At 37.4% G+C, this 144,179-nt stretch overlaps 3 protein-coding genes across 3 annotated transcripts in view; all 3 read left to right on the forward strand.

The window, feature by feature from the left end:
- The first annotated feature begins 21,711 nt into the window (after nucleotides 1-21,711).
- Nucleotides 21,712-72,852, forward strand: LOC150076884 (eukaryotic initiation factor 4A-III). Its single transcript, XM_090386457.1, has 11 exons — nucleotides 21,712-21,921; nucleotides 25,379-25,451; nucleotides 29,475-29,604; nucleotides 37,674-37,806; nucleotides 40,180-40,260; nucleotides 41,193-41,334; nucleotides 50,890-51,028; nucleotides 59,763-59,878; nucleotides 65,647-65,754; nucleotides 68,811-68,938; nucleotides 72,759-72,852. The coding sequence occupies exons 1-11, from the start codon at nucleotides 21,777-21,779 to the stop codon at nucleotides 72,773-72,775; spliced, it is 1,212 nt and encodes a 403-aa protein (XP_090242583.1). The 5' UTR covers nucleotides 21,712-21,776; the 3' UTR covers nucleotides 72,776-72,852.
- A 16,457-nt stretch (nucleotides 72,853-89,309) lies between these two features.
- Nucleotides 89,310-100,993, forward strand: LOC150076885 (uncharacterized). Its single transcript, XM_090386491.1, has 2 exons — nucleotides 89,310-89,392; nucleotides 100,397-100,993. Exons 1-2 carry the CDS (start codon nucleotides 89,378-89,380, stop codon nucleotides 100,685-100,687), a joined length of 306 nt encoding a protein of 101 aa, XP_090242617.1. The 5' UTR covers nucleotides 89,310-89,377; the 3' UTR covers nucleotides 100,688-100,993.
- Nucleotides 100,994-113,568: 12,575 nt separating this feature from the next.
- The window catches only part of mRpL17 (mitochondrial ribosomal protein L17), a 32,918-nt gene continuing 2,307 nt past the window's right edge, over nucleotides 113,569-144,179 (forward strand). Inside the window, exons 1-3 of the mRNA XM_090385713.1 lie at nucleotides 113,569-113,995; nucleotides 126,125-126,196; nucleotides 136,840-136,999. Coding sequence (XP_090241839.1) covers nucleotides 113,744-113,995; nucleotides 126,125-126,196; nucleotides 136,840-136,999 — 484 coding nt within the window. The 5' untranslated portion in view covers nucleotides 113,569-113,743. The remainder of the gene's footprint in view (nucleotides 113,996-126,124; nucleotides 126,197-136,839; nucleotides 137,000-144,179) is intronic.

Below are 144,179 nucleotides of genomic sequence, written 5' to 3' on the forward strand. Positions count from 1 at the left end.
AGTCCCTGATGCATCTAACACCCATAAGCAACAACCAAATAGCTCTCATGTGCCCTCCCCATCATGCTTTGGTTATATGGTTGTCAAGATTATAGAAATTTCGAGAAAGCCGCAGAACTACACTGCATGACAAAATTAACATAATACAGAAAACGTGTAACTCATGCAGCTTGTGATAAAGCAGGACAAAATTTGGAATGGTGCTGTTACATAGAATAACTGAAATGAGACAGCGAGAAACCTTGGATTACAGCAATCAATCTGTTTATTACTATAGAACAAAATTTGATACAGGCATACAGCTTATTCACATGTCATAGAAAATTAAGTGTACCCGAGGATGTTTTATTTAATTAATAAAAAATATGATTTATAAGGTAATTTACAGTTCCATGATATTGTTGCATATACAAAATATTCTGTATTAATAGAATCGTAATAAATAGCAAACTAAATTTGCTCAGTAATACCTAAAAAGGCAATGCCCGACCTGTACCAGACTTTTTAGCATTAGGAGCTAAAGGCTCTTGACTTAAACTTTATTAGTAAGATGATTGGAAGCGAACTCTCTCTGCGCCGGCCCATAATAAAACAAAGAAAACGACAAATAAAATAAACATTACAGCGCATGGATTCAAATTTAAGGATTAATCCCAGGGGCTCACATCTGGTATGGGCTTGGCACACCCAGGGTCCTGAGCTGGATATCATCATTCTTCTCTTTCTTGGTGATTCCCTTCTACTTTTCTCTCTCTGTCAAGGTAACTCGGTATTTTTTTTTTCTTTGCACCATGTTGCTAATAATAATAGTTTCAGGGAAGAAGAGGCTTGCATACTTTGGATGATTGCTTGTTGGAACAAACTTCCGTCTGTTATTGTGGAAGTGTGTAGGTTTGAATAAATAAATGGAAAACTAGACTAATTATTTCTAGTTCTTTCTTGAATTTAAAATATGGCATTGGTACTAATAAAAATAATACGAAAATTAAAATAAATCAGAATTTTCCCACTCTCATAAATAGATGTACTCCATCACGTTTGTATACAATTTAGTTGAATATCAACAATAGGTGAAAATCATGATCCAATCTATTATGTTGAGAAAGTTGATATTCGTGCTTCCTGGTTCGTGGCTCATCTACGAGGCAATATTTCCTCATTCATTTTATTCAGTGCCTTATAACCAACTAACTCTCCCCTCAGAGATGTCTAGATATCAAAGTTTGCAGTCCGCATCTATCAAGCTGTTCTTCATATGTGCATCGCTTCACATTCGTTACCTATCCAATCGCTTTTCTTTGAATCTGCTCTAGTGGGTAGCACAGTGTTGGTAGGATCGCTGTCCTCCCTACACCAGGTGGAAAATATCTGAGTTCGAATCCCGTCGATGAAGGTGGCATTTTTATGGTTTTTTTTTTTTCACAACGTGGTTGAGTTAGTCTGTCTCAGGCCAGGATAGCATGGTTTTTTCTCCCATAAACTTGGATTTTTCGTCCAGCACAGGGCCACCACAAGTGGGTAGGAGAGGTAAGCGTCGCTTACTTGCAGCAGTTCAGGAGGGTGCCAAAAAATTTGACATATACAAGTGGGACCGCTGTTTAATGAACTTCTTTGTAGCGTAATTTTCTATTTATCGATATTTTTGAGTGCTCTTAGGTAATTACATTTAAAATAGTTTCCATAGAACGAATAAAATATTCATATAACGACGGATTACGAGAGACTTGACTGAGACCACATTGTTCGTATCTTTGGCGTTTAGACAATTAGTGCTGCTACTAAACACGAATTAAGAGTCCAAGAGAATTGTTATGTTAATTTGCTTATTATATGGATCCATGCTTCATATTTATATTTTCCAGGATTACAGAACATGGGTGCAACTCCGTACTTCAGCGAAAAGAAGGCAGTGATAGGACTTGAAGGCATCTCCCACTCACTCCTTTCCAGCAAGTTACTGAGGAATGTCACGTGACATCACAGTATGGCTGAGCTGAAATGAAGAAGAAGAAACGGAAATTTTTTTTTTAACAGCCAACAAAAATTAACACCACATACAACCACTGTTCTTCTCACCCGTATATTACTAGACGATTTCACATGCATTAACAATGAGAATTGCTCATGAACATCAACAGAAATGCTTTTTTTTGTGTGTGTTGGGGGCTGCTGCTGCCCCCACACCTACGTTAATATAAAGAGAACCCGATACTAACAACTCATACAATCGCTGAAAAATATCAAATTGTCAAGAAACAACTTGAAACCAAAACCTCATCTTACATCCATCCTTTTTCAAACGGAATAACAATAACCGAGGACAGCACGACAACGACTAAACAACAGACAGCACAATAATTTCGCATTTCCCGCTGAAGTCAGAAGCGAATTTGCATAAAATCAGACAATTAGAAACGCAAAATGAGGTAAATTACGCATTCACAATAATCAGCCAATCATAGAACTCGAACGGACAATCACATTTTTCCACGCCCACAAAAATAGATACCAATGTTATGGAGTTCAGCCAGAATAATATACATGATACTATTTTTAGCAAGGCAAAGTATAGCATTCAGGAGATCCTCAAAAGATTTATATGAAAATGACAATAGTAACTTTTTAAAACTTATTGAAGCAACTGCTATATTTCATTCAGTTATGGCTAAAGTGACCAGAACCTAGCATTCCAATGTGGGACATTGTAGGGGAGAATTTCCATCCCCCCAGAAACAATGTACAAATTTTTTTTAAATGTTTTATATATAAAAGATATTCACATACAAAATTTAAAAATTAAATATATTGACTTATTTGAACTAAACTTTTAAAATAAAATATCAAACTTCTTATAAAAAAATACTGTATATACAAGGGTACATAGTGACATAGTGTTTTTTGACAAGCGGCACCGGTGCTTTCGCACAACTCCGCATTTGAATCTCTTGTGAAGTAAGACAGTACAGTACTGTCAAGGCCAGATATCATATGTTAGTGCATGTTCATGTTTGCTTAGTGCGGGTTATGTTGTTCGTCTGGCCGCTTAGCCTAGGGTCTGTGGAACACCACAGACTGCTAGTTACCGTCACTGGCACTGGGAGCCGGACCAGGTATGTGGAAAGAGAACTCTGGCTGGCCGACCCTGGGGTTAGCCTGAGCTTCCCAGGGAGGGCCGAAAAAAATAATAATAAAAAAAAATAATAAAAAAAAAAATAATAAAAAAAAAAAAAAAAGAAAATAATAATAAAAATAAAATAAAATAAAAAAAAAAGAAAATAATAATAAAAATAAAATAAATAAATAAAAATAAAAAATTAATAAATAAATAAAAAAAAATTTTTTTTTTTTTTTTGAAATAGAAGGGGTGAGAGATTGAGGAGAAGAAAGAAGGTAAGCAGAAGGTAAGATAAATAAGAATAAAAAATTAATAAATAAATTTAAAAAAAATTAAAAAAAAAATTTTTTTTTTTTTTTTGAAATAGGAGAAGGGGTGAGAGATTGAGGAGAAGAAAGAAGGTAAGCAGAAGAGAGAGGGTGAGGTAGGGTGGACTCCCCCAGGGGGGGAGCCCACCCTACCTCAGGAAGAAGAGAAAAGGTTGTGAGGTCAAGTGACCCACAAAGTCAGATTGCCTAATAGCATGATCCTGCATTTGATAAGTCAAATGCCAGTCCCACTCCCAGAGGAGTATTTATATGAGTTTCTGCACAAGTAGGAAAATCAGATATTGTCATACACCTTGAAGAGAAGAGGTGCCAGCAAGTGAGTGGGTCCCACAATGGACAAGGGGCCCAGTGTCAAGCAATTTAATCTTCTTCATCCAAGGGTGACTTGTAGGCAATGAGCAGTGTCCCACACTGGGACTTGGATAATCTTCTCTTAGGGGATGAGAGGAGGCACATGGATTCATGAAGCTCAAGGATTGCTTGGAGTTCTTGTGGCTATTGTAGAAAAGTCCTTTTTGGGTTCGTGGGTTTGTCAGATAGCTACCTTTGTGAACGTCAAGAGATTCCTGTTAGGTCATGACAAAGATCAATATTCTGTTTGTGTTTTCTTTGATTCCATTCAGGATATGTTCTGTGAATTCAGTTTTGGGTTCATTATAAGATGGGGGTGCGTTGAACAGTTTGCTGTAGGTGAATTTGATGCATTTCAAATACAGTCTGGGCAAAAGTAGTGAAGGCTTTGTAGTTGGTTTCGTCAATTATGTAGAGGTGTTCCTGCCCACTGGGTATATTTCCAGTTTTGGTGATTAGGAGACTTCTGGGTAAGTCATAAAGAGGGCAATTATACATGAGGTGAATCCAGTCTTCATTGTCACCGCATGTGCAGAGAGGAGAATCGGTGAGACCCAGGGCATGCAGCTTGGCCCGAAACGATCCATGACCAGTGAGGAAGAAGGAGACGTGAAGGCCTGGTGAGTACCACGGAGGAGGTTTTGGTGCAGTTATCATAACTTGTGGAAGAAATCTTTTAGTTGTTTCACCTTTGGTTGTTTGCTCCCAAGATCTTTGCCAATGCTGGAAGAGCTTAGAGTAAATCTGTTTCATTTCGTTTTTTGGATCGTTAGCTAGATCGAGTGTTATATCCAGAATGGTGGTGGGAATTCCTCTCTTTATGCGGTATGCAAGGCCGCGGCGAATAACCTCCAGGTCCAGAGGAAAGGTGCCTGCTAAGACCTGCAGGGCAGGATTACTGACTGTGCGGCATGCTCTAGTCACTGTGAGTAGGATATTGCGTTGAATTGTATGTAGCTTTGCTTTATTACGTGCAATGATGGCACGAGGGAACCATATGGCTGCACCATAGCACACAGCTGGTAAGAAGATGGTTTTATAAAGTAGCATGAGAGTCCTCCTCTTCAAACCCCAGTCTACTCTGCTAATTCTTACGATCATGGCAGTATAACGACGTATTTTATTGGAGAGGTAATTAAGATGAGGTAAGAATGTTAATCGGGAGTCGAAGGTTACTCCTAGATATTTTAGTTCTGTTTTGAGTTGCAATGTCTGCCCAGAGATTTTAATTTGGGGTGGTCTTCTTATGTCCAAGGATCCTTTGAGGAGGATAGTCTTCGTTTTTTCCCCAGAGATGACTAACTTGTGGTTGTTTGCCCAATTTTGGAGGATCGTTAAGGCAGGGGAGGCAATTTGCTCAAGCTGAGTTCTAGAATCAGCTTTGATAAGGAGGATGAGGTCATCTGCATAGGCCATGCAGTCCACAGGACCCAAATCCATAAGAAGAAATTCATCTAGTATCAAGTTCCAGAAGTAGGGCCCAAGAACCGAGCCCTGTGGACACCCTCTAACAACTGGTCGGGAGGTTTTCTGAAAATTTGTTTGAACAGTGACTGAGCGGTTGAAGAGGTAGTTCTGGAGACAGCGGTAGAGGTTGAGTGGAATATTGATTTGACGTAATCTCCTGACAATGCTGGGCCACCAGATGGAATCGAAGGCACCAGCAAAGTCAATGGAAATAGCCAGTAGATATTTTTCTGTGGTTGAGTTTGCTGTGTTGAGCAGATTGTTCATAGCATCTTCAGTGGAGCATCCTGGCTTAAAGCCATACTGCTTTGGAGAGTCTAAGTTGGCTGTCTGGTAGTAGGTGGATAATCTGGATTGAAGCAGCCGCTCCATTACCTTTCCCAAGACCGGGAGAAGAGCAATGGGGCGGTAAGATTTGGGTAGAGTAGGATCTTTATCTGGACCTTTTAGGATGAGTCGAAGCACTGCCTGTTTCCAAGAATCAGGGAAAATTCCTTTCGCAAGGCATTTGTTGAATAGTGCTAATAGGTGGTTTGGGAGATGTGTTGCTGCTTTCTTGATGACCTCAACCTCAATATTATCATGACCAGGGCATTTATTCATTTTTGTTCTGTCAAGTGCTTTGTTCATTTCCTCAGAGGTGAAAGGAGGTTCTATTTTATTGTTGGAGAAGGCCTGGTTGTCTTGTTTAATTTGCTTTTGTTCATCATTGAGGGGACTCTCATCAGTCTGAAGTAGGGCATTCAGAATATTATTCATGGATTCAGCCCATGTGTGTGTTGGATTGCCATCAGGAGTCAGGGTTGCATTTAACATCCCCCTGGGCAGCTTGTTCATAACAATGCGATAAACGACCCCCCCAAGGATCTGCGTTACCAGTGGTTGTCACAAGGTTCTGCCAAGACACTTTCTTTTTCTGCCGAATGAGGCTTGTGTAGTCGTTACGATATCTTCTATATGCTTCCCGTAGAGCCTGGACCTCAGCAGGAGTGCCTCGCTCTCTGGAAGGCTTTTCGGGCAGTGTGGACTTGCCGCCTTAGGTTTTCTAGTTCCCTGCACCACCAAGGGACAGCTTTTAGGTGCTTCTGACGTTTTTTCATAGTTCTCTCACATGCTTGTTGGAGTGTGCTTGTTAGGAGGGAGAGGTGCTCCTGTGGATCAAGATGGTTTAGTTGGGATGTATCCATTTGTAGCTTTGATTTTATATTGTCCTTGAAGGCATTCCAGTCAGCTGTTTTGGTGGAGTATCTGATGATATCGTGGTAGGTGGGAGGAGTACTATCAAGTTGTCTAGATAGATGGAAGGAGATGGCCCTGTGGTCTGAGGTGGTCCAGGCCTCATGAACCATCCATGATGAGAACTTTTGTGCTATGGACCGTGTGGCGAGCGTAACGTCAATGTTGCTTTCCCACAGGGTATTGCTGAAGGTAGAAAGGTGATGTGGTTTGTTAAGGACTTCAAATGGGGAAGATGAAAGGAAATCTTCTAATTGCTGTCCATTCTGGGAAACTATGTGGCCATCCACACGGCTATGCCACAAGCGAGATCTACAATTGGCATCCATCGTTACTAGGATTTTGCTGGAAGGTAAGAGGGTTATGACTGACTGGAGATATTCAATATATGGTGCGATATCAGTTCGTGGTCGGCAGTACAACGAGACTACGTGCAGAGAGCCTTGTTGGCAGATAATGTGTGCACAAACACCAAAGGGGGTGCATAAGGAGTCGATCTTTGTGACTGTAATTGTAGTATTCCTAATAATGATGGCTGCCCATGGAGTATCTGTGGTTGTCTCAATGATCCTATAAGCGCGAGGGTAGCCCTGTACCCGTCCCTTGTGGGTGTAGGGCTCTTGAACGCAAAGGATATCAATTTCTTCTTCATCCATTTTCATTCTAATTTGTTCGACCACATTTCTGGCTCTTTGGGCATTCAGTTGGAGAATTTTGAGGACGTTGGTGGAATGGCGATTATGGTGTACAGCCATAGTCGGTTTTGTTATGGATGGTTCTCAATACCCTTAAATAGATTGGACATTTGACATCCCGGACGGAGTGATTGGGATCCATTTTTGCTGCTTTGCAGTTGGCACAGTTAGGGGCTCGATGTTTGTTTGGACAATTGTTGTAGGTGTGTCCGCGTTCAGCACAGTGGCCACAGGTGAAGTCTTGTCGGGCACAGACATGGGATGTGTGTCCAAATCGGAGACATTTAAAGCACTTGATGGTAGGTATGTGCTCCTTGAACCGGCAAGAGCTCCAGCCAATAAATATTCGTTGTTGTTGGGATAATATTTGCCATATCTTCGGGGAGAGTTCGACTACCCAGTTGCAACAAGTACCCGATCTGGATTTGGTGGAGTACTTGACTTTAAGTTCACTTTGAATTTCATGTCTAGTGATATGATCAGCAAGGTTCCTGTCATACATTTCCTCAAGGAGGTCATCTTTGGAAATTCCTTTTTCGACATGGAAGATTACAATAGATGGGCCTTTTGGTTTGGGTATCTCAGCGCTAAGACCCAGTTCATTTATCTCTGGGATTTGAATAATGTTTTCTGCATCTTTTTTGGAAGCAGTCTCAATGATGATTCCAGAATTACGGATTTTTCTGAGGCTTTTAATTTTTATGGTTTTCATTTGAGGTTTCAAGTTGGTAGTAACAACCTCCTTGACAGCCTCGCTTGAAGTAAAGCAACCCTCTTTGGTCGCACGAAGGATGACTAGGTTTTGTTCTCTATTCTGTCTGGTGTTGGGAGGGGCAAATAGCTTATCTGCCATTGGTTGGATCCTCAGCGCATCTGAATAGGACCGGGGGCGCTGTGGCATTTCACTTGGTTCCCGGTTCTTGGTCTGGTGATAATCATTAACTGTGATATTCGGTTCACTGTCCATAAGGTGGCAGTCAGTGTGATTGGGAGGATGAGCATTAATTTTTGGCCGCTGTACCATAGCAGCATAGGTTGATTCTGGGATAAGTGTAGGGAGAAGTGCTGGTCGTGTCTGGCGGTTTGATTGTGCTGTCAGATCTGGGAGGAAAGAGTTCTGAGTGCTATGGCTGGTCCAAGCTGGACTGCTGAGGGCCTTTGTCAAAGTATAATTTATTTCCCTCAGTTGTTCATTGATTGCAATTAGTTGTTCATTCTGTAGTATTAGGTCATGTAACATTTTCTCGAGGGTACCCCAGCAGCCTGTAACTTTTTGGGCAGCTGGCTTGGTTACTCTACTTCCTTCAAAGCGAAGGCAGCATTCCATCATGGACCTGAGGATCATAATTTTCTCCAAGTGAGAGCAATCCTTATCTAGTGAGGACTGCATGGAGTTCAGTTCTTCTTCTAGGTTCTCCCAGAGAGTAGCTGAAGGAGAACAGGTTTTAGTGGATTTCTTGACCTTTTTTTTGGGTTTTAGCCGTTTTCGCTCAGCTGGAGGGGTGGGGTTATTCATATTTGTGTCCACACCCGCGACCTCCTCATCAATAATAATATTGCTATTATTTGGATCCCGTTGCAAGGAAACATCAGTGCCTAACTTAGCTGGTTGTTTGTTGAGCTGTTTAATCAGAGCTGAGTTTGGGCAGGTGTTTTCAAGTAGTTCCTGGTTGCTTGAGATGTGCCGTGCTCTGCATGAAGGGCGCAATAGCACAACTACGGGAGTACTGTTTCCCGTTTGAGATTCGATTTTTGACATATTTTCTTTAATTTTATTTTTGTTTATTATTACTATTTTATTTATTATCAATTATTTATTATTATTCACCTATTATTATTTATCCATGTATTATAATTATTACTCATTTATTTATTATTATTATTATTTTTTTTTTTATTTTTTGAAGTTGTTCAAAACAGCTAGAATTTATAGCCAATTAGCAGGAAGCTTCTTAGTGCCAACTCGAAAAACGTAGGTTCGCTAAGTGAAACAATATGGTGGCGAACAAAGGAGAGTGGCGATAAACATGGTAAAAGGTAAAATAAACTGCTAGGATCTAAAATAAAGACGTTGTATGTGAGGTGACCAGTTTAAAAGTTTCCTGGGAGAACTCCGTTCCCAGTCAGTTTCACAGTTTACAGGTTTCACTGCCTCAGTGACACTATCTCTACGGCGACCACGTGGGTTTCCATAGGGAAGATACGACGATATATTCACTTGCTTGTAAAATGGCCTTCCCACATCAAATAAAAGATAAAATTTTACCTGCAGGTAGAGAAAGCGATGCTGCATCCACTGAAATGGTCGTCACAGTCCAGGGAATTGATAATCCAAAGTAGAATCCGTATTTTATGGGAACACTCTAAACATCGTTGCAACACAGGGAATACAAAGGGTACTAGGAAAGTTTTGCAATATGACGCAACAATGAATCACAGGAAGCTGCATGTTGAGACATGTTCATACGTGTATAGTAGCCGCCGCGCCAAGTCGATGGGCTCAGTTATTCATTAGTAGTGAGAGTGTCAAGTGCTTGCGATGGCATCGTGGTCACGAAATGAGATAAGGACAGTTTTGCGGTATAATTTCGTGCGTGGTTTAACCATAGACCAGTGCTTAGAAGAAATGACTCTTGCACTAGATGATGATTGTCCACATCGTACAACGATATTCAGGTGGCATAGAGAATTCCAAAGGGGAAATTTCACTCTGGAGGATTCTGAGAGGCCGGGAAGGCCACGAACGCCAGTTACGGAGGAAAACGTTACTGATGTGAGGAAAATGCTTGACGAAAACAGGCGAGTGACCTACCAACAGATAGAGGATACTTTGGGCCTAAATGCACCAGCAATTCGTTCGATTCTGCAAGATCATTTGCACGTGAAGAAACTTTGTTCTCTCTGGGTGCCGCAGCAACTGACTGAAGAGCAGATGACACGACGTGTGACTTGGTGCCGGGAGATGTTAAAAAAGTTTGATAAGGGACAATCTCGGTATGTGAACAACATCGTGACAGGTGACGAGACTTGGCTGTACTATTACGATCTGCCGACCAAGGCTCAAAACAAAGTTTGGGTCTTTGATGATGACGACACACCCCTAATTGTCAGAAAATCCCGATCTGTAAAGAAGAAAATGATAGCTGTATTTTTCAAATCGAGTGGAATTGTGGAACGTGTCGTTTTGGACACGCAGAAGACAGTCACAGCTAAGTGGTATACTGAACAATGCCTGCCTAAAGTCATTGGATCTATGAAGAACCTGCGGCCAAAGTCAAGAATGGACACCTGGTACCTCCATCACGATAATGCTCCAGCTCACCGCCCCAATGCCTGCACCGAATATTTGACCACGACAGGACTGAAACCTCTCGAGCACCCTCCCTACAGTCCAGACCTTGCTCCCTGCGACTTTGCACTGTTCCCGCATGTGAAAATGAAGCTAAAAGGGAGGCGGTTTTCCAGTGATGAGGACCTTCTACGGGCTTGGGACAACGAGTGTGCTTTACTCCCTAGTGAAACTTGGCAGAACTGGTTTAAAGATTGGTTTCGGAGGATGAGAGAGAGAGAGAGAGATAATCTTTTATTACCCTTCACGGCCATAAAGCCAGGGGCTTACAGTTTCCCAAACTTGGGAAAATTGAACAATTATTTACAAAAAGGTAATTTTACAAAGAAAACATATTATAATACAAAGGAGAGAACTCCTTACGAGAGTTAAATCTGCTTGAGCTGGATTAACATCGAGATAAGAGCACCAGCTCAATCAGACAGGAACAGGTGCAAGGTATACATCAGTCATTGCTGATTAGTCGTACTCGTCATAATTTTTTTCCGGTAAGTCCGGTCAGCAGCGAATTTGTTCAGGTCGGCGTCCAGTGCCTGGGTTTGCTTGAGCATCTGCTGAGGAAGGAACCTGTCCGAGAGATGGAGTCGTGCTGAATGCGAGTAGAGCTCGGGATTGGCCCTAAGGGCAGCAGGGGGGATCCTCCAGCCACAGGTATCCCAGAATGAAGGTGTTGCCATTATGCCTGTTATCATCTTGACTGTTGCTAGGAGGCGTTGGTCATCGATTAAGGTGGGAAGCCGTGGAATTCCGAGAGAGTTGGCAAGCTGTGTGGTACGAATCAGAGCTGGAAGGTTGTGCTTCCTGTTGGCCCACTTTAGGAGCCAGAATTCTGTGGCAAAGAGTGGTTTCTTTATTGACGGTGCCGCTGACGCCCAAGTTTCAGCAGCATAGAGTAAAGGTGGAAAGATAACTGTTCTTATGTACCTCACGGTTATCTTTTTGTCTGTGATATGAAGGAGATGCTGTTTTGCTATCCACCGGAGTCTTGAAGCACGTGTGAGGAGCATATCCATGTGGGCGTTGAATCGAAGTTTTGGGTCGAATACAACGCCCAGATCACGATGGCTGGACACAATTGGGATGAGGGTGTTGCCGACCGAAAGCTGGAGAGAAGAAGGAGTTTGCTTCAATGAATACACCATGAATTCGGACTTAGCAGGATTGATCTTGAGCCCAAACTGGCAGAGGTAAGATGTGACTGTGGTGAGAGTGTTGTTAATTTCCACTTTTACCAGATCTAGGCCTTGACCAGGAATGAGGGGAGTGAGTATCTTGATATCGTCCGCATAGCTCAGTAGACATCGAGAATGTGCAACCAGTGGGAAGATAATGGATGAAAACAGAAGGCCCGAAAGGACCCCTCCTTGTGGGACTCCTGCGGTGACGGATCTAGTAAGGGTGCGATCTCCTGTATGAAGCTTTATAACTCTGTTATTCAGAAGAGAGGAGAGAAAGCATAATATGTTCCCTGTGATCTGGAAGTGGCATTCCAGGAGAGTGAGAAGTTGGTTTACTTGGACGGCATCAAATGCAGCCTCAATGTCTAAGTAAGTCACAGCTAGTTCCTGCCTATTCTCCAATGCTGACAAGATAGTATTCGTGGTGGCTAGCAGATTGGTGATCGTTGATCTGTTTGGAAGGGAGTAGTGAATTTGGACTGGATTACTGGGCAAGATCTGCTTAGTGAGGATGGGGAGTAAGGCCTTCTCCAGGAGCTTCAGCAGGCTGGAGGAGTTAGAGATGGGTCGGAAGTGTTTAGGTTTCGATGGCGACTGAACTTTGGCTAAAGGTTTGATGAGATAGTTTTTCCACTGCTGTGGGAAAATTTTGTTCGAGAGTAACTGGTTGAAGATAATTAAAAGTGGCTGAATAATGTACGGACTTAGGCATTTGAGCATGAATTAGGGAACTCCATCATCACCGGTGGTAGACGAGGCAGTTAGAGAATTGATGGCTACGATCAGCTGTTGTTTTGTAATCTGAATGTTGTTCAATGGAGAGGTGTATTGAATGTAGAGTAAATTACTTTGAAAAAATTAAATAAACAAAGCTGTATTGCAAAACTTTCCTAGTACCCTTTGTATATATATATATATATATATATATATATATACACAGTATTTTTAAAAGTTTTATATATATATATATATATATAAACTAGTGTTCAAAGAAAGTGCATCGCAGAGGAATTTCACATTTCTAATCCTTTTTCGCCATGGTATGTTACATTAATGAGGAACATCATAAATAGAAATATAAACAAAAAGATATTTATTAATAGTTAACGCAAAGCTAATTAATATTAGACAGGTGCTCTTAAAATTCCAAAATGAGCATTTGCAACCTTTATACACAGTTTTGGTAAACACGACACTTATGGCTGAAATGTTAGCAGAAGACCTCAATTTGCTTCAGTTTATCGTTTTAAATGGAAAACAAAATGAAAAGTTCACCAGGTGAACTAATATTTAGTTGAACCGCCTCTGGCCCTGATGACAGCAGCGCACCATCGAGGCATTGACAAGATCAATTTCTGAAGATAATCAATTGACAGTTTGTGGTTCCAAACACGAATTATTGCTTCCTAAAGTTCACGAAGGGTCTTTGATTTCTTTCTTTCTGGCAAACTGCAGATTCCACACGATGCCAACAGTTCTCTATATGATTCAGGTCCGGCCTGTTTCCTGGCCAGCTAACAGTTGTAATAGGCGTAAGCGTTTCAAAACGAGGTCCTGTTTTGGCGTAGACTCGTTTGCAACCGGTTCCTTTTTTCCTATCAGCAGAACCAGTATTCTTGAGTTTAGAAAGAAGTCTACTCACTGTCGGCTGATTACAAGACACAGTTTGAAGCAATATGACGGGAAGAACATCCTTCCTCACGTAAAGCAACAATAGCACTTTCTTCGTGGCGTCAACTGCACGTAACTCGCTATCATGACGCAAGCAAGGTGATGAAATTAAGGCCACTAAATGCTTTCTGGAGCTCTACAATGTTTCAACAGCTATTTCACAAATAGAAAATCACAATCAAGAATCCATTCCATCAGATTACAAGGAATACCAATAGAGGCTGCCCTCAGGGCTCCATTTTCGGCCCAGAACATGATGTTGGATGAGTGGCTAAGCTACACTTTCAAGCATACCTTCATGTTTTCCTATGCCGATGACTTCGTTATCCTGGTAGATGGACCCACTCGTTCCTCGATTGAGAACCGAGCAAACCTTGTCTTTGAAGCCCTTACTACATGGGCTTCAACCCATAAGTTGACGATTAGCACAACTAAAAGCAAAACACTCATGAAGGGCATAAGGGGCACTCTTAACGTGTGAAGACATCCGATGATTAGACTGCATGGCCATCCTCTCCAATATGAAAGCTCAGTCAAGTTCCTGGACCTAACTCTGGACAATAAGTGGTCTTTCTTACCACATCTTGACTTCCTCAAAGAAAAAACTAAACGCTACACAGCCATGTTGGCCTGTGTAACTAGGACTGACTGTGGACTAAAAAGAAGAACTTTGCATCTCCTTTACAGCACTGTCTTCATTCCAATCATAACTTAATGAGCCCAAATCTGTTTCGTTGTGTGGACAAGACCACCGTGATCAACAGGTTTGGACAAATCCAACGTCTCTTCCTTCTACGCATGTCTCGTGCATGCCTCACAATATCTACACCTGTTCTCCAATTAATCACGGAGAAACTCCCCTAGATCTGCAAGTCGCTTTTTGTGTTCTAACAGAATGCACCAGGAAAAACATAGCAACAGAATTCCTAGGTATAAACACTAGACCTGACCAAGACCTGAAAGTAGAAAATAAATGCATTTGGCAAGAAGTGAACATCCTGTGGCAATCTCAATGGTCCATTAGTGATAAAGGTGTTATAACAAAGATGTTTATCCCAACCATCGACCATTTCGTCAGCTGCACCTTGAACTGGTTCATCCCCAACTTGGAGACGTTGGGGATCAATCAAAGGAAAACTACAGGAACTGGGCCTCAGTTCATAGGTAGATGTACAAGGCAGAAAAACGTTACCAGCATTACCATCATTGGTGTGAACTATCATCAATGCTCCAAAGATATCACTCACTAAAGATTACTACCAAATGAAGAACAACTGCCCAGGAACTACCATGGAAAGGTTCCAAAACTTATGGATAGAGACAACCTACGAAAGACAAAAGGTTCGTATTCTACTGGACTTGACTCTCACAGATTCCAGTAGAATACGAACAATAGCACAATCTCTTAGATGAAGACTGACAACGGCACCGGCGTGCCACTAAATGTCAACTTCCATTCTTGGCCACCTGACATTCCGAACCGGGTGCCCTAACTCGGTTCACTGTGTACCTCTCTCCCCTGGTACGGAAAGGGAGAGGATGAGTTTTTGTCTCTCCCCCCTTCCTTCCACCTCCTTTTCTCTGGTGGGGCTAGTCCCTACTGACCTTTCTGGGGTTGCCTTCCCTACCATCCCCATACTTCTATCTGCTCTTCCCCCTTCTTCAATCTTCACCCCCAACTCTAACTGAATATACGCTTTTTTTTTAGGCCCTTACCACCGAATTCTTAGGAAATTAGGTGGTAAGGCCTGGCAGAGTAATTACTTCTAATGCGATCCCTTTATGCCTTACCTGCCTCTTCGGGGGAAAGTGTGGGCAACGGGGGTCCCACTAGAGGCCCAACAGCCAAAAGGGCAGAGGGACAACATACCACTACCTAACATAAACATATACCTTACAACTTTTAAAATCTCTGGCCTTCACAGTGTTCTGTGTTTCACAAACAGAGTACACAACACGGAGATGGAGGAACCCCTGGGGGCCGTTAGCCAATGAACACTTTACACTTCACCACCACCTTCCACAGAGAACTTGATCTCCAACATGCTGGTACCTCAAAAATACTCCTTGGAAGCCTATTCACGCTTTGGCACTTTTACTCTCTTACCCCTCCCCCACCTACTACAGGTTTCCCTAGCTCGTACTGACCTCAGGGACGTTTCTCTTGATGTACCCCTTTCAACTTCACCTTTAATTTCCCCGTCTTCCACTGTCTTTATTTTTCTCTTCATTCGGGGCTTCCCCCTACCTCTGCCATGGGCCAGCCTCGTCAGACGTTTTTATCCACTAATGGTCCGGCTCCTTGTGCCGTGGACGGATGCTTGGAGGTGCAGTCCTTGGTGATCGCACGTCCCAATAACTGAGTCCAGATGAACAAGTGTGTGTGTGTGTGTGTGTGGGGAGGTTTTGTTGCACCACCTAACACACGCACGCACACACGTTCCAAACATCTTTAATTGATTTTTCATGTTTTTTCTCACAGAAACTCGGGTTTTACATCCTGCAAACAGAAAATCGACAACAATTTTCTTTTGTAAACTGCGAACATACGCAGTTTACAAAAAGTATATACGGAGTAAGATGGCCTTTATCACTTATGCTCCTTAAACTCTACTACAACAATAAGAGCGGTAGGAGCTAAAGAATCTGGAATTTGGCAGTTGTGTGCCACTTACTTCTGTAAAAAAATTAAAGATTCGACGAGTGTGGTGTTACCTACGCCAAGAGTGGATTGTGGAAAAAGATCATGTGGTCTGACGAATTTCGATTTACACTTTTTGCATCAAAGGTATGGTGCAAACCTAATGAACCCATGCATCCAAAGAAGACACTACTCAAGCAACTGGAGGTGGTATCATATAATGGACTAGGTCCGCTCGTGTCGTTAGTAGGTTGTGTTACGAGTAATGAATATCTTTCTTTACTTTTCTTTCTGCCGTATTGGACCAACTTCACCTTCACTATTTCACTTTTTCTAGGATTGTGATTGCTTCTTTCAAGGCGACAACGCAACTTGCCACCGTACAAAAATTGAATCTGAATGGTTTCGAAGAAAATTCCCAATATTTCCAGCATCTGCCCTACTCGTCTAATTTTCTAGACCTGAATCCAATTCAGAATTTCTCAGATATGTTGGGATTTCTCGATTCTGTACCGATTACAATACAGCAGTGGAAAATAACCTCATGGAAGAATAGTCAAACATGAAACTACATTCATGCCACGATATGTACGGGCTGCAATTCGGGCAAAACGAGGCCCTACTATATATTTAATAAAGGTTTCTAATTTTTTGGCAGTGAGTTTATTCATTTTAACAGTTGGCTTTAATCATATTTTTAAATGAGACATTTTCTTCGCGATGATATCCACCAAGACTTAAACTGTTCTAACAATTTATTTCACCAGGACAAAAATTTTTTATGAAAATGTTTTTTATAAAATTTTTATTTTTATATACATTTTATTTTTATATAAATTTGTATATAAATATTTTTATATAATTTTTTTATAAAAATTTTTATAAAAAACATTTATAAAAATGTTTTGTCTTTCTTTCATTTTTTTTGTTTAAATGTACAATGAGCGAGAACAAGAATTATAAATTTGCCTTTCTCAAACTAGTTAGTTGTATCCAGCATTCTCACGGCCTATTGTTCTCTTGCAACCCTTCTCACATTATTTTAATCCGTACTTATTGTTGAAAAGACGATTCCATAATTTCCTTTGTGTATCTCTCTGTATTTCTGTGTAGAGTAGGAGACCGGCAGATTTACTTAACATTCTGCCGGTCTCCTACTCCTATTAAGAGTAGGAGACCGGCAGAATTACTTAACAAGTACAGGTCACTGTTGAACAAAAGCCGAGAATTAGGGTTGAATTTGAAAGTGTTTGCAATTCTGCCCAGACACGATAGGAGGGAGTATATGATGAGAGCCTTGTCGATCAATTCGGCCCTGGAAAGATTGTGCAAGGCTCAAGGGGTAGAATTTTTTTCAGCCTGGACTGTACTTGTTAACAGGAGAGATTGCTTCTACAGGGATGGGATACACTTAAATAGAAAGGGTGCAAGAATATTTGCTGATGCTATCGAGGCAGTGTTAGGTGGGTCGGAAAACTGCTAGCTTGGGGGGAGACAAAGACCAATAGATTGACAGTAGCCACTGGCAGAGGTGAAAGAGATTCTTGCACTGCTTCTATTAGAATGAGCAGAAGCCTGAAAAACAAGATGCATGGTATTTCAGAGACTGCTGGGAGCCATTGCGGTTCAAGTAAACACATGGGTTGTGTTAGGGCAGCTAAGAATAGAAACAGGTGCAGGTATACTTGCGTGTACACCAATGCTAGGAGTTTAGTAAATAAATTTGATGAATTTGAGGTATTGCTCAAAACATCAAAGGCCAAATTGTTGGGATATCAGAGACGTGGTGTCACACAGATATAAGGGATGCAGAACTGCAATTTGGGGAGTACAACGTTTACAGAAAGGATAGACAGGACAGGAAGGGGGGGGGGTTATGCTATTAGTTAAGAAACACATAAAAACCAAGGAAGTGAAGCCAGTCGACATCGCTGGACAGTGCAGTGTTGAGTCAGTTTGGTGTGACATAAGCATTGGGAGATCAAAATTGAGAGTAGGAGTGTGCTATAGGCCTAATGACTCTGATGAGTATAATAAGAAACTGTACAGGGAAATAGAGTGGGCCAGTAAATCAGAGAGTCTTATAATGGGAGATTTTAATTTCCCAGATATTGACTGGAATTTGGGGGCTGGTTACTCACACACTAGCAGGGCTTTTGTGGATTTATTGGATGATTGTTTTCTACATCAGCATGTTCGGGAGGCAACTAGAGGGAGTAATACTCTTGATTTGATTATCAGCAGTGATTCTTCATGCATTAAGAATCTGCAGATAAATGAACCACTAGGTGGCAGTGATCACAGTGTGCTGAAGTGGGATTTACTGAAAGAGGTAACTACCATTAGGGGTAAAGGGAAGGGTTATTGCTTCCGTAAAGGCGACTACGATGGACTGAGACAGTATTTAAATTCTATACAGTGGGACCAACTGATGATGTTACCAACAGCAAATTCAAAATGGGAAGCATTCAAAGAACTTATCTTGGAAGCTACTAGGCTTTACATACCAACTAAGAAATATTGTTCAAGGTTTAGGCCAAAATGGATGTCAGATGAACTAATGAGGCATATGGCAGAGAAGAAAAATGCATGGGATACTTACAAATTAACACATGACACAGAAGCCTATGATAGATACAAGTTGATATGCAACCAAGTTACAAAGGAGGTTAGGCAGGCGAAGGCAGATTACGAGAAATCCTTGGCAAGGGATGCAAAGAAAAACAGCAAAGAGTTCTTTACTTATGTAAACTCTAGAAGGAAGGGGATGAATCAGATTGGTCCACTTGATATCGATGGGTCAACTGTTGATGATCCTGCTCAGGTAGCTAACAAACTAAATGAATATTTTGCATCGACATTCACACATGAGGAGTTATTCAGCAAGGGGAATGCCAGAGGTGTATTCAACTCTAGCAGTAAGCTACAGAATCTTGAAATAACTGGGAGTAAAGTGGAGGAGAAACTGTTGAAGATAAACACAAGAAAGGCACCCGGGGTGGATGGGATCTATCCAGTTATATTAAAGGAGGCAGCAAAGGAAGTAAGCAAACCCTTAGCCATAGTTATGAGAGCTTCCTTGGACTCAGGGGAGGTACCCATGGACTGGAAATGTGCAAATGTGACCCCAATTCACAAAGGAGGATCAAAGGCTGAAACAAGTAATTATAGACCTGTGAGCTTAACTTCTGTTCCAGGAAAATTAATGGAGGCACTGGTTAAAGAAGCACTGCAGGATCATTTAGACAAGACTTCAGTTATAGCTCAGACACAGCATGGTTTTGTTAAGGGGAAGTCTTGCCTGATCAACTTGATTGGATACTATGATGCAGTCACAAAAGTGCTGGATGCAGGGAATAACTTTGATATTATATACTTGGATCTTAGAAAGGCTTTTGATACTGTTGCACATGGAAGACTGCTACACAAATTGGAGCAGTGTGACATTGGAGGCAAATTGCTGCTATGGATAAAGGGGTGGTTGAGGGGGAGAAGACAGAGAGTGGTAATCAATGGACACTGCTCATCGTGGACTGATGTTATTAGTGGAGTCCCTCAGGGCTCAGTGTTGGGTCCATTGTTGTTTTCTGTATTTATAAATGATATTGATGATGGTATATCAAGCTTAATGTCCTAGTTTGCAGATGATACAAAGGTTGCCAGGGTTGTCAAGGACACTACTGACATTATGCTGCTGCAACAGGATCTGGAAAGGTTGAGCAGATGGGCTGAGAGGTGGCAAATGAAGTTTAACATTGACAAATGTAAAGTACTACACATGGGAAACAGCAACCCCAGAGCAACGTATCAACTCTGTGGTACTACACTGACAGTGGTAGAGAATGAAAGGGACTTGGGGGTGGTTGTGCAGGCAGATATGAAGTTCTCTGAGCAGTGCAGACGGGCTGCAAGAGTAGCTCATGGAGTATTGTCAATGATATACAGGAATTTTTCCAGCAGGGATAAGGCGGTGATTGTTCCATTGTATAAGGCAATGGTCAGGCCACACCTAGAGTACTGTATACAGGTCTGGAGGCCTCATTTCAAGAAGGATGTAGAGCTGCTGGAACGAGTACAGAGAAGGGCAACAAGATTAGTGAATGGAACAAAGGGGTGCTCTTACGAAGAAAGGCTTAAGTTTTGCAAATTACAGTGTCTGGTGACTAGGCACCAGCGAGGTGATCTGATAGAGGTGTATAAAGCCTTGAATGGTTTAAGCATGCTCAATGCTGATGGGATTCTTCCTCTAGCTCAGAAAAATCACCTGAGAGGGCATAAATTCAAATTGAGAAAAGACAGATGTAGGATAGACGTGCGGAAATTTGCCTTTAGCCAGCGGGTGGTTGGTTGGTGGAACAGACTGCATCCCTTGTGGTGGAGGTTGATAGGCTAAATAAGTTTAAGGCTCAGCTGGACAGGTATTTTGAACGAACAGAGGGGTGAAGTGGAAGTGGTTTTTTTTTTTTTTTTGGCTGATGCTGCATAAGCTTGCTTTCTTGCATCAAATGCCTCTACTAATGCTAATGCTAATGCTAAGACGATTCCATAATTTCCTTAGTGTATCTCTCTGTATTTCTGTGTAGAGAAATCTGGCTAAATTTCTTAATTGAAAATAGCTTCTTTTATTTATTGTTTTTGTTTTTCAAAGTCTCTTCTTCCCTTAGTCCCTCAAATACCCTATCACTATATACCTCGGAGAAATCTGGCTAAATTACTTAATTGAAAAAAAGCTTCTTTTATATATTTTTTCAAATTCTCTTCCTGCTTTAGTACCTCAAAGACCCTATCATTATATGCTTCGGTACGCTCCAGTGCATGCTTTGCCAATTTAGAATATTTGGTATTCCCTTAGTCATATGTTGTTTGTTCTGCTCATTAGTGCGCCTGTCAAATCTTTCCACTGGCCTATTTATTGCTTACCTCATTTACTGTTATTTTTGTATTTTTACTCTTGTGTTATAATATAATATACAGTTATATAACATGTATTCTGTTATATCTAATATATAAAGTTATGTAATCTACAAAAATAAGTTAAATGTGGTAAGGTATGCTAAATACCTAGGCGAGATCGAAAGATTTGAAAAGCATACAGTGAACACAACAAACAAGTGGCTAGAGGGAACGCCGAAGAACGTGAACGGTGGAGAATGCGCTGGAGTGCTCTTATATAGTGGTAAGGTTTTTGGGGTAATAGTGGGCGAGAGACTTTGATCAAAATAAAAATAAGATGTTTTTGCATTAAGAAATTAGTATTAGTATTATTATTGGCCACATGGTGCAAGGAAGCCTGAGGCTTATGCTGCACCAACCAAAAAATGAAGAATGATAATGTCCAGCTCAGGACCCTGGGTGTGCCAAGCCCATACTCACCGGATGTGAGCAAATCAAAGTTGCTATCGGAAGTTATATCGAGAGAAACATAGGAAAATATGAATGAGCTTTTCAATAATAAAATTAAGTTGGGATTAATAGAGCCTGAGAGGTATGGTAAAGGGTTTGTAATATGAATCCCATTTATTAAAATTATTTAATATAATCGTGCCGTATAAAACGTTCGAATAGTTTATTTTTTGATTTATTTTTTTACAGGTTAAAGCTGAGAGGAATATTTTTGCACACTATTACATAGCTGATTTATAGAGGGCGCTGTTTGTCTCATTCAGAGAATGTGTTGTTTAGTGTATGTTATACTATAAGTGCTGTATGACTATATTAAGTTATATACTTTCTGTTATGTGAAAATGTCTTCTCGTGGAAGTCGGAGAGTTGTTCAAGCAGATGATCTTTCAAATGTTGAATTTGAAACTAGTGAAGATGTTGAAGTAATTCCTACTTTCGATGCCATGGGGCTCAGGGAAGATCTCCTTCGTGGAATATATGCATTTGGTAAGTAAAGATGGCCGGTTTTTGGAAATATTATATTGTGATTGTTCTTTTCTGATTATATCTATTTGAACTAATGCATCGTATTCTAAAAAAGAAAACTTGGTTTATATTTATAATTTATATTTCTTTGTAGTATTTGAAACATATATCTTTTATAGAATGTTAATGATATGATATTACTATTTTAGTCTCGAGTTGCTTCATTTCGGACCCAGCGAGAAACGTGACACCAAATTTGGTCATTTTTATCATCAGAAAAAGTCATTTTTGGTCATCAGAAAAAGTGGCATTAGTAGTGTTAGAAATTTTTGAAATATTAGAGCACTTGTGTCGTTTTACCTTTAAGTTGAAAATTCAGAAGACAATGACATGACATTTATGAGTTGAATCAGTGCTCACTTTGGATCAGAATTGTATACATGCATGCAGTAATTACACTAAAATTATGGCCATTACCCATAAAATTTTTAATTAAAAGCCATACACATAATTAAATTAGCAGTGTACATTCTGTTTTAAAGAAAAGCAGTGAAAAATTGCAGAAATTCGCATTTTCCAGTTTATATGCCACTTATATAAACGGTAAAGAAAACTGGAAAACCTTATAAAGCTACAGAAATTTGATATGTAGATATTGGTACTGCACTGCTTTTTCGAAATTTATGAAGAAAAACAAATAAGTTTTTGTTTTTTTTTGCACCAACTGTTTATTCAGAATAAGAATTTAAAGAGATTGTTGGGGGGGGGAGAGTTCGAGAGCAACAAGAGCAGTCAGAATATAAAAATAATTACATAAAAACTGGCTTGTACAAAAAAAACTAAAGTGAATTAAAAGGTATTGAGACTTTTGAGCTCAGTAAAGTCATATCACTTTCCATAATACTACTGAGTTCAGTTATTTACAATTATTCTTATATTTTGCAATTATCTTGATTATTATCTTCAACTTGTGCTTACTTTAGAAACAACATTATTATTTACAAATTGAAAATTACTGTTATCAGTTATAATTTATTAACATCACTGAAAAGAGGTGAACCTGTTATTCATTAAAAACAGCTGTGAAGTTTTGGAGCTACCGGCTCAAGAATAGATGACAGGTGACCCCAATTAGCAATCCTGTGTGTTAAATGGCGAATATCCAGCGTAAGACAAGCATTGAAATTGAATATTTTAAAAAACAGACTGCTTGTCGATAAAATATCTTATCTCTAATAATAAAGTATGTATGTGATATTACAGTTGTCTGTGACAAGCTGGAACAATGCTCCAGTATATTCCAGAATTTACACCAGGCCCTAATGTAAGTGTATCTTCCATAGGCATTTATCTATGTGCCATATGGCTAAAATCACGTTTATGTGTGTGTAAATGTTATATAGAAAAAGTGATAAAAAATTTTTATTTTGCAATTATTAACAGTTAATAAGTCAAAATTGATGCCATCTATTGTCTAATGAGGAGACCATTCCTGTGAAACTCGTCACAGGATTTCCTTTGAGTTTCTAATGATTAAGAGCATTTGCTCTTTTCTGGTGATATTCAATTAAAATGATTTTAGATTGAGTGTGAATGATGATGTAGTTTCTAAAGTAAGCATAAACACAAACATGTTTCTGTCACAGGAGGGAACAGTGTCTCTCAAGACAGCATGGCAGCAAAATAGAATGCAAAGAAGTATTTATTATAAAAACATAACTATCATATTTTTATGGTATCATAAAATTTTTAAAAGTAATATTTTTATATTTTTAAAACTGATTATAAAAGGAAGAAATGATTCTCTGCAAGCTTTATCCCTTAGAGAGATTTTATTTAAATGTTGATGCCAATCATGTGAATTATATTTCTGTAAGAATCCATATGCAGATATGGATTCTTTTAGAAGTTTAGCCATTTTGGTTTAATTTTTTTTTAAGGTTTTATTTTTGTTGAATTGCTTGGTAAAATGTTTTATTCATTTTGATTGTTGAATCATGCCCAAGGAAAAAGTAGTAACTCTTCTTTTTTCAAAGCAGGATATGAGAGGAAACAGTGGGCTTAAATAGACAGAATGGTAATATTTTGTGAAGTTTGTTCAAAAAAGATAATCTGTATTAAAAACATTCCAGTTGAAGCAACCCGTAAGTACTGCTGCTCACAATCTGCAAAGGAAATTAAAAGTAAATTAAAAGTAAATGCTTTCATCTCTGCTGACTGACGTTAAGTCTACCAACTTTTTCTAAATATTGTGTATTTTGTCAAGGTCTTTTTAGAGCTCTGATTTTTGGCAGCTGCTGTTAAAAATATTGTAACATGTGTTTTCAATCATTCCTGGAAAAATATTCTGTTGTCACCAGAACATACATAACTTATTTGTGGTGAACATATATGACTTATCCAGTAATACATTTTCACTGTATATCAAGCTGCTTGATAGTTTTTATTTGTGTTTAGCATCAAAATACAGAATAAAATATCAAAAAAGTTACTTTTTATTTTATTTTGAATTTTAATGTTTCCTCCTAAGTACATGTTACTGGAGGAACTTGGGAATTATCTTCACACTTGCGTGGAGACCAGATGTGGCTTGAGATTGTGCCAAGCAGAACTGTTCATTCCATCCAAGGATCATAGTCTTTAAGAGGGGGGATGAATGCAGACCTCCATTAGTGGTGTTGTATTCTGTACAAATTTGTAAGCTGTCATACCATTTACAGTGGCAGTACCTATGCGAATGATCAACAATAATTGTGTTGTAGAAATTTTGATCATCCTCCTTCCAAAAGTGTTCAGCCACAGCAGATTTCCTATAATTGGTAGACTGTTGCAGTTTATATTCTCCCCCCCCCCCAGTTAAAACCTACAATGCTGACTCCCTTATGTAATCCTCCCTGGCTGGGCTTAACAGAATGGATCTCGATATTGTGGATCTGTCAAACATGCTGTGTGGCTGCCAGGGCAGAGGCTGCACACAGTTGTGTCGAGGATAAAAGACCCTGCACTTAATGAGGGTACGAGTGGAACTGTATATGAGATCGCGTCATTCAGATTGTGCAGAGAGTTTGTTCTTCAGAACATAACATCATTAGTAGATAGGGGAATAATATTCACCCCCTCCCCATTTTATCAGTGTATTTTATCTTATATTAAATAATACTGTTTTATTCTGCAACTCATTTTTTTATTTTTTTTTATTAAAAACTGGTATGTTTGCTGCAGTTATTATGAATGGAAAATATTGTTCTGTTCTGTTTTGTAACCTGTCTTCCACCTGTTGAAATTAGCCAATTTCAAGTCCAAATTTTGTTAAGCTTTTAGTATTATGTATTTTAAACTCTGTAATATAAATTTTGTACGCTTTTCCATTATACTTTTTATTGATCAGATTTAATGAGAATGCCTTGTCTAATACTTACTAGTAGTTACTAAAAGTAGTTAAGCAGTTACTAAAATCTTTTAGTTATTTTTATTATAGGATTTGAGAAGCCATCTGCAATCCAGCAAAGATCTATCAAGCCTGTTATTAAAGGACGAGATGTAATTGCACAGTAAGTTTTTTGTTTTATATAAAAGCTGCTTTGGGAAACTTAATGCAATCTCATCCTTCATCTGAAATTTAGAGGTAGCTCATAACATTGTAATGATACCTCTCATCCAGTCATGAGTCACATGCTAAGTGAATCATGACTGGATTCAAAATCTCAGCTCATTAAACATTGTTTTTTATCAAGGGATCAACATGCATCAGGCAGCGGTCAAGACAGTTAACTAAAATCTACCAGACATGCTGCATTAGCAGAATCCACTTACCGACATAATTATTTTTTGTGAAATATGAACTTTGTGTGCTGTGAGATGATGGCATCGGCTGTAAATTTTTTTTTAAAAACTTGTGGATTAAGTTTATCATTTATTCATTTATTCTTAATTTCTTGGTTGTCCAACTATTGAATAAAATAAGAAAGCTTATATACACCCTACCATTAATATCCAGACACCTTTCCATTGATGGTTGTGTCCTACCCAAGCACCAAGTGTCAGACGAATGTAAATATGCTTGTAGGCTCATGAGGAGATGGTAATATGATGGTGAATGCAGTATGACACTGCTGATGGAATTAACAGACTTCCAGTGCAGAATGATAATAGAATGTCATATAAGCAGTTGATTTGTACATGAAATTTCAACAGCTTTGAAGATCTGTGGGTCAACAATTGATATGTGATCTACAATTTAAAGTGGGCTGGTGCTGAAACTGACAAGGAATGACCTCTGGAGCTGATGGAATGTGACAGTTGAGCCCTGAAAGGAATCATCTCCTCAGAAAGTAGGTCAATGTTGCTGCAGCCTAACGGCCTGTGTGTGCACGTGTACACACACATATACAGAGGAAAACTATTGGGACATATTTCAGTACAAGTACAAAGCACGGGATGCTGCATGATAGGAGTTACAATGATTATGGAGCTGTCCACAAGCTGTTATTCATCCTGACTAATGCAGGTGCTATCTAGCTTGGTGTAAACGGGCAGTGCTCCATCCACCGTCTACCTGCAGCTCTTTTTAGCACAGCGCTCGGAACATGCTGATTTCTTTCCCTTCTACAAAGATGGCTCGAGGTCAGAAATGTCTGTCGGATCTGCAGCTGTTTTCCCAGACACCATGGTATCTGAGCAGATCTCCAATGAATGCAGTGTGTTCACTGCAGAGCTGCACACGATTGAGCTAGCCTTAGATCGTATACAAACCACCAACCACAAAAAATATATTATATATACTGATTCTCTGAGTTCATTGCAGGCTTTATCATCAATGAGGTTCAATCCTCATCCTGTCCTGACCCGGATACAGCAGAGGCTGCAGTTCCTTGCACAATCTGAATTTGATGTTCGTTTCTGCTGGATCCCAGGTCACATTAGGATCTCAGGAAATGATATGGCAGACTTTGCAACCAAATCAGCGAACCTTTTTAACTCATGCCTGTTAGTCCCCTATATAGACCACAGGCAAGTAATTCGAAAGAAACTGGTATCCCAGTGGCAACACTCATGGCATGGACAGGCTGCGAACAAGTTATATGAGATTAAGCCTGTAATTGAACATTGGCAGTCTAGTCTGCGCAGGAACCGAAAAGAGGAAGTTGTTCTATCTCGGCTCCACATAGGACATTGTCACTTGACACGTTGCTATCTGCTGAGGGCAGATGATCGTCCTATGTGTAGAAATTGTGACACCATTTTAACAGTCCGTCATATTTTAATTGAATGTCCATCTTTTTATAATGACCGTCATTTATGTTTTAGCCATCTGTCTGAGCCTTATACACTCAGACAGGTTTTATCGGACAATGACAACGTGTCAGCTATTTTTATGTTTTTACAACTTATTAATTTAAATAATTCTATCTGGAATATTTTTATAATTTTATGCTTTATGAACGTTTTAAATCGTATACTCTTTTACAATAATATACAAACAATTGTAATATTATAGTTTTATATTCTATATCTTTTTGACTTGGCGTATTATAGTCTTAGATGCTAATGTGCCATAAAACCCTAAAACAAACAAACAAAAAAACAAGCTTGGTGTAAAGCCTACCATTCTCGGACTATAGACCAGGAAAGTTGTGCTGTACTTTAGAGTGGAGTCTTGGTATATGGTCTACCAGTCTAATGGTTGAGCCTGGGTGTGGCATTTGCCTGAAGAAAGCTACCTGACAGTGAATTTTGGTGGGATGGTCTGTGGCTGTTTGGTCTGGAATCCTTATTTGTTTTAGATAAAACCATGAATGCTGAGGTCTCTAGACATTCTGGACAATAATGTGTTACACATTGTGGTAACACATACCTCACTCAGCAGGACAACACTCCATGTCATATTGCTTGTGTTGTGGCAGACTGGTTTGAGGATATGAGTGTCAAAGTGGGAGCTCAATCTTATAGAGAACCTCTAGTATGTATTGTTATCATCAGGCATGTGTCTAAGGAGAGACTGACCAAAAAACAGAGCTCAACTGTTACCATTTTGAAGGCTGAATGGTGGAAAATGTCAGAGGACATTTACAAGACTGGTGGAAAATGTTTCACTGAGATTAGAGGCTGTCATAAAGGCTAAAGGTTTTAGCACACATTATTAGTTTTCCTGTAAATAAAGATTATTTACAGTATATCCAGCTGTCTGGATATTAATGGTATAGCACAGTGTACCAACAATTAAGATAATGATTGTCAGTTACCTACTAAATATTATACAGGTTAATATTCTTACCATACTGAAAGGTCACTTGATAGAACTGTGGAAAATTTTCTTGTATTTATTGCATGTTTGGTCCATTAGACCAACAAAATTTATATCTAATACATCTCTCATTGGTTTTTGTTAATCCTGACTGACAGCTAGTTAAATTTCACTTTGTTCAGAGATCACCAAGTAGTTTGCATTATTTGAACCTTCTAATTCAATCTTATATTAACATTCTGTCTAAATATCAGAAAGGAATCTATTTGGAATTAAAATGTACTTCAGTTTCTACTATGTTATATTTCATTTAAAAAAATGTTTGAAATTTCAAAGAAACATTTAAAAAATTAATGAAATTCATCCAAACAGAGGTAAATGGGAAATAAATTGGCAACCTACTCTGTTGACTATCTGCCTTTTGCCAATTTTTCTATGATTGGCTTTTATTCTGATATGTGGAATATATTCTTGGTTTATTGGTGAAGGTTTGGAAGGAAGAGTAATGTTTCCCTTTTTCATTTCCGCCTGAGCTTCCTCTTAATGAGTGAATAAAAACACACACACACACACACACACACACACACACACACACACACACACACACACACACACACACACACACACACACACACACACACACACACACAACACAACTAATGTGAAAGAAATTAATTATATCTACAAAAGTTACTTCTAAGTGGTACTAAATAAAAAATAAATTAATTTCCATTTATCCCTTGGAATAGCAAGCAACATGAGTGTGTTTAGTGATGCTGACTGACAGTTACCAATCTGATATTATTTATCAGTCAGGACAGGTAATAACCAGTGAGAGATGCACTTTGTGTTGTGTTGATTACTGTACAACTTTGGCAGGAGATCCATTCCAATTGATAAATTTGCTTTATAAAATTTTGTTTATAACCTCAAAAGATATGACAGAAAAGATAAGGAGAGCTTGTTTTTGTGGCAAAACATGGTTTTTGGCTATAAGGCTACATTAAGTATAATGATGGTTTTGTACACCAGATGGTGAAAGTAACCTACCATGTAGTATTGCCTATTTTCACAGAGGCTTGTTCTTTCCTCTGTGGATGTGAATGCTACATGAGGGCCACTACTGCAGAGGCTCTGCTAATGCATTGAATATTAGTGGATTATTTTAGTTTATTATTTTTTTTTAAAACTAAAGATAATCAAAAGATTTTTAATAGAGTGAAGTTCATTAAAGTGGAGTCAGTGGTGTAAGTTTTTTTTTAATATTGAAGTATAATAGTTACTTTAAGTTTACTTAAAAAAATAAGATACACAAACTGGTTTATTTTAGGGCTCAGTCAGGAACTGGAAAAACAGCAACCTTTTCAATTGGAGTATTACAAACCATAGATACACAGATTAGAGAGACCCAAGTTTTAATTCTTTCCCCTACAAGAGAGTTAGCGGTGCAGATACAGAAGGTAAGACAGTAATATGAAATATAAAGTAATTTTTTTTTAATCTGCCCCTAGTTTTAATGGGGGGGGAGGAATCTTTCAATCATATGTCAAGTGAGGACTAAATAAACCTTGAACAAACACTTACTATCAGGTTACAGCCAGATTGTACCACATGGAGAAGATAACAAATCATCTCAAGGATCTAGGCAAAAGTAAGGCTAACAGTGTATTGTGCTGCACAGGGAAGGGGGTGTACTGCAACTTCTGAAGGCCTCCAACTGCCAAGTAAGTAGTAGTAGAGGCATGTGATGCAAGAAAGCAAACTTTGTAGCATCAGCCAAAAAAAAAAAAAAAAAAAAATCCCATTTCACGTATCCATTTCCTCCAAAATGTTTGTCCAGTTTCTCTTTGGATTTATTTAAGCTAGCAACTTCCACAGTAACAGATGAAAGTTTGTTCCAGCAATCAACTACTCGCTGGCTAAAGGTTGTTTACTGTACTCATCAGAGTCATTAGGCCTATAGCACACTCCTACCCTTATTTTTGCTTTCCCAGTGCTTATGTCACACCAAACTGACTCAACATTGCACTGACCATCTATGTCAATTGAATGCACTTTCTTAAATTTTGTGTTTCTTAACTAATAGCATTATTGCCCATCTTCCCTTCCTATCCTTTGCGGACACATTGTACTCCCCAAATTCTAATCCTGCACTGCTTATATCTGTGTGACACTACGTCTCTGATATCCCAAAAATATCTGCCTTTGATGTCTGGATCAGCACTTCAAATTCATCAGATTTATTTTCTATACTCTTAGCATTGGTATACATGCACCTGTTCTTGCCCTTAGTTACCCTAACACAGCCCATGTATTTATTTTTTACTTGATGACTTCCACCAGTCCCTGAAAACACCAGCCCCACCCTCCATTCTAATAGAAGCAGTGCAGAATCTCTTTTGCCTCTCTCTGTGGCTACTGTTAATCTTTTAGTCTGCGAATCCCTCCATGCTAACAGTTTTTTTCCGACTCACCTATAGCATCAGCAAACACACTTGCACCCCCTTCTACAGGGATGTGTATCCCATCCCCGTAGAAGCTGTCTCTCCTGCTACGTTTTAGTCATCAGGTTATTCTCTGATTTACTACTCTCTAAATGGTAGTTTAGAGAGCTGTAAAAACTAATTTTTGTTTAATATTCAGCTTTTCCCCTTTTGCTATACCTTCTAATTGTCCAAGTAGTGTGCTAAAGCCCAGAAAGGAAATTCACCTTCCACTTTTTTTCTCTCCTTTTATTACTTAATATTAATATAACTAACCTTTACCAACCACTTAGTTGCTGGTGCACTGCTCCTGCCTCCACATGAGAGGGTGGAAGCCTAAGAGGTAAATTCAAATACTGTCTGCTTAAATATTTTAACTCAACAGCATTGGATGAACATCAGTTGAGTAGTCTTGTAAGTAATAAAAGATTTAAGGCAAATGTTGGGGAACAAGTTTATCCATCTTTTCTAACCTTCTATTATTAACTAAACAGTCCCGCGAACAAGGTTCCGTGTTTTCTCATACTGAGGTGTTTGGAAAGTGCTGCTGGCTCACAAAATGTTTCAGAGACTTCAATCTGGAGATCCTCAGGTTGAAACTGAGAGCAGTAAGCATACTGAAGTTTAGGATCATGTGAATGGATACATGATCCTAAACAGTTCAGCCTGACTGCACAATTACCCCTAGATCTTTTTTTCATTTTCCACTTCCCTGAATGTAGTACCACAAAGTTGGTATATTAATCGGGGATTACTGCTACTCATATGCAGTTCTTGCATTTGTCAATGTTAAACTTCAACTGCCATTTCTCAGCCAATTGACCCAGTTTTTCTAGATCTTGTTGCAGTATTTCACCCTGATTACTGCCTTAACCATCCTACCAACCTTTGTATTATATGCAAACTTAGACATTGAGCCTGATATACTCTCATCAGTATCATTAATAAATATTGAAAACAACGAGCCCAGCAATGAACCCTGGGGAACTCCACTAATAACATTAGTTCATGAAGAGGAGTGCCCACTTATAACCACTCTCTGTCTTCTCCCACCCAACCATCTATAGCAGTAACTTTCCCTGTAATGCCACACTGCTCCAATACTGGTCTCAGAAGAGTAGTATGATTTTTATTCCCAAAAATTTGCGTTTTTCATCCAGCAAACAACAAATCAACCACAGAACACAAGCAACTTACACTGAAAGAACAGAATTCATGGGATACCTGGTTCCTGGTATTCCATGAATTCGCTAGTGGACAAACCCACCGCTTGGCAGGTATTTAGGTACACTGCATTCACGTAGACGGTAATAGGATGTCAGTATAGATAAATGTCATGAGCTAACCGACTTTGAAAGAGGGATGATAGTGGGTGTCCAACACATGGGTCACTATCCTGTAGGTAGTACAGAAATTGCACTATCCCTGTTCAACAGTATCAAGAGTGTATTGGGAATACGTCATGTCCAGAATAACATCTCATTGTGGACAGCGCTGTGGTCAGAGAAAAGTGTGAATGAATGTGGCCGTTGACGTCTGTCTTGCATTGTTTCAGTAAACCATAGAGCGAGAGTGGCACTAATCACCGCCGACTTCAACAAGGGAGGTGCCAGAAACCTCTCCACCAAGACCATCAGGCGATAATTAGCTGCAATAGGTTATGGAAGCCGCTGACCCTCCAGAGTCCTAATGCTAACACTACGACACAGAACTCTATGCCTCAAAAGGACAGGAGAACATCGACACTGGACCTTGGATGATTGGAGATGGGTCTCCTGGTCTGATGAGTCCCATTTCCCATTATTCTGAGCAAATGGGAGGCTGTGTATCTGGCAGAAACTGCATGAAGCTATGCACCTGCCATGCAGGTGGCATGCAGGTGGAAGGTCAGTAATGGTCTGGGATGTGTTCAACTGGCACATGTTGGGACCTCTGGTATGTATAGATGCATCTCTGAACAGACCAGGTTACGTGTCCATCCTTGCAGAACATCTGCATCCCTTTGTGGTCATTGTTCACCTACAGGGCAATGGACTCTTTCATCGAGACAGTGCTCCTCCCCACAGAGCCATGGTTTGAAGAGCATTCCACAGGTAGCTTTCCCGTTCACCTACACAAACTGTGGAGCATCTTTGGGATGCTGTAGAAAGGTCCATTCGAGATTTGGATTCTTCACCCAGGAATGTGATGGAATTGTGGACAGCAGTGAAGCAAGCATGGATGGAAATACCTGTGGGAAGCTTTCGTGGACTCAGTGCCTCGCTGTGTGACTGCCCTTTTCCTGGCAAAAGGTGGGCCTACCCGTAACTAGGTAGGTATTCCATGATTTTTGTCTACTCAGTGTATTATGATCATCTGCTCACCAGTGGTTCATTTATTTGGATATTCTTAACATAATTTTCCATTATGCTAATAAATTAAAAAGTAAGAGATTACCGCAATCTTTTTCGTGGAATGCTTCCAGTCAATTCTCTCTCGTATGTGACTAATAAAATAAGATGAAAAAAGTGAAAAAACGAATTAATGAATTCCCTCAATCATAGAGATGTGACCAAATCCGATGTGCAACGGAATCGAAAGCTGAGAGCCCCAACCCGACTCCGAAACACATCAAACCACCGCAGCAAGACCATGAGTGCCAGAAGGCATTGTGTCATAATAAATTGTTAAAACTGGTTCTGATAATAAATAATTAAAAACACTATTAAAATTAAAAAGATTAAAAACTATTTAAAATTAAATGGATTAAAAGTTATAATTTGGATGGATACTCAAATTAAACGAAATGCACAGCTGTTTTCCTTCCTTAAGCAGACTACGCTTTTCGGTTGATCGCCATGTTCACAGGATGGAACACGAAGTGTTTGTGTGTGTATTTGATTCTGAAATATAGAGAGATTATTTATATTGGCTCATGTGCAAAAAAGCACATGAGCCAAAAATCCGAAATTAGTTAAGGCTGTCGCACATTGATAGAATTTTCATGTAGTTTCATTTTAAGCATTTCAGTGATCAGTAATTTAATGTAATTGTGTTGTATATTTAAAATTACCGCTTCATTGAATAGGAATACGTGACCTTCATTGATTGCATGAAAGACCAACTCCAACGCATTTTCGCGCGACGTGCGGACGGAAGCAGCATGTTTCTTGACACGTAACTAACGTGCAACAAGTGGAACCCTCGTACGATGAATCACACTGACTACACAAAATCTTGTACACAAGATAATTTACCTGTGCTGAGCAAGAAGGAAGAATTGTGTGGTTTTTTTAATATATTGCGGAGCTTCTGCATGGGCCTGGCTATTATTTTGAATTCAGTATTTCTAAAGAGTTTATTAAGCTGCCTGTACCATTGTTCAACATATGGTATGGAAATAAAATGTGTTTTATTGGTATTATTAATGGGTATCATATTTACTGTTTTATTTTTAGCCTGTAAGCTGATTTGATTTATAATGGAGTGAGGATAGCCTCTATTTAAAAACCTATCGGTTAGTGTAACAATTTCTAAGTGTAAGGTGGGTTCAGACGTGGAATATTTGGAAGCGTTGATAAACCTGTTGAATATAATAGATCTCTTATACATGAATGGATGATAACTTCGGTAATGCAGGTACATCCCCGAATTGGTGGGTTTTTGGTAAATGCTAACTTGGATATTTTGCATGTCGCGTGTGAGGGTGAAATTTAAGAAGTTTAGGGCTTTTGTTTCTATCTGTTCCTCCTCCAGTGTATAATGTAGTCTCGTGTGAATATTATTGAATACTCGTAGAATGTCTTGAGTGGTGTTGTGATCTGTTATGACAAGTATATCATCAATATATCTCCCGTAGTAAGTAATGCGGGGAAGAAACGGTGTTAAATGAATATCCTCGATATTGGTAAGATAGATTTCCATTATAAGACTGCTCAGGTTCAAACCCATCCGTAAACTGAAAACCTGTTTGTATATAGTCTCTTTAAACTCAAAATAGTTTACTTCAAGAAGTTTGATTAATTTAAAAATTTCTTTTTTGGGTAATTTAGTGTGATTTATCGCGATAGAATCTTTGTATAACAGTTCCCAAACTACATCCAGAGTGTAGTCCACATTTACATTGGTGTACAAAGAGGTAACATCTAATGAAAACAATTTATCGTGAATGCCAAGCGTAATAGCTTTAATACTATTAAATAAAGTGTCATAATTTTTTATGCCAAACCCAATCACCTGTCTAAATGGCTTAATGATGTTGTATAAGTGAGCAGTGGCGCCTCTGTAGCCAGGTGGGCAGGAGCAGCAGTGCATAGCACATGCTTCTTGATTAGACTGGGGTTCGAGCCCGTGACCACCAAATACGGAGGATGCGGAAAGGTCAGGGAATGACTACCGCATATCCTCCGAGCAATATGGCCTTAGTTGCTAATGTTCCTAAAAAAAAAAACCAAACCAAACCATAAGTGAGCAGCTTATGTGTGTATTATGTCTGACAATTTTTGTATGAAACAATAGGGCGTACAGGAAAACTAGGTTTAGGAAGTTTAACTTGTCCGAAAAGTACAGGAATATTGTATGTCCTCGCTTTCAGCTCTTTTAAATTGGACCATGGAAATAAAATCAATTTTGCGATATGCCGTTAGGGTTTTGTTGTATTGGTTTACTAAATTTGGGAATACAGACCGGTCTATCACCCCGTAAGTAGAACTGTCCGATATGATAGAGTCCAATTTTCTAAAATATCCATAACTACAGTGTCCCGTTTTATCCATAATAACTACAGTGTCCCCTTTATCTGCTTTTTGGATAACAATATCTTTGTTCCCTCTAAGACTACGCAATGCTCTAATTTCATTCATATTAAGTCTGGATACCCGAAGAGTTTTAGAGTTATTGATTACCTGATTAACCTGCTGAACCAATACGTCTTTTTGCGGAATGTTGTGGAGACCATATTCAAAGTCTATCACAAATTGTTTCTTGGGGAGAGTATGAGGGCGGGTAAATTAAAGTTCAGACCCTTCGAAAGGAGAGAAATCTGATCCTTAGATAACGCATATGAATGCTTGTAATTTATTAACTGCTCTTGTACACGTTGTGATTACAAGTGCCTTCAAGTTTCCGGAATCCCCTCCCCCCCATACTTCTCCTTCAACCCATGCATGGTACTAAGTACTATAGGTTTTGATACCTTTCGTGTTTGGGGTTTTCATAAAAAAAAAAATAATAAAAAAATTAGTAACTTGTTTATATGTCGGCTTATTATGCATATGATGTGGGCAAGAACACATGTAAGCTGGATCTGTGTTATGTCTAAAAATAGTGGACGTACTGCTGTGTGTATGAGTGTCTGCTTGCATGAACATCTCCAGGTTATTGGTGGGTATATTGCATCTGTATAAGGGGGGGTCGATCCCGATATGAAACTGTTAATAAAGCATTAAACTAAGCGAGTGCCTATTTTTTATGTCGGTAGCCAATGCATCCTGCCTTAAATCTATAAAGGATTTTAACACGGTCCAATCGTTAGAATGTAAATATTTTTTTATTTTATCACCAAGTGCAGTCACCTGAGAATAATAACACCTCTTCATCGCAAAATGAGAATTTAAGGCGAGTTTAATAATTTGGCGTGACAGCAAAAGCCAGTTCTCTAATACCAGGAAGCCTATGATTAAGATTAACCCTCGCGAATTTAGGTGTGATATTTTCATGGAGGCAATATTTCAGAAAAGAAATATGATGTATTTGTGCGGAATATTTCAATGTCAATTTGATGTATTTTTGCACCATATTATACAAAAAATCTCTCATAATCAAACTTAAATTATGTGTGTATTATGTCGATAGACTGTTGAGAGAGAGCAGAATTAAGGGCAAAGTCAACGGGGAAAGATATTCAAATAAGAATTAATAAAAAATTCAGAGCTACAGGGCTCAATAGCTTTCACGATTTTTTAATATATTAAAAAGTAAGAGATTACTTCAATCTTTTTTGTGGAATGTTTCCAGTCAATTCTCTCTCATATGTGACGAATAAAATAAGATGAAAAAAGTGAAAAAACGAATTAATGAATTCCCTCACTCATAGAGATACGACCAAATCCAAATATGACCAAATACGTGATCAATGATTGTTATGTATTCCTATTCAATGAAGCGGTAATTTTAAATATACAACACAATTACATTAAATTATTGATCGCTGAAATGCTTGAAATGAAACTGCACAAAAATTCTATCAATGTGCGATGGCCTTATCTAATTTTGGATTTTTGGTCTTTTTTGCACATGCCAATAAAAATAATCTCTCTATATTTCAGAGTTAAATACACACAAACACTTTGTGATATTTCCATCCTGTGAACACAGCGATCAACCGAAAAGCATGGTCTGCTTAAGGAAGGGAAACAGCTGTGCATTTCGTTTAATTTTAAATAGTTTTTAATCTTTTTAATTGTGATTTTAATTATTTATTATTGGAGCCAGTTTTAACTATTTATTATGACACAATGTCTTCTCGCACATGGTCTTGCTGCGGTGGCTTGATGTGTTTTGGGGTCAGGTTGGGGCTCTCGGCTTTCGATTCCATTGCGCATCGGATTTGTGAATGAAGGAATTCATTTTTTCACTTTTTTCATCTTATTTTATTTCTCACATATGAGAGAGAGATAGAGAATTGACTGGAAGCATTCCACAAAAAAGATTGAGGAAAGAATATATTAAAAGATTTTTTAATATATTAAAAAATCGTGGAAGTTATTGAGCCCTGTAGCTCTGAAATTTTTACTAATTATATTAATAAATAACAAATATTTGCCTGCTGTGTCAGATGTATGTTGTGCTATACGTTACATGTGTAACATAGCTTGAGATGGTATTAAACTGAAATTTAAAGCATTGATTAACACTTATAGTATTGTGTAGTTTGTAATTAACAAATTAGAAGTATGGAATACTATAGTTGTAATTTATTATTAAGTTTGCTAAAACTCTTCAGGTTTATTTTGGTTTTGAAAAGAAATATAGATATTAAACTTGGTTATTCTTTCATGTTATTTCAGGTCATTTTGGCTTTGGGTGATTATATGAATGTTCAGTGTCATGCATGTATTGGAGGTACGAATTTAGGTGAAGATATCAGAAAACTTGATTATGGTCAACATGTTGTGTCTGGTACCCCTGGAAGGGTGTTTGGTGAGTACTTTGTGGCATGTAAACATTAATTGAAGAATATTGCGGTTTAGTTTTATTTGTTCTCTTTTTCTGAAAAAAATTTTTTTTCATGAAATAAGAAATCCACCCATAGTAAACATTTTTGTAGACTTTAAATGTAAGTCTACAAAATGTTGTAGACTTACATTTAATCTAGCTCAGTTAATTTTGGCATTGGTACTTTGGCACATGATGTGATAGTATATTCTGTCATTTAAAAATAAATCATACTGCTTACCCATGCTAGATAGTCCTCTTAACCTTTCTGTGCATGGCCAAATCAACTATTCCTGTTATCTGGAATTGAGGAGTAATTTCAATAGATGGGTCCATTGCATTAATTCCTTTAGCCAGTGAGCTGTTAATTGCTGGAATAAGTTAAGGTCAAGAGTTTGGGAACTTTAGAGCTCACCTGGATGAGCCTATGACCATATTTACAGAAGCGAAACTTTTTCTTTTTTTTTTTTTTCTGTCATGGGAAACAATGACCACACTTCAACTTGAAGAGAAAAACTTCTAATGAAATCACATCTAATCAAGAATTTTTTTTTTTTTTCAGTTTATCTCTGACAATTAAAATTTAATCTTTAATTTTTTGTTTTAGTTTGTATAAGTTGTATACAAAACTTGTATAAGTTTTTCTCTGGACCACTTTATAATGTAAGCTAAGTGTAGTGGCCAAAAGGTAATCTATTTATATATTCATCCACACAAAATTTTTTCCTTAAAATTGAAAGTGTAGTAACTCTGAATTTGAAATCCAAGAGATTGAAACCAAAATACCAGTTTCATGCAAAAAAAACTTTCTTAAATCAAAAACTCTGATAATGCATAATTCAGAATAATTTTTATTTTCACTCACATGATCAAATATTTTTGCATAATATAACTAAAAAAATTCATAAAAGTGACAAAAATTTTTTGAAAAGAAGGTAACCAAATATTTGGAATTTCTGAGATAGTCAGATGTACCGTGCATGAGATGTTTCACATGCTTGTGCAAATTATGTGTTTGCAAACAGGTGCCCTATAAATGCTGGCATGCTTGCCTTGGTTCATTACTATTTTCTTTTCTTTTCCTTTGTTAAATTGTGTCTAATAAATCTAAATACCAGACATGTTTGATTGATAACAATCTGGACCACTATCTGCATTTAACTGTGATTAATTATGAATCTGATATTTGGAAATAGCTGGTGATTTGCATTGTCAGAGTTCAACTGATTTTAATAAATATATATAACGGAAATACACTGCTTGACAAAATTAACAGAACAAAACATTTTTTATGAATATTTTATTGTGAACAGTGTTGCCGAAGGTGACTGTATGATATAATAGGCATCCTGCCAGGCAAATTCTGAATATCTAGTAGGAATCAATATACTACCTTACAGAGCTGCACATCATGCAAATTATTTATGCCTATAAAAACAAGGGTTATGGCCACATCACTTCATTCCTGTTTTTTCGCTTGCTCAGTGGGATAGCCGTATCTCCACTACTCAGGATGGCAACTCACTGTCGTTTAGATGATTCTTTCAGATGGCAGGCCATTGGATGACATGAAGCCAGGCACTTACAGGTGGCATATTGGCTTAATGTGTCAGGCAGTGTCCTCTAGTCGCTATGGAAACAGGTTCAGCAGACAGTAATCATTACACGAAGAACTGGCTAAGGTCACCCAAGAGCTACGTCAACCAGAACAGAATCTTATAGACACCCATCCAACAGCAAGACAGAACCCCATGATGTCCTGTCTTTTGAGGTTGTTGCAGCCACAGGTGAAAACATTTCCAACTGGACTGTGTTAAGATTCAAGTGGACTCAACACAAGATAGTGTAGAGTCCTGTAGCGTGTAGTCCTGTAAACAAATAATTTTAAACTTTGTGGCAGGTAATCTGACAGATTCTCAAAACTCAATTACTCTGCAAAAGTTGTGCAAGTTGTCTTCGCAAACAGGTGCCCTGCAAATGCATGTTGCAGGGCACCTGTTTGCAAATACTGAATAAACTACCAAATTTGCAGGCAATTTTGGTAAAGTTTGTCTATATGTATGATGGTAAAAATAGCACTAATTAATAGTTACATAAATCATTATTTTTGAGGGTTGCCTGTCAGGTGACTCACCACCACCACTCTTGAGTTAAAAGCAAAATTGTTATACTTTATTCGTATTTTTCATGATTATAAAAAAATTCAAACACCAATTAGGTTTGAAATTTTTTGTAATTTCACAGAAATAACCAATAATCTATAATAATTTTGTTTTTAATGTAAAATTCAGTTTTTCAGTTAACTTAGGCTTCTATAAACTTTATATCAAAAGTATAATTAAAGATAATTCCCTCTAGACATGATCAGAAGACGAAATCTTCGGACTCGTGCTATCAAGATGTTAGTACTGGATGAAGCTGATGAGATGCTGAATAAAGGTAAGTTTAAGTTATAGTTAAATTACGATGCTTGAATTATATATTACTGATCACTTAAAGTTAGCTTGTTGTGTGTGTGTGTGTGTGTGTGTGTGTGTGTGTGTGTGTGTGTGTGTGTGTGTGTTCTTAAATTTCATGAAAACCTTTTCCATAACTTATATGGAAGTTGGTTTTTTTTTTTTTCTTTTCAGATGCTTAATAATATAATTTTAAATTGTTTTACTGTAATTTTATATGTTAGTATTCTTAGTGCTTTTTTTATTACATAACAGTGAAGGAATTCGTTATTTTTCCATAGTTTTTTAAAGTGCATTGGTTGTGTTTTTCATAGCCACCATATCACAATTTCTGAAGACCTTTCACAGCACTTACAACAGGGTACTGTGAAAGGTATTCAGAAATTATTTGTAAAATAATGAGTAGGAGCAATTTTGCAATAGTTTTCAATTTTTCCTTGACTCCTATGGCAGATCAGATCACTTCCTTTTGATTATATTCTCAAGCACTTAATGATTTCTAATCAGATATTATAAAAGAGGTCATATCATGAATAAAACTGAATTTACCAAAAAAATGTCTTATTAACAGTATAACTTTCTGATATAAATTATTTTCACTAATTGTCTTAACAACAATTAGTGTTAGGTTCTGTGGTCTGCTAGACTCCTATGGCAAATGTCAGTTACTTGAAGATGAGTTGGTGCTCATATACTGACATGAACCTTGTTTGAAGTCTATTATTGATAAGATATATTATATGCTGCTGCTGTATGTGTGTAGAATGTTTTAATGCATTGCTAAAACTTGATTTTCTCTATTAGTTTTTAATAATAAGTTATAGGTAAGTTAGAGTTTAGAAATTAGTAAGTTAACTAATAAATTAGCATTGGGAACTGTAAATTCAGTATAAATAAAATTTTTTTTTTTTTTAGGTTTTAAAGAACAAATTTATGATGTGTACCGATACCTCCCTCCATGTACCCAAGTGTGCTTAATTTCTGCAACTCTGCCACATGAAATTCTTGAAATGACAAGCAAATTTATGACAGATCCCATTCGAATTTTAGTCAAACGGTATGTAGTCTCTGTTGTTATACATGTACACTGGCGTTGAAAGAAAGTGCATCACTCCTCAAAATTGTAATTGTTATTCAAATAATGTATGTGGCAATATTTTTACAGATTGCATCAGATAAGATTGACATGCATAGGTGATGATGTAATATTGCATCAGCTGTTACTTTCAGCTATATAAGCACGCTCTGCAAGAGTTGCAGAGCGTGCTTTTTTGCAACCGCAAAAGTTGCAGTTGCAGTGCCTTGCTTGTGTCAGGATGGCAAGTTACGTGCAGTTGACACCACGAAGAAAGATTGCTATTGTTGCTTTATGTGAGCAAGGATGTTCTTCCCGTTGTATTGCTTTTAGAGTGTCTTGTAATCAGTCGACAGCGAGTAGATTTTTTTCCAAGCTCAAGAATACTGGTTCTGCTGATAGGAAAAAAGGAACCGGATGCAAAGAAGTCTCTATCCCAAAACAGGACCGCGTTTTGAATCACTTATGCCTTAAAAACCGTAAAGCTTCTTCATCTGAGTTGAAAAGAGAATGGGAAGAATATACAGGAGTGGTAGCAAGTGCAGTAACAGTCAGAAGACACCTCTTCAAAAATGGACTTGTAGCCCGTCATCCTAAGAAAAAGCCCCTCCACACACAAAAAATGAAAAAGGCCTGATTAATTTGTTGTAAGGAGCATGTCAAATGGAACCCCGAGCAGTGGAAATCAGTTATTTTCTCGGATGAAATTAAATTCAACCTGCATGGCTCTGTTGGAAGACAAACAATTCGCCATAGATTTGGTGAAGAATACCATTCAGACCGTATGGTGTCTACAGTGAAATTCCCTACCAGCCAAGTGATATGGGATATTTTCATATTGCAGAGTAGGTCACCTGCAGTTTATAAAAGGTTCCGTAAATGCCAGTGAATACCTAGCTACGTTGGAAGGCAAATTGCTGCCAATCATTAGAGACCATTTCAACCTGCCAAGTAACTGCATCTTCCAGGATGACTCTGCTCCTTGTCATCGGGCGAAAAGTGTAAGTAGGCACTTCTGTAGTTACTTTAGCTTCATTTCTGCATTAGAGGTTTGACAGTAATTTGTTACAGGTAGAAAAATGGTTGAAAGAAAGGTCCATTACAACTATTAGCTGGCCGGGAAACAGCCCAGACCCGAATCCCATAGAGAACTGTTGGCATCGTGTGGAATCTGCAGTTGCCAGAGAGAAAGAAACCAAAGACCCTTAGTGAACTTCAGGAAACCATAATTCGTATTTGAAACCATAAACTATCAGTTGATTATCTTCAGAAATTGATCTTGTCAATGCCTTGATGGTGTGCTGCTGTGATCAGGGCCAGAGGCGGTTCAACTAAATATTAGTTTGCACGTGGTGAACTTTTCACCAGGTGCAAACCTGGTGAATTTAAAATGATAAACTGAAGCAAATTGAGGGCGTCTGATAACATTTCAGCTATAATTGTTGTGTTTACCAAAACTGTTGTATAAAGGTTGCAGATGCTCATTTTGGAATATTTTAAGAGCACCTGTCAAATATTACTTAGCTTTGCCTTAACTGTAATAAATATCTTTTGTTTATATGATGTGTACCGATTTGTGATATTAGTCTATTTGTGATATTAGTCATTAAAGTAATATACCATTGCGAAAAAGGGTTAGAAATGTGAAATTCCTAGGTGATGCATTGTCTATGAACACCAGTGTATACTGTATCAAGTTTTATCAAAGCTTACCATTCAGAATTGGGAAAGCAAATTAATATATAGAAAACAAAATATGTTAATTGACATTTAATCAGGATATTGATATTGTAGTATTAGTATTAGTAACGGCCGTATGGTGCAAGAAAGCCTATGGCTTATGCTGCACCAGCCAAAAAATAAAAAAATGTTAAAAAAATAATAATAAAAAATAAAAAAAATAACTGAATAATAATAATTAATAAAAAAAAAAATAAAAAGGAAATTAAACCTATCATCCTATGCGCTTCCCTTATCCGAAAGTAATATCCAGATGACCTTTGAATTTCCCCAAACTGTCGGCTTCTACCACCCATGAAGGCAACTTATTCCAGTAATTTATAACTTGCTGGCTAAAATAAAACTTGCCTGCAGTCCAATCTAAACATTTCCCCCCCGTAACTTGAGTTTATGTCCCCTAGTTCTAGCATCATTTATAATCTTGAAAACTTCGTCCTCATTCATTTTACTGATGCCTCTCAGAGCCTTAAACACCTCAATCAAATCTCCTCTGAGGTGTCTAGTTTCCAAACTCTGCAACCCACATATTCAAAGTCTTTCTTCATAAGGATGCCCTTTTGCCGATCTCACCAGGCGAGTTACCCTTCTTTGCACCCTTTCAAGAAGCTCGATGTCTTTCTTTAGGTGCGATCTCCATACTTGAACACAGTATTCCAAGTGTGGTCTAACATAAGCCTTATATAATGGGATTATCGCGTCCCTATCTCTACTTGCAAAAGTTCGATAGATCATCGATAGGACACCATGGGCCTTCCTTGCAACCTGTTTACAATGCTCAGAGAATTTCATGTCTGACCGTATCGTAACACTCAAGTCCCTTTCCTCCAGTACTGGGTTTAGTTGAACTCCACCAAGTGAATAAGTTTTTTTGGGATTACTGTTTACCAGGTGTAATACCTTACACTTTGTTGGATTAAAGCATAGCTGCCATTTTTCTGACCATTCCTGAAGTCTATCTAGGTCTCTCTGAAGAAGCTCAGCTTGACAGTGATCATTAACTACTCTACCAATTTTAACAGCATCTGCAAATTTAGACATCACGCTCTGGGGTTATTTCTACTCATATGCAGTACTTTACATTTGTCAATGTTCAGTTGCCAACTCTCAGCCCATTTGCTCAACTTTTCCAGATCTTGTTGCAGTAGCATACCGTCGTTAGTGTCATTAACAACCCTGCCGGCCTTCATATTGTTTGCAAACTTGGATATTAAGCCTGATATACCTTCATCAATATGATTGATAAATACCGAAAACAACAATGGGCCCAACACGGACCCCTGGAGGATACCATTAATAACATTAGTCCATGAAGAGCAATGTCCACTGATTACCACCTCTTCTCCACAGCAGCAACTTACCCTTAATGCCATACTGCTTCAACTTGTACAGCAGTTTTCCATGTGCAGCAGTATCAAAAGCTTTCCTGAAATCCAAGTACAGTCTGTCCTCGTATAGCACGATAGTTGTGTTCCTAGAAACCCTTGTGCAATGCAAAATCGTGCAATATAAACAACAGGCCCTATGGGAAAAGTGGGGTTAGGTGCCGACCACCCAAGATTGAACACACATTTGGAACCAAAACATTACCAAACACAATAAATAATCGGGTAATTTTAATCGTTATAAAATACTTACGTATTTTATAACGATTAAAATACGTAATAAAAGATATATTTTTTTATTATAATATAATAAATATTTTTTATTATTTATTATATTATAATAAAGTATTTTTAGTATTTTTTAATACTAAAAAAGTATTTTTTACGAATAAAATATGTATTTTATTCGTAAAAAATTTATTATATTAAATAAAATAGTCGTAATAAAATGCTTACATATTTTATAATATGTAAGTATAAATTATAATACATAAGTCGTAATAAAATGCTTACGTATTTAATTACGACTATTACGTAATAAAATATTGCTAACGCTTTTGCTTCTATCTTAAGCAAACTTGTTTTTTGTTTGATTTTCTATCCAAACAGATGACAGCCGTTCCATCTCTTCCAATTCTTGTCTTAATCTAATGAATTTTAATTACACTTTGAGTTGTTCCTGCTATGAAAGTTGTTTTTATTTTCTCTCCATTCTTTGTAATTCTCGGCATTGCCTCATTTAGGTCTGTAGCACGTGCAATATCACATGGTCTTTCATTTCGCTCAAAGCGTTTCACAATTTCATATATTTTTTTCTCTATCGACAGAGGCGGACTGGCCATAAGCCTTACCCGGGAAATGCCGGAGGCCGGTGTGATTTTGGCCATAAACCGTAGTATGAGGCCACTATAAATTTTCCCGGGTAAGAATTTTTGACCCAGTCCGCCTCTGTTTATCGATATTGCTTTTTTTTTCTCTCTCTCTCTCTCTCTCTCTCTGAATCTGCAGTGTGTTCGCCAGGACGCTTCCTTTTCACGCCTTTTAAGTATTTTACTAATTTTTAGGGAATAAAGCACAATTACAAAACGAGGAGGCACGCTTAAACATAAACAAGGCTGCGGGCGTATAGCAACTGAATAAACAACACCGTAAAGGCCGAGATACACTATTAACACCCCACATTTAACTAAAGCACATTTCTAAAGCACAATTTCCAGTTCGTTTCTGCTAGTGGAATCTGTTATAAACTGGTAGTAAACTCCATCTAATTTCATTTGTGATTATATCGATAGCTGGAATTGTTGGTTTTTACATTATTATGATGAAATGTGTTTCCCCTTCACTGATATAAAACACATAAATACATTTTCAGAATCTTCTTCATTCCTATCGTGTTGCGTTCGGTTGGGGTGATTCCGCGTTCGACTGCCATTTCTTGTAAACACAAAGGCGAATCATGCATAAGCGAATTCGGTTCGTGTTATATAAGATAATGTTCCCCTATTTATAAATCGTGTATGATCGAATTCGTGTAACGTAAACACGTGTTATACGAGGACCGACTGTATATGATATAAAAATTATTTTTTGCATCCAGTTCCTTTGTGTTCTCATTGTAGTATCCAATCAAATTGGTGAGGCCTCCGTTAATTTCCCTGAAACAGAAGTTAAATTAGAGGTCTGTAATTATGTGTCACCCTTTGATCTTCCTTTGTGAATTGGGGTCACATTTGCATATCTCCAGTCCAAGGGGACCATCCCTGAGTCCAAGGAAGCTCTCATAATTATGGCTAAGGGTTTGCCTACTTCCTTTGCTGCCTCCTTTAATATGACTGAATACATCCCATCCACCCCCAGGTGTTTTTCTTGTTTAACTTCAACAATTTCTCCTTCACTTTGCTCTCAGTTATTACAAAATCATTTAGCTTCCTACTAGAGTTTCATAAACTTCTGGTATTTTCCTCCCTGAATAACTCCTCATGTGTGAATGTAGATGCAAAGTACTCATTCAGTTTTGTCAGCTACCTGAGTAGGGTCCTCAGCAGTCGAACCATTGATATCAAGTGGACCAATCTGATTTGTCCCCTTCCTTTTTGAGTTTACATACATAAAGAACGCTTTGCTGTTTTTCTTTGCGTCCTTTGTCAAAGATTTTTCGACTTATTTTATAATCAGAGAATATTAATTATGATTTGAATATAGTCAGTTTTATTTAATTTTTCCATAGACCTTTTATTTATTTGATGTTAAAAATCAATGACCAATGTATGTGGAATTTTATGTTTTTCCTCAGAGCTTTTGTGCTTTACTAAAAATTCCTGCTTATATACTGCCATCTTGATTTTAAAATTATCCTGGAAATTTTGATTAAAAGATTCCATTTATCCTGCATCCAGACTCCTATAAATATCCTGATAAAGTTTAAAAAAAAAATCACCTTTTTCATATGACTTCACTCTTATTTCTACATTGTCACTGCAATTTGTGTATTTGTATATATTCTGAATATTCAATTTTTGTACTTATACACTCTTTAGATTATAATGGCATGTAGCATAATCCCTACTATGTTTAAGGCTGTTTGTGGAATCATTGCTTTTCACGTTATCTCTAGCAATAGAAGGAGTGTTGTTGTTATACTACTGCTGATTATACATAACTATGTGAATTATTGTGAAAATTTTAATGATCTTATTCTGCATATCATGAATTTAGTTGGGACGCACAAAATCCATAGCAGCTGAATGATGAAGTAAAAGCTTTGGTTCCTCTACTTCATCAGGCAGGTGTTTGGAAGGAAAGGCAAGAATTAGCTTAAAATTTATTGTTAATTCTGACATAGCTTTGATTTTATAATACAATATTAACTACTGTACACCTTTGAATAAATTAGATAGTATGACTCAGAGCTGTAATATTCAATATGTTCTATGTTGATAATAATATTAGTAAAATAATAAGAGGAGTTTACCTCAATATAGTACGTAGAACACTTCCGTATGATACCCTCCAGAAATTAAAACGGAAAAAACTAAAAAATTGACAACTTACCAGTACATTAGAGTAAAATATAAATAATTAAATAATCAATTTAACACAATTCAAATCAGTTTAAAACAATTAAAAATCAAATTAACGTAATTAAAAGAATCTAACAAAAATATTCAAAACGATTTTCTTTCCTCTCAAAGAGGAAAGAAAATCATTTTTCCTTTCTCTCAAAGAGGAAGGAAAATCGTTTTGAATATTTTTGTTAGGTTCTTTTAATTGCGTTAATTTGATTTTTAATTGTTTTAAATTGATTTGAATTGTGTTAAATTGATTATTTAATTATTTATATTTTACTCTAATGTACTGGTAAGTTGTCAATTTTTTAGTTTTTTCCGTTTTAATTTCTGGAGGGTATCATACGGAAGTGTTCTACGTACTATATTGAGGTAAACTCCTCTTATTATTTTACTAACCCTTGAATAAAGAAGGAAACCAAAAAAGATATGGGAAGCAGTTCATGATGGATATCAAAAATGATTATTGTACTAGTGGAATACTAAAATTCACAGTGATGTAATTCTAATACATCTTTATAGGAAAAAGACAATTCTTGGCGAGGAGATGCTGAATGGGTCAGGCTAAGCAATATGAAATTAGTGATGTTGAAATAATAAATGATTGTTTATTACAAAAACTTTTGAGTCTAAAGGCAAGTAAGGCTTCTGGAGTCAATGACATATACCCAGTAATTTTGAAGGATGCAGCAAAAGAGTGCATTGAACCATTAAGGATAATTTTGAGGGCATCATTAGACTCAGATGAAATTCCTCTGGATTTCCCCACTACTGAAGTCAGATTGACTTCAGTAGTAGGGAAAATCATGGAGGCAGTGATAAAGAGTACGATATACAATATAGGGACAATGTTTAGATAGAAATAGAATTCTGAAGGCTGCACAACGTGGTTTAAGAAAACCATGTCAACATGATTTTAAGGCAAAATCATATTTTACTTGGAATATTTTTATGTGCTGGATGTAGGAAATAATTTTGCCATTGTTTATCTCCATTTTAGCAAAGCATTTGACTCAATGTCTCTCTTGAGAGGTTACTATATAAGCTGGAACATCTTGGAATACCAAATGAGATTCTAAGATGGATTGGAGGCTGACTGCAGAGTAGGAGGCAGAGAGTTGTGATTGATGGGTTACTTTTCAAATTCATTTAATGTAATGAGGGGATAAAGGGAATGATATCAAAATCTACAGATGATGTAAAGGCAAATAATAAATAATTTTTATTTTTTAGTTATTTATTTTATTTATTTATTTATTTAAGTTTTGGTCAATGTAACAAAAGCTAGTTATGATTTCTTTATTGCAGTTAATGCCAATAGATATTTAAATTTATAAACTTGTAAAATTTGAAACAAGAATTTAAAAAATGAAAAAGTAGTTGTTTGAACAGTGTAATTTGCATTTGATCATGCAGGTCAAAGTGATAAATTAGCGCTTACGGGATGTAGTAAAGATATCGTGGAGCTTCAAAAAGGCATGATTGTGGGAGCTCGTGCATTAGGTGTTTTCGTATTGGATGTGGCATGTCTTGTCAGGTGGTTAAGTTGTACAAAGAATAGTGTTGGACGGTCAAACCACCTCCCGCTGGCAGAACTGTAAAAGATTGCCCTTGGCGGTGTTTGTGGTGGGCAGAGCATGCAGTGCATTGCACAAGCTCGATGTCAGGTCAATGCAAGAACAGTATCCCAAATGATGGGCCACATACTCAGACTTATTGTGGTCTCACAGCAGACAACCTAAGAGGCACCTTCTCTTGCTGTGCTGTAACAACATGCGGTTGGACTGGAAACGAGCGTGTTGGTCAGATGAGTCCACATATCTGGTGTATTATGCCGATGGATACCTTCGTGTGTGATGCAAGGAAGCATTATTCATGGTGCCCACTATCCAGGTGGTGGTTGCTTAATATGAGACATGTTTTGTTGGAACCTTGGTGTGTATGGACCAGCATTTCACTGGTGAGGTCTACATGAAGCTTTTAGGAGACCATGTGTATCCTGCCACATTGCATTTTTTTTTCTGGACAGAAATGGGATCTTCCCAGATGATAATGCACTGTGTCATCAGGGTAACACTGTGCACAAGTGATTTGAGGAAAACTGCTGATATCACCTGTCTTGATTGGCCTACAGATTCACCTGACCTTATTCCAATTGAACAAGTGTGGGATGTTTTTGAACAGGAAGTGAGGCATGTGGATATGGATCTGTCATCTGTTCCAACACTGAAAAGTCCTGCATGCAGAATTTCAGATCCCTATGGATGTCTTCAGGTACTTAGTGGATTCAGTGCCTAGGCAAATAGCAGCTGTTATTCATTTTTTTTTTTTAATTTTTTATTTTTTAGGAGCATTAGCAACTAAGGCCTATTGCTCCGGGGATATGCGGTGGTCATTTCCTGACCTTTCCGCATCCTCCGTATTTGGTGGTCACGGGATCGAACCCCGGTCTAATCAATAAGTGTGTGCACTATCCAGGTGGTGGTTGCTTAATATGAGACATGTTTTGTTGGAACCTTGGTGTGTATGGACCAGCATTTCACTGGTGAGGTCTACATGAAGCTTTTAGGAGACCATGTGTATCCTGCCACATTGCATTTTTTTTTTCTGGACAGAAATGGGATCTTCCCAGATGATAATGCACTGTGTCATCAGGGTAACACTGTGCACAAGTGATTTGAGGAAAACTGCTGATATCACCTGTCTTGATTGGCCTACAGATTCACCTGACCTTATTCCAATTGAACAAGTGTGGGATGTTTTTGAACAGGAAGTGAGGCATGTGGATATGGATCTGTCATCTGTTCCAACACTGAAAAGTCCTGCATGCAGAATTTCAGATCCCTATGGATGTCTTCAGGTACTTAGTGGATTCAGTGCCTAGGCAAATAGCAGCTGTTATTCATTTTTTTTTTTTAATTTTTTATTTTTTAGGAGCATTAGCAACTAAGGCCTATTGCTCCGGGGATATGCGGTGGTCATTTCCTGACCTTTCCGCATCCTCCGTATTTGGTGGTCACGGGATCGAACCCCGGTCTAATCAATAAGTGTGTGCTACGCACTGCTGCTCCTGCCCACCTGGCTATGGAGGCGCCTCTGTTATTCATGGGACTGGTGGTCCAGTACAGTATTAGATAGGTGATCATGATTCAGTGATCACTCAGTGTGTATAAGGTTGAATATAGCTATCACCCTTATACATTTTACACTTACTAGCATCTCTGGCATCCTTATTCCATGGGTACAGTTCTTCTTGAAAAGTTTTATTGAATTGCAGCATATTTTTAATTGCTCAGAAATTTCTTTCAAATAAATTCATTGTTTTTTTTTTTTTTTTTTTTTTAATCCAGTGATGAATTGACATTAGAAGGCATCAAGCAGTTCTTTGTTGCTGTAGAAAGGGAAGAATGGAAATTTGACACATTATGTGATTTGTATGATACCCTTACAATAACACAAGCTGTCATCTTTTGTAATACCAAAAGAAAGGTAATCTCAATTAACATTTTTGTTTAGAAGAAATGCATTTTATGAAACCTTAATTTTTAAATTAAAATATGTGGTAATTAATAAGGGTTCATTGTTAAATATTGTTTAAAAAAAGTGATATACTTTTTTTTATTTTTTTTAAGCACGATCATGTATTCAGTGAACTTTGTAACTTAACACAGACTGCTCTTCCAAATTAAAGCTATATAAGTTGGCCAAACACTAATATGACCAACCAGTTTAATGTCACTTGAGAGCAGCTAAAAAAAATGTACATTTGATTACAACGGTGAAATTTTACCTTGGAATTAAATCTTTTTTTTTATGCATGTAAATAATTTGCTATTTACAAAAGAGAGTTGTGTCTTTTCTTTCTATTATTTTGTGTAAAGTTGTAGCTTTTCCTTGAAAGGAAAAGATACAACTATGTACAGTTGTCCTTCTGCTATTGTCCAAATTGTCCTTTTTTTTTTTTTTTTTTTCTTTTTTTTTTTAAGTGCTATTCAGTTCAGTGTTTCAATTCATCTGCAGTAGATTTACTTGATATTTAGTGGTTTTAAGTGATTTGAAAGTAAGCAGTGTAGTAAGTTGTTATTGTAAATTTATTTATGTATATGAAGTTCCATAATTTTAAGGTAAGCTTTTTTACATTTTATTGAACATATAAAGTATTCATATTTTATTGCATAATTTATGTATTTAAAGTTTGTATTAAAAGCTTTAAATGTTTCTGTTACATTTAATATAGTTATTTCGGAAGTGCCTTAGAATCAACCATCTGAAATTATTTACATTATATTCTATGGATAAAACTCTCCACTGAAAGCAGATTTACTATGCACTGTGTTTTTATGGGACCAATTAAGAGTGCTTAGCAGGGAATGCCTATACTAAAATAATGAATTAACCACCAAAAAGTACACATCAATTTTTGCAGGACATTTTTTGTTAAATTTTCCAGTTCAAACTTGGCAGTGTGGGACAAGTTTTTATCTGTCATCCTTTTAACTATTTCTTAGCAAAATAGTACTGAAAATAGAGGAAAGCACTATGAAGTGCTATATAAGTAGCAACTTAAATAACACATAAATTAAGTTATTTCATAAATAGCAACTTTATTTATGTGCATAAAAAAAAAATTGAATTCCACACAACTGAGGCAAAATTTCACAAGTGTAATCAAATGTACATTTTTTCCAGCTGTACCCACACACTGGGTATTTTCTATCTCTCTTTACTCTCTTTTACATAAGTCAAACAGGTTACCAGTTCATCCAAGAGCAGTCTGCATTAAGTGACAAAATTTCACTGAATAAGTGACAGTGCAAAAAGAGAGAATGTCACCTTTTATCATGGATCACAAGTATTAAACAGCAAATAATATCCCAAAACATGGATATGCTTATGTTTAGTAGACATGCATAATTATACGTAATAAATCCCATACCCCCTTGTTTTAATGCACAGCTCATAGTTGTTTGTTTGTTAGTTGTTGGCTCATCAGCTTCTGTGGCCATAATGCAACAGCTCATAGACATCAAACTGCATGACTGTTGTGATGGCAAAAACTGAACTGAATGATTTATGTACAGAAAATTGAAAAAAGATTTCACAGTGCTTATTTTTATTATTATATATTTTTTTTTATCCTCCATTGCAAACATTTTTTCCCTGAAGCACATTCATTGTTATTCTTTCTCATGTTGAGTATATACAGTGACTTAAAGGAAGGCATGTACCAACTGCATTGGGAAATCATGTTTTTTTATTGTTAGTGATAAGCAGATTTTGATTTCAGGATTTGTGTAAACAAATGGATTATATGCTGTCCTCTAGTGTGAGTAAGAAGTATATGAATTCCCTGTGATTTTATATACATTTCTTGGGAAAGTGGATAGAAATGTAAAAATTGAAAGCTGACATATAATGATGTAAAATTTCTTTTACTATAGTTCATTCAAGTTTGTTATAATAATATTTGATTGTATTTGGTTTTCAGCAGTCTTTGCAAATTAAACAAACTATTCACAAGTTCTGATACTCAGTTCAAACTTCAAATTTTGAATTATTTGTACAAAAATGCATATAAAACTATATTTTTAATTGGTGAATGGGAGCAACTTTGAATTATATCGCATTTTAAATAATGCAGTGTCAAATTGACAAGGATATATTACATACACTCATGAGGCAAAACATTATGACCTCCCATCTCCATGAGTGGATGCATCTTACAGCACCCAGGGGTAAGGTCACTGACCAGCGCAGCATATATAGGGATGACGCGGGTAATGAAATGGGGAATGATTTGCAGTGCCAGGAAAGTAGGCCAGTATCTCAACAACTGCAAACATTGTCGGCTGTTCGATGGCTGCCATAGTGAAGGTGTGGTGGGACGGGAAGACCACCACTGGTAAACAGTTTAACAGTCGAAGTGAACATCAGTTGGCATGCTGTCATTGACAACAGACAGCTCATGTTAATGGTAGATTACAACCAGGGTGCATAGAGAAACGTTTCCAAAACCATCTAGAGGATGCTCTTGTGAATAGGCTTACAGAGCAGGCAATCTGTTAATGTGTTCCTGTTGACTGACCAGCATTAACACCTCTTCCAGTGGGTATGGGAGCACCATTCTTGGATATTGATTGACTGGAAAAGAGTCACTTGGTCATATGAGTCAAAGTTTCAACTTCATCATGCTGGTGGATGGGTGCATATCCAGTGGTGAGCAGGTGAATAGCTGCAACCAGACTGCGCAATTGGATGAAAACAGGCTAGCAGCAGTGGTATCATAGTTTGGGAGTGTTTTCATGGCTAGCAGCAGTGGTATCATGGATTTTTTGGGTGGTTCCCCCTCATCCCCATTGAACACACCCTCACTCCCAGATCCTACCTCAGAAATGTTTTCAACCAAGTTTTGCCGTACATTGAGACTGTGTATCTAGGTGCCACTGACTCTTTCAACAAAACTACACCCTATGTCACAAAGCCTGCATTATTGTGCAGGAATGGGTCAAGGATTGTGTTCAAGCATTGCATGCACTCCCTTGGTGACCAAATTCCCGTGACATCAATCACATCGAACATTTGTGGGATGCCGTGGAACGCAGCACTCTCCAGTACCTCACTCTGTTGCTGAATATCTTTCTATCCAGCTGCTTCAGGATACTTGAAGACACCCTCCACAGTTTCATGGAGTTGATGCCATGCCGGGTGCAAGCAGTTATCGCGCCAAAAGGTAGCCCAGCATGCTATCATGTAGGTGATCATGATGTTTTGGCTCATGAGTGTATGTTTATGAGTAGTAATATTTTACTCGCAGTCATTGAGGGGTATATGATTACATATTATTATTGTCATTATTATTACTTATTCAGCAAGAAGAGAATGCTAGGTCTATGCATCCACACAAGGTCGAAACCAAAATGGCAGAAAGACTGGAAAATTTGACAAAAATAGAGGCGAGAAGTATGATTTACAACACACCAACATAAATTCATCAGAAGCTTATTGCCATGTTCAGGAAACACATGAATGAAACAAGTTCATGTTTGTTACACTGCATTCCAATTCAGATGTGTTGATATGAATAATGAACAACACTTGGGAGAGCTGCATTTATTCACATCATCAGGCAGAGCTGAACACTTTGCCAATTAGAGTCTGCAAAATCATCCATGTCATGCTTGGATATGGGTGCTCGACAATTAGATTTTCTTTGCAAAGGCTTCAATGTATTGGTTTCATGCAAGGAGTGGGGGATTGCGTAGAAATTGAGAGGACTATTTTGTTTCTCCCCCTTCCCCCAAGATTTACTATAATCTGGGGGGAACCAAGTTTTATATAGCATCAGCCAAAACATAAAAATTCACTTCATCCATCCATTCCCTCCAAGAATTTATTCAAACCACCTACTTCCACAACAACAGATGGAAGCCTATGAGGGGGGCATGAGATTATACACATGCCCCCTTATGTGTGTGTGTGTGTAATCTCAGCAAATGAAGAATACCGTTAACATTCAGCTTACTCAATCCATTCAAGGCTTTAAACACCTCAATCAGATCTCCCTGAAATCTGATTGAGTGTCCGGATGCTGCAATTTCCAGAACTGAAGCCTTTCTAGGTAAGGGCACCCTTTTGTTCCCCCTCACCAATCCAGTTGCTCTTCTCTGCACCTGTTCCAGCAGAGCTACATCCTTCTTAAAGTAAGGCCTGCAGACCTGTATACAATTCTCAAGATGCAGCCTAACCATGGCCTTGTACAAAGGGATAATCACCTTCTTATCCCTATTAAGAAAGTTTCTATATATCATTGACAAAACTCCATTAGCTGTCCTGGCAACCTATCTGCACACTTGTCCCATGGCTATGGTCACTGTTCTTTCACAAAGTCCTGGTTACTCCCCCCCCCTCCACACGCCATGGTCGCATTAATTATTTTCAAGCAGGTTGCTTGTGTTTTTTTTATCCTGTAAATAGCAAACCAACCAGAATACGTACAATTTGATGATTAAAATACACACAACTTTATGATAGAATACATATGATAATGGTGATAAGACAGATCTATAATCCTAAGGAAAGTTATATTTGTTGTTTCCCTTTGCATTCCATACTTCCTTGTAGAGGTGTGTAGTCGTGTGTTCAGGACTGATTTACCTGTGTGTGTTTTTTTTTTTTTTTTGTGGAGAACTCCAGAATAATTTGGGAGGGGTACCTGTACTGCTGCTTGAGATTTACCAACTCATACCACAGTGAAAAGACCATCAAAAATTTCTCCAGTCTAAAGTGGGACTTTAACATAGATCTTTCCAAATTCATGTGAAGCGTTTAAGTCACTATATTGATGTGCAAGTCACACACAGTTTACAGATATGATATATCGAAGCTGTCTGTCTTCTTTTTGATATTTCATCTCTAAAATCGTTAATTTGTTCATTTCTTGGTTTACAATCTAGATTTGAAGACCAGGCTGTTAATCCCATTCCCATTTATTTAGAAATCAGATTGTATATAATTAATATTCACAGAGGAGAAATTTTGATTCCTATGACAATGGAGATAATATAACAATTTGATATGAGCCTTATGGAAATTGCTTTAAGATATTTTATATCTTAAAGCAACTTCCATAAGGTGAATGTTTACTAAATAATTTTGCACAAATGTATGTACAATATATTATATAATGAAAAGTCAAAATACACATGAAATATAATAATAACCTTAAAATCCAGAAGTATGGCAATGGATGAAATGTAACTGCACATTTTTCTGGCTAGGGTTGTTGGAATGATTGGCAGATATATCTACCTTGTGTTTATAATGTAAACTAGGCAAGTATTGCATTGTTTTTTTATATGCAGGGAATCTTGTATAGCCCTAAGTTGATTTTTTTTTATGTAATTAAGCTATGTTGCAGCTCAATGGTTAGTACCACAGCACTGCATTGGAAATGTACAGTAAAACATCGATTATTCATGATAATTCGGGGACGCTAGAGCCCAGATAATTGAAAAACACAGTAAATCCATCCAAATTACATTTTTATTTGTTTAAATAACTTCCAAAACACATAAAAACATAAGATATTACACATATAATAACACCGGCAATAATATTTTATTCATTTTGATAGAAAGTCTGATTTTTTTTTTTTTTTTTTTTTAACATTATTTGTTTCTTTTATTTTTCTTATGTGGCCACAAATTTGTAAAATTTCAATATAATCTACATCATCTTGACCTTCTACGAATTTAAGTAATGTCTCTGCAGCTTTTTAACTTCCACCATGCAGCAGAAATGTTATAGTTAGCATCTTTAATTGTTAGTGACTTCCAAAATAAAAGAGGATTCTTCTCTTCCATGATAGAGTCCATCATCAAGGTCTTTCTGTACAATTGTTTCATGCTCTCAATAGGTCCATAGAAGATAAATGGACAATATCACTATTTTCTGCAGATAGTTTTTCCAATAGAGGATGGGGTGGAGCATTATCTAATAACAAAATTGCTTTGTGGGGAAGACCTTTATAAGATAAATTTTTTAACGTGAGGAACGAATTTATCTATCCACCACTTTTCGAATATATCCCTTGTCATCCATGCAGATCGGTGATTATAATAATCTGTTGGAATATTAGTTGTATCCTTTAAACTTCTAGTAGATTTTGATTTTTCCACTACAGTTAGTTTTAATTTGTCATCGCTGATGTGTTTGCACAGCATAAAAGTGCATTTCTTTCTTGTACAGATGCCAATTTGCGATTGGGCATTGCTTGCCAATAAAGTCACATCTTGTCTGCTTTCTAAATTTGCGATGGAACTTTTTCTTTAATAACCATAGCTCATTCATCACAGAATAAAGTTGCTCTCATGTTATCTGCACTAAACTTTTCCCTCTATATCTCTAACTCTCTTATACTATGCCTGTCTTTAAATCGTTTCAACCAACCAGATGAAAATATAGGTGTTCCAGACATTTCTAATTTGTCAAAAAATATTTTGCCTTACTTAAAATCAAATATTAAGTATTTGATTATCCAAATATTGGAGTTCCTTCAGCTCTTTGTTGTAAAAACCACTTTATCATTACACTTTCAAGTTGTTCATTTGTAGCACCTTTGAGTGATTTTCTTTGTTGAAGTGCAAGCAAATGTGTCACATTTAGCAACAAACTTATCTATATTGGGCTGGTTTTTAATGATGTCTTGTACAGTTTGCTGGCCAGTTCGAAATTCATTTGCAAGCTTTGAAACACTTTCACCATTTTCTTTCATGTCTTTTAATAATTTCCAGTTTCTTTTCCACTGTTAAAACAACTCGTGTTTGTTTATTTGACATTTTTAGGGGTTGAAATGCAAGATAAATATTATGTACAACACACGGCAAGCACAGGAACAAGCTTTCACGATGTTTAGTAGACATGCTAATAGGTTACATTTGTATGTTATTTGGCATTAGAAATGCAGCAAGTGTTTCAAGACACTTGACTTTGCATCTGTGGGTGTAAAAACATCCAACGTGATTTCCTGTATGTACTTTATGAATCCACTCGCACAGATAAAAAAACATTCTTTAATTGTTAAAAATAAAACTACATACATATAAAGAACCACAGTTAATCTGACCCTACAGATAATCGAGTCCCGGTAACCTACATTTTACTGTATTGTAAAAATTTAATGAATATTACATATTTGTACAAATATTATTAATAATGTAAATGTCATGAAAATATTACATTTACACAAGTGTCATGCAGATCATATTTTCTCAGAAAATTTCAAATGCATTGCATGTCATTGAAATTGCCTCACCTAGAAAGAAAGGATGGATTTGGCTGAAACTCTACATGCATGAAAGACATGAAAGATTAAGCAGTATATATATATAATTAAATATATAAACGTGTACGCTGATGTAATTTTTGGCTAGTTAATTAAGTTTCTTGAAGCATAAAGTAGAAATAAATTGCATCTAGGCAAGGCCTTAAACTAATTCAATATAGAGGAAGCCAGTAACAACAGGACATTGAACAGTTGGACATTGAACAGTTGGTTTTTTTCCCTTCATTGTCATTCCTCGATTGTAATTTGCCCAATAATTTGAGTTGCAGTGATTAATGAATGGTCTTCAACATAGAACACTGTTTCTTCTGACCAAAGAACGTTGCCGAACAGAAGGGTAATCCCTTTTCATGATAAAATGTCTTTGGTAAATTCCGTGCATCTGTCAGTCACTTACAAACAGTTCGTGGATATAATGAGTTTTGTGCTGCAGTTTTCTCTTTCACATTTGCAACTACCATCCATGGCATTCTGTAACAGATACAGGCCAACAAAGTGTTACAGTCATACCAAACAATAATGTTTTCCATGGTTTACTTTTTTTTCATCATTGTTCCTGGATTGTAATTGCCCAATAATGTGAGTTGTGGTGATTGATGAATAGTCTTCAACATAGAACACTGCTCCTTCTGACCAAAGAATGTTGCCGAACAGAAGGGTAAACCTCTTTTCACGATAAAATGTTTTTAGCAAATTCTGTGCACCTGCCAGTCACCCACCCACAAACAGTTTGTGGACATAGTGGGTTCCTCTTGCAGTATAGTGTGGATTATATAATGTTTATCATTCCAGTTGGTCTTGCAGTTTGTCATGTGGATTTTCTTGGATCTGCTTGGGCCACAACAGCTACATTTTCTTCTGTTAGTAATGTTGAAGATCTTCCATATTTCTTCTCATTCTCGACTGAACCATTGATCCTGAAGTTTTTGTGAGAGTTCTCAATTTCTTTTGAATGCAGGCTCCATGGTTTTGTTCTGACAGACCAGCACATTTTGTGTCTTACTGTGATTTATGCATTCTCCACCTAAAAACAGTATTATGGAAATTGTATGCTTCACCAATGACAATACTGCTTTTGTAACTCTTTTATTTCAGAAGTTATAGCAAAGTAGAATTCAGTAACGTAAAATAAATATTGCATTTTTTTATGTAAAGAATATAGATTTTTTACTAACTTATAGTATAAGTGAGCTTTTTAATCTAATTTACATAGGGGAAGAGGTGGTGCATTTACTTGCATACTTGAATTTTCAAACTAAAATTTTCTTACTTTCATGTAATATGAAGCACAATGTTAATTGAAAAATCAATGAAATCTGAGTACAGTGCTAAGTTTTTTGTCATATAAGATTTGTTTGTGAGTTCTGTTTAATTATTTAGGTTGATTGGTTAACAGAAAAAATGAAGGAAGCAAACTTCACTGTATCATCAATGCATGGTGATATGCCTCAAAAGGAGAGAGATGCGATAATGAAAGAATTTAGATCAGGACAAAGGTAGGATAATTGTTTTTAGCAGTTCTTCATTTTAGTGCACGTGGCAAGATTGAACTGTACATGCAGTAAAAAGTTTATGGCCATGTTAGTTGTGTTCTACGTAATTGGCCACTTTATTAGGTAAGCCTATTCTTTCATGAAATTTAATGGTCTTCCAGTAATAGCATCACATATACTGTGTAATATAAAAGCAGGTGGTAAGATACATAAGGATGCTGTATGTGTCCCGTTCAGTGAAAGGATGAGAAAGTTGAAAAATCTAAGTGACTGTGAATGTTGTCGTGGTAGTCGGTGCTAGATATGCCAGTATGCGCATCTCAAAGTGCCACCCTGTTGGAGTTTTCGCTTACAAAAATGCTTTAGTTGTATCCAGATTGGTCCAATAAACAACATCTCGCCAATAGGATTCAGCCTCATTGTGGTTGGAAACAGTTCAGCGATATGAGAGGCCAACAGAAGCTGACAAAATTTGTGCAGGATAACAATAAGGTTACAGTTACTCAAATAACAACCTAGTAAACAGTGGTAAAACTAGGTATTGCAGCCAATGACTAAACTTCTGTCAGCAAAAGACAAGAAGGTATGGTTACAAGTGAAGGATTTGAAAAATGTATGGGCTGATGAATTTGTGGTTCTTGCTCTTTCACGCTGATGGAAGGACCAGAATGTGATGAAAACAGCACAAGTCCATGGACCCATCCTGCCAGATGTCAACAATACAAGCATTTCTCACATCACACTAATGTGAGAAATGTATTTGTAGTGCACATAAGAAGGCATACCTAATAAAGTGGTCACTCAGTCATATCATCTTCGGTAAAATTGTTAGTAAAGTTGTAAACTCTTCTGTCCCAGGCTGCATAGAGTATAAACAGTTTGTTTGTATTTATTTATTTTGTAATGACACTCTTCCCGAAATATTTACATGAAATTAAATCCAGAGTTCTCGTGCTTGGAATAATCATTCAAAGAAACTTCTTATTTGCTTGTTTATTCTGTTATAATGAATGTATAAGAGGGAGTGATATGTTGCAGATACGAATATGATATTTTATTTTTAACATGTGTTTGCAGGAAAACTTTAATTTGGCATCAGATGGCAACAGTACAGCCACTCCCCGATTAACATAAGGGTTGTGTTCTGCAGAACACCACGTAAGTCGGAATTTCCCTAAATAAGCATTTAGGGAAATTCCGCGCTCGCAACTATGCACGCTGAATTTGATAGAAGCAAAAAAAGAAATGTTCGATGAACATGTAAATAGAATTATTCAAATTTTTTTTATCTCATGCGCAGGGAAAATTCCAAAATTATAAAAAGAGAGAGGAGACAAGGAGACAGCATAACGTCAGCAAGTTTTAACTTTCGAGCATCATTGCCAGAATTAACTCTCCAGCTGAGAAGCATGCTGCTGCAGACGTTGAGGGCTGTGGAGATTTAAAAGGGGTTTTTTCCAAAACATCACAAAATTTCTCTGCAGCTGCAGAATCGGCACTGGTGACTTCACTGCATACCAGCATGATGCTTGAATCTATTGAACCACCCGTTGCATGCCACAAACTTGGCTTGGGGTTTGCCGTACTTATTGTTATCTTCATAAATACTTCTTGTTTGAATGGCCATTAGATTCAGGACCACTTGCTTTTGAATCTGATTTTCCACCCATATATTAATAGCTTTTCCACCTTCGATATGGCACCTGAACGCTATTTTCTGATCACTGTTGGGACGGACTGGCCCTGTGTGAAATACGTTGTTCCTTTAACATGTTCTTTTATGCACACACTGTCCCTTAAAATAGTAATCACTGTTGAAGCAGCGAGACCTAATTCCGTGCAATAGATGACAAATTTATTCTTAATTAATCATCTTCAGTTCTAAATCAGTTTCTTTCGTTTCATTTCCTAGCACTGCCAGCACTTGCACTTTCCATTGGTCGCTTTCCCTTCATCATTGTAATAAGTAAATAGGAATGAAGAGAAGATTCTGAAAATTTATTTATGTTTTTTATGTGATTGAAGATTTTAGTGAAGAGGAACACATTTCAGCATAATAACATAAAAATCCACACAATTCCAGCAATTGGGATTTGCAAATGCAATAAGATTGAGTTTACTATCCGTTTATAATTAGATGCACTAACAGAAAAGTCCAATAAACCAGAAAGTGAAAATTGTTTTATGGTAGTGACCTCCAGAAATGTGTTTTGGAAAATATCACAAAGGCATTCAAAATTAATTCTTATAACGGAACATACTATAATGATGAAAGTGTAAGTGTAGCATAATTTCCATTATAAAAATGACCTTTTAGAGATAAATAGCTTAGTTATATAGCAAAAGTTTTAACTACCAAGGTCTTTGAAACGAATTACCAAAAAAAAAAAAAAAAAAACCCCAGTGTTATTAGGTTTCACATTATGATATTTTCACAATACCTCCATTTATTCCTCCGGGATGCAAAATACGTTTCCACGATTTTTTTTTTTAAGTTTGTACTGGCCAGCAAAAAGTTGAATTTCCGTAAGTCGGGGAGTGCCTGTACTTTAATTTCCCCACCCATGTGAGTGGGATTTTGTGTTTTTTATTATGGTTATTTCAAAATAGTTTTGTTTCCTTTACAAGTTAGTGCAAGTGCATCAGATCTGCTTGCAGCTAACTACTAAATAGTTATAAAATTGGCATCATTATGTATATCTCATGTTGTGAATACGTTCATGAGTTGCCATGATATTGCAATACCTTGAATAAGTAACTCTTCATCATAGGAGAAATCTATTGTCATTTATTCTCAGTGGATGCCACCACCCAGATGGCACGTTTCAGAGCTGATTGACTTCTCTTCGGTGGGTGGGCAGGTACCCTGGTATTGCAGTGATGGCAAGGCAGTTGCGAAGTACAGTCAGTCCTCGTATAACACGTGTTTACACTACACGAATTCGATCATACACGATTTATAAATAGGGGAATGATATCTTATATAACAAGAACCGAATTCGCTTATGCACGATTCGCGTTTGTTGTTTATAAGAAATGGCAGTCGAACCATTTTTACAAGAAATGGCAGAATCACCCCAACTGAACGCAACACAATAGGAATGAAGAGAAGATTCTGAAAATGTATTTATGTTTTTTATATCAGTGAAGGGGAAACACATTTCACCATAATAACGTAAAAACCCACACAATTCCAGCTATCGGTGTAATCACAAATGCAATTAGATGGAGTTTACTACCAGTTTATAACAGATTCCACTAGCAGAAATGCAACTGGAAATTGTTTTTATTGTTTTATGGTAGTAACCCCCAGAAATGTGCTTTAGTAAAATGTGAGGTGTTAATAGTTTATCTCTGCCTTTACGGTGTTGTTTATTCAGTTGCTACACATGCGCAGCATTGTTTATGTGTATCAAGCCTGCCTCCTTGTTTTGTAATTGTGCTTTATTCCCTAAAAATTAGTAAAATACTTAAAAGGTGTGAAAAGGAAGCGTCCTGGTGAAGCCACTGCAGATTCAGAGAGAAAAAGGAAAGCGATATCAATAAACAGAAGCGGACTGGGTAAAAAATTCTTACCCCGGGAAAATTTATAGTGGCCTCATACTATGGTTTATGGCTAAAATCACTCCGGTCCACCGGGGTTTCCCTGGCAAGGCTTATGACCAGTCCGCCTCTGTCTATAGAGAAAAAATATGAAATTGTGAAACGGTTTGAGCGAAATGAAAGACCATGTGATATTGCACGTGCTACAGACCTAAATGAGGCAACGCCGAGAATTACAAAGAATGCAGAGAAAATAAAAACAACTTTCATAGCAGGAACAACTCAAAGTGTAATTAAAAACCATTAGATTAAGACACAAAGAATTGGAAGAGATGGAACGGCTGTCATCTGTTTGGATAGAAAATCAAACAAAAAACAAGTTTGCTTACGATAGAAGCAAAAGCATTAGCAATATTTTATTTCGTAATAAAATACGTAAGTATTTTATTCGTAAAAAATACGTATTTTTTATTATTTATTATATTATAATAAAATATAAATAATAATAAAAATAAATATTATAAAAAATTATAATATTATTTTTTATTACGTACTTTAATCGTTATAAAATACATAAGTATTTTATTACGATTATTTATTGTGTTTGGTAATGTTTTAGTTACCAATGTGTGTTCAATCTTGGGTGGTCGGCACCTAACCCTATTTTTCCCATAGGGCCTGTTGTTTATATTGCATGATTTTGCATTGCACGAGGGTTTCTAGGAACACAACTATCGTGCTATACAAGGACTGACTGTATAACTCCACAATATGGGAGATGCCTGATGGTGTATAGTAATTTGAATTGTGTTGCATTTTAGGGCAAAAGCCTCCAGTTGCATGGTAGTAGTAGTAGTGAAAATGAAACTCCACACAACTTGGCGCCTCCTTCCCACCTGGCTGCGGAGGTGCCACACAACTTGGCGCCTCCGTAGCCAGGTGGGAAGGAGCAGCAGTGCGTAGCACACACTTCTTGATTAGACCGGGGTTCGAGCCCATCACCTACAATTACAGAGGATGCAGAAAGGTCAGGGAATGACCACCGCATATTCCGGCGCAATATAGCCTTAGTTGCTAATGCTCCTAAAAACCAAATAACAACAACAACCACACAACTTGAGGCTTTGCTCTAAAATGCAATGTAGTTTTGTTTCCCATAAACAGTTGCCTTTTCTGCACATCCTAGAGCATGGTAGAATTGTATGACTTCACTCGTGTAGTTTTTATTTGTTGACTTTTTCTGTGTTGATGAAAGAAGAGTGAAAATTTTAAACAGTGAAGTGTTAATATTAGATTAGTTGAGATTTGGCTGTATTGGACAAGAATGAGAAAGCAAAAATGAAATAGAGAAATAATTCAACATTCCCAACTGCCCACATGCTACAAGGCTGAAAAACCAGCAAAAAGCAAGTGATACTACTGTATGCCCATGAATGTGAAGAACAAAGCATAGACACTGAAGATAAAAATTATGATGGGTTTAGTGAAGCAAGAGCAAACAGCTTGATCAGCCATTTCTTTTACTGACAGATCCAGTTTTAGGTCCATTGATAAAGAAAAGGTTGATGAAGTAAGCATGCATGATAGAGCTCAAGTACTAAAACATATGCCTATAGCAGTTCCAGAAACAATATGGTATGGTGTTGTTGGCTTGCAGTGAAAGTGGAACAGAAAAGTTAAAGCTACTTTTCATTGGAAAATATGAAAAGCTTTAATGCTTAAACAGGCAAATATCTCCTTTCTGATTACAGAGCCAGTATGCCTAGATGAACCAATAAGTTATCACATATTTTGAAAGGCATATGGCTAGCCAAAGAGTAAAATCCGATTATGGATCAGTGTGCTTCTCACAATCAGGCAGGTTAAATCTGGAACACATGCTCATTCTGTTCTAGCCACCTGCACTGCTCGGCAAAATTAGCAGAACACGTAGAAAACATGGTGCAGTTTGTGATGATGTGGGATAAAAATTTGGTATGGTGGTGTACCATAGAATAATGATGAAATGATGAAAAGGGGGGTGCAGTTCCTTCCTGAAATGTTTGGAGACATTGTATTGTTAGAATCAACTCTTTCATGTATTTTGTGTGCTAAGGTAGAAATATATGCTTTATGGCCCTAGTTAGTTTTTTGAAAATATAAAATAAAAATAAGATACAAATTTAATGACATTATGTAAACTAAATGTTTTTTTTTTTAACAATATCATTAATTTATAATTTTTTCAGTCGGGTACTGATAACCACTGATGTTTGGGCAAGGGGTATCGATGTCCAGCAGGTTTCCTTAGTTATCAACTATGACCTTCCAAATAACAGAGAACTTTATATTCATAGGTGAGTAAACTTTTTTATTTATGGCTATTAAGTTTTTTTTTTCTCTATAATATTTTATTTTATTATTATTTTTTTTAATCTTCATTGCACATATGGAGTATGGCTAGATAATCATTTTCCTTATTTCTAAGGAAAAGGATTTCCATATTTTTAAATTTCTGAAATAAGTAAAAGGAGGGAGAAAAATGTCACATGTCAAGTTCCAGTCCTTAGTTGATTTTTCAGATTACATAGTATATACTAGTGATATTTTTTATAAACTGTAGTGTAATTATAATTTTTTAAAAAACCATTTTTAATAATAAATTTTTAAAATAAAAGAACCTTTTAATGCATTGAATTTACTGAAAGCGAAGCTGTAATACCTGTGATTTAACACATTTACAAATAAAATCTGAATTCAGACTAAATGCGGGAGGGAAGAAATAGTAGTCTGGATTGGTAAAAAGTCCAAATTATAGAATATAGCGTTTAAATAGTTTCAAGTTGTAGTTAATTTTTTAAACAGTGAACTTTGTTTTCAACATTTAATAACTATAGATTTAAACAGATGTATTGGGTGGTTATAAAATAAGTTTCCCCTATTCAGGAGATCCTAGTGTCAAAACGGTTAGAGTTAGTGCTGTGAAAATCGGTGGTTATGTCATTTAGGGTATGGGGAAGCGATTTGTAGAAGAAAAAAATTAGTTCAAATATCCACCACCAGGGGAAACGGTCCTACACATATGAAAAGTTGTCATTTACTTCAAGACACGCAATTATGTAAATGACATCCTGTTAGATTTGCATCTATCCAGTTATATTAAAAGAGGTAGCAGAGAAGGTAAGCAAACCGTTAGCTACATTTGTAAGAGCATCTTTGTATTCAGGGTATGTTCCTGCAGACTGGAGATATGCAAACGTACCCCCAATTCATAAGGGACGAACTTCAGGTGATATGAGTAATTTCAGACTTGTTGGCTTAACTTCTGTTCTAGGGAAAATAATGGAGTCACTGGTTAAAGAAGTAATGTAGGACCATTTAAACAGGAGTGCAGTTATACTTCAGTCACAGTGTGGGTTGGTTAAGGGGAGATCGTGTTTGACCAATTTAATTGGATACTATGATGCAGTAACAAAGGAACTGGATGCAAAAAATAATTTTGATATCATATACAGTAAACCCCCGCTATTCGCGGCTGCTGATTTAACATAAAATGAAACCTTAAAAAATGTGAATTTTAGAGTGCTGTGAACATTTTCCGCCATAAAAAAACATGAGCGTGGCTAAAATCATCTTTCTTGGTCAAAACAGTGTTCAGTGGGTGGGGGAAAGGGATGACAAAATCGCAAGCGTGGATATTTCCTGCTAATCCTTGTTGAGTATGTTATGCGCTTGTCATGGAGGGTTTCGTCATTTTCTTTTAAATGCTTATAAATTGATATGCTTACAAAGGTGAAAAATCTACCATTTTGCAGTGTTAGAGTGAACAGACTTTTTCGAGTGTGTTAACTGTTAAAAAGTGACTTTATTGTGGACAAGTTCTTTTCTAACCCCTACAAAAATGTGTCTATGAATAACAAGGGAATTGTGAAAAGATCAAAGAAGGTAATGACATTAGCGAGTAAAATTGAGTTATTAGACAATTTCTAATGGTGAAAGTGTCTCGTCAGTGGCAAAACATAAAATCAATGAGTCAACGGTATGATCAATCAAGAAATCGGAAGAAAAAATCCATTGTAGTGTCTGTGAAAACACGCTAATTGCTTCAAAAATTTGCTCTGTAACTCGTGATGTTAAATTAGAAAAAATGGAAAGGGTTTAAATCTGTGGATAGAAGACCGAACTCAAAATAAAATTCCATTAAGTTCACTCATCATTCGTGAAAAGGCAAAACACCTTTATCAACACTTTAGCGAAACTGGTGTAGTACTGGGGGGATAAGTTTTTAGCTATAGCAAAGGTGCTGGTTTGAAAGATTTGAAATTTCTAATAAATATTTTCATTTCGAGGTCTTATGCTTGTATTTCACTATGTACTGTCTATGTACATAGTCATATTATGAAGGGTACATATAATACATACATAGACAATATTTTAGACTAATTTTTCTTATATATTTCATACTTTGGAACGTAACTCTTTTATTACTATGTGAGCCATAACTCAGTATTTGCGGAATTTCTCAGGAACGTAACCCCCGCTATTTGCAGGGGTTTACTGTACTTGGATTTCAGGAACGCTTTTTATACTGTTGCACCTAAAAGACTTCTATATAATATAGGTGTAAAAACACCATAGACAACTCTTAAAGGATAAAACTATGATAGTAGTGTAAATGGCATAATTTCAACTGTATCTCATATTTTGCTCATCCTTCACAACGAGTTACCATGTATTGCACTACCTCAAATAAGTAACACTTCACTAATAGAGAAGACCATGTTACTTATTCTCTGTGTTTGGATAGATCAAACAAAGAACAAGTTTGCTTACGATAGCATCAAAAGCATTAGCAGTATTTTATTGCGTAATAGTCGTACTAAAATACGTAAGTATCTTATTACGATTATTTATTGTGTTTGGTTACAAATGTGTGTTCAAACTTGGGTAGTTGGCACCTAACCCTATTTTTTCCATAGGGCCTGTTATTTATATTGCACAATTTTACATTGCATGAGGGTTTCTAGGAACACAACTATCGTGCTATAGGAGGACACTGTATTTATCATTTAATGAAACAAATTTCTATTCCATCTTGTTTTTAAGTTGTATTTTAAGAGATTTGTTAAATTACAATTAATATATATTTATTTTAATATAAAAAAAAACTTTTGAATTCAAAATGAAGATGATATGTATTGGTTAACTAATGGTAATGGAGAATTCTGAAAGTCAAGAGAAACAAGCACATCTTTGTAACAGAATTATCTTGATGCAGGAAGAAATATTTGTTTCTCTTACTTTGTCTGTACATCTTGCCATTCAAAGAAAAAATGTAGCGTGTTTTGCGTTTATTGCTATGTACAAACAATAGAAAGCATATTAAAGCAATTTCTGAATATTACTTTTGTAGAATTGGTCGGTCCGGTCGATTTGGTAGAAAAGGAGTAGCAATTAACTTTGTGAAGAATGATGATATTCGAATCCTCAGAGATATTGAACAGTACTACAGTACGCAAATTGATGAAATGCCGATGAATGGTGAGTGCAGTAAATTTCAGCAAATACTGAAAACTATTTTGAGATGGTGTGTTTTTTTTTTTTTTTAATTTTCATTCTAATGAGTGCAGTATAAGATTAATTTTAATTAATACTGTAAAATAACTGCATGTTTGCCAACATTTTTTCTATTATGTACTGTATTTTATTGTATGAATACTGTAGTGATTTGTCCTATTTTTAATTGTAAGGCTGGTTGAAGCCCTGCTAGCTAGGTAACATATCAAATCCTTAAGTTTAATTAATGATTTGATAGAATTAAGCGATGTTCTTATAATGCTTTTATAATTATTTTCATGTAATGTAAATGTTTATATGTCAAATGTGATGTCATTATTGAAGAGTGTTCGTTTAGTATGAAGACTGTGCACACTGCCTATCTGCTGGCTTGTTTGCCAGCAGATAGGCAAAAAAAGAAGCATTACAATACCTGGGAAACTAAGGCTGTTTTCATACATAGATTTTTAAAATGATGATCTTTCCTAAAATGTTCCTGACTTGGAGTTCTCTTATAATGTTAGCAGTTTCTTATCATATACACCAATGAGCCAAAACATTGACCAGCAAGTCGTTATGCAAATTGAAGCAACTGCAGGTGAACTACAGCCTGGGCCGGGACATGATATAAAAAACACATGCTGAGCTTCGTTAATCAGTGTTACTCTTGTTCTTCAGATGGGAAAGGCAGTGGACTTAAGCGAGTTTGACAAAGACCAAATTGTAATGGCCAGATGACTAGGTCAGAGCATATCTGAAACGGCACGGCTGGTGGGGTGCTCAGCCATGGTTAGTACCTACCGAAAATGGTCCGAGGATGGGAAACCTATGAACCACCAGCGAGGTATTGGATGTCTATGGCTCATCGATGCTCGAGGTGAGCGAAGGTTCTCCCGTATGATATGTGGCAGTGGAAGGGCGACTGTGGCGCAACTCGCCAGTAATTGGAATGCTGGTGACAGGAGTAATGTGTCACAACACATAATACATTGAACCCTGCTGAAAATGGGGCTGTATAGCCGCAGGCCGCTCTGAATGCCCATTCTAACCACTGTTCATCGGCGACAGTGCCTACAATGGCCACCCAAGCATCGAAACTGAACCTTGAGTGATTGGAAGAAGATCGTCTGGCCCCGATGAATCACATTTCCTGTTGCACCATGTGCATTGTTTACCTGGGGAAGTGATGGTGGCTGTGTCATGCTTTGGGCGATGTTCTGCTGGGATGCCCTGGGTCCAGGCATTCTGATGTCTACCACCTACCTAAACATCATTGCTGACCAGGTACACCCTTTCGTGGCAACAGTCTTCCCCTCTGGCGGTACCAACTTTCAGCAGGATAATGTGCCATGCCACATCTCTTGGATTGTTCGGGACTGTTTTGCAGAACATGAGGAAGACTTCCAGGTATTGGAAGTCTTCCTTGTGTTCTGGCCTCCAAATTCCCCAGACATCAATAATCCCATTGAGCATCTGTGGTTTGTGTTGGAACAGCAACTCCGATCTGCAGCTTCTCAACCACGGACCTTACAGGAGATAAAGGATCTGCTGGTTACGTGTTGGTACCAGATACCACAAGACACATTTAGAAATCTTGTACCATCCATGCCTCACCAGCTACGAGCTATTTTGGCTGCATGTGGAGGACCAACATCATATTAGGTAGATGGTCATAATGTTTTGCCTTATCAGTGTGTTCTCTTTGAGTTTTTCTTAGTGTATGAGGGTTGCTAACACTTTTTTTTCCTTCAAATTAAAATTACATGGTTTCAAATGTACAGGTTATGGAGGTTGCAGCTCATGACTTGCCACCCCTTCACCAAAGACATGTGTTTCTATTTTGGATTGATTTGGGATGTATGTGTGTACTGTGGTGTTGTCTTGTATAAAATATGTGTATGCAGTTTCCTCTTCCATCAACTTATTAAAGAAGAGAATCCATATTGATGTAATGTACTGTTGGGAATTTTATATTCTTGAAAAAGGCGTGACCATCAAATATGGAGGATGCGGAATGGTCAGGGAATGACCACCGCATATCCCCGGAGCAATATGGCCTTAGTTGCCAATGCTCCTAAAAACCAAATAACAAATTCTTGAAAAATACTATATTTTTGAATCCAAAGAGTAAGTAATAGTTGCAGAAGTTCAGGTTGTTGGTCTCTGGTATAATTGTAAAGTTCATACATTCCCTACTTAACAATTTTCCTTTATTCCACATTATAAATGGACAGTGTACCACAGTTATGGGTTGATGATGCAGAATTGTTAATTACTGCAACGTCTGTACTGTTAACCGCAAAAATTCAGTTATGACCACCCAGTTATTGCTTTCCATAACATGCAGCCTACTTTGTGCACAAAATAGCTTACAAGAATGCCTAGATGAGTTTTGTAGCAATGCGGAAAGAGTAGTTTAACAGCAGGTACAGATTGTGGTCTTGAAATCACAATAATGCAGCACCAAAAGCAGTGAAAGTAGAACTGTGGAAAGTATTATTATCATTATTAGTAGTAGGAGTAGTAGTAATAGTAGTAGGAGTAATAGAAGTGGCAAATCATGCAAGAAAATGCACATATATAGCACAGCAAAAAAAAAGAAGACTTCCCCCTAACACTTTATCTAGTTCTTCCCTGAATTTATTCAAACCACCTGCCTCCACAATACCAGATGAGAGTTTGTTTCAACAATCAACCACCCTCTGACTGAAGGCAAATTTCCACACATCCAACCTGCAACTATCTGCCTCGATTTGAATATATGCCAACTCGTGTGTAATCTGTGCAAGAGGAAGGGTTCCATCAACATTGAGCATACTCTGTCCATTCAAGGGCCTTAAACACCTCAATCAGATTTCCTCGCAAGTGCTTAATCTCCAAATGCTGCTGTTTGCCTTTCCTGGTAAGTTGTTTTGCTCTTCTCCACATCTATTCTAACAGATCCGTGTCCTTCCTAAAATGAGGCTTCCAGACCTTGTATGCAGTGTTCAAGATGTGGTCTAATATCACCTTAATCACCTACCTATCTCTGCTGGCAAAATTCCTGTATATCATTGACAACATCCCATGAGCTGTCGTGGCAATCTGTCTATGCTGCTGAGAGAACATCATATTTGACTACACAATTACCTTCCCCTCCCACCAGGGTCTTTTATTTTCCACTACCCTGAGGTAGTACCATCAACATTGGTACATTAATCTGCGATTACTACTACCCATGTGCGGCACCTTGCATTTGTCAATGTTAAACTTCAATGCCATTTCTCAGCCCATCTGCCTAATTTGTTTAGATCTTATTGAAGTAGCATACCCTGATTCACTGTGATTAATTACTCTGCCAACCTTTGTATCATCTGTAAATGTGGACATTAAGCCTGATATGCCTTCATCAGTTTCATTAATAAATATCGAAAATGACAGTGGTTCCAGCACTGAACCCTGGGCGACTCTGCTAATAACATTAGTCCAAGAAAAATTATCTCACAATTACTTAATGTGTTCAAACTTGTAAAGTGAGGATCATCATTTTGGAAAAATTTTGAAACTTCAACAACTTTGAGTTAATACTTCAAAAAAAAAAAAAAAAAAAAGAAAAGAAAAGAAAAGTACATAAGATATCTTTGGTCCAGTTTTAAAACTGGGTGTAATCATTGTACTAGAGATTATCCATCATATATAAATAAATAAGAATATATATTCCAAACAAATTTCAGTATTTTTAGTTTTAGATATTCGTTGACATTCTGATAAATGTATTCTGATTTTTAAACATTGGTTAACCATCTTTATTCATTTCTCATTACAGTGGCTGATCTCATCTGAACTTTTATGAGGAGAGCCGGGAATTTTCTCTGTGTATTGTTGCCTACTGTATGTAATAAATGTTTTTATTATTATAAGTGTGTGACTAGTTTTGTCTTTTGAACAGTTAAAATCATCATTCACATCTTAGGTGGATATAATAGTAGAAAAATTAAATTTCTTGTATTGACAAGAATTAGAACAAATATCACAAACTTTTCTAATTTAGCTGCTATCCACAAAAGCAGATTTTCACCTGAAATATTAAAATGTGCAACAGAAAACCACAATAGCCTCTCCCTTCATCCTCTATTCTGTTTAACTGAGCCTCCAAGTTTTTTCTGGTATTATCACCTCCTTGTTTTATAATTGGCTACTTAAAATTACTACTAATGTTGTAAGGTGCCTCCGTAGCCAGGTGGGAAGGAGCAGCAGTGCATAGCACACGCTTCTTGATTAGACCGGGGTTTGAGCCCGTCACCACCAAATACGGAGGATGTGGAAAGGTCAGGGAATGACCACCGCATATCCCGGAGCAATATGGCCTTAGTTGCTAATGCTCCTAAAAACCAAATAACTAACTAACTAATGTTGTATGGAGAAGATATGCCAAAAGAAGGTTAACAGTTAATTTTATGGTTTATTTAAACTTCATTTTATTAAATTTTTTGTGACCTTCTCTTGAGTAATAAATTTGCAATTGAGTTTAATACTTAAGTAGAATAAAAGTTTTATCATAGTTTTATAAACTTCAGCTGACTGGCAGTTAAAAAGAATTTCCCACAAAAGAAATTATCACTTTGTTTTGTACTGCTATCTGTACAAAGTGGTTTTCTTACATTGAGATAATATTTTATATATTGAATAAGTTTAATATTTATTAATGCCAATTTTTAGCATTCAGTGGAAAAGAAATTAGAAGCCTTGACAAGAAAGCATTAAAAAAAAGTTTGTTGTTGACCAAAGAACAATAATATATGCAAATTAAGCAAGATTCCAATGTTCCTGTAATTGTTCAGCAAGGGAATTTTGTAATTATAATTAAACTTATGAGGTGTTTACTTGTAATATTATTATTACATTATACAGGATGCTGTAAATTCTTTTACCAATTTAAAAATTTAAGATAAAAGAAAAAAGTTTGATAATGGCCAGTAGGTGACTACAAACAATGCAAGTATTATCTTATATTACTCATAATTACCATTGCCTTTGTGAACAGGATATTACCAGAAAATAAAATCAATGCTAATCAAAACTATTACAAAAATAATGATAGCATTTCAAATGTAATATGATGCAAGACTTGTTTTGTTTGAGGCTATTTTGAATTGTTAAGCATGTTTGAAGAAGATAGCCCCTCTCACTCCAAAGCTTTGAAGTGGTACAAAATCAGTATTCCGAAACCAGAGCATTGATTGTCATTGTCCAGTGCTTGCCACAACTCTCACATTACCAGAATTCTGTGGAATGGCATTTGTAAAGCTTTGTGTATAAAGTTCTATATCATATTAAACATCTCCATAGATTGGAACATAACGTTGTCAAATGTGTGGTCTTGCATGATGTATGATTGACAGGATTGTTAAGACAAGGAATGGTCATCCTGGGGGGGGGGTGAGGAGTTTTGATTGCAGGATGTATTCTATCCCACATTCAAAACAATGCAAAGACCTTTTTACAAGCAGTATTCAGCTAAGAATATTTTAAGATGTCTTCTGCATCCTGTGTTTTCAGATCTCCCAGCTTAATCCTGTATGAACTTTTGTGTATGGAGTTATTTGAAACACATCATTTTTATATTGATTTTCCAACTTCCATAACAGATCTAAGATAGGCAATCCATTGTGATGTTATCAGAATTTCAGCTGATGTGCTCAAGACAGCTTGAGATAACAGTTCTTTAGCTATGTTGTCTGCTGAAGAATAGAAAAAAGGACAGTCATTTTTTAAAATATGAAAAGACTGTAACCACGTATACTAAAAAATTAACATCTGTACATTTCTTAATTACACATGTGCATCTCTATCTACTCTATCTGTATGTTCACACATAAACATCCATTGAAATGCAATACACAATCTGATTGAGTGTTGCATGTTTAAGTGAATGCATGAATGTCAAAATCATCAACTCTTCATTTCTAATGATGGTTTCATATAATTTGTTATTTGTGGAATACACTTTTTAGTTATTAATATAAAGAATAAATAATCTTAGCATATGACCTCCGTGAGTGTATGTCTCTATCACTCATTGGAAATGGTCTGTGATCAGTTCCCTTTATACACTGGAGAACATTTATATAAACTTTTAATTTGCATCTGCAATTAACTAGCCTCAGGCAAGGGGGTAAAGATTTCCCTTGTATGTTTTGTATTTTTCAATCACCTGTAATCGTGGAAAATATCTCCTCATTGGATGATGCATGGGAACTTTTCTTACATGCAGCCATGTAACCCATGTCAGTGGTTTGCCCACAGGTGATTTTACCCCAAACTTTTTGTGTATGGGTACATTAGAGGTTGTTCTAATGTGCCTAGGTATCATTCACCATTGTAACCCTGCCACAGAGTTAATTTAGTTATATTTGCTCTACAAATTCAAATATAACGAAATTATTGTAAACAATTATAAATTTAAAATTCACAATTTATAATTGTGAAAGTTAAATTAAAAAAAGCAAAAAATGTGGCAGTTGGTCATATTTTATAATTATTTAATGATATTAATAATAGTATTAATTAATATTAACAATGATAAATTCCCTCGCAATAAGGCAGTTTTGCTATAGCCTGTGCCAAATTTAGGTAACTTATTGTTTATATTTTTAGAGGCTCTAAAAGATCTTTTCCCTCTCCTCCTTGGAGCAACTGCACTTCACTAAATCTGGCCTTGATGATAACTCTTTGGCATTTCTTTAATTATTCTTAATACATACTTTTCTACTGTATTATAAAGCTATCTTTATCCCTATGGTAACCTGTGCTTCATGTTCATGGTTCCATAGGGCAACTAACCCAAAGTACCAATGAAAACTAATGTCTCTCCAAAGAGCTCTACTTCTTGCTTCTCTTCGGGCCTGCAGGAATGTCTTCTGCTCTCTTTAGGTGAGCTAGAATTTTGCTATTAGATCTACGACTAATATACAAAGGCTTATTTTACTGAATCAAGCATAAAATTCCTACTAAAATTCTTAGGATTTGTTCACAATTGAGAATCTTGCATCAAGCAAGAAAAACTTCTCACATGGAACAAGTGTTTTACCAGCTGGATCTGCTACTACTTGCCTTTTCATTCTAGGTGTTATTTTTGTTGTTACCAAGTCTGTTTGATGTTCGTTTACCACTAACCTTTTTTTTCAGCCTATTTAATCACAGTTCCCTCAACCAAAACTCTTTAAATTTGGATTTATTCAAGTTCTTTTGGAATCGAAGAATCATTCAATCATGTTGTGTATAATTGCCCACGTTATCAAGAATTTCCAAGTTGATCTTAAATCAGTTTTGATGAACTTTGCTTTTCCTGCATCTCAAAAATTTGCTTTTGATATCTTCATTAGAAGAGAATTATTTCTTGCTGATGTCATACTTCCACCTAAAACTATTGTTAATCAGGTTATAAATAAAACATTTATTTTGTTATCCAATAAAATTGACTGTTGAATAACATATATATCTGAACCTGAGTAATTGTCATTTGTTTTTACCAAACTTTTGATATACTGAATTCAGAATTGAACCTTTTTGGATTGGACTTTGGGCTTTTTTCTTCTCAATTGTGATTTTACCAGACCTGACAAAGGATGTGTACCTTCATTTTGTTGAATGTATCCTTTTTTTGTACTCCCATTCTTTCTACTCTGTTTGCCCCTCTCATACTGTTAGTGAATGGGCCACCACAGATATGGAATTTGAATAACCACCCACCAGTATAAAACTACTTCCTATGTTGAGTGCTGGATAATTGTCATATTTTTGTATGGTAGTATGAATACACTGGCTCGTCTCCTTTGGTGGTTGGTACTGGAAAGTAGTCTTTCTGACAGGAAATGTCCAGAAACAACTAAAGAACACAAGACACACACACACTGCTACTAATTTCTGCCCATTTTACAGAGCTGTGTATAGTAGAGTTGAACTAACTCCTGGCTTAGTGCCATGAAGGGTAGTGTAAAGTCTGGGTACCTGCATGTATTTTGCACCTTACAATAAAGATCATATTTACTTAGAGCCACCCTGCATAAGACCACGTGTCTTGTGTAGAGCGGTGCAAAAATCTGACATCCTCAGGGATATTAGCATGTAAGTTTTGCATGTAGCCTAAATTATTCAGGGATAATTCATTATTTTTATTAGTTAATACAGTAGCTGTGATCCATATAATCTCCACAGAACAATAGCCACCATTAAATGAAAATGTTAACTACTGCCAGATTGGTTCAGTGATAACCTGCTTGTCTAAAAAGTAAAGGTTGTGAGTTCAATTTGCTTCCCTTCCTCTGGTATGGGTTTAGTGATCATCCAGATTTTTTAATATGAGTCATAAATAGAGTGATGTGACAGCAGTTCAATCGCTTTAAAAACTAAATACCCACTACTGCACCATTAGGTATACTTGGGTGTGGACTATACTGGTATTAAATGTCTTCCAAAAATGAATGATTTTAGATTGTTTCTTAGACATTACTAACTTCCTAAACTGGATGCCAGTGTTACATAGTAATAGTAACATACATTCGTGGAAATTGGCAGCCCACCATACAAAAGTAGAGGAGAAAATAGGTTAGGCTTTAAAAAAGCTAAAAGGCCAGCCTGTTTTCCTTCTGCCTTTGTACAGCCAACTACCCTCTGAGATATATTAAAAAACTTTTTTGGATTTTTGAGGTTCTGTAATTATATTGATTAAATTACAGCCACTCCTCTACTTACGTACAACTCGTAGATGTGTACAAAGCTTCTCAAAATTAATAAACATGCTGTATATCGAAAATACACCAATGAACCAAAACCTTATGACCAGTGAGTCATTATGCAAATCAAAACAACCGCAGGTGAACTATAGCACCGGTCGGGACACGGTGTAAAAAATACCCGATACTGAGCTCTGTTAATCAGTGTTACTCTTCTTCAAATGGTAAAAGGCAGCGGGCTTAAGTGAGTTTGACAAAGACCAAATTGTAATGGCCTAGTGAGTTATTCTAAATTTCAGCCACCACAACATGCCATGTTCACTGACTTGTGAACATATTGTATAGCCGAAAGACATGTTCCTTATTAGGAGTAGTTGTTAAATATGGGGTGGGGGTTGAAGTGGGAGGAGATAATTTACTGAAGGAATTGCTTTCCTTGAAATGATGACACGATTACCATTATAGTTGCAGTTGTGTGGTAATCATATGCACTCTGAGAGTTACATCCAGACTGGTTTTCTATGATTGGGGGAGGGACAATAATGATAATCATATGTGATTGAATAATTAAATTAATATAAAACAGTATTTGTTCCCATATACTCAGGATATCAGGGGTGGGGCTACCCCCTACTGGATCCACCATTGCACTAATATTGCACTTTATTCTGTTTGGGACTTTTAATTTTAAAACCAGATTTTATTTAATTTCATAAGACCATAATTTTCTAGATGATAAATTACTTAGGAAATTAGTTATAATTCCCACTCCTCCACAAATGCTTTGAGGGCCATAATTTTTTGGGTGTCTTCATATTCACAACAGATGAGGATGTCTTCCAGCACAGTAAAGAAAGATTTATCGAAGTGACTGGTATGCATATCCTTACAAAATTTAGCTCATCCAGCCACTAGCACCAAATGTAAAAGAATGACCTGTTCAGTTTGCCATGAAATTCTGGGCACTCTTAGAGCAAGAACCAGAGACATTGTAAACAAAGTTTGGTTTGTTAACAATCCATTACATGCACAAAGTGTCACTGGCAGATGTGAACTCTGCGTTTTCCATTTTTTGGGCCAATGTTCATAAATGGAAACACCAAGTGACATTTACTTCAGTGATATTAGGGATGAATTTGTGATTTTTTTTGTATAGCCATGGTATACAAATTTACAACTGGCATTAATGGGACAGTCTTAAGTTTCCATATGTAAGAGTTGTCCTGGAATTCCTGAATTAAATTTTTGACAACATAATGGTTTCTAAGCACTACCCTGATGCGTATGGCAAAGGACTGGCATGGCCACCTAATTTAAATACACTGAATTGTGACCACGCCTGTGAAAATACTGCGACCCGTTCACCCTGTGAGGTACAACAGTGCGGAGTTAGTCGACCTACGTAACATAGATAAGGTGTCAGTGGTTCAGTAGGTAGTAAAATTCCAAGTATGATGGGTAAAAGGAAGGATTTATAAGACTGATAAAGGACATTGTTGGTGCTCGACAAGCTGGTGCCTCGATTTCTCAAACGGCTGAACTGGTGGAGTGTTCGACAGCTGCCATTGTTAAAGTCTACTAGGACTGACATCAAAATGGTCAAACAACGAGGTGACGGCAAAACTGCAAAGGTCAACGAAAGAGGTGAGTGCTGGGTTTGACAACTCGTACAGGTGCAGCACTGTTGAAGAGTTGACTACCCGATGCAACATGGGCGAACCCAGAACAATATCTGGCATGACCATGCATTGCACATATAGGCTATACCAGCCAACAACCCCTATGGCATCCTCTCCTAACCAAGTTTCATCAGCGTAAAAGACTTGCCTGGTGCAAAGAGCATGCAAGCTGGATGTTAGAAGACTAGAAGAAGGGGTGTGCTGGTCGGATGAGTCACATTTACTCCAAACTGTGGATGGTCATGTACAGATTTGGCTTCAAGAACATGAGGCTCTTGATCCATCATGCATGGTATCAAAAGTACAGGCCGGTGGAGGTGGTTGGTGTGGGACGTTTCACTGGCAGGAACTTGAACTCCTGGTGCATGTGGAGCAACATATCAGTGGTCTCTGCTATCGTCAACTGCTTGCTGACTGTACACCCCGCTATGTTACACTTTTTCCCGAATGGTGTTGGTGTCTTCCAAGATGGCAATGTGCCAAGCCATCGGGCACTTGTGCAGGAATGGTTTGAGGAACGCAGTTCTGACTTCCATGATATCGATTGGCCTCCGAATTTCCCTGATATCAATCCCATAAAGCACTTGTGGAACAGCATATCAGGCATCTGGATACACCAATCACCTCCATACCTGCATTGCTGACTGCATTATGCTGTATGCCCAACCAAGCTGTGTAGCTTGGTTGGGCATACCTACCGAATGCTTCTGATATCTTGTTGAATCAATTCCATGTCGGAAAGCTGCTATACTGAGGGCAAAAGGAGGACCTACGAAGTATTAGGTAGGTGGTCATAATTCGGTGATCACTCAGTGTACGTTATCTGAAAGACTGTTTCAGAAGAATCTAAGAACCATTCCTGCGCTGAAGAAAGTGACTGAAGATGAAATTTTTGTGTTGGAGGAAATGTTCGACCATATCTTTTGCAACTTCGCACACAAACTGCGACATAATTGATAAACATGGAAGACACTGAGTAGCAGAGTGGTGTGGGGTGAGAGTGCTGTAGCATACGCTCTTTGAGTGACCATGGTTCAAGCCCATGACTGCTAAATATGATTAACGATTGTATTCATGATTTATTGTAAACTCCTCTTACCTGGTGGTCATGCCAGAGTGTGAACAAGAACATGTGGCATGAATTTCCCAATGCTGCAGTACACTTTCTGTTAATATCTGTTTATAAACAATATTTTATGTTCTTCAGGTGAATGAAATGGTATAATAATAATAATAGAAAAAAAAGGAAACTTTTTTTTTATTAGATTTTGGAAAAAATTGAATCTTTTCCAATATTTGACTGAAGTATTGTATATTAATTTCCCTTCGTGCTCGTGATTGTTCGGATTGGGTGATTTAGATGCTCCACTTATTTCAATTGTTTTAGTTTCTTAAACCAGTGTAACCATCTCAATTTTCATCTAGCGACTTAGTTATATTCACAGTTTGTGATGTGTATTTAATGAAGTAGTTTTTGCTACTAATTCGTCCAATAATTTCAGATTTCCTGGCAGTATTGCTAGAGGTAAACCCAGCTTCATAGTTTGTCATTGTTAGTCTATATAGTTAGCCTCAATTTGGAGCCCACCTACTGTAGTAAGTACACGATCAGCTTCTTGCCATCTGACTTAATCCTAGCCTGATGGACCTTTCGTTGGTCAGTAAGTACTTCTTTGATTTTACTTAGCAAACTTGCTATACTTCTCCCAGTAGTGAATAGTACATTTTTGGTACAATTCTGTCGAAAAATATGGAATCCTGCTCGAACTGCAGAAAACTTTTCGACTGTCTGATTAAATGTACAGCATCATGCCCGCTTCTTTATTGTAATTTGTGTAGTGGTATGAAAGATTTAAAACAGACTGCACAACTTAGGAAATCAAAATGGAGATGTTCATGCTGCCAGAGACAAAACAGGGATATGTCAGATATAAGTGACTTGCTGGTTGCTCCCTTGGCTCATTTCTCTCCCGCTCTACATACTCTCCCCTCGGAAGGCTGAATGACGTTACCACACAAAAGGATTCCACTCTCAGTGAACTGGCTATAAACAAGCTTTTGCCTGGAGTTACTGATAACTACTCAAAGGGAATCACAAGCTTCAGTAAGCTGCTCTTTTTGCAGTTGTAACACCGAGAAACTGGAAACCATTGAAGGCATTCTAAGAAAGCTGCAATCAGAAAATAGCTCTCTAAGAGGACATCTGAGCCAGCTTTAAGACTACCAACGAAATTCCTCGAGCCTACTACAAAGTGTTTTGCCCTTGAACATCAGGCCCCACTGTCCAGTCTCACAGGAATGCGCATCCCCTCATCTGAGTCATTGCCCAGAAGTGGAAATAGCTAACCCTCCATAGAGAACCTATAGCGACATACTAAAATCGCCGAAACGGGACTCCAAGATTGCAGACGCGAATGAAGCCCATCCAGGCCAGATGCCAGGACCAGCACTGCTGCAAGCATACCCATGCCAACTGCATTCCAGAAAGAGCAAGACCACCTTGATTGGCATGAGAGTGGTTAATACCAGCCTCAGAATATGTAATCGCCAAGTGTCCAGCAATACTCACTCAAATATTTCCCTCAGCATGCTGGATCCCTGAACAAAAGTTGAACAAATAGAGGCACCTTTGAAGGAACTAGGTATACCTGGTAAACCTTTTAAAATCAATATCAAGCATCTGTCTTATGCCTCCTTTAGGATTCAGATTGATGGGCAAAATTAGCGACAAGATCTCAGTCCTGAATACTGGCCTAGAGGCCTGTAGGTGATGCCATACTATGGAAGATTAGAGGCTCAGAACTCAAGCCCAAACCCCATTTCATGACAATGCATAAATGCAACAGTATAACTATCTGGTTTCTCTGGCGGAGTCTCTCCTGGCCACGATAAGAATATCCTGAGCAATGATCCTCATCAAATTCTGGTCCACCTTATGATGGAGAGTCATGCCATTTGCTCTTCAGTACACCAACTAAGCAGCAGTGCGTAGCACACGCTTCTTGATTAGACCCGGGTTCGAGCCCGTCACAACCAAATACGGAGGATGCGGAAAGGTCAGGGAATGACCACCGCATATCCCGGAACAATATGGCCTTAGTTGCTAATGCTCCTAAAAACCAAATAACAAACAAACAAACACCAACTAAGGACACCTCCACTCAGGATAGAAATTTGATGAACACCTATTATTAGGGTGTACTTCCAAAATATCAGGTCCATTAGAAACAAACTAGAGCATTAGTAGAGGCATATGATGCAAGCTTATGCAGCATCAGCCAAAAAAAGAAGAAAAAAAAACCTTCTATTTCACCCCTCCGTTCGTTCGAAATACCTGTCCAACTGAGGCTTAAATTTATTTAGGCTATCAACTTCCACAACAAGGGACGGAAGTCTGTTCCACCAACCAACTATTCGCTGGCTAAAGGCAAATTTCCGCACATCTATCCTACATCTGTCTTTTCTCAATTTGAATTTATGCCCTCTCAGGTGATTATTCTGAGCAAGAGGAAGAATCCCATCAGCATTGAGCATGCTCAAGCCATTCAAGGCTTTATACACCTCTATCAGATCACCTTGCCGGTGCCTAGTCTCCAGACACTGTAATTTGCAAAACTTAAGCCTTTCTTCGTAAGAGCAACCCTTTGTTCCATTCACTAATCTTGTTGCCCTTCTCTGCTAGAAAAATTCGTGTAAATCATTGATCAGACACCATGAGCTACTCTTACAGCCCATCTGCACTGCTCAGAGAACTTCATATCTGCCTGCACAATTAGGATCCTGAACAGATCGTTCTCTCTCAGGCCACTGACATCTGCCTTGCAGAAACATGGCTTGAACCAAATCAAGATACTTTTCTACTCTACTGTTGCTGGTTACCACATGCTGTCTGCTGCCAGGGAGCACTCTAGAGGTGGTGGGATACTGTATAACACCTGCATATTCTCCTATGAACACTCAACCTCAACTACAACTCAAGCTTTTGATGTGATTGTAGTCTTGCTACACTTCCACTCCAGCCACACAGATATCACTTCTGTTTATGAAGGTGTACACCACTGAACCAACAACTGAAATCAATGAAGATCTGGGGAATTGACTCCTTAACCATCTTTGTCCCTCTGAACAACACCTTGTTTTCAACGATTTTAACTTGCCTCCAAACTGTCATCACCTCTTTTTCAGGCTGTGAGTTCTTTAAATCTATTGACATGACATGAGTCAATGAGAATTCCACCAGGGAATTGAACCTACTGGATCTCGTTTTTCCTTCAACGACATGCACAGATGATGACGATCCCATCGCATTCTTCCAGTCAGATCACCAGCCTATAGTCTTGGCATGGTTTTTGGAGGTAACTTCAAGATCCTGACAAAAAAAAAATAGTTAAATATGTTATGGCACCAAAGTAACTTAATCCTCAACTCTTTGTGGAAGCAGCATCCTGCAGTCCCTGGGATGTCTTCATTGACTGCGACCTCAGCTTTCCAGTGACAGTTATGTCCAACTGGATCAAACACATCACCAACTATGCTGCCACCAAACGAGTGACGGTGATTCCTCGTTCCAGATCGTGGTGGACTTCCGATCTTAACAACAGCTTCAAAGAAAACCAATTGCTACACAAAAAATTGGAAGCTTTTGAATGACAGTCAAGACAGAATTGCTTTTTCCTTGTGCCAGGTCCCACTTTAATCAAAAAAAAAAAAAAAAAAAAAACTGCAGCAATTCAAGAAAACAGACCACATTCTGAGAAAAGGAAGGCCATTCTGTGCTGCGCCACATTGCGGAGCCTGTCAAATGCTTGAACTTCAAGAATGGCTCAAACACATCACCAGGTTCTCAAATACAACAACAGACCACTGTATAACTCTCCAGCATGATTATAAATACCCTTCAGATGTCCCAGCGATTATCCAGATCACGAAGCAGCAGTTCATACACATCAATTCCATTCCCGCAACAGCCACCGCTAGGAGGGAGGATGGAATTCCGCAACTTATGATCAAATGTTTAAGCACTTTCATCATAGACTCCCTTCTCTCGATCTACAACAGATGCCTTGCTGATCATTACTTTCCACCACAATGGAATAAATACAGAGTGGACTTCATCCCTAAAACCAATTTGTCACACGCGTCAGCCAGTTTAGACCCATCTCTGTTGCCTCCAGTCTGTTAAATAGTCTTGAAAAGGCCTTGCTACCCACAATTACTCACCAAATCCTCCAGACGAAACCCCTGACATCCACTATGCCATCCCAGGAAAATCATCAATTACCAACTTGGAAGCTGCCACTGAATGCATCCTCTCGGCATTCGAATAAAGAGCCGAGCTTTCAGCTACATATCTTGGCATAAGTGCATCCTCTGATGCTGGGTCATTCCCTGCCTTGCTCTCCTACTTAAAGAAAAATTTCACAATCGAGGTGATATGTTATGCTTTCTCGAATCTCTGCACTGTCACAGAACTTATTCTCAATTGGTAGCAACACACCCTATCCTGTGACATTACTGCTTGAGTTCTACAGGGAGGTGTTCTGTTCACGGTATTATTGTTAGTGCTGGATTCAGGCATGGGCCAGGGCCTTTGCCCGGGGCACCATTCTTTAAGGGTTGCCAAATTTTACAAATCAACAAAAAATATATATATATCCTTAGTAAAGGGGCGCCGAAAAATCTTTCTGCCAGGAGCGCGAAAATACCTTGGTTGTTTGTTTGTTTTTTAGGAGCATTAGCAACTAAGGCCATATTGCTCTGGGGATAAGCGGTGGTCATTCCCTGACCTTTCCGCATCCTCCATATTTGGTAGGCACAGGCTCGAACGCTGGTCTAATCAAGAAGCGTGTGCTACGCGCTGCTGCTCCTGCCTATCTGGCTACGGAGGTGCCAAATACCTTGGTCTAGCACTAATTATTGTTCACATCACTGCCTCCATGAATGGAATCTTATGCTATGCTGATGACCTCAAACTGCTGGCACAAGTTAACCCTGACGACTAGGGTCGGCCCGAGGTATATTGGCCCTCCAGGCAAGGAGACATTTCTGTGCTCCCTTACAGATAGAAAAAAATTTAAGAAGGTATTTTTATTGAGTTAATATTTTTATTTTTGCTAGAGAAAAGTTAAAAAGACAACTGTAAACACAAAACAAACAACAAGAATATGTTTTAATTGTCATTAAAATATTAACAATAAAAATTTTACAAAAGTCAAATTTTTTATTTTATATTTACTTTAATTTATATAATAAATTATATTATATTTATTTACTTTTACTTTAATTTATATAATAAATTAAAGAGAGCTTCCTTCCTGCTCACAAATAACACACTTATAGTTAGAAGCTTCTTGAATGAGTGCACAGAAAGAAGTGATCGCTATTTCAGCAAAAATGTAAACGGAAATGCAGGAAGGGACCAAATGGGAGCAATAAACTCTAGTCTGCAGTAAGGATGCTTGAAAAATAAAATCACAGCTACAAATAGGTTGAGATACAAATGGAAGGGTGGATATATGTTTTTCTCAAGATATACATTAACCAGGCTCTACCATGATACTTCTTTCAGGGCAGAGCTTGGAAGAAGGCAATAAAAGCGCCCCTTTCAAGGGAGCTGTCATTGTTTTTCAAACTCAGTCCATCTCTGAGGGGTGTTAGAGAAAATTTTTGGTTAGTCTGGTATTCCTGGATTCTCTATCCAATTTCGCTAAAATTTTTGAAAGGCGGATTGCCTTTGCATCGGACACATGTCATGTGGATGATGCATTTTCGACTGTTTACTACACTATAGAGGAAAAAAGGGACAGAGAAAGGGCCTCCACACCTTTCCTCAAATCTTTCGTTTCCCCCCTTCCACGAAGCATATGCGCCCTCTCAAACCTTTGACACCCCCAGAGCGTCAGCACCCCAGGTGACTGTCTGTTTTGGCCATAGCGCTGGCCGGCCCTGCTGACGACAACCCTGCTCAACTGAGCAATTCACAGCTTAGGAATCTTGAATTGTACCTTGCAAGCTTCAACCTTCAAATCAACCGACAGAAGTTTGCTCAGGTTATATTTTCCCTAAAATCCGTGTCAACACTACTCGATGTTTCACTAGGAGGGGTACCAATGCCAAATGTGCTCTCGCACACAGACCTTGGCATTCTATTTGACCAAAAGATGTCCTTTTTCAACCAGACTGACAAAATCAATACCAAATTTTCTTGTCTTATGTGGATCTCAAAGCAGCAGTTGCTACACTTTTGACATCCGCTCATTGCTAAAAGATTAATCATCTCCATGTTATATCCCGCCATTCTCTATAGTGCAGAAATATGGGCCTGAGCTACACCAACAGACCATAACGCGTACACCGCTGAATACTGGCTACTAAAATGGGCCAATACCAAGCTTCATCTGGCTCCCGCCACCACAACAACGAAGATGGCACAAGTACTGGAAATCCCGAGGGTGAAGTCCCTGATCATGAAAACAGGTTAGCCTTCATGGCCGAACTCCTCACTGGCCAGATAGGTATCATGTCCAAACATTTGGAATGCCTGCTCTTGGAGGATCCCACAAATTCAAATTTATTTAAATTATTATACTAGGGCTACCCGTAATTTCTTACATATATTAGTTAGTATGAATCAGAGCTGTAATGCTCAATACGTTCTACGTTGATATTAATGTTTGTAAAATAATAAGAGGAGTTTACCTCAATATAGTACATAGAACACTTCCGTATGATACTCTCCAGAAATTAAAACGAAAAAATCGAAAAACTTACATTAGAGTAAAAAACAATTAAAAACCAATTTAACACAATTAAAAATCAATTTAACACAATTGTTAAATTGGTTTTTAATTGTTTTTTACTTTAATGTAAGTTTTTCGATTTTTTCGTTTTAATTTCTGAAGAGTATCATACGGAAGTGTTCTACGTACTATATTGAGGTAAACTCCTCTTATTATTTTACAAATATTACATATACTTGTTTATATATGTCTGTAAATTGCGTGTGTTCTCTGGTCGATTTGCCTGTTTTGTTGGACGAAAACACCCAATTTCTGTGAGAAAAACCTTGCTATCTATGCCTGAGACCAACTAACTCAGCCACTGAGGGAAAAAAACCCATTAAAGTTCCTCGCGTCATCGACGGGATTCGAACCCGGGCTTTTTACACCTGGTGTTTGGAGGATTGTGACAATACCACTGTTCCACCTGCTCAGACAGAGGATCCCACATAGTATTATGGTCCGGCGCCACCTGTGGTTTCCCACATCTGCGCAGGAGGATCCCGCATATATGTATAATCCTGTTACAAGGTGGCAGTCAGATATGCGTCCATTTCCACCTATGTGAAATGTGTAAAAATGATCTCATAAAAGTAACCTGATGTGTTAGTGTGTGTGTGTGTAATGTTATGTAATCTAAATACAGGCTACTTTGCCACCACATGGACAAATGGTGGCAAAGTGGCAGCCACCACATGGACAAATACCACCTGGTGCCCGTCCCTGGCATGAGCAGTCAGGCCTGGGTCTATTAGTTCTGTCTGTGCATTAAAGCACTATATGCCCGCAACCACCACCAGTGGTTGTGCAACACTGATGGGTGCCAGCAATCCCACTCCTAGGTTACCCACACCAAGGTGCCCGCAAAAAAAAAAATAAATAAATAAATAAAATAAAAAAGAAATAGAATAAAATAAAAATAAAGAAATAAAATAAATTAAAAAAAAAACAACCACCCATCGGAGAATACTCCTTACTGGGAGATGCTAATCATCCCTCTTCCTGTTTACTAACCTGGAAACCCTACAAATGCCCTATATGATTTTTTCCAGGTTAGTTATTTTTGCCTTTGAAAAGCTTCAGTAAGAATGTGCGCATACGCGAAAAAAACATAAACTGAGCAGTTCACAATTCCGTTTCTCAAACGAAATGTATTATACAAAAATCCTGATTTAATTATTATTATTATTATTAGCATTAGCATCAGTAGAGGCATATAATGCAAGAAAAGCAAAAAAAAAAAAAAAAAAATCCCATTTCACTCATCCGTTCTCTCTAAAAGTTTGTTCAGTTCTTTCTTGAATTTATTCAAGCTATCAAGTTTGTTCCAGCAATCAACTACCCGCTGGCTAAAGGCAAATTTCCGCACATTTATTCTACAACTGTCTTTCCTCAATTTGAATTTATGCCCCCTCAGGTTTGTAATCTGAGCAAGAGGAAGAATCCCATGAGCATTTAGCCTGTTCGACCCATTCAAGGCCTTATACATCTCAATCAGAGACGCTGCAATTTTCAAAACTTAAGCCTTTCTTCGTAAGAGAGCCCCTTCGTTCCCCTCACTAATCTTATTGCCCTTCTCTGTACTCGTTCTAGCAACTTTACATCCTTCCTAAAATGAGGCCTCCAGACCTGTATGCAGTACTCAAGGCGTGGCCTAACCATTGCCTTATAGACAGTGATAATCACCTCCTTATCCCTGATAGCAAAATTCCTGTGTATCATTGACAAGACCCCACGACCTGCTCTGGCAGCCTGTCTGCACTGCTCAGAAAACCTCATATCTAATTGCACAATTACCCCCAGGTCTTTTTCATTCTCTACCACCCTGAGTGTAGTGCCATATTCGATGAAATCAGCTGTTTCTAGGATGCAGTGCTTTCCACCCTAGAAAATAATCGTGTGACATACCATTATTTTGTTTGTCAGGAATCCATTTTTGTGTAACTGGATAATGAACGAGCTCAGGACCGATAAACTCATTTGACAAACGATACCGAATCAGATCCCCCACGTCATATGGTGATGTAGATAGGAGCCACTGTAACTTAGAAATACATAATGTTGTAAACAAACAGTCCTCATCCGGCTAGACGACAGTTCCGGTCGTCAGGACAGCTTAAAATATATTTCTCAGTACGTAGAAGCGATTGATAGGATGTGGAGGGAATAAGAAAAAAAAAAAAAAAATCGATTCACGCTGTGCAAGTTTTTTATTTGCATTGAACTCATAAAGGAGACGGATTAAATAGCACAATGGCTTGTTCTTCGGTGAGTAGAGTAATTATAACTCTTTATTATTCTAAAATTAAATTTTAAATCTAAGGATATCTAACCGAGAACTGTATTTGCCTTAATTTACTTCGCCAGGGGCGGTCTTAGGTAGGGGGATATAATTCTTCCCCTTATGATAAAAATAATGTGTTTCGAAGCAATAAGCATCGCCTGGTAATGAATTCCTTTTACTCAAATTTTATTGCATTTTTTAATTGATTATTAAAAAGAAAATATCTATAAACGTAAATTTCTATTAATAAATTCAAATTAGTTGGGGGGCGGGGGTGGCCTGGAGAGGTTTAGATTGGATTGCAGGAAGTTTTCTTTCAGCCAGAGAGTTGTTGATTACTATAATAAGTTTCCTTCAATGTTTGATTGAGGCTGACAACTTGGGAAATATTCAGCTACCTACGTGAGGAGAGATTCAAATAGTAGTTTATTTTATTATTTATTTAATTTTAATATTTGGTTGGTGCAGCAGAAGCCTCATGACTAATAGTATGGGTTATATTTTGCAGTTACAGCATTCGTCCCCTGTTTTTTAGGAGCATCGGTGACTAAGGTCATGTTGCTCCGTGTATATTGTCTGTAAATTGCGTGTGTTCTGAGGTCGATTTTTTTGTTTGCTGGACGGAAAACCCGAATTTCTGGGATAAAAACCATGCTACCTTCGCCTGAGACCGACTAACTCAGCCACGGAGTGAAAAAGGCCCATTAAAGTTCCTCGCGTCATCGACGGGGTTCGAACCCGGGCCTTTTCCACCCGGTGTGGAGATGACCGTGACGATACCACTGTGCTACACGTGCAGACTGACCACCCCATCAGTATTGGACTATGCTACATAGCTCGCAGTATGAAAAATGGTTAAGGTGTACAAAGAATGGTGTTAGATAGGTCAAACCACCTCCCGCCGACAGAATTAGGCAAGGTGGATGTTCGTGGTGAGCGATGGGTGCAGCGCGTTGCACGGGTTGTAATTTGCATCAGGTCGTGCAAGTCAAAGTGATAAATAGTTATAGGACGTAGTAAAAATACACAAAGTTTCAAACGGGCATGATTGTGCGAGCTCGTGCATCACGTGCTTCATAATGAAAACGGCATGTCGTTGGTTACTAATGTCACACTGAGGTTAAAGTGTACAAAGAATGGTGCCGAATGGGTTAAACCATCTCCCACCAATAGAACTGTTAAGGATTGCGCAATGTTGATGTTTGTGGTGAGCAAAGGATGCAGTGCGCTATACGAGCTTAACGGCAGGTCATTGTGCAACAGTTAATATCTCAATACAATTTGGGAAATTGAAGAAAAACATCCCATTTGACGAAGCACCGCACACTCAGACGTATGTGGTTCCACGACAGACGACCCCAGGGACACTCTCTTCTCAATGCTGATCATCGTCGACGGCGAATGTTGTGGTGTCAACGCTGGTTGGACACTGGTCTGGAGGACAGGAAACGAGGGTGCTAGTCAGATGAGTCCAAATTCTTGGTGCAACACACAGACAGTTTGCAGTGGAATTTATATTGTCCTCGTGAATTCATTTTGGTGGCGTTTCAAAATGTAGCAGAAGGCCTTTAAAAATTATAACTGCCGACAGTTATAATTTTATTTATTACACTGGGACAGTGTAATAGATAAGTTATAACTTATTACACTGGGACAGTGTAATAAGTTATAACTTATTACAATTTATTACACTGGGAGTGTAAGTTAACTGGAAGAGAAGTGCTCTTTCGAATTCAATTTCAAGTTCACCATACATATATATTTCTAAAACACTGAAGTCGGCAGCTTGCAAAAGCAATATGCCTACGCCGGATTCGTCTCGAAGAGGCTGATCTATACAATAGTGTCGGAGTAGAGGGAGTGCTGTGAGGCTGAGTGGCTGTGTCTTTTTGTGCTTCCTCGAAATATTGGGTGTAACTTCTATTAATCGAGATAGAATTGTATTTTGATAGCATAGTGTCATTCTGGATGTTATATATTGCTTTCAGGTGAAATCTGAAGGTAACGTGTGTTTATTCCTGAGAAATTGTTGTTTTAAGAAAGTGTAGTTGCCACACTGGCTGGTACAACATGGCCGCGGTGTGGTAACGATCGTCGAGTTGACACTGCTGTTTTTGAGGGAAAACTATTTATCCTTGTCTACTGTGAGTTGTTTTATAAGTTAAAATATTAAAATTGGATTTGTCGAAAATTATTTCGACGGGATTCGAACCCGAGACTTTTCCACCCGATGTAGGGGAAGATGGTGACGATACCACTGTGCTACTCTCGCAGACATACAGAGGAAGTTAGAGAGTTTAGCTCGCAAAGGGGTAATGTTGAACAATCCGTGGAAACAATAATAGATAAAGTTCATGGTTTAAGTCTTGAAAGTTCGCCTATACATTCTGTTGTTGACTAGCAATTGCAAACAAATGTGGAATGCGAGACAGATCTGGGACAAGTTACTGTGTTGGAGGGAATAGTTGATTTTATGATTGAGAATAATTCTAGAAGATATATTGCAATTACTGTAAGGGGAAGCGACATAACAGTAAGCAATATCAACAAAACAGATATGGAGACGTTACTTCAACCTATGAATTAGTTATTAAACTAAAGAAACAGGTCGTGGATTACATGACGAATGAGGCGAATAAAATAACCAAAATGTCTTCGAATTATGTTTTGGATAAGTGGATCGATATGGAGATGGTGACTATGGAATTATAATCGACAACGGAAGATTGAAAACTAGAGTTAATGAATTACAGGTTAAAGCTTCATTAATAGACGACACTGTTAATGATCAACCACTAGTAGAACAAAATATGACGCACGCTGATAAACTTAAATCAAGCAGTATGGGAGAAGACAGAAGTAGGTCATTTGAAAATTATGATAATGGGACTAACTCAGAAAACGATTATGGATGACACAGGGTTTGAAAAGCAAAATATTATGGTAATAAGCGCAGGTGACAATTCCAGTTTGCAAAATAGTTAGGAGGTAAGGGAGGCAGTATTTAATACTCTTAAAAATGAATATAAGGAGATTAAAACACATAAAATGAGGCCAATTCGAAATAAGGTGATTGTTCTGGAATTTGAAGAAAAGAGTGATATTGATAACTTCTCTAAATAAGAATTGCTAAATACAGCTGGAGTAATATATGATAAACCAAAATTGAATGTTCCTACAGTCTTAATTTATGATTTTTCCTAGAGAGTTAACTAAGGAGGATATGGTAGAAGATCTTTACTGTAAAAATTTAAAGGAATATGGTTTTGAAAGAGATTAGTATTTGCATTAGTAGAGGCATATGACGCAAGAAAGCAAGCTTATACAGCATCAGCCAAAAAAAAAAAAAAAAAAACCCCATTTAACCCATCCATTCACTCCAAACGTTTGTCTAGTTCTGCCTTGAATTTATTTAAGCTCTCAGCTTCTACAACGACAGATAGCAGTTTGTTCCAGCAATCAACCACCGGCTGGCTAAAGGCAAATTTCCACACAACTATTCTACAACTGTCTTTCCTCAATTTGAATTTATATTTCCTCGGGCGATTAATCTGGGCAAGAGGAAGAATCCCATCAGTACTGAGCTTGCTCAAACCATTCAAAGCCTTATACACATCAATCAGATCACCTCGTAGGTGCCTAGTCTCCAGACACTGCAATTTGCAGAACTTAAGCCTTTCTTCGTAAGAGCAACCCTTTATTCCATTCACCAATCTCATTCCCCTTCTCTGTACTCGTTGATGAAGTGTTATGTAGTGAGGTGAGGTGATATTGAATGAGATGAAGTGTTACAGGGGTAACTTTCCGATTTCAGTCAGGAACTAAAGCAAAAACTACAAATTGGATAACTGGTTTTTCACCGTGGTTATTAAGGTGCATTTTATGTAAAAATAGGATATTTTGGACTTCTCCTCGTATAAATTTCTAAGGTTCACTATTGTACCAAAATGGTTTAAATGTCTAGACTGTGGACACACTGCACAGTACTGGCAGAATAAGTCTGTGTCGTACGGCCATTGTGCAGCAAATGGACACGTTTTTGCTTATTGTTTGATAAGAGATCAACTGGCCAAATGTGTTAACTGTAAGAGAAGTAAAAAAGATTGCAATCATTCAGTGCGGGACAAGAAGACAAGAACTGTCCTGAGTATTAGAGGGCTGCTGAAATATCTAATTTGAATATTAACAATGAGTAGTTTAAATCATAGGGACGATAGTGGGAATATTTCTGAGCACATGGGTACATTGAAAATTATACAGATAAACACTGTCAGCGTTCTAAAACAGTAATGGATGAGGTCAGAATGGTTATGAATGAGAGTCAGCATGACATATTATGTATGCAAGAACCATATTGTGTGTGTGTGTCAAGTTTCTCAAGTAGGGTAGAAAGTTGCAGGGATTCCACTTTTTTCTCGAATTATACGGTCCGGTAGTGATAGACCTAAGTCAATAACACTAATATAACTGTTATTAAAATGACGACTTTCTGCACTTAAAACAATATGTGCGTTCAGATTGCTTTCTGTGGTTTTTCGTTCTATTTAATGTCGTTATACTGCCCCCCTTCACAGGAAATGTTAGAAACAGTCAATTATGTAGAAGATTTTCTGAGTATTACTGCTAATTCTAATCTAATGATTACTATGGACGCAAATGCCAAGTCTTTGCTTTGGCACAGTGGTTTCACTGATAACAGAGGTAGATTATTGGAAGAAATTATATTTACTTATAATCTTAGTGTTCACAATGCGCAGGGCATGGCGTATACTTTTTAAACTGTGAACGGACAGTCAAACCTAGATATTATTTTATCTACAACTAGTATTTGTAATAAAGTTGACGATTTGAAAATTCTTACTGAGGCTACGTAGAGTGACCACAGAGCAATACATTTTGTTATCAAGGTCAGTTGTTAATTCACTCTGTTTGCAAAATATAAACAGATTTTCAATTAAGACAATGAATTGAGAAAACTTTAGGCAAGCCTTACGTATAGAATTTGAAGGAGAAACTGGAACACAGTTGAATTTTATAAGCGTTTAGAATAGTCTTCATATATTCAGAATGCTTTATATAGAGTAACATCTTATGTATGTAAGAAGGAAAAAAATGGGAAAGAACATAGTTACTAGGTGGTCTGAGGAGTTAGCGTCTCTTCGTAGACGTTAATTGTGCAAGAAGAGATTATCAAAGAAGACGATTGTTGCCAGCTCAGGAGGTCAAATGGTTTAAAACCAATAACAAAATTAAAAAGAAATTATACAAAGAACAAAGAAATTATACAAAACCAAAGAAATTATACAAAAGTAAAGCAATCAGGCAGCATAAAATTCAATTATGGTACAATAGATACCCACACAGGGCCGTGGGGGTCTATTGTACAAAATGTCTCGTAATAAAGTTCCCTTGGGAGATATATTTTACAGTGTATAAGATATGTCTGTATAATTACTAATTACTAAGTCAGTATAATTACCAATATACTATTAGTTAAGAAACACGTAAAATCCAAGGAAGTGAAGCCAGTCGACATCGCTGGACAGTGCAGTGTCGAGTCAGTTTGGTGTGACATAAGCATTAGGAGATCAAAATTGAGAGTAGGAGTGTGCTATAGGCCTAATGACTCTGATCAGTATAATAAGATACTGTACAGGGAAATAGAGTGGGCCAGTAAATCAGAGAGTCTTATAATCGGGGATTTTAATTTCCCAGATATTGACTGGAATTTGTGGGTTGGTCACTCACACACTAGCAAGGCTCTTGTGGATTTATTGGATGATTGTTTTCTACATCAGCATGTTCGGGAGGCAACTAGAGGGAGGAATACTCTTGATCTGATTATCAGTGGTAATTCTTCATGCATTAAGAATCTGCAGATAAAGGAACCACTAGGTGCAGTGATCACAGTGTGCTGAAGTGGGATTTACTCAAAGAGGTAACTACCATCAAGGGTAAAGAGAAGGGTTTTTTCTTTCGTAAAGGTGACTACGGTGATCTGAGACAGTATTTAAATTCTATACGGTGGGACCAACTGATGATGTTACCAACATCAAATTCAAAACGGGAAGCATTCAAGGAATTTATCTTGGAAGCTACTAAGCATTACATGCCAACTAAGAAATATTGTTCAAGGTTTAGGCCTAAATGGATATCAGATGAACTAATGAGATATGTGGCAGAGAAGAAAAATGCATGGGATACATACAAATTAATGGGTGACATGGAAGCCTATGGTAGATATAAGTTGGTCTGTAACCAAGTCACAAAGGAGATTAGGCAGGCAAAGGCAGACTACGAAAAATCCTTGGCAAAGGATGCAAAGAAAAACAGAAAAGAGTTCTTTACATATTTAAACTCGAAAAGGAAAGGGATGAATCAGATTGATCCGCTGGATATTGATGGTTCAACTGTTGATGATCCTGCTCAGTTAGCTAACAAACTAAATGAGTATTTTGCATCTACATTCCATTCACACATTAGGAGTTATTCAGGGAGGGGAATGCCAGAGGTAAGTTAAACTCTGGCAGTGAGCTGGATGATTTTGTAATAACTGAGAGGAAAGTGGAGGAAAAATTGTTGAAGATAAACATAAAAAAGGCATCCCGGGTGGACGGGATCTATCCAGTTATATTAAAGGAGACAGCAAAGGAAGTAAGCAAACCCTTAGCCATAATTATGACAGCTTCTTTGGACTCAGGGGAGGTACCCATGGACTGGAGATGTGCAAATGTGACCCCAATTCACAAAGGAGGAGCAAAGGGCAACAGAAGTAATTATAGACCTGTTAGTTTAACTTCTGTTCCAAGAAAATTAATGGAGGCACTGGTTAAAGAAGCACTGCAGGATCATCTAGAGAAGACTTCAGTTACAGCTCGGACACAGCATATTTTTGTTAAGGGAAAGTCTTGCCTGACCAATTTGATTGGATTCTATGATGTGGTCACAAAGGAACTGGATGCAGGGAATAACTTTGATATCATATATTTGGATCTTAGAAAGGCTTTTGATACTGTTGCACATGGAAGACTGCTGCACAAATTGGAGCAGTGTGGCATTGGAGGCAAATTGCTGCTATGGATAAAGGGATGGTTGAGTGAGAGAAGACAGAGATTGGTAATCAATGAACACTGCTCATCGTGGACTAATGTTATTAGTGGAGTCCCCCAGGGTTCAATATTGGGTCCATTGTTGTATTCTGTATTAATAAATGATATCGATGATGGTATATCAAGCTTAATGTCCAAGTTTCCAGACGATACGAAGGTTGGCAGGGTTGTTAAGGACACTAATGACAGTACGCTGCTGCTGCTGCAACAGGATCTAGAAAAGTTGAGCAGATGGGCTGAGAGGTGGCAAATGAAGTTTAACATTGACAAATGTAAAGTACTACATATGGAAAGCAGCAGCCTCAGAGTGACGTATCAGCTCTGTGGTACTACACTGACAGTGGTAGAGAGCGAAAAGGACCTGGGGGTAATTGTGCAGGCAGATATAAAGTTTTCTGAGCAGTGCAGACGGTCTGCAAGAGTAGCTCATAGTGTCTTGTCAGTGATATACAGGAATGTTTTTAGCAGGGATAAGGAGGTTTTTTTTTTTTTTTTTGGCTGATGCTGCATAAGCTTGCTTTCTTGCATCACATACCTCTACTAATGCTAATGTCACATGAACTTATATTAGATTGGTTTTCTTCAGTCTCTGCAATAGTGAATAGCCTTTAGAAGTGTAATGATATCGGACAGAACATTGCAGTTCAGTTTAGATTAAGAATGGAAAACAGTTCATATATTACTTATATTGAAATTGAGCTATTTAATACGACTGAGTTACAATAAATTAGGAAACAGGTCAAGTTTAAATAAATGTCCTGGTTGCGATTTAGTAACAAAATGCAGTAATAGTTAAGATGTTTGAAATGTATGCTGAAATATTGTTAAATATGTTTAACAAATGCCTTTTAGAATCAGTTTTTACCAGAAATATGGAATTTTGCAATTTTAAAGATGATCCTGACACCAGGGAATAATCCTTTAGAGCTCAGAATTTACCGGCCAATATCATTATTGGCCAACCTAGGGACGATATATGAGAGACTTTTAGCTATTAGATTAAATGAATGATTAAAAGTTAATTGTACATTTGAAACCAATCAATACTGGTTTAAACAGGGAAAATCTGCTGAAGACGCTATTTATGACTTAGTTCATTATTGTGATACTGCTTCTGATAAATATGTTATGGCAGGGTTCATGGACTTCGAGGGGGCGTTTGATTTCTATAACAAAAACTAAGTTGATGGTTTTTAAAGGGGCTTTCAATTATGATCGTTCCCCTACTGCGCGTATTTATAATAAACAAATAGCGTGTGTTAAAACCATCAATCAATTACTGCTGGTATTTGGTACAGGAGGGCAAATATTGTTAGAATTAAAAATAAATTAAATTCCATACAGAAGGTGATGTTATTAGCAATTAATCAAGTATGTAGGACGGTTTCGACAAATGCCCTTCAGGTTATAGCTGGGGTGTTACCCCTGGATTTGCATGTGATATATAGAGGAATGGCGTATCAATTAAAGAAAGGTAGTTTAAAGAAAGGTAGGGAAGTTAGCTTTATGGGAATAACTTCTAATATATCTGTTAATGTGAAAATTGAGATAAAAGAATTTTAAATGAATTATTTAATATTTGGCAATGCAGGTGGAGCTACAGCACGATTGATTTGGTCACAAAATATTTTTTGCCAGATGTTCGCTATTTGTCATTAAACAAAAAAATTACCTTGGTTTATCCCAACTATGACAACTTCTTTCATATTGACAGGTCATGGATCATTAAATGCAAAACCGTTTCAGTTGGGTATAGCGACAGATAGTTTTTGTATCTCTGGGATTGAATAAGATTGGAAACATGTTTTATTAGATTGTAACTTGTATACTGAGGAAAGGTTTTTGTTGTTTCAAACAGTTTTAATAAGTAATGTTAGTGAATTGCATCTTTTTGTCTCAGATAGAGATAAATTTAATGCTTTTCAGCATTTTTGCCTTAATATTTTTAGGAAAAGAAGACGATTTTTTGTTTGGGAATTTTTATTTTATTTATTTGTTTATTTATTGAATGCTTTATTATTTTATTTATTTATTTATTTATTATTTTATTAGTGTTTTATTATTTTATTTTTTTATTTTATTTATTATTTATTTATTTAATGTTTTATTATTTTTATTTATTTATTTATTATTTTATTTATTTATTTAATGTTTTATTTTTATTTTTATTTATTATTTAATTAATTTAATGTTTTATTGTTTTTATAAATTATTTATTATTTAATTTATTTTTTTAATGTTTTATTATTTTATTTATTTATTTATAAAGTATTTAAGGGCAAAGGCTTCATGCTATGAGGTAGAATGGCTAACATGTAGGTTAGTGCAAATGCATCATTTTAACATAGCTATCTACCGAAGTAGTTAATTAACTACTTTAGTAGGTAGCTATGTTAAAATGATGCATTTTCACTAACCTACATGTCATTTATTTATTTTTAATTTTATTTATTACAGTCTTGATTTTTATTATTTTATTTTTTATTTATTTATTTTTTGCTGGTACTCAATATTGGGCATCCTGAGTACTGGATTGCTAATATCTGGTATGACACACCCACCGGTGGATGCATGAATGTGGAACTGGCCCGACTCCATGTGACGCCGAACGGACACCAGGAATCGGCTGTCAGGGAGATAGCCGCTTCCTGGTGGCAAAGTGGCCTGACATAAACAACACATACTGCAGTACACACACTAATGCATACACAAACATACATTAATACTATGGTCCGTTTTACAGAGGTTCTGTATTCCTTCACAGAGACATTAGTGGACATAGGCATACATCTAGGGGCCATCATAGACAGGGAACGAACACATACCAAAGACTGTCAGGTCTGCACGTGTAGCGTAGTGGTATCGTCACTGTCCTCCTCACACCAGGTGAAAAGGCCCGGTTCGAACAACGTCGATGACGCGAGGAACTTTTATGGGTTATTTTCACTCCGTGGCTGAGTTAGTTGGTCTCAGGCGTAGATAGCAGGGTTTTTTTTCGTCCAGCAAACCAGGCAAATCGACCACAGAACACGCAATTTACAGACACAATACAGATACATATATAAATTAACTTTTCGGGTGCCCCTAATGTAATAGTTTACTCCCAAGAGTGTCGGTTTTAATTACATCCAGAGTTATATGATTTAATTTCTCCTGTAAACTTGTGTTTTTTGCCCAGCAAACCGACCGAAGAATATACGCCGTACAGGTGTATATTCAGGGACCGATTTGCATGTTGTGCGTTCACAAAAACTCAGAGTAGCTCATGGGGGAAAACCTGCCCTCCCTCTGCCTGAGATCGGTAACTACAGCCTGCCCTCGTGGATAGTACGGTTGATATAATCACCTTCATCCCCACACCTGTGGCAATGACTCTCGGCCTCTAGTTCCAGAGCTGCCGTGCTATTATTTATTAAGATTTCTTAATTAACATGGATTAATCATTTGTTAATTAAGAAACTTATTATTCAAAGGTAATTAATACAAAATTAAACGAAATTGCTTATTTTTTTTGCTTATTGCTTATTCTTTCATAATTTACGGTAATAATACCGTAAATTATGAAAGAATTAAGAAACCAGCAAAAAAAAGTAATTAACACCAACTGTCATGATTACAATTGTCAGAGCAGTATTATAATAAAATGGTACAATTCTGAACTTGTCTGTTTAATTGGTAAAATGTTTAACTAGATTAATCTCCTTTGCAAAGAGGAGCGGTATTTTACCCCAAAGCCCATATAAATACGTTATTCTTAGCAAGTAATTATTTTAAAATTATTTTTTAATAATTTAATTTTTAATTTCAAAATTATTTTAATTTAATTAAAATAATTTTGTTAATGAAAACTTAAATATGAATTATTTTGTTTTTATTTAGGACTCCAAAAACATTATTTCCTTAGCGTCATCCAAGAAACATTTTATGACTCATTCACATCATGGTCGCAGGGACGATCACTCATCTCTCCCATTCTCCAAGAATCAGTGTTCATGTCTTCAGCAAGGTGTGGAATGCCGATGTAGTAGTAATATGGATGGCAAACCTAGACTTGTTGTACGATTAGAACCTTGGGCAGGATACAAGTCTATTATCCTTGGTCTTTTGTTGTTAATATTGATCATTTGGATATTAGTTTACTTTCCTCTTTTCCAAAACATACTTCTGTAACCCGTTCAAAAAGGTGACATTTTTCATAACAGCCCATTTCATGAACTCGTCAGCTTTTCTTTCAGTAATCAAGAAGGTTGTTAGCTGTTGGCGTGTGTCTCGATATTTAAAGGCAACGTTACCGTTAATTGCTGAGAAACAGCTACTACTATGATCTGTTTTCCATTCTTATTGGAACTGATAAATGGTACCGATTGCTTGCAACAGCATCAGGGAAACTATCTCTAATTATATATAATTTAAGAAATATTCTACATGATGAGAAAATTAAATCAGAACAGCTTTAGGGTTACAAATTTAATCGCAGTTGTTTCGCGAAGTATCATTCAGTTAAATTGGTTGAAATATTTTTAAATCTGTAAATGTGGTATTATTATACATTCTTATGAAGTTCTCAACAGAAATTGATGTAAAACAAAACAATTGTACTTATATTTCAATAACGTAGGTTTATTAAAAAAACAATAAACATTATTAATTTGATAGAGGTATTATTTTTATGTTAAACACTATCTGTATAAATAAATAAATGTTTTGTACAATCCTTTTTCATTTTAATTATATTATTGTATTTCTGAATTATTTAATTATATTGTAATATTCGTAGATGAGTGCTGTCAAAGATTGTTTTTAAAAAAAAAAGAAAAGAAAACATTGAAATCGGTGACACACACACACACACACACACATTGAAACAGATTTAAAATAAAATAAAATAAATGAAAATGTTCTCCGATATGAATACGTAATATTGCATAAAAGTAGCTTTTTCGTACATTACGTATTATGAAAACATCCTTAAAATAGCAACTCCCTTTAGCCTCACTTAAAAGAATCTCCTAGCCCAACAGACAAACGGATTGATAATATTCATTTATCCTGTTATTAGCCTGAAAACAGGAAGCCTGTTTGTAGATATTCTTAGAACACTACACTAGTAACTTTTGACTACTACGAAGAAAGAAAGAAAGAAAGAAAGAACTGCCTTAAGAGCTGCCACTGAAAACAAATGGTATATACCATGGTAGATGATTTAAAACAATTTCAACAGAATACAAGGGGGGAAAAAAGAAAAAGAAAACCTATATAAAATATATATATATATATTTTTTTTTTATGGAGGAAGTAATATTTGTAAGATGTGGTTACGACAAGAGAGACAGATTAGAAGTAAGGGTAATCCCAAAAGAAATATGTTACGTTGTCTAGAAATCTGAGTGTTTTCGAAGAAGAGCTTAAGAGCTGTAAACTCTCTAAGACGAGAAATAAGAAGACTGAGTTTTAAAAGGATTGAAGTTACCTAAGTTTTCTTCTCCTTATTATCTGGCAATTAGCATTTAAGTAATTGGTGGTGGATGTTCGAGAAGTTAAGGTTAATTCTTCAGATCAATGTTTCGCAAACTGGAAGGGGAATGTAGTTTGCTATTATCAGCAAAATTATGGATAGAATTTCCTGTTAATGGAAGAATATTAAGAGGACAAGAGTGGAGAAAAAGTAAACTTTGGGGAATACCAGTATTAGATGAGATGCTAGAAGACAGAGAGTCGTGTGCCATAACCCTCAGTGGGCATTCAGAGGGAGAAGTGGATTCTCAATAATGCTTGAGTTTCATCAAAATTTCCCATCGAGTTTGTCCGAAGTAAGGAACAAAAGCCAGTATATGATCAATGCATCGATGCTGATGGAATCCATACTGGCAATCATTGATAAGATTGAAGGTTTCGAAATAGTTAAATAGTTGGTGGTTGATTGATTGATTCCCCATTTCTTTGGAAACAATAGAGATTGAAGTGGGACGATATTTAAAAAGTGATTAGTCACCCTGTTTTAAGAATTAGTTGGATATGAACAAATTTCCAAGGAAAAACACTAGTGGAATAAGAAAGTGTAAAATGGCGACACAGAACAGGAGACAGACATTGACAACAAGCGGAGAAATGCTACAGGAGGACATCTTGTTTTCTTGGCATCAAGATTGTTCAAAATTCTTCTAACATCCTTTCGACGAAAGACCTCTGGAAGCATTGAGTAGAGTGTACTGGGAATGGTAGGAGATGATTTATCAAAATCGTCAATATAAGAGTAAGAAAAGTAGGATGCTAGCAAATTGCCTTTATCTTTAGCTTAGGAATAGAACTTTCAAATTTTAAGAGAGTTGGGTGTATAGATAGACAAAAGTTGCGAAAAAAAAGCTTTGGCAAGAGACTAGAATGCTAGAAGACAGAGAGCCGTCTTCTAGCATTCTAATCAGAGAGAGACAGAAAGAAAACTACCATTAGGAAAAGGAGCAAACTTTCTATTCTTAGTCTGCTCAGAATTGCTAAAGCTATTTGAACACGTAGGTTTTCCGTGGTAGAAAATTTCTTAGTTTCCGGAAAGACAGGAATCATCGGGACGCAGTTGTTTCAGGACCCTAAAGTCGCTGAAGGGGACGCTGAGCAACGCAATTACTGCAGCGAGTTAAGATTTTTTAGCTTATATTTATATTTATTATTCTTTGCCCAAACTACTTAATCCAGCATTAGTTTATCAATGTTAATAGTAGCTTTTATTAATTTAAGCTTGTTTTTAAAGTGATGAAGATACTGATTTACCACTTGAAGGTTTATAATATAGCCCAGAATAAGGTAGCCTGAAAGATGTCATCACCTGTCCCATTGAGCATGTCCTTGATCTAAGCAAGACAATTTAGCAAAACAAATCTGTTACTTCATTATAACCGTTACATATTGTTGTCTAATGGTCCCTATGTTATCATTAATGCATTGTCAAAATTTGGAAACATCAAAAAAATGTGTTATCAATCAAATGATGATTAATTGCAAGCATTCTATGGTTGTTAAAACTCAAATTTTCATATAAAGTAACTACATGACGGACCATAGCAGTTTATTTTGACAAACTACAGAATAAACTAAAAAAAAAAAAAAATAAAATAAAATAAAAAACATAGGAACCATTGGATATTAATAAAAAGAATCACAAATAATTACCATAAATCTAAAATATAAGAATTATATCTTAATTTTTCGCCCGCTTCTAACCAACGCAGGTACTAGGATCAGCATAAGCATATACACTCAGTGATCACTGAATTATGACCACCTACCTAATGCTCTGTTGAGCCATCGTTCGCATAAATTACAGCTACTGTTTGCTTAGGCACTGAGTCCACTAGATATCTGAAGACGTCCTTGGGGATTTGCAGCCATGCTGACTGCAAGACTTTTCCACAGTATCAGAATAGATGATGGTTGAGTGTCCATACTTTTGACATACGCCTCACTTCCCGTTCCAAAACGTCCTTCAGGTTTGGATTGAAGTGAAGAATTTGAAGGCCTATCAAAATGGGTGAATTCTTCATTGCGTGACCACTTGTGTACGGTTTGGGCCAGATGAAAAGGTACATTATCACTTGGAAAGATCCCGTTTCTGTTGGGGAAAAATGCAACATGGTAGGGTTCATATGGTCTCCTAAGAGCTGTCAGTAGACCTAACTAGTAAAATGTTGGTCCATATTCACTAAGGTTCCTAATTCTTGCCAGCAAGACATGCTCCATATTATTAAGCAGCCACCACCTTCCTGGAGGGTACCATGCACGATGGGTCTATGGACTCGTGTTGCTTGCTTCAAACACAAAGGCGTCTATCGGCGCGTTGCACCAAGTATTTGGGCCCATCCGGCCAACACATTCGTTTCCAGTCCTCCAACCAGAATGTTGTTGACGCCACAGTATTCGCCGTCGGTCTGCACGGGTAGCACAGTGGTATCGTCGCCGTCCTCCCCACACCAGGTGAAAAAGGCCCGGGTTTGAATCCCGTTGATGACGCGAGGAACTTTAATGGGCTTTTTTCACTCCGTGGCTGAGTTAGTCGGTCTCAGGCGTAGATAGCAAGGTTTTTCCCCTAGAAACTGGAGCTTTTCATCCAGCAAACAGACAAATCGACCATAGAACACGCAATTAACAGATATAAGACAGAGCATAGCAGATGAATTTAATTATTCGGGTGGCCTAAATATGATAGTTTGGTTTGGTAGTATTCGCCGTCGATGATGATTAGCGGTGCTGAGAGGAGAGGGTGTCTTTTAGGACCTGCTGTGGACCGCATATGTGTGAGTGTGTGGTGCATTGCCATTTAGGATATTGTTCTTCCATTCTCCACAATGTACGCACGATGTCAACTGTATTGAGCTCGTACAACGTGCTGTGCCATGCGCTCACTACAAATATCTACCTTGCATAATCCTTTCAGTTCTGTTGGCGAAAGATCATTTGACTTGTTCGACATCATTCTCTGTGCACTTTAAGTTACATAGTGAGCCCTGAGTAACCGACAAAAAAACTCAAACTATTATATTAGGCCCACCCATATGGGTGTTATGTTTGTTAATTGCGTGTGTTCTCTGGTCGATTTGCGTGTTTTACTAGACGAAAAAAACCCAGTTTCTGGGGGAAAATCCTTGCTATCTACACCTGAGACCAACTAACATCCACGGAGTGAAAAAAAGCCCATTAAAGTTCCTCGCGCCATTGACGGGATTCGAACCTGGCTTCCTTTCCATCCGCTGTGGGAAGGACGGTGATGATACCACTATGCTACACGCGCAGACTGAGTAACCGACAAGATGTGCCATTTCTTTATGGAATTTCCCTGGAAAAACTGGGGCTTTTCGTCCAGAAAAGTAGGCCAATCGACCAGAGAACACACGCAATTTACAGACACAATACACACGGTTAGTTGAAATTAAATTTCAAGGTGACCCTAATAAAATAATTTTTTTCCTTTATAGAAGTATCCGACTCACGAGCTCTCCTAATCAAGTCCTTTTGAAACTCCATGAAGTCTTTATCCCATCCTAAAACTGCTATTTAATCACTTTGACTTGTACGATTGTAGGTACAAATTACCTTCTCTCTCTTTATTTTTATTATATTCCTTCTCTAGAGAAGAAAGCTGTTTGGCCTTGTGTATTGTGAGCTATGTGGTATAAATCCATTATAGATGGGGAGGTCATAATTAAGTGTGTGTATATATAACGTATATATACTGTATATACAGGGTCATGGAAAAAGGTTTCCGTGATTTCCCTTTTAATTATTTTCGGAAATATTTGATCGATTGCTGTGATCGTAGCAGCAAACAGTGTAGTAACTCACTAAGTTTTATTTGACACCTCAATAATGACCTTGGCTGCCCCGTGAGTGTGCGCAGAATGACTCTTACGCGCATCGCCTCAGCAGTGTCAGTAAGATGGCCGTGCAACTGAAAGTGCAGTGTGGGTTGTGGTACGCTGAATTTAAATCTGTCATAACAGTGCAACATCACAACACATACTGCGCTTTCTGTTACACGGCCATCTTACTGACACTGACACTGCCTGAAGCGGTGCGCGTAGGAGTCATTCTGCGCAAACTCACGGCGCAGCCTAGTTAATAATAATGATTATTGTATGGATGGATATATAATAAGTGAAAAAGTAGGATATACATTGTCAGTGCCCTCATGGATAGCACAGTTGGTATAATCACCGTCCTTCCCACTCCAGGTGAGAAAGGACTCAGGTTGAATCCCGTCAATGAAGTGAGGAATGTTTATGTATCCTTTTCACAATGTGGCTGAATTATTCGGTCTCAGGCGAGGGTGGTATGGTTTTTCACCCAGAAACAACCAAATCAGCAATAGGACACACGCAATTTAGAGACAGATTATATTCTGCCCAATATTACCCAAGGCGCTGATGCGCCTAAAACGTTACAACAGCATTGTCCCGGCTGATGTAGCCGAGTGGTTATGAGCGAGAGTGCAATAGCACGCGCTGTTTGAGTGCACCAGGGTTGAAGCCCGTGACTGATAGATACGATTACTGTTAGTATTGATGATTAATTGTAAACTCCACTGACCTCGTGGTGATGCCAGAGTATAAACAAGAACCTGAAAACGTTATAAGTACTTCCGAGTTTTAGGAATTGGTCGTTGATCCTCTGTCTTGTGGCGCACATATCTTGGTGAGAACCACAAATGCGATGCTGCAGGTTCGTGGCATGCGGTCCATAGTACTTGATCGACATGGGATGGACTTCAAAAAGGAGAATGACTGCTGGATATCGGTTGAAGGGTGGTAGTATTACGGGAACGTCGAACTTGTAGGAGGATTGCCCAATGCTGTAGTTAAGGTGTTAAAAGAGTGGAGGAACAGTGAACAGAACAGCAGTTGCCGTATCAATGGCAGGCGCACACGCCTCATCGTGTCGTGAGCACCTGCGAATGGCCACAGTGAACGTAGGCTGTTCTGCTTTGTGCGAGCCGAAAGACAGAAACGGTCTAACAGTTGATTGTGGACTCTGTTGCTCAGTTAGCACAGTGGTTATAATCCGTCCACCCATCACCAGGAGGGAAAGATTCATATGGCTTTTTTCGACCAGGAAACTTGAGTTTTCCGTCCAGTAAAACAGGCAAAGCAACCAAGAACACACGAATATATGGATAGATAAGATAGTTCTTGGGTGGCTGTAATATGGCAGTTTTTGTTCATGGACTTTAACCAGGGACAATTTAAATTAAAAAATAATTAACCAGCAATTTTTAAGTAAAATACCCACTGAATGGCAGCGATGACAGTGTACTAATGTGAAATTTAATTAAAGGCATAACTACTGCCAAAGGTAAATGGAAAATGTTTTACTTTCGTAAGGATGACTACAGTGGTCTCAGACAGTTTTTAAATTCTATGCAGTGAGATAAACTGATGATGTTATGATGATGATGTTAAATTCTATGCAGTGGGATAAACAGCAAATTCTAAACGGGAAGCATTCGGGGAGGTAATCAAAGAAACTACTAGGCTTTACATACCAACAAAGAAATACAGTACTATTCAAAGCTTAGACCTAAATGGATGTCAGAAGAACTATTAGGACATATGGCAGAGGAGAAAGGTGTATGGGATTCATATAAATTATCAGATGATACAGTAACATATGATAGATATAAATTATCAGGTGATCAGTAGCCTATGGTAGAAATAAAGTTGATCAGTAGCCTCTGGTAGAAATAAATTAGTCTGTAATCAAGTTACAAAGAAGATTAGGCAAGCTAAGGCAGATTATGAGAAGTTTCTGAACAATGCCAAGAAAAGCAGCAAAGATTTCTATGCTTGTATTAACAGTGGAAGAAAAGAATTGAATCACATTGGGTCACTTGGTATCAATGGGCTGACAAATTGAATAGATATTTTGCATCTGCATTCACACATGAGTAATTCTTTACAGGAGAGGATATCAGTAGTTTATTAAACTCCAACATGGAGCTAAATGACTTTGTGAACTGAAAGGAAAGTGGAAGGGAAACTGTTGAATCTGGACATAAAAAAGACACTGGGGTGAATGGGATCTATCCAATAATATTAAAGGAAGCAACAAAGGAGGTGAGCAAACTCTTAGCCATAACTATGAGAGCATCGTTGGATTTAGGGGAAGTGTCTATGGACTGGGAATGTGAGAGTGTATCCCCAATTCTTAAAGGGGTATCAAAATAAGACATGAGTAATTACAGACCTGTCAGCTTAACATCTGTTCCAGGAAAAATAATGGAGTCAGTCACATGTTAAAGAAGTAATGCAGGACCATCTAGACAGTAATGCAATTCTACTCTAGTCACAGCATGGATTTGTTAAGTGGCGGTCTTGTCTAACTAATCCCATAGTTTACTATGATGCAGTGACCAAAGGACTGGATGCAAAAAGTAATTTTGATATAATATACTTGGATTTCAGAAAGGCTTTTAATACTGTTGCACATAAAAGACGGCTGTATAAACTAGAGCAATGCGACATTAAGGACAGGTTACTGCTATGGATAAGGAATGGTTAAGTGGAAGAAGACAGAGAATAATTATCAATGGGCACTGCTCTTTGTGGACTAATGCTATCAGTGGAGTTCCTCAGGATTCAGTGCTGGGCCAATTGTTGTTTTCAATATTTATTAAAGATATTCATGATGGTATATCAGGCTTAATATCAAAATTTGCAGATGATACCAAGTTGGCAGGGTGGTTAACGACACTACTAGCGGTATGTTAATGCAACATGATTTAGAAAAATTAGGTCGTCGGCTAACAAATGGGTTAACAATTACAAGGTACTGCATATGAGTAGCAGTAATCTATTCAGAGTAACTTATCAACTCAGGGACTATCAGAAGACTGGATCTCCTGAAGTTCATCGTGAGCTGTAGGTCGTCAAACAGTAAAATAAATTTCCTTCCAGTATCTCAGGGACTATGATTCTGTGGCTAAATTAGAAATAGAACTGGATAGGTGCCTTGTGGGAATGGAAATAGTAAGAATATTGTTTTATTTTGTTATTTTTAAATATGTTTTATTTTATTTTATGTTGTCATTTTTAAATTTAATTAATTTTTTTCATTGATATAGAGAAAAAGTCTGCTACCCTGTGTCATTTAGCCCTTTTAAAGATCCTTGTTCAAGGCCCTCGTTGGTAACACAGTTAGTAGAATCACCGTTCTCCACACACCAGGCGGAAAAGACCCGTGTTTGAATCCCGTCAATGACGCGAAGGATTTTTATGGGCCTTTTTTACAACGTAACTAACTTAGTCGGTCTCTGGCGAGGGTAACATGGTTTTTTCTCCCAGAAACTCGGATTTTCATCCAGCGAACAGCAAATCGGCCACGAACACCCAAAAATTACAGACAAATTATATAAGCACAATATGGCCAAAGTTGCTGATGCCCTTAAACCGCACAACAACCAACCAACCAACTGTGTTCAAGATTACAAAACATTATAGGAAAATCGTATTATTATCAATGGCAAAATATACTGAGTTGATTTTCTATTAGCAACACCCGCTTGTCCAGGAATAGACTGGTCTCTGATGCTCATAAAAGTTCAAAGACGGAAAATTTGTAGTTTGACCCCAATCTATTCGTCTCCAAGGACGAATCTTTCTAATTTCGAACGTGGAATGATTGTGGGAGCAAGATGGGCAGATGCCAGTGTCTCGACAACAGCCAACTTGGTCAAGTGCTTCCGTTCTGTGGTGTCGCGTGTCTACCATGACTGAATGAACAATGGTCGAACAACCAGCCAAAGATCACAAATGGGACAGCCATGCGTGGTCGACGACTGTGATGAGTATCGCGTGTATCAATTCATAACGCAGCACAGTGACCCCAGCTAACCACCTTGTATAACTTAGGAACAGCAAGACCACTGTCCACATGGGGCATTATTATTATATTAGGGTCACCTAGAAAGTCACTTCAACTACCCATGTGTATTGTGTCCGGAAATTGCGTGTTCACTGGTCGATTTGCTGGGCAAAAAACTAGTTTCTTGGGTTAGTCAGCCTCAGGCTATCTACGCCTGAGGCCGACTCAGCCACGAGTTGAAAAAGCCCTTAAAAGTTCCTCGCGTCATCGATGGATTCGAACCCGGGCCTTTACTGCTCAGTGTGGGGAGGACGGTGACGATACTACTGTGCTACCCGGGAAGACATCCACATGGGTTGAAAAAAAAAAAAAAACCCTAAACTATTATATTATGGTCAATTGGAAAGTTACTTTCAACTACCTATGTGTATTGTGTCTGTAAATTACGTTTTATCTCTGGTCAATTTGTCTCTTTGATCGACAATAAAACCCCGTTTTTCTGGAGAAAAATCCTTGTCATCCTGAGCAGTGTCAGTAAGATGTCAGTAAAAGTTCCTGGTATCATCGACGGAATTTGAACCCGGGCCATTTCCACCCGGTGTGGGGAGGGCGGTGACGATACCACATGGGCTATGGCTCATATAGGCTATTGCAGTCCATGGCCATTATGAGGGCCCATGCTCACTGCGCTGGACAAGAAATTGCACCTTGCATGGCCACCAACACTGGATCACCGACATGTGGAATTCTGTTGCCTGTTGGTGAATCCCGTTTCCATCTCTATGGTGCTGATGGGCATATCCGTATTTTGAGAAAGCAATATGAGGCCGTGACACTTGAATGCACTTTTGGTGTTCGATAGGCTAGAAGAAGTGATACAACAACCATCTTTTTTCAGGGAAAATAATGGATTTGAGGACCGTTTTTGTGGCATGCCAACGGTCCTCCGATCGCCGTTAATTAACTTTTCAAGGAACGCCTACCTTTCTCTCGTCGCTGACTAAGTACACCTTTCATTATGACAGTGTATTCTGATAATTCTGGCGTCTATCAACAAGAAAAACTCCATGCCACAATGCTCGGCAGATTGCTAACTGATTTCAAGAACATAGCAATGAAATCTTCGTCTCTCACGGCCACCCTAAAAACTAAACTATTATATTATCCCCCTCCCCGAATATTTAAATTCATATGCCGTGCTGTGCATGTCTGTTAATTGCGTGTGTTCTATGGTCGATTTGTCTGTTTTGCTGGACGAAAAACCCCAGTTTCTATGGAAAAAAATCTTGCTATCTACGCTTGAGACCGACTGACTCATCCTCGGAGTGAAAAAAAGCCAATTAAAATTCATCGCATCATCGACGGGATTCGAACCCGGCCCTTTTCCACCCGGTGTTGGGAGGACACTGATGATACCACTAAGCTACTCGCGCTGACTCCCACGGCCGCCCTACTCAAGCGATATCGACCCAGATCATGTTTGGTTGGTTGGTTGGTTGTTGTAGGAGTTTAGTCACTTCAGCAACTTAGGCCATATTGCGCCATATATAATATGTCTGTAAATTGTGTGCGTCCTGTAGTCGATTTGCTGTTTGCTGGAAGAAAAAATAGAGTTCCTGGAGAAAAATCACGCTACCCACTCCTCAGACCAACTATTTCAGCCACGTTGTGAAATACAACCATAAAAATTCCTCGCATCATTGAAGGGATTTGAACTGAAGTCTTCTCCCCAACCTGATGTGGGAAATACGGTGATTAGCCATAAGGGCAGCATGTTTGGGACTTACTGGAAAAGGGCATTTGATGCTGTGACCGTCCACTTGACAATGTGCAGGCATTTTTTTACTCATTGTTCAACGCATGGATGGCACTACCACAGAACCCCTTCAACACCTTGTGGAGTCAAAATGTGGTCCCACATAGTATTAGGTAGGTTTTTGCTAATGCAAAGCTAACTCAGTGTATATGGCAAGAAACGCTTCTTCTTGTCTTACAGTTTGGCGCATTATAGCCTAAGCTGCTAATGCGCCAATAAAACCCAAATCAAATCCAAATCCAAATCTTGTCTTACAGGAAAGTAAGACAAGAAGAAGCGTTCCGGCCAATAATTCTAATTCTAGTTATATTAATATTAGATAGTGGTTCATATATTTGTTACATTGGACGCACTCATAAAACTCATCTTTATCTTCTCAGAATAGAAGGTACCCCACAGTGTACCCCAGAATAGAAGGTACTCCACAGTGTACCCCAGAATAGAAGGTACTCCACAGTGTACCCCAGAATAGAAGGTACTTCACTACCATACTCTTTTTTACAATAAAATATATTTTACTTGATTGCCATTATTATCAGTAGAAACGCTAGAAACATTTTTTCCTTCTCAGAAGTTTATAACAACCCATAATAGTGAAGCGTATCTTGGAAAATAAGGCAAATTTAGATGATTTCTTCAACAAGGATGAGGTTAGAAGAAAAAGATTATCTCACTTCTGCTCAGCATTTCATCTAAAAACTTATATATTTGAAACTTATACTGTATTAATAAATTGGCATCATTCTAGCCCTTCTGCATCAATAACTTCAACAGATACTAATACTAATACTAATACTAGTTATAGCAATTTTATTAGATCTAATTATCAGATTTATTATAACGGTTTTGTTAGCATTTTAGGCGCTTCAGCAACTTTAGTATATTGTATCGTATACAGTATAATGTCTGTTAATTGTATGTTCTGTTTGACTTACTATTTTTTGGACGAAAAACCCCAGTTTCCGGGAGAAAAGCCATACTACCATCGCCTGAGACTGACTAACTGATCCAAGTTAATTTCTTAGTTAGCACAGTTTTGGGAGCATCAGCGACTAAGACCATTTTGCTCCGTATATACCATCTATAAAGTACCTATGTTCTGTGGTTGATTTCTGTTTTATTTGGACGAAAAACCCGAGTTTCCGGGAGAAAAAAACATGCTGCTACGTCTGAGCCCGGCTAACTCAGCCACGTTGATATGTTAGTTAGTTAGATATGTTGTTGTAGAGTTATTATTATTATTATTATCCATACAGTGCAAGGAAGCCTGAGGCTTATTTTACATCAGCCAAAAACATTACCGAGTTACCCTGAGAGGGAGAGAGAGAGAGAGAGAGAGAGAGAGAGAAGTAGAAAGGAATCACCAAAGAGAAGAATGACGATGTCGAGCTTAGGACCCTGGATGTGCTAAGTCCATACTCACCAGATGTGAGCCCCTGGAGTAAGTTTTAGGAGCATCAGCGACTAAGGCCTTACTGCTCCATATATACTCTCTGTAAATTGCGTATTTTCTGTTTAGCTGGAGGGAAATCCCGAGTTTCCGGGAGAAAAAACCATACTACCCTCGACTTGAGACCGACTAACTCAGCCATTGTGAAATAAAAATTCCTCACATCATCGACGGGACTCGAACTCAGGTCTTTTCCACGCGGTATGGGGAGGATGTCGATTTTAACAACTGTGCTACCCACGATGGCATAGTTAGTTATAATTAGTTCTGTGATTATTCATTCTCCTCAAGTAGCAGATAGCTAATGAGGAAGGTGAGCCTGCCTAGAGAGGGCGTAACAAGCTCTAAAAACAAAGTTTTCTGTATAAGCGTGTTCTACTTTTATTTACAAATTACGCTTGTGATTTGGTAATTAGGATGCAAAATAGCTGCAAGCATTAAAATGTTTTTATGTTTGAGGCTTGTCTGTGAACTATGATTTAATGTGATAAAGTGGCCAATTATTACATTCTTGAAAAATTTGAAGTTTGTAGCAGATTTTGTGTGTTGAAGTGTTGGTATTTGTGCTTGGCCAAATTTGAACAATTCTGTTTATGCTTTTTATAAGTAAACCAAAATGAGTGGTGTTAAGCAGATGTTGATTGCACAGCACCGATTAAGAAATCAGAATACTGTTCTTCCACAAGTACTAAAGCTAGTACCTAAGTTACCCTTTAAAGTTAAGCACGAACCTCGTCGGCTTTCGAACCCTGAAGGGCCTTTGGGTAGATTGAAAAATTTGAGAAAAACCGTAACTGCCCTCTTTAAATTTGAGAGAATTGAACTGAACTTTAACAGGGCTTCTGAAGCTCGTGGATATGCCGAAAGGGTAAGAAAGATTTTTAGCTCTGCTTTTTGAATACTTAGGAATTAGTTTGAGCAGTATTAAATTCTAACGGGGGTTAAAGGAGTTATTCCGCCTTCGGATAAATTTCTAATTAACACACCCTTAGAATTCAGTAGTGAGCATTCTACTTAAATTACAAGGAGTATTCAGCATTGGTCAAGGTGTTTCTTTTATACCATGCAAAAGCTTGCATTCTGTTAGTGGGCATATACATAGATTAACTTAGGGGAAAGATGTCCTGTTTCTTACCATGTGATTGCACATTCAGCAAGGTTTTGTGCCTAAATCAATGAGAGACCTGGAGATAGCTTAGTAAGCAGATATGAGTGCAAACATAGAGATCCCGGGGGCTCACATCGGGTGAGTATGGGCTTGGCACACCCAGGGTCCTCAGCTGGATATCATAATTCTTCTCTTTCTTGGTGATTCCCTTCTTCTCTCTCTCTCTCTCTCTCTCACACAGGGTAACTCAGATTTTTTTTTTTTGGCTGAGCATAAGCCTCAGGCTTCCTTGCACCATATGGCTAATAATAATAATGTCAAAAAGATGTTTTAAAAAGAAATAAGCATAAATTAATAAAGTATATATAATAAGTATACTACTTGGTTACAGTTATTTTATGTAGTAATAGTATTTGCCATATAGTGCAAGGAAGCCATAGGCTTTTGCCGCAATGAAAAAAAAAAAAAAAAAACAAGTAGATAAGAAAATACAAATTATGCACTTCCCTCCTCATGTACATAACTATCTAGTTCACATTTGAATTTCTTCAAACCACCAACCTCAACCACCTGTGGAGGCAACTTGTTCCAACAATCAACAACCTGCTGGCAAAAAAGAAAACTTCTCCTACAATCTAGTCTCCACCTTCATTCATTTTACCGTTAGAATTCAGAAAGAGGCTCTTACCCATGGATCTTTGTGATACCAAGTGATGGACAGATCTAGCTCTGCCTACTGCTTTGCATTGATTGGAAGGTGTAGTTCTGTGAGTAATTTATTGTTAATTTATATTAGAACCGTTTTATAGGTTATTAAAGATTATAGAAGTGTAGTTTTTTTAAGGGCACCTTCATTTTGAACTATTTAAAAAAAGGTTAGGTTAGTTTACATCACCAATTCAGGAAGGATTCAAGCAAAAAAAAATGGTGTCCATAATTTTGTATACTATAGATTATGAAAACTGTTTTATGCATGAATTCACCCCAAATTGGTGGCATAAACTAATGTAACCTTTTTTAACTATTACAAACATTAGCTTTCCAGGCCTGCAATTGTATTCCTGCCAGCTGTACTTGCTTGCAATGAATCTTTCCAAGATCTAGGAAAATTGGGTCTATGGGCTGAGAAATGGCAGTTGAAGTTTAACATTGACAAATGCAAGGTACTGCATATGGGTAGAGTAACCCCAGAGTAACTTATCAACTGTGTGGTACTACACTCAGGGTAGTGGAGAATGAAAAAGACCTAGAGGTTATTGTGCAGTCAGACACGCAATTCTCTTAACAGTGCAGACATGCCGCCAGAATAGTCCATGGGGTTTTGTGATTGATATACAGAAACTTTGCTAGCAGGGATAAGGAGTGATTATCCCCTTGTGTAAGGCCATGGTTAGGCCGCATCTTGTATACTGGTCTGGAGGCCTCACTTTAGGAAGGATGTAGATCTGCTCGAACCAGTGCAGAGAAGGGCAACCAGACTAGTGAAGGGTGGTCTTACCTAGTAACGCCACATTTCAGTTCTGCAAATTGCAGTGTCTTGAGATTAGGCACCTGCAGGGAGCTCTGATTTAGGTGTTTAAAGTCTTGAAAGAATTGAGTAAGCTGAATGTTAATGGCATTCTTCCTCTTGTGAGACTACACACGAGGGGGCATGAATTTAAGTTGAGCAGGCATGGTTGCAGGATAGATGAGCGGAAGTTTGTGTTCAGCCAGCAGTTGGTTGATTGTTGGAATAAATTGTTGGCTTCTATCTGTTGTGAAAGTGGATGGGTTAAATAAATTCATGAAAAAACTACACAGATTCTTGTAGAGTATGGATGGGTGAACTGTGTAGGTGGTTTTTTTTTTTTTTTTTTTTTTTTGGCTAATGCTCTATAAGGATGCTTTCTTGCATCATTCGCCATTACTACTACCACTACTATATGTAGCTATGGGAAACTTTGGTTTAACTGAAATAAGAAGAAGGAACACTATTATGCCAGCATAATAATGTTTAAGTAATCCGATTTCCCTGTAATTGGTTACAGGGAAAATATGAAGTAACTATTACAGTAATAGTACTTAAACATGTGTGATGACATTTCAAAATTTTGTTGATTCTTATCATCAGGCCTAAAAGGGAAAAAAAAACTATAGTTAATGAAAACATGTGTTCGTTATTAAAAATTATAAATGTCTGTTAAAATGATATTAGCGTTAACATTAGTAGAGGCATATGATGCAAGAAAGCAAGCTTATACAGCATCAGCCAAAAAGAAAACTTCACCTATTTCACCCGTCCACTCGCTCCAAACATTTGTCTAGTTTTTCCTTGAATTTATTTAAGGTATCAACTTCCACAACAACAACAGATGGAAGTTTGTTCCACCAATCAACCATGTGCTGACTAAAGGCAAATTTCCGCACATCTATTCTACAACTGTCTTTCCTCAATTTGAATTTATGCCCTCTCAGGTGTGTAATCTGAGCAAGAGGAAGAATCCCATTAGTATTGACTTGCCTAAATCATTCAAGCCCTTATACACCTCAATCAGATCACCTCAGAGATACCTGGTCTCCAGACACTACAATTTGCAGAACTTAAGCCTTTCTTGGTAAGAGCAACCCTTTGTTCCCCTCACCAATCTCGTTGCCCTTCTCTGTACTCATTCTAGCAGCTCTTCATCCTTCCTATAATGAGACCTCCAGACCTGTATGGTATTCAATTTGTGGCCTGATCATTGCCTTATACAAAGGAATAATCACCTTATCCCTGCTAGCAAAATTCCTGTATATCATTGACATGACACCATGAGCTGCCCTGGCACCGTGTCCTCAGAAAACTTTATATCTGACTGCACAATTACTCCTAGGTCTTTTTCATTTTCCACTATCCTGAGTGTTGTACCACATAGTTGGTATGTCACTCTGGGGTTACTGCTATCCATATGCAGTACAGTAAACCTTCGATTTAACGGACCCCGATATAACGGTTTTCGGATTTTATAGACTGCACAAATAATAATACAGTAATATACATATTAATCTTGACTATATTATTTTTTTAGGTTATACAAAACTTGTGTTATTAATTAAAAATTAATAATAATTACATATTTCCATTATTGTTTTGATAATTACCTACTTTTATTTTTATAATCAAATTCAGGAAATTGTTTTTTATTCTTTCTGAAAATGCGTTCAAATCGCTTGTATTCCCAGATTACAGATAACAGATAAGAGCAAGCAGTGACTTGCTAGCTAAACGTGACTCAGGACACTAAACTGCAGGTCTACCAATTCGCTTTTTTTCGGTCTCAGTTTGCCTCAAGCTATGGTGCGATCAGGTTGTATACAGAGTGTTTCTGTGATTTCTGAATTCTGACTTTATTTGTTAAATAATTTTGCAATCCTTACAATTTAAAATGGCATCAGGTGATAGAGGAGTGAAAAGGAAAACGTGTGAACTTAATGTGGCACAGAAATTAGAGCTAATTGAGAAATTAGAACAAGGCATCTCAATAGCACGCGTTTGTGAAATTTACAGCGTAAAAAACAAACTGTTTCTGATATCTTTAAATCAAAGGCCAAATTGCGACATTTTATATTTACAACAGAATATTGCTATAATTTAATTATAAATTTTAATATATTATTATTATTATAATTTAATGATTTTATATTGTACAGTACTGTATATTGTATTATTTTTTTTTCCTTAAGAACAATAAAAAATTCCCCCCCAGGTTACATTCGGTTTAATGGACTTTCGGCATTAACAGACACCCCTTCTCCCCTATTAGTCTGTTAAATCGAGGGTTTACTGTACTTTGCATTTGTCAATGTTAAACTTCAGTTGCCATCTCTCAGCCCATCTATCCAACTTTTCTAGATCATGACCAACTTTTCTAGAGCAGTAACACGTCATTACTGTCATTAATAACCTTGCCAACCCTCGTATCATCTGCAAAATTGGCAGTATAGTAGATGGTCGAAATAATGGAACATTTGAGCTAATGGCACAGTGAGATTGGATGTTTGCATACAGCACACATCTTGCAGTGCTGAAAAAAGGTCAAGTCACGTGATTACTGTATTTGTTTGTTTTCCATTTTGAAAGTGAATTCTGTACTGATATCACAGATTAGAGAGCTGTTTTGCATTTATTTTAACTTAAAAACCCCTCACTATGGCTCTTAAAGTTAATAAACCTCATCCACAGAAGAAAAGAACAACATTAAAGCTTAGTGACAAACTTGATACAATCCAAACTATTACATTGAGTTCACCTGGACAGTTAATTCAGGGTGCCTCTGTAGCCAGGTGGGCAGGAGCACCAGTGCGTAGCACATGCTTCTTGAGTAGATCGGGGTTCGAGCCTGTGAACACCAAATATGGAGGATGCAGAAAGGTCAGGGAATGACCACTGCATATCCCCGGAGCAATATGGCCTTAGTTGCTAATGCGCCTAAAAACCAAATAACAACAGTTAATTCATATACCCATGTGTATCGTGTCTGTAAATTGCACGTGTTCTTTGGTTGATTTGCCTGTTTTGCTGGATGAATAAACCCCGGTTTCTGGAGGGGGGGGGGGGAACCTTGCTGTCTAAGGCTGAGACCGACTAACTCAGCCATGGAGTGAAAAAAGCCCATAAAGGTTCCTAGCGTCATCGACAGGATTCAAAGCCAGGCCTTTTCCACCCGGTGTTGGGGGGACGGTACCGATACCACTGTGCTACCTGAGCAGACTAAACTTGATATAATAAAGAAAATATAGAACTGCATTAAATGCAGAATATAACATTGGATCGTCAACTGTTTGTTTTTTATGTGCAATTAATTGAATTGCATTCTTAATCTCTCTATTTCTTATTTAGCCTCATTATTTCTGCATTAAATATAATAACAATAAAACTTTATAGATAACGGAAAAATCAAAATAACGGCACCTTGAATCCCCGAAGGTTTGGTTATTCTGAAAGTCTACTGTATTAGGCTTGGACATTACGCCTGATATACAGGTAACCCATGTATAACACGGTACTTCTACAACACGGTTTCACTCTAACATGATTGATAAATTGTGGTAATCCTTGCACAACACAGTACTTGTATAATGCGGTTAGAGAATTGTGGCAAACCTTGTACAATACTGTATTTTTCAGCTTTTGTGTAGGGAGAATTCTGCTATTATGTTGGATGTAATTTTAAACATTTCCATTCTTTTTTGTATATCCCCGCTTTTGGCTCGCTATCATTATACAAAAAAAATTATTAGGAAATCCCTGTGTTAGGTTCTGTACAATTGACATTGTGGAAAAAAAAAATCTAGATTTCAAAGTTTTATTACTATTGGATAACGCGCCAGGCCACTCAAAAGATTGAAGTCATCAAAACATTGAAATAATGTTCCTAACACCTAATACAACTTCTTTAATTTATCTTTAAAACTAATTACATTAGAAAATTGTTACAATGGATTTGTAAAAAATTGATTCCAAATCTATTGAAGTTTCAAAGGCACGGAAACATTTTTCAATTGTGGACTGTATGGGATTCATAGCTTTATCACTCAAAAGAAGTAAAACCAACTGTCAACATTAACTGCGTGTTGGAAAAATGTATGGCCAGAGTCAGTCAGGAAATACTGTATGGTCAAACTGGCAGAAAACAGAATCAGTGCTTGCTAAGTTGGTAGGAGGGGGAGGGTTTTGATGATATGACTACTAAAGAAGTTCAAGAATTACTGGTTGAAAAAGAGGCTAGTGAAGCGGATTTGTTGGAATTAAAATAGCGGCTAAATGGAAACAAGTAATTTCGAGTAATATAGAGAGCAAACAGTGGTCAGCACTAGAGAAGGGGTGCCATTTGAGAACAGACGTGAAAGGGTTGCTGAGGGCAAGAACAATAGGACCTTGAAGTGGGATTACAAAGCGTCTCTTTTGGTCTAAGCCACCATTAGGAAGTAAACAGGAAATGAGTGGATGTCCAGTGTTTTCATCAAAAGAAAACGGCATCAGGGTGGCTGATGTTTTGGCAAGTTGGCCTTATTTAGCAGAGAAGATGTGAACATGAAACTGAGTGTTTTGGGGGTGACCGACAAACACGAAAAAGCCATACTGCCATGTGAAAAAAAAAATAAGAAATTTCTAGAGGTTTGTGCGCTAGGGAGATGTTTTAGCAAATAAAAAGGAATGGAAAATTAAGCAGAGTACGAGGATTGGTTGCAAGTCCTGGGAAGGCGTTCCAAACTTCAGAGAAGAAAAGGTTCGAAAGAAAAGTTAAGTGTGGTTGAGAGAGTTCTTGAAGATACGTGGAAGAGAGTGGATTGTGGGTTTTTTTGAGTGCTGGGCACAGAGATAGGAGAGCTGGTAATGTAGGCACTTGTAAAGAGTCTGAAGGAAAACTTGCGAAGGAACTGCTCATGGGTTCTAGTTCCGACTGCAGAGAATGAGCCAAGTATGTACACCTGTGAATATATCGCCTACACAAGAGGGTGCATCATGTCAAGAGTGCCCCAGAAGTGAACGCAAGCCGATAAGTCTTGAAGGGAAACCTGAGTGCAAGCCTGTCAGTCTCGAAGGAAAACCGGAGTGCCCCCAGAAGTGAACGCATGCCTGTAAGCCTTGAAGGAAAACCGGAGTGCCCAGAAGTGAACATATGCCTGTCCGTCACTAAGGAAGCAGAGTGCACAAGAAAGGGAAAGAAAGCCTGTCTGCCAGGAAGGAAGCCTGAATGCAAGGAAATTGGAAGTAGCATCCATTTCGGAACTTAAGTCTGTTCCTGTTTTTTTCTCGAATCCTGAACTCAAGGACTTGTAACATAGCTCTGTAAGGAATTGAAGTCATAGTCCTTTTAAAAAAGGAACATTTCTGTTGTATTAGGAAAGTTAGTTACTAAAGTTGAGATAATTTGTTATGAATGTTAATGATTATGAAATAATGTAAGGGTGGTATAGGGGTAATAAAGAGAAAGTAATAGTATAAAGGAATTAGTAAAGAAATTATATTTATAGGGGTAGTACTGTAAGGATATGTTAACAATATCATTAAATTAGGCCAGGTGCCATCATAAGATAATATACCAGGTGAGGTGTAAAGAGAAAGAAATTTTATTAATAGAGAAACCTCATGAATAAAGAGGGATGACTAAGATGATAACCCGCATTGGACCAGCGTGGCAGACTATGGTCTTCTATGCTACGAGTCTCATTAGTTCATCTGACATCCATTTAGGCCTAAACCTAGAACAGTATTTCTTAATCGGTATGAAAAACCTAGTAGCCTTTATTTTAATAAAGTTTAATTTAAACCCGTTTGTCGATCATTACTAGGAAGTATCCGAGTGGTCAGGTGCTGGAGTGCAGTAGCACACGCTCTTTGAGTTAGACTGGAGTTCAAGCCCCTGACTACTAAATACGGTTGATCTGCAACCCGCATTGGACCAGCGTGGCAGACTATGGTCCAATTCTCTCAACATGAATTGTTGAGGAGGCTTCCATCCTGCAGTGGGTTGATTATGGCTACAGTTTTTTATATAGTAATTAGTACAAGTTAAAAAAGAATTTTAATTACAAAATACTTGATTGGTTACAGTTACATTATTATTACTTTTACAGTTAAAATAATACATTACACTATTGTAAAAAAGTTATGCACAGTTTAAAAATGTTTTATAGGTGATTTATTTTGTTACACTTTGTCCAGGATGTCCTGGTACAACAGTAGTAACTTTTTCATTGACTTAATATCTTGTAGGGGCCTCCACATGTGTGCTATATTAGACTTGCACCTATCTCGCACCCAGAGTAACTGGAACTTCACCCAAACCCAGTCAGCATTGTTTGTACCTGCACTCAAAATAATAATAATAATAATAAAAAAAACCTGACATATTAAGAAAATTTGCCGTAAATTTTTTACACATGAATAATAATGCAAAAATCAATCATCAGCAATATTAATATATTTTTTGCATATAATACACAAAAATAAAAAAAAACCAATTAAGTAGAAAAAATATAAAGAAAATATATTCATAACATAATTAATTTTACACCTTTTGCTGTGCACGATGATGACAATCATCAACAGTTTCTGGATTTAGCTGTGTTTTTTCTTGCTTTAAGAAACCAGCTGCAGAAAAATCCTTCACTGGCCTGCTGGCAGGGATGGCAAAAATGAATCTACAGCTGCAAAATCTGGAAAAAAAAAAAAAAAAAAAACCCGCCCCACCACCTAACAATTAAAAATCTTCACCAGAAATTGTTTTGGGAAGTTTCATTGTGATATAATTTTGGATTTTGTTGGGTGGGAATTCAACATTTTCATCACATGAATATTTGATATCAAGGTTGTTTGTCTTCTTCTTTTTCTTTCAATTGAATCTTTTAGTTCTGGTCTTTTAGTGTCATGTGGCAATGAGTTATTTATAAAAATTGGAACTGCACCTGATCTGTGAACCTGATATTTACCTGAGACCTGACCCACACTGTGGGTATTTTGAGGGTACTTGATCTGATAGACTCTGTCTTGATGGAATCATTTCTGCTGCTTACCATGCCAAGGTTTTTGGGAAAAAAAAAAGTCTAAATGTAAATTCAAGAAATGAAGTTGCAACAGCATAAGGGAGCTCGTCATAAGATTCATTGTCGCACATGAAACGCTTGCTTTTTAGTACTTGAGCTTTCTTCAGATGTGGAAACAGGAAGAAATCATATGGGGTTAAGTCCAGTGAATTAGGGCTATGGGGAAGAACCATGGTACCTATGGCAGTGATCACTGGCTGCACAATATTATCCGTATGGAGCCTGGTATTGTCTTGATGGAGAAACCACCTCTCACTGGAAAGTTCTTGATGTTTCTCACGAATGGCATGCAAAGTTTGATTCTGAAAACCTCAGCGTGTAAGAGTATGCTTCCTTATTCATAGTTGTTCCACGAGGCACAAAATCTGTAAGAAGAATGCCTTTTATGTCAAAAAACACAAGGACAATTTGTTTGTCAGCCGAACAAGAGGCTCGAAATTTCTTAGGTCTTGGTGAACTTCTACTCATTCGACTCATGTTTTTTCTCTGGATTATAGTGAAAAATCCAAGTTTCATCACATCACCATTCGATTTAAGAAGTGTTAATCCTGTGTTTCAAAATTATCAAGCATTTCTTAACACAAGTCTATTCTTTGCTGTTTTTTTCTGGAGTCAAATTGTGTGGAATCCAGTGGGCACAGATTCATGACATTTTCAATTGATCTTTCACAATATTGTGAGCACTACCGTATGAAATGGGCATTCTAATAGCTAATTCACAAAGTGTACTTTGCCTATCTTCATCCAAGATTTCCTGGGCTTTTGTTGTTGTTATTTGATTTTAGGAGCATTAGCAACTAAGGCCATATTGCTCCGGGGATAGGCGGTAGCCATTCCCTGACCTTTGCGCATCCTCCGTATTTGGTGGTCAATGGCTCGAACTCTGGTCTAATCAAGAAGCGTGTGTTACACACTGCTGCTCCTGCCCACCTGGCTACGGAGGCACTTGGACTTTTGTGATTTGCTCAGTAGTTGTTGAGGAGGAAGGCTGACCAGGTCTTGGGTCAACTACAGCAGACTCACGGCCTTCACTAAATTGCATCTGCCATTGAAATATGGTTGTCCTACCATATTTCAATGGCAGATTGCATCTGCCATTGAAACAGTTAGCATATGGTAATGAGTGCCTTTACCCTCTGGCTAAAGGCACTCATTACCATATGCTAACTTTTTTCCAATGCATTTAAGCCCAATCTGACACAATAACAGAATCACATTGGCTTTAGTTGAGGCATATGATGCAAGAAAACAAGCTTATAGAGCGTCAGCCAAAAAAAAAAAAAAAATCGCCTTCCCATTTCACCCATCTGGTCACTCCAAATGTTTGTCTAGTTCAGCCTTATATTTATTTAAGCTATCAACTTCTACAACAATGGATGGAAGTCTGTTCCAGCAATCAATTACCCTCTGGCTAAAGGCAAACTTCTGCACATCTATTCTACAACTGTCTTTCCTCAATTTGAATCTCTGTCCCCTCAGGTTCTTAATCTCAGCAAGTGGAATTATCCCATCAGCATTCATCCTGCTCAAACCATTCAAGGCCTTATACACCTCAATCAGATCACCTCGTAGGTGCCTAATCTCCAGGTGCTGCAACTGACAGAATTTAAGCTTCTCCTGGTAAGAGAACCCCTTTGCTCCTCTCTGTACTCGTTCTAGCACTTCTACATCCTTCCTGAAATGAGGCTTCCTGACCTGTACGCAGTACTCAAGGTGTGCCCTGACCATTGCCTTATACAAAGGTATAATCACTTCCTTGTCTCTGCTAGCAAATTCCTATATATCATTGACAAAACTCCATGACCTACTCTGGCAGCCTATCAGCACTGCTCAGAGAACTTCATATCTGACTGCACAATTACCACCAGGTCTTTTTCATTCTCCACTTCCCTGTGTGTAATACCACACAGTTGGTACGTTTCTCTTGGGTTACTGCTACCCATATGCAATACTTTGCATTTGTCAATATTAAACTTCAGTTGCCACTTCTCAGTCCATCTGAACAAAGGTTGGCAGGGTTGTTAATGATAGTAAGACAGTCTGCTACTGTGACAGGATCTAACTTTTTTTAGATCCTGTTGCAGTAGCATACTGTCTTTACTATCATTAACAACCCTGCCAACCTTTGTATCATCTGTGAACTTGTACATTAAGCCCAATATACCTTCATCGATATCATTAATAAATACACAAAATAACAATGGGCCCAGCACCGAACTCTGGGGGATTCAATTAATAACATTAGTCTACGTAGAGCAGTGTCCATTTATTACCACTCTGCCGTCTTCCACTCAACCATCCCTTTCTCCATTGCATCACATATCACTGTTCACTCTGTATGTCTGATGTGATATTTGCTTCAAAACAATTGTCAGTGATATGCAGCTAAAAAAAACTCTTCATGAAATACTAGCTCAACAAGTACTGGCATGCATGCTTGCATACATAGTCTGCTCAGTAGTGATCAGGGAGAGAAACTCTAGTGGAAGTTATGGAAAGTTTGTGCCATAAACATAAAATCTTGCACTAGTCTGCAAATTAAATGATCACCCCTTGTAGATGCAAAATATTTATTCAGTTTTTTAGCAAGGTGAACAGGATCATCAGTAGTTATGCCGTTCATATCTAGTTGACTAAAGTAGTTCATCCTTTTCTTTCTAGTATTAACATAATCAAAACATTCTTTTCTACTTTTCTTTGAATTCTTAGGCAGAGACTTCTCACAATTTGTCTTAGCTTGCCTAACTCCCCTGTGACTCAATTGCAGATTAATCTGTACTTGCTATAGGTGCCTGTGTCGCCTGATAATTTGATTTTTCTTCTGTGCCACCAGTTTTATCGGTTCAACTGATATATATTTATGTCCAGTCCTTGAACAGTATCTCTTAGTGTCAGTGTGTGTGTTTATATATATTGGTTTTATATGGGGTGCCTCCATAGCCAGGCTGGAAGGAGCAGCAGTGCATAGCACACACTTCTTGATTAGACCGGGATTTGAGCCCGTCCCCATCAAATGTGGAGGATGCGGAAAGGTCAGGGAATGACCACAGCATATTCCCGGAGCAATATGGCCTTAGTTGCTAATGCTCCTAAAAACTAAATAACAATAACAACAAGTGGTTTTATATGCTATCGTAACTTCTACTTCTTGCATTACTTTATTTCCCTTGGTCTTACAATTTTCTATCATATGCTTGATTGAAGATGTCATTTGTATGTTTTAAAAATAAATTACAATAGTGCTTTTTTTTTTTTTTCCTGATTTGTAATCAATTAAAATGATCAAATCATTTATTGAATCTTTTTTTTTTTTTTTTTCAGCTAATTGTAGAAGCCTCTAGAAATGGAGACTGCCACAAACCTACAATGGAATTAGCAGATTTCTGGCTAGAGGTATGTTTGCTATTTTCTTCTGACACCTAAAGTTTTTAATTTTTCTAATAATTGACTGCAGTAATGCTCAAATATTCAGTGAAGTTTCAATGTCTTGTCTCCAAATAAACTTTTCCACCAAAATATTTATTTTTGGCAGATTTAGTTGCTCCACTATTTACTCTTGTGTACGTACCTTAAACTTTAGTATGCCCTGCATATTTTGCCCTAGTCTGCAAATTAAATGATCACCCCTTGTAGATGCAAAATATTTATTCAGTTTTTCAGCAAGGTGAACAGGATCATCAGTAGTTAACCAAACAGTTAAAGGTTTTCAACCTTTCATTCTCCAGGACAGTGGACTGATGTAATAATATTTGATGTTATGATTTTTGGAACAAAAAATGGCTAATTCTGTAGTCCTGAAATTTTAGAATGAGCAGTAGTTAAAAATATACTATGAGGAGGAGAAAAATGGCTGTATGAAAGAATTATACAACTTATATGCTAACAATATATCCATGGAAGAGCTACAAAAACAAATGACATATTGAAAGTTTGTCATGCTACAGATTTTGGTTTTTTTTTTTTAGGAGCATTAGCAGCTAAGGCCATATTGCTCTGGGGATATGCGGTGGTCATTTCTTGACCTTTCCGCATCCTCCGTATTTGGTGGTGACGGGCTCGAACCCCGGTCTAATCAAGAAGCGTGTGCTATGCACTGCTGCTCCTTCCCACCTGGCTACGGAGGCGCCTCATGCTACAGAAGTGGGACAGGTAATTTGTCCATATGTTATAGCAGGGAACAGTGGCTTCTTTCTAAGGATATTGTTTATAAGGAATTGAGTGCAGCACATAATTGCATTTGTCTGCTAGTGTCAGAGTAGCATGCTATGCAACTGTATTTCCATGAACTGCCTACAAGGTCTTGTGAATCGTGCTACTCTGGTGTGGACCATAAGTGACTAAGGTTTCAATTTCTCCTCTCTAGGAAAGTTCTGTTTCTGTTAATTTCAATTTGAAAATTTCAAATTTTCTGTTAATTTCAAAATTAACAGAAAATTAAATTAAAGAACAGTATTCTTTTTTTGAATAAATAACTGACAAGAACAAAAATTCTTGAGCAAAAAGAAATTTATATTTCAAGATAAATGGACTTGGACAATATAATTGAACAGGAAAAACCTTTCTTTCTTTACTGAATACTCCAGCCTTGCTGATTAGTTATAACCATCATAACTTCATAACATTATCCAAACTCTCTATTATGTTCTCTGTTAATGCTCAGATTCGTAAACTTGGGATTAATGTAGTGTACTAAAACTTTAATACTGGTTAAATAGCTTGTTTGGAACATTAAGATCAATGTGGTGACACCTTTCTCTACTACTTTTAAACACTGAATTAACTAAAGTTGAAAAATGGAATTGACGGCATTAAACTAGCATTCTAAGCTTGCTATTTTCTTTTATGTAACTTGCTTTGACAATCAGTTTAGCTATTTAGTTGCATTAATATCTTTAAATTAGTAACCTCATTGTTGAACTATTGTTGAATGCTTGTACCTATCTATCCTCATTCTCTCTATCCATGCACACGTGACTTTCATGCTTAATGTTACAGCAAACAGCTGACATTCTTGTAAGGTGCATTTTGCACCATACAGAGTTTACCCATAAAAAGACAGCAGGAATTTAGCCTTAAAAATACATTGGAAATTTGCTGCATTTTTAACGTGCTTTAGTGTTTCCTTTTTTTCAGTAATATTACCATGTTAATCTCTGTAGTCAAGTATAGCGATTTTGGATACAAACGTAACATGGTTAATTATATTTGTTTGTCACTTGTATTAATTTTAGCAAAGATTTATAGTATTGTTATTTCTTCATTAAATTTTTTAGCTATAGCTGATATTTTCAGTACTCGCTTCTTAATCCATAAAGTTAAAGATGTGGAGTTAAATAAGGTGAAAAGAATTAAGAATTGTTAAAATTAAAAATGCCCCAGGTTGTTGTCATACATAAATAATCGTAGTGGGTGTCCCAATTTATGTAATTTGTCAGTCTCGAAGATGTATGGCATAACATTATTCTTAATGCCTATACGTTGAAGGGTACGTAAATCAATTTCTTTATTGGCCCTGTCTGTAACAGATTATCTAGTTGATTTTTAAGTTAGATATTGTGAATCTATTATTGATATTATGTGTTCCGATCTGAAAGTATTTCCCAAATTTTTCCCTTATATGTAGTTTTATCCATAATTACTATGGTGTAGGCCTTTTGAATAACTATACTGTTATCCCCCACAAAGCTAGTTAAGGTATTCCATTTGATGCACACTAATGTTAGCATGTGTATTAATTTTTTAAGTATTAATAATAGATTTTATTTTGTGCATTAATCGGTTCTTTTGCAAGTGATTATTTAATTTCATTTGTAATTCAATTATGCTATCTTTAACAGGATATTGTTTATCTTTGCAATTAAACACAAACAATACAAATAAAACTTTAAAGAGGCTTCCCATGGGGTTAGGTTTGTCATAGTGGCATAGTATTTAGGTTCAGGTGCTACCAGTGGTTTCCCATGTCTGCGCTATATGTACTCTGTGATGGAATGCAGGACTACTGCACAGTCAGAAAAAGGGTAATGTCTGGTTTATGTAGTATTGTGTTCTGTTCTGTTCTATTTGTTCTGTTGTTGTGTCTCTGGCTGCTTGGTTGCAGGACCCCTAGTGGGACGCTATGTTGCCTGCCACAACCACTGGGAGGTGAGCCAGGCTGCCCATTATACTCTGGCTGGCCTCTGCCAGGGTTGCCTGAGCTTTCTGACAGAAGCCATAAAATACAAAAAGAGAAAAAAAAAAAAAAAAAAAGAAAGAAGAAAAGAGAGAGAGAGAGAAAAAAAAAAGAAAAAAAAGTTGAGGCTATAAAAAATTTTTATTTTTTTTTTTTGTTTGAAGAGAGCATATGGGGGAGTAAGAGAAGAAGAAGAAGAGGTCAGAATGTGGGGAACAGTAGTTGGAGTGGATCAGCAGTGAAGGCAGTACACTCTAAGGTAGGGGATGGAGAAGGGAGTTGAAAGTCACAGGAGCATCTGCTCCTGTGTGAGTGCTTTGCTCTCTCTGAATATCCTGCACTCTGAGGAGCGCTAGCATGAATCCTACCCTTATCGGGTTAGCAGGGCAATTTGCCTTTGAAATCCTGCACTCAAGGTTCTTGCATTATCCTACCCCAGTCGGGGATCACAGGGGTGGCACGTTATTCTGTTCTGCCCTGAGTTCCACAAGTCTTGCTCTTCTAGAATTGAAAACAGCCTGGACATAGCGTGTTAGGGCTAGATATGTGGCCTCTTCTTGAAGTAAAGTTGACTCCTGATTGCGGGGATTTCCTTGAATCTCTGTGATGAATTGAAGTCTATCATTCTTGTAAGTGAGACACTCATACATAAGGTGTTCCCAGGACTCCTCTTCACCACAGTGGCAATATGGGTTATTTTCTATTCCCATGGCTGTTAATTTTTGCTGGAACGGTCCATGGCCTATAAGCAGGAAGGTGACTTGCAATCCAGGTGAGTACCAGGAAGGAGGCTTTGGAGAAGTCCGACTTATTGAGGAAATAAACCATATGGTGATTGCTCCTTTCGGCGTCGTATCCCATGTTTCTTGCCAGCGGTTTTGTAGGGGGGGGGTCTGCAATTTTTCTTCTTTCCTTTTTAGTGTCATTTGCATGGTCCAACTACATATTCAATAATTGCATTGGGATTCCCTTCTTCAGGTGCTGGAAGAGACTCCTCTTGGCAGCTTCCAGATAGAGAGGTAGGTATCCTGCAGTGACTTGTAATGCAGGGGTGCTGACAGTACAGCACGCCCTGGTAACCGATAGTAACATAAATTTTTGAATGGATTCAAGCTTGCGCTTGTTCCTTTCCAGGATTGCCTTTTCACACCAGATGGAGGCTCCATAGCACACATTGGGACATATACTACTTATATATTAATGATAAAGCTTTATTCTTTAGGCCCCAATCCACTCTACTAATCCGCCTTATCATTGCAGTGTATTTTCGGATTTTAGCTGACAGGTATTTTAAGTGGGGGTGGAAGGATAAGTTTGCGTCTGGATACAGGTCCAGATACTTGATTTCTTGATTTCGGGGTGTTGTTAATTTTCATTGTTGGTGGCCTTCGGATTTGGAGCTTACCTTTTAGAAGGATTGACTTTGTTTTTTCACTGGAGATTGTTAATTTGTGCATGGCAGCCCAGTCTTGAAGTTTTCCCAGTGCAAAGTTGGCTTGTACTTCTAATGTGGCTCTTGTACCAGAATGAACAATCAGTATAAGCTCATCAGCAAAGGCTAGGGGCTTGACCTCGCCGAGATTCATCCCCAGGAACTTGTCCAAAACAGCAGACCAAAGAAATGGCCCAAGGACAGAGCCCTGAGGACAGTCTCACAGTATATTCCAGACCTACAGTTAGATTCTTATCATATTACTTTCCACCCTAGTATTAGATTCCTTGGTGTAATACTTGATAAAAAATTAAACTTCCTGGAACATATAAAACATATTCGTACAAGTTGTCTTAGAAAACTAAATCTTTTCAGAGTAATTTCTTCTATGTCATGGGATGCAGATTGTTACGTGTTGCTACAGCTATATCGCTCGCTGATTAGATCCAGGTTAGACTATGGATCTCCTGCATATGACTTTGCCAGACCGAGTGCACTGGGGGGCTTTTTGTACGTCACCAATCTTAAGCCTCTATACCGAAGCCTACGAGCCACCCCTACATCTTTGACAACAAATTCTGTTAATAAATTACGCAGCCAAAATCAGCAGTCTTCCACATCATCTCATGTGGTAATATCTCTTTATGCCTAAATGGAGTGAACTTTATGAAAGTAAACCATGGCTCAATAAACCATCTGACATTAGGCTTCAAGCCCTTATCACAAGCTGGGACCTGAATTTTACTAACATACTTCAGGATACTAGCATGGAAACCCAGCCATGGCAAATACCCCGATACATATTGATAGACACTTTCAGCAATGGGGAAAGAATAACCTTCCAGATTCCAACATTAGGCAAATTCATATGACCCACTCCTCTGAGTTTAGCACTTCCATTCAAATATATACAGATGGATTCAAAATTGGTACTGCTGTAGTATTACCAAATGTCACCATCTCCAGACAGCTTGTCTGAATGCAGTACTCATACCTCAGAATTATACGGTATTGTTCTAGCCATAGAGAATATTAAAGAAGACTTGTATACCAAATCCATCATATATACAGACTCGTTAAGTGCTGTTAATGCTCTACAGTGTAAATTCTTCCCTAGTCATCCGCTGGTACAAAACATTTGGACACAGCTACTAGAACTTCACGGACATGGACAGCTAGTAATATTTCGTTGGATCCCTGGACACGTTGGAATCCCAGGAAACGAGCAGGCAAATTTAGCTGCTAAATGTGCTACAAATGTGATACCATCTAATTTCAGGACTCCTTATATTGACCATAAATCCATTATCAAACAGATGTATAAACAACAGTGGACACGCATGTGACAAGATCAAGCAAATAATAAACTTCTTGAAATCAAGAGAGAACCCAAGCAATGGCAATCCAGTCTGAGACGAAACAGAAAGGAAGAAACCATCCTAGTCAGATCACGCGTTGGTCATACATTCCTCACTCGTAGCTACCTACTAACAAACGATGATCCTCTCCACAATGCAGTAACTGCTTATGCTCATTAACAGTAAAATATATCATCATGGAATGTCCGCTACAGGTGACCCCCGCTTAACGCTGATAATTCGTTCCATAAAAACAGAGCGCTAAGTGAATCCGCGCTAAGCGAGCGCCACATTCCCATAAGGTAACATATGTATTTGTGAGTTGCGATTGGTGCCATAGGATATTTCCTAATCAACAATAAACGGTAGTGAAAAGATGCACAAATGTCGATCAAAATATTTAATATTCAAATATTTGTACATATAAAATATTCTGCATTACATACGTATATAATTAGGTGGTAACTACTTACGTATCAAAATTAAACTTAAAATTCCAATTAAATTCATGAATTTAATTGATTTAATTAATTGATGAATTTAATCATGAAAAATGTGTCGATTTTGGGTTGAACTTTGGCCCTCTTCCAAATAAACTAAAAAGGGTATTAATTTTAAATCCCCCGCAGCGTTACCACCCAACAATAAAGTCAACCGATCCTTCGCCGCTTTGAAACCTGGCATGTTTTTTTCTTCTTTCAATATGAAACTTCTTTTAGGCATTTGTTTCCACAAAAGTCCTGCTTCATCTATGTTAAAAACTTGTTGAGAAGTGTAACACATAATATCCCTCTTCAATAATTTTAACAAGTTCTTTTTTGAAAGTTTTGGCTCCTTCTGCACTTGCGGCTTCTCCTTGGATTTTAAATCTATTCAACCAGCCCTTACTAGTTTTAAATGGTTCCACATTTTTTTTTTTTTAGGTGAGTTTTCTTCAGATCATCATATTGGCTAATCTCTCTCTCTCTTTTTTTTTTTAATAATATTTAACTTAACTGAATTCTGCGTTGGTTGCATTAATTACGATACAGTGTTCAAGTAAACTGTCCGTTTCGCACGATGTCTAATACTGTACTGAGTGATGACTAGACTTCGGATAAATGCATATAACGCAAATATTTCAAGCAATATATTTGGTCATTTTTTAAAATGTTGATATCGGAACTACGTAACAAGTCACTGTACTGCAATTAAATTAGCGTGCGAGAAAATTTCACTGAGCGTGGGAAAATTTCTCAAGTCAGCGTGGGAAACATTTTAATGCCGTTTTGCTATTCATTTTCAAGCTATTGAATCCATCAAATGAAACGATTTGGTTAAATATGCCAAAAATGCAATCTGTAAAAGAGCGTTATAGTGATCTGTGACAGCGTTATAGTCAGATACGGGTTATAATATAAGAACAGTGTTATAGCGAATCAGCGTAAAGCAAACCGCGTTATAATGGGGGCCTGCTGTATATCTGAAAGAACGGAAAACTGCTTTCTTCTCTCATTTTCATAACTGCAACCAGTTATCATTACAATGTGTTCTAGGAGATCGTGAGGACATGGATGACATTTTTTTCTTTCTAAAATTGATAAATAAATATCACAATATATGAGCCATATCATGTGTAAGACAAACAAAGAAGATATTAGACAGTAATTAGTGCATTATAGCCTAAGTTTCTGATGCACCAACAAATTTAACAACAACAACTGTGTAAGGACGTCAATTTTGGCTTATGATCTACATGGAGGTTTAAAGCTACTGTCTCCATTTTGCTGAAGATACCAATTAAATCAGACCTGATGGCAGTGATTCTGCTCGATTGCTTTGCCATATATTTCTCTAAGGACACTCTGATTGTCCTGATCTTATCAATCAGAGAACCCATTAGTGGGGGATCTTGATACTTAGGCACTTGACTTTTAGGTTCTTCACATTCTGAATTGCTGCAGGACTCATTTCCCCCTCTCATCAGGTGTGTCTTTAGGTGTTGGAGAATCTGTAGCTTATATCATTCTACTTCTCTCCTTTTTCTTGAAATTAGCCTTGATGGGCTTGTTTATCTCTTCCACAGCAAAAGAAGCTTCGCGTATGGATCGTATAGAGTAGCTTATGCGTTCATTTTCAAGATTTTGAACTTCTTTCTCACTCATATTGATTTAGATAGTTACCCGGATAATTTTGGGGAGAAGCAGTCAGTTTTTACGAATATGAGAATTTAATTTTTAATTAAAACAGGGCAGAAAACGAGAATCACAAGTGAGTTAGTAACTGAAGAAAACTGCGCTGATAATCTAAGCTGTATGGCAATAAATGGTCTATTCTTTTTCCAACCCCATGAGCACAATCTAAATTTAACCTTTTGCTTCAGGGCTGAGGGGAAAACAGAAGGTAAATCATATAGTAGTTTTGACCTTGGCGGAAGGTTTAACTGACCAGCTATGGTCTTTGTCCTTCTTCAGACATATACAGAATAAACACAGCACAGAGAGTTAAAAAGAGTTACTGTATGATCAATCAAAAATTGAATAAAAGTAAATTAATTTTTACTTTTTAGCAAGTTGATTTAACCCTCATAGAGATAAGATCTTGACCGTCTTGGTGATATAAAATATAACAACTGTTCTTTCATTATGAACACTAAAATTTCGTTAGAGGACGGAGCTAAGAAACACTGAACTTAAAACCTGTTACGTTTGTCAGCTCCACTTGTAAATTTATCTAGCTGTCATTGTGAATCAGATTTCAAATATTTTCCCCTTGGGTATTAAGCTATTTGAAGCTATTATTAAGCTATTAAGCTATTCATACATTGCATCAACAACATATCACTGGTTGCCAACCAAATTATCATCAGTAATCTCCTACAAAAATTTAATTTTGCATTTTGTACATGATAGGCTGAAATACATTTTAGAATTAGAAGAAAATCATAGTATTAATTTTCTCAGTCTCACCATTTACAAATCCAATCAATGACTTAAAACATATTTATAGAAAGAAAACACACAGAGGAAAATTCTTACATTTTTATTTATATCATCCTTACAGTATAAAAAAATCAGCACTATACAATCAAATCTACAATATTTAATTAAAACCTTCATTAAAAGGAAATACAGTAGACTTTCAAAATAACAGCACCTTCAGGGATTCAAGGTGCCGTTATTTCGATTTTTCTACTATCTAGAAAGTTTTATTTTTAATGTATTTAATGCAGAAATAATGAAGCCAAATAAGAAATAGAGGGATTAAAAATGCAATTTTATTAACTGCACATAAAAAAAAAAAAAACATTTCTTTTCATTATTTATTATCTGTTTTGGATCATATAGGGACATCCATTGAACCTTTACTGGACAGTGGTTAGTAACCGAAACGTAATCCTTTTTGGAGTTCACAAGCATTAATTTCCCTTTGAAGAGGTAGTGTTTGAAAAGAAAAATAGAAAGAACTGGGTTCCCAGTTCTTTCCATTTTTATTTTTAAGTGGTGCTAACTTCTTGCTGACTTAAGAATATAAATTCAATTTTATACTTAGGTTGGCCTGACTGTTAATTTTAATTTTTAAGGCTAAACTGTTAGTTTAGCCTTAAAAAGACAGCAGGAATTTGCTGAATTTCTAATGTGGGGCATCCTTCTTTTATAAGTTCATTTGCTTGCTCATCAGAAATTGAAATCAATATTGACTTCTCCATCTCCAGCAGAATTTTATTTTCTCGTTCTTAAACCTTTAATAGTGTAAGGCAAGTGCATTTGTAACATCTTTATATTTTTATTTATTAGCTATAATTGCTCTTATTGTTGCACACCATTTTATGGGTGCAACAATAAGAGCAATTATAGCAGCATCCATATCTCAAAGCAGCATCAAACTGAGCAATAATTTTCAACTTTATTTAAAGTGAGGAATATTCTTGGCTTTGTGGCTTTCTGATTTTACTTTTCAGGCAAAGGCACTGAGTGTACAAAAATAAATATAATATAATATAAAATTGGCAGAGGACTGGTTTGAGAACCTCTTACCAGGAGTGTTTCTGGTAGAGTGAGTGACACTGTTGCAATTGGAAGGTACATACATGACATGTGAGACAGGTGGTAACACAACAGTGGATAAGAGAACCAACGACAGATAAGAGAGAGTAATAGTGTTAAATAGTAGGTGCTAGATGCGAGACATGGCAGCTTAAGAAGTTGGTAGATATCTAGTTACTGCTGTATTTTCTTTGAATGTGAACTGCAGTGTCTGGCATCACATGACTTATCTATCTACTGGTTTCCCTGCCACTGAACTTTGATACTATAGTTCCTGAAGAGGGTAGTTGAAATGTGAGGATATTCCTGTGTTTTTTTGTGACTAAGCAAAGTAAGATTTAACCCTCTAGTTGGTACATTAGTGTACAGGCTTCAGCATTCGGGTTTTTGGGATATATGGTGAGAAATCATTTAAAATGGGAAACTAAAAATTTATTCTTAATTCTGACACTGTGTATTGTATAACAAGATCAAAAATCATTGTTAAAAATTAGTCTTGTTAAAATTTTTTCCTAACTACTTTATGATCATATTTTGTGGTTGCAAAGCAGGCAAATCAAAGGCTCCAAAAGCGTGTGGAAAATTAGTACAGCATGGTAAGTGCCAGCCTTTTTTTTTTCACTCCAAAGGGGAAAAAAAAATCTTCAAAGTTTTTTTTTTTTTTTACTTTTCTTCAAGGAATTTTTTACAGCTGTAAGGTAAATATCATTTTAACTGACTCAGGGTTGATTATTTTAGCCCACTGAAGGGTTAATATAGCATTTATATGTTTTCATCTTTAGAATAGTTAATGTACACCTACATAACAATGTAGAAACAATTAATTTGTAGAAAGTTCTTGAACTTTATTTCAGGTTGTTTGATTACAAATGACTTATTATTAAATAGGTTGCATATAGATATGTATCACTTCAAATTTCTTTTACCTTACAAGTAATTTAAGTTTATTTTATTTAATTACTTGGTATACTTTTTCTGCATGCATGTTTAGTTTATTATATATTTGCTCCCCTTCCCCTAAATTTTAAAAAATTTTTTCCTGCTTTTAGGAGAAGCAGCTAATCCATAAGCTGTTTAAAGTGTTGGTTCCACGTTTCAGGGATTATCATTGCTATACAGATCTTCATGTTGTTCCTGCAAGAGTAGAATGGACTGCATTGAAAGGACATAATGATGCAGCTAAGAAACGTGCTGTTTTAGAACTAAGAGGTATATTTTAATATTTATTGATAATTGTTATTGGTCTTATTATCCTGTTGATGATTGGGTTCTGTTTTGTAGTGATTGCCTGTGGAGATTATTGCTTCTATACTTTAAATACTTTCTGTTGCACAATTATTTATAATAAACACAGTTTTAAGTGGTACAAAAATAGAGTTGTATTTATATTAATATGAAGGTGTTCTGTTAGGCCTGTGGTAACGTTTCATGCCTGTCGTGCGAAAATTCACTTCATTAATCAGTATAATGCGATCAAGTAACTCCATTCTGTCTAGATTTTTGGCAGCTATCTTTTGTTGGTTATGCTGTTTTATTTTGTGTTTATTTTTATGTCAGTATTACATTGCTGGATTTCATATTTTTATTTAAGCTGTAAGGTTTCTCAAACTGGAAGGTGGAATGCAATGTGCTATCATCAGCAAAACTATGGGTAGGATTTCTGGTCAGTGGACGGAGGTCATTAATATTCAAGAGGAAAAGGGTGGGAGAAAGAACTGAATCTTGGGGAACACCAGCATTGGTGGAGAAATTAGAAGACAGAGTGCCATCTACCATCACCTGCAGTGAGCAGTCAGAGAGAAAATTAGATATCCAATTACAAAATACAGTTGGCAAACCATAAGATGGAAGCTTATTTAGAAGACATTTATGCCAAACATGATCAGAAGCCTTTGAAATTTCAAGAGCAACTGCTCGAGTTTCGCGAAACTTTTCCATTGAATTTACCATAATGGGTAACATAAGTCTGAATGTCACAAGTAGATTGACACTGATGGAATCCACACTGGCGATCATTTATCAGATAGAAGATTTCTGGATAGTTTAAGAGTTGGCAGTTAATTGATTTCCTCATTACTTTAGAAAGAGTAGAAGTAATTGCAATGGGACGATAATTGTATGGGAGGGATTTGTCACCCTTTTTAGGAACTGTCTGGACATGAGCAAATATTCAAGAAGAAGGAAAACACCAATGGAATAGGAAAATATAAAAGAAACAACACAGAACAGGAGTAAGCTCAGGAACAAAATGGAGAAAAACTAGCAGGAACTGGAGCATCCTTTGCATTAAGATTTTTCAAACGAAATTCTTCTGGGAATGGTAGGAGGTAATTTTTGAAGATCGTCAATACAAGATTTGGAAGCAAAAAAAGGATGCTAATAAGTTGACTTTGGCCAAGGAGGCAATAGAACTATCAGATTTTAACAGAGGTGTGAGTATAGATTAGCAAAAGTTGCAAGCAATAGTTCTGGCAAGAGACCAGAATGCTCAACTACCATTTGGATAAGAAGCAAGTTTTCTACTCTTAGCCTGTTCAAAAACCAGTTTGACTGATTAATAACTTCTTTACAATTGCTACAAATTTTCATATAGGCAGAAAATGAACCTAGAGATTTGGATGCAAGCCAGTTGCAGTATGCAACATTCTTATCTTGAATAGCCTTTATTGAAAAACCAAGGCCTAGTGAAATGACAAGATATTGAATTGGAGCGTGGAATAAAGGATTTCATCCCTACAAGAATAATTTCACTGACACATTCTGAGCAAACATTCAAAAATTTAAAACACTAATCCAGTCAAAGAAAAGAATAGAAATATCATAGATCATCCCATTTTGCTTGTAATATCAAAAACAGTAGACTGAGAATGGCCATTAGAGAGAGAGGATCCATCGGAGGAGAGACCATCACCATCTTCTGATATGTCTGCATTGAACAAAGTGGTGGTATTACGCCAGTTGATTAGAATCATCTACCATTTAGTATTGCATGGTAACACAGAGTGACAACATTCCACACCTCAATGCCTGCTTTTGTCAGTTCACATTTGAGTGGTTAACTTACCTTATACTCCCTTAGACAACGAATGAAGAGCAAGATAAACACTGACAAGGAGAGAATTGAGTATACTGAGTTATGCAAAGCCATTAGAAATAGACTCAGAGAGGACATAAGAATATTTAACACAAGAAAAGTAGAGCAAGCATTAAGGGAAAACAAAGGACTTAAATCAGCAGCCATGAGCAGTAATACAGAAAGACAAATGATACTGAAACTGAAGAATAGCAATGGTGTACTTATAAATAACACAAAGGCATAATTCAAATAGCAAAGACCACTTTAGACAATTATGCAAGTTGCAAGGAAATGATACTGGCAATGGGGAAGATGGATCGCAAATTAGTAACACATACGACATACCTGATATCCTTCCTGATGAGGTAGAACATGTGTTGAAGAAAACGAAGAATCGGAAAACTCCGGGGTAGATGAAGTTACTGTAGAGTTGGCAAAAATTGGGAGGAAGAGACATGATACAAAAAACTGGCAAGACTCTTCACAAAATGCATTAGAAAAGGTGTGATGCCTAAGAAGTGGAATAATGCAAACATAGTTTTGCTGCATAAGAAAGGAGATAAATTGGAAATTATAGACCAATTAACTTGTTATCCCATATCTACACGTTGTTCACAAGGGTCATTACTAACAGATTAGAAAGAATACTTGATGAGAGTCAACCGAAAGAGCAAGCTGACTTTAGGACAGGATTCTCAACTATGGATCACCTTCACGTAATGTCACAGCTAATGGAGAAAGCAAATGAATATAAAACACCATTATGCTTGGCATTTGTGGATTATGAAAAGACATTTGACTCCATACAGCATAAGGCAATGTTTCGGCACTGGAAGGACAAGGCACATAGATACCCCATATATTATGATTTTGAAGAAAATATATGAGAACGCTACCTCCTTTATTAGACTAGACAAAAACACTAGCAAATTTAAAATTGAGAAAGGAGTTCGACAAGGAGACACAATATCTCCTAAGTTGTTTACTGCTGCCCTTGAGGAAGCTTTCAGAAGATTAGACTGGTCGCAGAAAGGAGTCAATGTGAATGGAGAGTACCTAAAGATAAATATGGCTAAAACAAAAGTAAGGATGAACAAGTATGCCACAGAAAGGGATATAATGATTGAAGGAGCAGTAATTGAAAAGCTGGAGTCATATCTCCAGCTGTAATAATGATAAATTGCTGGAAGTCAAGAGAAGAATAAATTTTGGATGGATAGCATTCAGGAAATATAGGCACATGCTGAGGAGCAAAATCCCAATTTGTGTGAAATGTAAAATAAAGAACCGATGTATACTCCTCACCATGACTTGTGGAAGTGAAACTTGGGCACTCACAAAAAGAATACACAGCGAAGAATGGAATGAATTATGTTGGGAATCAGACTGTTAGATAAGAAGAGAAACACATGGATTAGGCAGCAAACTCAAGTAAAGGACATTCTTATCAAAACTAAAGAACTAAAATGGTCTTGAGCAGGACACATAGCTCGAAGACATGATGACAGATTGGTTTGATTTTTTTTTTTTTTTATGAGCATTAGCAACTAAGGCCATATATGCGGTGGTCATTCCCTGACCTTTCCATCCTCCGTATTTGGTGGTCATGGGCTCGAACCCCGGTCTAATCAAGAAGCGTGTGCTATGCACTGCTGCTCCTGCCCACCTGGCTATGGAGGCATCACGATGACAGATGGACTAAGAAAATAACAGAATGGTACCCAAGAGGAGCTAGAAGAAAACCTGGAAGACAACGACGGAGATGGACAGATGAAATTCACGAGCTTGTGTTAGTAAATGGATGGCCATTGTACAAAACAGAAGGAACTGGAAAGTTGCTGGAGAGGCCTTCATCCTGCAGTGGATTGAAAATGGCTGATGATTATGATGATGATACTAGGTGCAGCATTTTAGGTCTTGCAAATGGTGGTGGCACTCATGGTTACTATCAATTCTGCTGTTGTGAAGAATGTCTTCATAACAAGTGCTGAATGGTTATCGGCATTGTCATGCAACAAGAATCATCTGCTTTTCTCTTTAAATTGTGACCTCATCCAGGAAATGCACTTCAATAATCTTTGAATCACCTGTACATAGAATGCAGCATTGACTCTCTCCCCTTCAGGTAAAAATTGCTTGTGAATCACGGCACGATTGTCAAAAAACACTATCAGCATTTTCTTGATCCTGGACTTCTGTAAACAAAATGTTTTGGGCCTTGGCAATGATTTTCAAGTCCAACACTCATCTCCAGTAACGCCAGTCAAGGAAATTAGGATTTCTTGACAAGTCTGAATGAATTCTTTGCCTGATGACACTCTTCATTGCTTCTGCTCATCAGTGCTGCGTGTCCCAAATTTTCCACAGACCTTCCTTTTCCCTAAGTCTTCATGCAGAATTTGACAGATCGTCTCCTTATTCATATCCAACTCATCAGCCATTGTTCTGAGGGTAAAATGATTATCTCTTGCCACAATTTCTTCTGCAGTGTCTGCAACTTTGCCCTCATTTTGAGAGGTTGATGGTCACCCACTTCTTGGGTCATCGAAAACATTCTCAAGTCTGACTTTGAACCACTTATACCATTCAAACACATTGGTATGACTTAACATTTCATCACCATAAACAGTTTTTAACATTTCATGTTTCTGTTGCAGATTTATTCAGTTTAGAGCAAAATTTAATATTCATTCATTGCTCCATTGCAAAATTGTGACATTCAACATTAATGCTACTAATGAAACTTGTTACCTGCAACCTGTCAGGCTACTGGACAGTCTCTGTGCCACCATCTGTTGGAAGAAATTTGGACTACAATACACCACTTCTGTTTATTTTCAAACTCATCGAACATGATTGCAGTAGCACCAGTCTGAGAACATTATTGCCACACCTTTTAAATATCATATAAACTTGAAAAGTGAACAGCTAGTTTAGCATTAGCTGAAGCATATGATGCAAGAAAGCAAGCCTATACAGTATCAGCCAAAAAAAAAAAAAAACCCTTCCCATTTCACCCATCCAGTCACTCCAAATGTTTGTCTAGTTCAGCCTTAAATTTATTTAAGCTATCAACTTACACAACATCAGATGGTAGTCTATTTCAGCAGTCAACTACCCGCTGGCTAAAGACAAACTCCCTCATATCTATTCTACAACTGTCTTTCCTCAATTTGAATCTATGCCCCCTTTAATTCTGATTTAAACCTGAACTTGTTTCCCCTTGCACCATTGTACATTTTCATTGCAACTGACAATACTAGAAGTGGTATTTGATTTTTCCTTCAAATGCTGCTTCTCACAGTGACAATGTGCCAGTTAGTAACAAAATGGCTGTATGGGAAGTGGTGGATATTTTCATATTCAGTAAATAGGCATCTTGTAATATTTTGGATATGTATGGTGTTCTTTGTGTTATTAACGGGTATTGTACATTGAGATATTTTTTTCCCTTGCTGCAGTCTTTTGAACTTCAGAAGTTTAATGAGATGATAAAAAATGCACATTTGTGTATTTTTTAGAGTAATATTTGAAGCAGTTTAGGAAAAATATATTTCACTCTAATTTTTATGATTTTTATAAGCATTAGAGAGAAACTTTTCTGCATTGTCCACTGTTCTCTTCTCCAGAAATAAACAGAAGCTGTTATAAGTATAATTTAGGCTTAATATATATTTTTAGAATAATTTTAAATCACTACAGAGCCAAAATGGCTACATAGTTTTTGTCCCTTATGTTATTACCAAGTCTTGAACATTGATGCATTTTCACCTTACTGTAGCCTTTTGAAGGCAAGAAGTTTAAAATGAAATAGAAACATATTTGTGCATTTTAATAAGTATAATTTTCCCACCTCAAATGGAGGTGAGAAAATTACTTATTAAAAATTGTGCAAATTAGGAGAAATATTTTTTACTGCAATTTTCATACTTATCCTAAGTGTAAGACTCTTTCTAGGATATAACCTCTGTCATACATTGAGGAACATTCATGGTTAGAGAAACCTTTGTGTATTGTCCATTGTTCTCACATCCAAGAAATAAATGTACAAAAGCTGTTACAAGTAACAGCTTTTGTACATTTATATTTTCAGAGTAATTTTGTATGACTGTAGAGCCACCTAGTTTATGCTCTTATGACTTCTTTTCTCATTTCACACCTTTGCCATTGTGTATATGAACCAGTCTGTACTATACTATGTCAGTTGCATTAATGAATTATGTGGATGCTAGGGAGGTGAGAATTGCTTGGGAAACACACCACCATTAGGCAATCCTTTATATTTTTGGGGACCACTTGATCGCCGTGACCAATGGTTTGCAGAAATATAGTGGTTGGTAATTTAGTTATTTTGTATAAATTGTGATAAAACAATTAATTGCTTTCTCCCATTAATGTGTCTCAGTTGTAGGGCTTTTTTGGGACGGTATGCAACGATATGGCATACCGGCACCTTTATTCACAGTGACGTGTGACATTTGGATGAAGTGCACTTCGAAATTTGTAATATTCTCCGTAAATTTTTTTCACATGTTTACCTGCTATTCAAATAAGCTTAAAGTTATTTAACTAAATTTGCATTTTTCACTCTCTATTGTTAGGATATTTTCCATATAAAACTGTATAACCATTTTTATAATTCTAAATTACTCAGTCGGACCTCTGTTTAATTATTTTGATTTAAAATTTATTTAAAATAGTTTCCGTTGAGCGATAAAATTTTCATATAGCGAATGGATTAGGAGAGAATTAACTCAGCAATTTAGGCAATTGGTGCTGCTGTGCGAATTAAGAGAGCTAAAGCATTCTACAACTTAGTGGTACGTGGTAAAAACCTATCCGACCACCTGTCCCACATGTGGAGAAGTCACTCTGGTCAAGAGTGAGCAGGCAGATCAAGTATTCCCAATGGGCTCTGGCCCACCTTCTACTGCAGTGGTGTTCAACCTTTTCCAGTACAAGGGCCATATTAAAAAAAAAAAATCAAAGTTAGATTTCTTTAGTGTGTTACATTTTCAATATCTTGTTGCATGTAAAAGTAAAATTGAAAATATTTGAATATTTTATTAAGTTTTTTTTTTTTTTTTTTTTGATTTGGTAGTTGTTGGCGCATCGGCTTCTGTGGCCATATTGCACCTCCCAAGGTTTTTGCAGTACTTTGATCCAAGCCCGAGGCGGGAATCGAACCCGCGACCTTTGGGTTGCCGGGCAGGTACTTTACCCACTCGGCTAGCCCGGTCGGCTTTTATTAAGTACAATACACAATTACATTTACTGAACAAAACATTCAGTAATGTTTTATTCAGTAATTAA

This window comes from Mastigoproctus giganteus, chromosome 12 (genome assembly GCF_048544385.1).
Source record: "Mastigoproctus giganteus isolate SK-2022 chromosome 12, ASM4854438v1, whole genome shotgun sequence".
In the NCBI taxonomy this organism is placed as follows: Eukaryota; Metazoa; Arthropoda; class Arachnida; order Uropygi; family Thelyphonidae; genus Mastigoproctus; species Mastigoproctus giganteus.

Excerpts from the sequence above, each read along its gene's own strand:
- LOC150076884 (XM_090386457.1), top strand. The coding sequence starts at position 21,777 with ATGTCTTCTCGTGGAAGTCGGAGAGTTGTTCAAGCAGATGATCTTTCA. Across the intron at positions 25,452-29,474 it reads GGACGAGATGTAATTGCACA|GGCTCAGTCAGGAACTGGAA; the intron begins GTAAGTTTTTTG and ends GGTTTATTTTAG. Across the intron at positions 59,879-65,646 it reads GAATTTAGATCAGGACAAAG|TCGGGTACTGATAACCACTG; the intron begins GTAGGATAATTG and ends TAATTTTTTCAG.